Here is a 121896-nt window from a genome sequence, read left to right as displayed (position 1 = left end):
TAATGGAGAAGGGAGATACGAATATAGATTGGAGAAAGGGTAAGAACTTTTATTGTGGAATTGGAATGAGAAGTATCCGTATGTCCTCCAGATTTATATAGATGTACATATAGATACATTATATGTAATACAAAGTATACACACACACATATATATATACATATATATATAGAGAGACAAACAGACATCCTAGCTCTGCCTACTGAAAGTGCCTAAGAGCATGACACCCCAATGGCAATGAGCACACTTCATCCCCATATCTTGGTTTCTAAATGTTATTCTCCTTAAAGGAACCAGGGCTCCTTGGAAGAATGGCTCATTCCAGGATTAGGGTGAGGAAAGGCCAAGAAGCCAAAAGTACTAAAGTACTTAAAGAATGAAGGGCACAGGAGCCAGCTTGAAGAAGGCACCAAAGCTGGCACAATTTGAGCATCGAAATGAATTAACAATAATGGATTATAATCCATTGAATAAAATCAAGATCCACGAGTCCATACTGCTGATGAAGACATAGATAAACAGAGGGCAGAATGCCAACAAATAAACGTAGGAGGGATCATGGAGGAAGAAAATCACTCTTGCAGCCATAAGAGTAACCGGTGATGCAGGAAGAATTATCAATGACTGGGTGACATTTTGATGAGGAACAGAATATTCACCTAGTTTCAAACTGTCTTCCTACAAACTACTTTTTTTCTAAGTAAGCTCTACACCCTAACGTGGGGCTTGAACTCATGACCCCAAGACCAAGAGTTGCATGTTCTACTGACTGAGCCAGCCAGGTGCCCCCCTACAAACTACTTTTTTATTACAGAGGGAAATAGTAACCGTCCACTTGAGAAACTGGCAGTCCACCACCTTAACCAAGCGCTCAGAGTGAACATTACAGTGAAGGGACAAAGCAAAGAGGCACGGAGAGGGCCCAACCTCATGGGGGAGGGAGCATGGTTCTCCTCACAACAGCCGGAATCTCATCATGAGAAAACATCAGAAAACACCCAAACTGAAGGACATTCTACCAAATACCTGGCCTGCACTCCTCAAGAATGTCCATGTCGTGAAAGGCCAGGGAAAGCAGAGGAATGTTCCAGATTAAAGGGGACTAAAGAGAAGTGACGACTAAATGCGATGCGGGAACCTAGCCTGGGTCCTGGATCAGAAAAACCATTGATGTTTCTGCCTCAGTGTAAGAAGGTGCAGGAATTACATTGTAATTTTACTGTGATAAAATACAAAGTGAAATAGCTAGCGGTAAAGGGGCAAGCTGTATGCAACTTACTTTGATACAATTCAGAAATATATTATTTTTATGTAAAAGAAGTGTTGCGGGCGCCTGGGTGGCTCAGTTGGTTAAGTAACTGCCTTCGGCTCAGGTCATGATCCTGGAGTCCCAGGATCGAGTCCCACATTGGGCTCCCTGCAGGGAGTCTGCTTCTCCCTCTGACCCTCCTCCCTCTCATGCTCTCTGCCTCTCATTCTCTATCAAATAAATAAATAAAATCTTTAAAAAAAAAAAAAGAAGTGTTGCATATACTATATACATATGCACATCTAGGAGAGAGGTGGGGGAGGGCAGGAGCGAATGAGCGAGAAAAGCAAATGGGGCAAAATATGAACTCTGGGCAAATCTGGGTCAAGGGCGCATGACAGCTCTCTAAACTGTTCTTACAACTTTTCTGCAAGTCTGAAATAATTCCAAATTATAAAATTAAAAGGAAAGACACCACTCCCAGCCAACATTTGACTGAAGGGTCTAGCCATGACAGGCAACAAAAGAAAACAAAAGGCATCCAGATTGGAAAGGAAGAAGTAAAACTATATTTTCAGATGACATAATCTCATATCTGCAAAATCCCAAGAAATCCCCTAAAAACCTATTAGAGGTAACAAACGAGTTCAGCAAAGTTGCAGGACAAAAGATCATGACAAAAATCAAGTGTATTTCTATATCCTAGCAATAAGCAATCCAAACTGAAATTAAGAAAATAATTAATTCCATTTATGAATAGCATCAGGAAGAATAAAACACTTAGGAATAAATTTAACAAAAGAAGTACAAGGCTTGTACACTGAAAACTACAAAATATGATTGAAAGAAATTAAAGAAGACCTAAATAAACAGAAAAACATCTGTTTAGTCAGGGTTCTTCAGAGAAACATAGCAGGACACACACACAGAGGATCTATTTTGAGGAATTAGCTCATGTAATTGTGGGGGCTGGCAATTTGGCAAGTCCAAAATTTGCAGGGCAGGCAAGCAGGCTGGAGACTCAGGCAGGATTTCTATGTTACAATCTTGAGGCAGAATTTCTACTTCTCCAGGAAACCTTTATTTTTGCTTTTAAGGCCTTCAGTTAGTGAACGAGACCCACACAAACTACAGAGGGCATTCTTTACTTAAGGTCAATCAATTGTAGATGTTGACCACATATACAAAATAGCTTCACAACAACACCTAGATGAGTGTTTGATTAAATAACTGGGGACTACAGCCTAGCCAAGCTGAAATCAATAAACATCTAAAAGTAATCAACATCCCATGTTCATGGATGGAAACACTTAATCTTATTAAGACGGCAACACTCCCCAAATTGATCTGCAGATTCAATTTCATCACTATTGAACTCCCACTGGATTTTTTTTTTTTTTTTTTTTTTGCAGAAACTGACGAGCTTATCCTAAAATTCCTATGGAAGTGTAAGGGACACTGAATAGTCGAAACAGTCTTGGAAAAGAACAAATTCGGAGGATTAATAGTTCCCAGTTTCAAAACTTACTACAGAACTACAGTGATCAAGACAGTGTGATATCAGCATAAAGACAGACATATAGATGAACAGAACAGAATTGAAAGAGCCCAGAAATAAGCCCATATATCTATTGTCAATTGATTTTTGATCAGGGGGCCAAGACCATTCAATGGGGAAAGAGTAGCTTCTTCAACAAAGGGCATAGCAGCCACAGGCAAAAGAATGAAGTTGGACCACAACCTCACATTATATGCAAAAAGGAACCCAAAATGGACCAGAGACCTAAATTTTTAAAAAAGATTTTATTTGACAGAGAGAGAGCACAGGCAGGGGGAGCTGCAGGCAGAGGGAGAGGGAGAAGCAGGCTCCCCGCTGAGCAGGGAGCCTGATGTGGGGTCCGATCCCAGGACCCTGGGATCACGACCTGAGCCGAAGGCAGACACTTAACTGACTGAGCCACCCAGGTACCCCTGGAGACCTTAATGTAAGAGCGAAAACTATAAAACTCTTAGAACAAAGCATAGGGGTAAATCTTTCTGACCTTGGATTAAACAACAATTCCTTAGATATGACAATAAAGCACAAGCAACAAATGAAAGACAAATTAGATGTCATCAAATTTTAAAACTTTTGTGCATCTAAGGACACTATCAAGAGAATGAAAAGAGAACCCACAGAATGAGAGAAAATATTTGCAAATCATAAGGGATTAATATCCAGAATATATATGGAACTCCTACAACTTGACAACAACACAGCAAAAACCCAACTAAAAAATGGGCAAAGAACTTGAATAGACGTTTCAGATTGCTTTGTATATCACAGAAGATCTACAAATGGCCAACAAACTCATGAAAAGATGCTCGACATCATTAGTCATCAGGGAAATGAGAATCCAAATGAGGTATCATTTCACACCCACTAGGATGGCTAGAAACAAAAAAATCACATAGTAAGGGTTGGCCAGAATGTGGAGAAATTGGAACCCTCATACACCACTGATGGGAATGTAAAAATGGTGCAGCTACTTTGGAAAGCTCTTTGGCCATTTTTCCCAACATGTTAAAAATAGAGTTATTATGTGACCCAGAAATCCCACTCCTAGGTGGAAAGGAAATGAAAATGTGTTCACATAAAAATCTGTACACAAATATTCCTAACAGCATTATTCACAATTGCCAAAAGGTAGAAACGACCCAGGTGCCCACCAATTGATGAATGGATAAATAAAATGTGATATATCCATGTAATGGAATATTATTTGGCCCTAAAAAGAAAGGAAGTCTTGATCCATGCTACAACATGGATGAACTTTGAAAACATTATGGCAAAGTGAAAGAACCCAGATACAAAAGACACATGAGTATTGTATGAATCCATTCATATGAGATGTCCATATTCAGAAAGCAGATTGGTGGTTGCCAGGGGCTGGGGGAGGGGGACGGTGGGGGGTGACTGTTTAGGGGTATGGGGGTTTCTTTTGGGAGGCGACGAAATGTCCTGGAACTTGATAGTGCAGATGGCTGCCCAACTTTGTGAGTACACTACAAGTCATTGAGTGTTACACTTTAAAGGAGTGACTTATGTGATAGGTGCGTTCTATCTCAATGAAGCTGTTTAAAAAGAAAAGGAAAAAGAAAGCTGGGGAACGAAGCCCCCGGACTCAGGGCCGCGGTGGTCGGCTGGGTGAGGGGCCAGGAGTAAACGGCTGACAGCCTCCAGTCCTTGTGCTGGGCACTTGCCTGGTATTAGCCGCGGGCCCTCCGGGTTAGGGACCTCGAGGGCGAGAGTGTCCTGAGCAAGGACCGCGCCGTCCTCCCCCGGTGCGCGCCTGGCAGGTCGGCACAGGGGCGGCTGCGCCCCGGCAGCAGGTGGCCCTGGACGCGCCTCTGAGCGCCCGGGCGGGGCGGGGCTTGTGCGCCGGCGCCGCCGCGCGCCGGGCCCGAGGGGGGTGTGGCGCGGGCGCGCGCGGGTCCCAAGGTTGCGGGAGGCGGCGGGCGGGGAGGAGGGGGAGAGGCGCGTCCCGCGGACGCGGCCATTGTGCGAGGCGGGGGGGGGGGTCCGCTCGCTGGGCGGGGACCCAGGTGGCTCCTGGGGTTCGGGGCGGCGCGCTGGCCTCCATGCGGCCCCGGGGCGGGAGCGGCCCCCGCCCGCGCGCCCGGCCACCCGGCTCTCCCTGGGCGCCCCCGCCCGGCGCGGTGGTACGGTCCGGGTTTAAAAGGCCCCGGCGGCCGCGGGCCTGCCCAGTGTGTGGGCGCGGCGGGGGCGCGCACGGGGCGCGGCGGCGGGGCCGCGCGAGTGGGGCCGGTGTGGGGCTCGGGGGCGCGTCCACGTGGCTGGCAGGCGGCCACCCGGAGCCAGCGGCAGCGGAGGGACAGGTAGGTAGGTGGCCTCCGTAGCCCGCCGGCCGTGCGGAGCCAGGCGGCTCGGCGGCCCGGGGCTCGGCCAGCTCGGGGATCGGGCTCGGCCTTGAGGGGGTCGGGCCCTGCCTCTGTGTTGCATCTCGGGCGCCGGCCCGACTGGTCCTTCGTGCCCAGCGCCAGCAAGGACCGCCGGTCTGAGCCCAGCTCCCCTGCCCTATGGGGACCCTTTGTGGCTGAGGAGCGGCCCCTCCAAGGACTGCTGCGGCGTCTCCATCCACTAGGTACTCGTGGGTCGGCCGAGCGGTGCCCCTGGTGGGAGCAGGGCGAGCCAGGCCATCCGCACGGTGGGGGGCATTGGGGAGTGGGGCGCTGGAGGCGCATCTCTGTGAGGGACTGTCCCTTTCGTCGGGCTCTCTGCTGGCAGCTGGGTGTGCCTGTGATGCTTGCGGCTCCCACTTACAGGTGGAGGTTGGGATGGGGGCTTGGGTTGCGCATCCTGCCTTTCCAGGTCTCTCTCCCAACCCGTCTCCGTCTCCATTCCTAGGCTTGTATTCCTGCGGGGTGTGGAGGAGGTTAGGGTGGGATGTGCCCCCCCCTTCTCTTCTGCCTCCCTTTCTTCTCTGGCTGTTGCATTAGGGGTCCAGGATGCAGACCTGACAAAAGAGCCCCCGAGAGATGATCAGTCTGAGCTGAAACTCTGCTATTTCAAGCAGGGCCTGTTCCTTGTTCTAGCAAATGCATTTTTTCCTTTCTATCTTATATGCCTTCTTACTTTGGTTCCCTGCTCGCCCCAAGCTGGGTACCTTGTGTCCCCCCTTGGGGCTGGGGTACAGAGACTCTGCTTTGCGGCCTGGAGCTGGCCGGGAACCTGGGTGTGGCCTGGGGGCGAAGACCTGGCCAAGCTGGGCACTGTCCCTACGGCCCCCGCCCCGTCTCCCCGAGGCCTTGCTGTATTTGGGGACATTGCTTCCTTTCCATTGGGCTCCTTGTGCCCCCCACACACCTCCCCTTCCCCAGCTAACCTCTGGATTTGGAGGGAGAGCTGCACAGGGCTGCCTGGACCATCTGTCTGGCTGTGCCCGAGCAGAGCCTGACTTATGTCTGTCTTGGCGCGTGGCTGTGGGGGCAGGCACAACTCGGCTTTGTGTTGCAGTGGGTAGGCCAGACAGCAGGCTCCTGGACAGCTAGCTGAGGGAGGCCCTCGGGGCGAGGAGGCAGCTGGGGCCAGGACTGGGGATGTGATGGCGCCGGGTCCATTCTCAGACCTTAATGCCTCCGACGTCTCACCTGGGTCTCCTGGTGGCAGTGCCACTCTGGAGTGGAGTCCTCCCCCCTCCCCAACACACACACTTGTGATTGTTCACTCTCTGCCTTTCCCCATCCCCCGACTTGGGCGTGGGGTGTCTGTGTGGCCTGGGGCTTGCCTACAGTCCCTCTTGTATGTGGCTGGCCACCCTCAGCTCCGGGATCCGGTGTTTGGGATCTCATTCTGGGAGGGCCTCCCGCCTTGCCTTTCCCAGCATCTGGCTCTGCTGCCCCCTCTTGGGTGTGGCCCAGTTGAGGGGAGGCCTCCTGGCTCCTTTCCAGCAGGGCTTGGGGGATGATTGATGGCCCTCCAGCCTGCCTGTGCCGGTGCTCACTCATGCGCCCTGGTGGAGGCCACGGTCACCATCTGCGACTCTGGTCTGGGGGTGGCTGAGTGGCCTCCACCGTCTGTGGCACGGGGCTCAGCCCGCTGGGGGCCCTAGGCCAGGTGGGGCAGGAGGAAGGCCGGCAGCCTGGGCCAGGGCCTCTGATTCGCACTTGCTTTCTCCCCTCAGGCCTGTGCCCGGGCGCAGCTGCTGGCCATGCCCGCTGTCTGCCTCCTCCTGCTGGTCCTCCCTGCCCTGGCGGGGGCCGTGGGCAGCAGCAGGCCCTTCCCGGCCTTCTTGGTGACAGACACTACGCTCACGCACCTGGCCGTGCACCGGGTGACTGGGGAGGTGTTTGTGGGTGCAGTGAACCGCATCTTCAAGCTGGCCCCCAACCTGACCGAGCTGCGGGCCCACGTCACGGGGCCCGTCGAGGACAATGCTCGCTGCTACCCGCCCCCCAGCATGCGAGTGTGTGCCCACCGCCTGGCACCTGTAGACAACGTGAACAAGCTGCTGCTCATAGACTACGCGGCCCGCCGCCTGGTGGCCTGTGGCAGCATCTGGCAGGGCATCTGCCAGTTCCTGCGCCTGGACGACCTCTTCAAGCTGGGTGAGCCCCACCACCGCAAGGAGCACTACCTGTCAGGGGCTCAGGAGCCTGACTCCATGGCCGGCGTCATTGTGGAGCAGGGGCAGGGGCCCAGCAAGCTGTTCGTGGGCACCGCTGTGGATGGCAAGTCCGAGTACTTCCCCACCCTCAGCTCCCGCAAGCTCATCAGCGACGAGGACAGTGCCGACATGTTCAGTCTGGTGGGTGAGCCCACTCGCCGGTTCACCTTCTCGGGCCGGCGGCCAGGCCCTCTTCCCCTGGTGTGTCCTCTCAGCCCTCTCGAGAGCCGGCTCCCGTTGCCCTCCTTGCCTTCACCCTGTCCTGACCCGAGAGGAGACGAGTGGCTGAGGCCGGGAGGCCGGGCTAGGGCACAGGATGGGGCCGCTCGCCCTGCCCTCTGTGGCCTTTCTGGCCTGGGCTCCTAGGACCATATGGGCAGGGTGGGGGCATGACGGAAGCCCGGGGCGGCGGGGGGGCCTGAAGTGGGGCTGTGGGAGCCTCGTCCCACGCTCCCCTCAACCTGCTCCCCAGGTGTACCAGGACGAGTTTGTCTCCTCGCAAATCAAGATCCCCTCAGACACGCTGTCCTTGTACCCCGCCTTTGACATCTACTACATCTACGGCTTTGTGAGCGCCTCCTTCGTGTACTTCCTGACGCTGCAGCTGGACACCCAGCAGACGCTGCTGGACGCGGCGGGCGAGAAGTTCTTCACGTCCAAGATCGTGCGCATGTGCGCCGGGGACTCGGAGTTCTACTCGTATGTGGAGTTCCCCATCGGCTGCTCCTGGCGAGGCGTCGAATACCGCCTGGTGCAGAGTGCCCACCTGGCCAAGCCCGGCCTGCTGCTGGCCCAGGCCCTGGGCGTGCCGCCCGACGAGGACGTCCTCTTCACCGTCTTCTCTCAGGGCCAGAAGAACCGCGCCAGCCCGCCACGGCAGACCGTCCTCTGCCTCTTCACCCTCAGCAACATCAATGCCCACATCCGGCGCCGCATCCAGTCCTGCTACCGCGGGGAGGGCACGCTGGCCCTGCCCTGGCTGCTCAACAAGGAGCTGCCTTGCATCAACACCGTGAGCGCTGCCCCCGCTCCCGGCCGGGCCCCCGCGCGCTGCCGTGCCGTCCATCGCAGGCTGGCCTAGGCGCTCCCTACCTCTGCTCCCCTCTGCCTCCCCGGGCCTGCCTTCTTGCTGTTGACGGCTGCCCTCTGTTCGTGGGATACCCTTTCTCCCCCTGTGCCTGCCCTAGCCGGCTGCTCCGTGCTCCATCTCCTGGGCAGCCCCATCGTGCAGGCCTCGGAGGTGTGCCTGGGGCCACCTGCTGCCTCGTCCTCCTCGTCCTCCTCAGCCCCTGACTTCCTGGTGGGGGTGGGGGTGGTCCCAAGGCCAGCAGTTGGGCTTGGCTGGTGGGGAGCCGGTTCCAGATCCTGCTTCCTTCCAGAATATGGGGTCTTGTGCCCCCAAGCTCTGACTCTCACTGCCCCCCTCCTGTTTCACCAGCCCATGCAGATAAACGGGAACTTCTGCGGGCTGGTGTTGAACCAGCCCCTGGGGGGCCTGCACGTGATCGAGGGGCTGCCCCTGCTGGCTGACAGCAGCGACGGCATGGCCAGTGTGGCCGCCTACACCTACCGCCAGCACTCTGTGGTCTTCGTCGGCACTCGGACTGGCACTCTGAAGAAGGTAGGATGAGGGGCTCTGAGGCCTCGGACAGGGCACGGCCCCTGGGGGAAGGCGGACTTCCCAGGCTGGGCCCTAGGAACCTGGTCGCGCTCCACCCTCACCAACAGTAGTGCCCGCTGTGGCCCGAACGGCTGGCTCGTGTGACGGAGCCCAGGCCCGTCTCAGGGCCTCCCTGCTAGGAGAGCAGGGCCCCGGCTGAGCCGTCACTGCCAAGTCCTCTGCTGAATGAACGAGGAAGAAATGTGGGTGTAACGCCCCCCTCCCTCGTGCCCTCTTGTCCCTTCGTGGGCACTGGGGCTGCTTCCATTCCGGGACGGGGGTAGTGGGACAGGGGGAGATGGACTCTGGGAGCCGCAGTGTGCTCTGAAGGGGTAGGAGTCAGGATGACCACCACGGGCTGCCCCCAGGAGGTCTGTAAAGAGAGCCTGCTGAGTTTTGGGGGGCCTGGTCTGCTCCTCTCCTGGGCCCTCATTCGCATCTGTAACCGCGTCGGGGAGGCATCATTCCCAAACCACACCGTGCCTCCCTCTAAGGTGTACTTCTCAGCAAGTTTGCCGAGCTGTGCAAGCATCACCACGCTCTTCTGCTGGGACGGTGGCAGCCCCCCAAAACGCCCTCCCCCCAGAGTTCTCCCCCCCGCCCCATCTCCTCCCAGCCTAGACACCATGAATCTCTGCATCTCTAGTTCTTGGAGGCCTTTTGGACTGGTTGAGTCACCCCCAGTGGCTTCCAGGGATGGCCTTTGAACCCTCCTTCCTCTGCCTGTGGCGGCCTGGGGGGTGGGGCGGGCAGGTGAGCGCCGAGCCCGGCCAGGCCCTGGCTTCAGCTTGATAAGAGGATGTCCTGCGTGCGTGCGGGGCCGCTATGGCATCAGGCTGGCTTGTCTCGGGGCCCAGGTCCGAGTCGATGGCTCCCAGTACGCACACCTCTACGAGACCGTGCCTGTGGTGGATGGCAGCCCCATACTCCGAGACCTGCTCTTCAGCCCTGACCACCGGCACATCTACCTCCTGAGTGAGAAGCAGGTGGGCCCGAGGCGGGCGGCGGCGGGCGGCGGGGTGGGGGCAGGGCGGGTACTGACGCGGCTGTCCCCAGGTGAGCCAGCTCCCGGTGGAGACGTGCGAGCAGTACGTGAGCTGCGCGGCCTGCCTTGGCTCGGGGGACCCCCACTGTGGTTGGTGTGTGCTGCAGCACAGGTGAGGACGGCCGTGGGGGGCCCTGCTCCGCGGAGGGGCCAGCCGGGCCTGCTGTTGATTGCCCACACGCCCGTTTCTCCCGCTCACGCCCTCGTGGCCTCATCCTCCGTCCCCTTCTACTTCATCCAACTAACGAGCAGAACCTCTATCCCCAGGGACGCCCCTTGGGCCGCAGGGGACGAGGCCAAAGCACACTGTTGCCTGGCACTGTGGGCCGGGCCGGCTGGCCCCTCTTCCCTGCAGGCCTCCACGGCTCCCCTGGCCCGGGCCCCCCGGGGCAGCTGCGTAACGGGCTGTGGCCTGATCCCACGCAGATGCTGCCGCCAAGGGGCCTGCCCGGGTGCCTCAGCCCCACACGGCTTCGCTGAGGAACTGAGCAAATGTGTCCAGGTGCGGGTCCGGCCCAACAATGTTTCGGTGACCTCGGCCGGTGTGCAGGTGAGTGGCGTGGTGGGTGCGGCTGTGCGGGCCGGTGCGTGCGCGCGGGCGCGGGGTGAGGCGGGGGCGGCGGCGGGGGGGGCCCCTCCTGCTCTGACTCCTCTGCCTCCCCCAGCTGACGGTGGCCATGCGCAACGTGCCGGACCTCAGCGCTGGTGTGAGCTGTGCCTTTGAGGAGGTGACGGAGAGCGCGGCCGTCGTGCTGCCCTCCGGGGAGCTGCACTGCCCCTCGCCCTCCCTCCAGGAGCTCCGGGCTCTCACCCGGGGGCATGGTCAGTGGGCTGGGGCTCTCCGGGCTGGGGGCACTGGCCGGCCCGGGCTTGCTCACGGCCACCCCTGGGCTCGCTGCAGGGGCCACGCGCACCGTGCGGCTGCAGCTGCTCTCCAGGGAGACGGGGGTGAAGTTCGCCGGGGTGGACTTCGTCTTCTACAACTGCAGCGCGCTCCAGTCGTGAGTCCTGGCCTTTCTGACGTCCGTCCCCGCATCTCTTCGTCCCTTGCTGTGTCGTGCGGGCCTCAGGCGGGCCCTCGCGCCCCCTTCCTTCCGTTTCCCGCACGGCCTCTAGGAGGGTGGTCGGAGGGGCAGGCCCGGTCCTCTGCGACCTCTGAAGCGTCTCCCCACCAGGTGCATGTCCTGCGTCGGCAGCCCTTACCCCTGCCACTGGTGTAAGTACCGCCACGTGTGTACCAGCCACCCCCACGAGTGCTCCTTCCAGGAGGGCAGGGTCCACAGCCCTGAGGTGAGGCGGGTGCCGGGCGCGGGGGGGCTGGGCTCCCCGTGGGCTGGCCCCTGGCTTCTCTGCCTTTGCTCTCCTGGGTTTCTCGGAGCCTCTTCGGTTCGGGCCTAGCCCAGCTGGGCCCCGGGGCGGCCGCCGCCGCGCGTGTTTGCCTGATGGGCCTTCTCCCCTCAGGGCTGCCCCGAGATCCTGCCCGGCGGGGACCTCTTGATCCCAGTGGGCGTCATGCAGCCTCTGACCCTGCGGGCCAAGAACCTGCCGCAGCCGCAGTCGGGCCAGAAGAACTACGAGTGCGTGGTCCGGGTGCAGGGGCGCCAGCAGCGGGTGCCGGCCGTGCGCTTCAACAGCAGCAGCGTGCAGTGCCAGAACGCCTCGGTGCGCGCCCCCGGGGCTGCGCGGGCTGCGCGGGCTGCGCGGGGCTGCGCGGGGCTGCGCGCGCTCTGGGCTCACGCGGCTCCCTCTCTCCCAGTACTCCTATGAAGGCGACGAGTCCGGCGACGCCGAGCTGGACTTCTCTGTGGTCTGGGATGGGGACTTCCCCATCGACAAGCCTGCCACCTTCCGAGGTGAGGGGCGGGGTGGGGCCGAGGAGCCCGCCTCCTGGGGCGCCGTGGCCGTGAGCTGCCCCCCCCAGCGGTGCCCTCTGCCCGCAGCTCTCCTGTATAAGTGCTGGGCGCAGCGGCCCAGCTGCGGCCTCTGCCTCAAGGCTGACCCTCGCTTCAACTGTGGCTGGTGCGTCTCGGAGCACAGGTGCCAGCTGCGGGCGCACTGCCCAGCCCCCAAGACCAACTGGATGCACCCGAGCCAGAAGGGCACCCGCTGCAGCCACCCCCGCATTGCCCAGGTGGGCCTCCCCCCGCCTTCGGTCGGTCGGGCACCCGACGCGAGCCTGGGCTCACCCTGTCGCCTCTCCTCCTGCTCTGCAGATCCACCCCCTCATGGGGCCCAAGGAGGGAGGCACCCGGGTCACCATCGTGGGCGAGAACCTGGGCCTCAGCTACCGAGAGGTGGGCCTGCGGGTCGCGGGCGTGCGCTGCAACTCCATCCCCTCCGAGTACGTCAGCGCCGAGAGGTGAGTGCGGCTGTGCGGGTGCCGGGGCCCTGGGCCCTCCGCCGCGGGCCCTGACCTTCTGGGACCCCTAGGATCGTGTGTGAGATGGAGGAGTCGCTGGTGCCCAGCCCGCCGCCAGGGCCTGCGGAGCTCTGTGTGGGCGACTGTTCCGCTGACTTCCGCACGCAGTCCAAGCAGCTCTACAGCTTTGTGGTGCGTGGGCTGCCTGCCCTTTCCCCTCCCACCCCTTCTGAAGCCTGCCCCCCCCCCCCGGCTGCCTCCTCCCTCCCCTCAAGGCTGCTTCTTGCACAGACGCCAGCATTTGACCGCGTGAGTCCCAGTCGGGGCCCGGCGTCCGGGGGCACACGGCTCACCATCTCCGGGAGCTCTCTGGACGCCGGCAGCAGGGTCACCGTGACTGTGAGGGACGGCGAGTGCCAGTTTGTGAGGTGGGCAGGGCCCTGTCAGCCTCAGCCTGGGCGCTGCATACGGGGCCCCAAGGGCACGTGGGTCATGGCCCTGGGCTGCCTGCCCTGAGCGCCCTCCCTGCTTGCCAACGTAGGAGAGATGCTGAGGCAATTGTGTGTATCTCACCCGTATCGACCCTGGGCCCCAGCCAGGCCCCCATCACCCTGGCCATCGACCGCGCCAACATCTCCAGTCCTGGAGTCTTCTACACCTACACCCAGGACCCCACTGTCACTCGCCTTGAGCCCACCTGGAGCATAATCAAGTAAGACCCTAGGAAAAATGGGGAGCCTGGCCAGCAAAGCCTGGGGCCTTGCCTGGTGACTGGAGCCTTGGGCATCAAGTTACACATCCTGCGAGCCCGAGCCCTCATAGGCACAGGGGGCAGTGTCCTCCCAACAACACAGCCCCTGGCATTCACCTGGTGCCCCCAGGCCCAGGAGGCCCTGGGCTCCCCAGCAGCCTGGATAGCTCTCCAGGGCCAGGCTGGGGGCAGTGGGGGAGGGAGCCTGAGGCCCCTCCCCCACTGCCCCCAGTGGAAGCACTGCCATCACTGTGAGCGGGACCCACCTACTGACAGTCCAGGAGCCCCGGGTCCGGGCCAAGTACCGAGGCATCGAGACCACCAATGTGAGCACACCAGCTGCCGTCGCCCCGCCCCCTGCCCCTGCCCCCTGAGGCCTCACGTGCCAGGCTGCCCTCCTTTGTCCCCACAGACGTGCCAGGTGATCAACGACACCGCCATGCTATGTAAGGCCCCCGGCATCTTCCTGGGACGGCCCCAGCCCCAGGCCCAGGGTGAACACCCCGACGAGTTCGGCTTCGTGCTGGATCATGTGCAGACGGCCCGCTCCCTCAACCGGTCCTCCTTTACCTACTACCCTGACCCCAGCTTTGAGCCACTTGGGCCCTCTGGTGTCCTGGATGTCAAACCTGGCTCCCACGTGGTGCTGAAGGTATGGGTGGGGCACAGGGACGGGGAGAGGCAGGGGGGCGGGGAGCCCCGGCTGTGACCGTGTCCTCCACCCACAGGGCAAGAATCTGATCCCCGCAGCGGCTGGCAGCTCCCGCCTCAACTACACGGTGCTGATCGGGGGCCAGCCATGCGCCCTCACGGTCTCCGACACGCAGCTGCTGTGTGACTCACCCAGCCAGACGGGCCGGCAGCCTGTCATGGTGTGTGGGGGGTGGGGAGGCCGCCAGGGGCGAGCGCGGTGGGCGGGGCTGCGAGCTCAGGGCGGGCTTGTCCCCGCAGGTGCTGGTGGGCGGCCTGGAGTTCTGGCTGGGTACCCTGCACATCACGGCTGAGCGGGCGCTGACCCTGCCGGCCGTGGTGGGCCTGGCGGCAGGCGGTGGCCTCTTACTGCTGGCCATCACCGCCGTGCTGGTGGCCTATAAGCGCAAGACCCAGGATGCCGACCGCACGCTCAAGCGGCTTCAGCTGCAGATGGACAACTTGGAGTCCCGCGTGGCTCTGGAATGCAAGGAAGGTGCCTGGGCCGGGGGTGTGCTGTAGGGCGGGGGGGGGGGGGGGCTCTTCCCTGCTCCGCTCACTCTCCCCCCCCCCCCCCACAGCCTTTGCTGAGCTGCAGACAGACATCAATGAGCTGACCAATCACATGGACGGCGTGCAGATCCCGTTCCTGGACTACCGGACCTACGCCGTGCGCGTGCTCTTCCCGGGCATCGAGGCCCACCCGGTGCTCAAGGAGCTGGATGTGAGTCCCTGCCTCGCCTGCCCACTCCTCATCCCCTCCGGGCCACCCCGCTCTCTGAGACTCCCTGTCCCTCCCAGACCCCCCCCAATGTCGAGAAGGCCCTGCGCCTCTTTGGGCAGCTGCTCCACAGCCGCGCCTTCGTGCTCACCTTCATCCACACGCTGGAGGCCCAGAGCAGCTTCTCCATGCGAGACCGGGGCACCGTGGCCTCGCTCACCATGGTGGTCCTGCAGAGCCGCCTCGATTACGCCACGGGGCTGCTCAAGCAACTGCTGGCGGACCTCATAGAGAAAAACCTGGAGAGCAAGAACCACCCGAAGCTGCTGCTGCGCAGGTACTACGAGGCCCCAGCCCCGCCCTCTGCCAGCCCCACCCCTGCCAGAGCAGGTCCTGCCTGGGCCGCCCTCTGCCCGCTGGCCCAGCACCCCTTATGCCCTAGGACCGAGTCGGTGGCTGAGAAGATGCTTACCAACTGGTTCACGTTCCTGCTGCACAAGTTTCTGAAGGTGCGCTGGGGGGGGGGGGGCGGGCGGCGGGCAGGCGGGTGGCCGGACGTGATGGGGGGGCGAGAAGCAGCTAACTGTCCGGCAGGCGGCAAGCCATGTGCCCGACCCTGGCCGCAGGAGTGTGCCGGGGAGCCGCTTTTCTTGCTCTACTGCGCCATCAAGCAGCAGATGGAGAAGGGCCCCATTGACGCCATCACGGGCGAGGCACGCTACTCCCTGAGTGAGGACAAGCTCATTCGGCAGCAGATTGACTATAAGACGCTGGTGAGCTGGGGGCCGCGTGGACAGGGCTTTGGGCACGAGGGGAAGAAGCCTCACTCAGGCCCCACCTTGTCCTCGCCCTCACCCTCAGACCCTGCACTGTGTGTTCCCGGAGGGCGAGGGCAGCGCTCAGGTCCCAGTGAAGGTTCTCAACTGTGACAGCATCACCCAAGCCAAAGATAAGCTGCTGGATGCTGTGTACAAGGGCATCCCATACTCCCAGCGCCCCAAAGCTGAGGACATGGACCTAGGTGACCTGCCCTTTCCTTTCCTCCTGGCCCCCACCCTGTGGCCACATTACATTGGCTGGCATTCACACCCCCACTTGGGCTCTGTCCTCTGAGGGGAGCGGGTCCAGGGACTGGGGGGCTCCGAGCAGGACCTCAACGGCTGTCTGTGGCCTGCAGAATGGCGTCAGGGCCGCATGGCCCGCATCATCCTCCAGGATGAAGATGTCACCACCAAGATCGAGTGTGACTGGAAGAGGGTCAACTCACTGGCCCACTACCAGGTGAGGGGCTGGGGGCCTCCTCACCCCCAGGGCCACCGAGGAGCCACGGCCCTGCCCTGAGGACACAGGAGCCGGGGCGCTTTGCCCCTGCGTTCACGGTCCCTCCTCAGGGTCGGGGTTGGCGGTGGCTCCGGCCCCTCGGCTCCTCGGCCCCCTCTTGCACTGCTGCCCTCTGCCTCCGGGGTTTCCAGGTGACAGATGGCTCCTTGGTGGCCCTGGTGCCCAAACAAGTGTCCGCCTACAACATGGCCAACTCCTTCACCTTCACTCGCTCCCTCAGCCGCTACGGTAGGTGCCTTCAGTGTGGTGGCCTCTGCCCCGGGGAGGCCTCCGGTCCCGTAGAGCCTAGAGGTGGGGGTGGGCTGGTGCGAGCAGGCAGGCCCCCCCCCGGCCTGCTGGGCTCCTGGAACAGAGCGGGGCAAGAGCCGGGGTGATGGCCTGAGGGGCACACCTGTCCTCGGCCCCAGAGAGCTTGCTGCGCACGACCAGCAGCCCCGACAGCCTCCGTTCTCGGGCGCCCATGATCACGCCCGACCAGGACACTGGCACCAAGCTGTGGCACCTGGTGAAGAACCACGACCACGCCGACCACCGTGAGGGGGACCGTGGCAGCAAGATGGTCTCAGAGATCTACCTGACGCGACTGCTGGCCACCAAGGTGTGCGGCTGCCCTGAGCCACTCTGGCCTCAGCACAGACACCTTCTAGCCTGGCCTGGGCCCTGTGGTGGGCCTGGCCTGCCGTGGGGGGAGGCCGCGGGATCGTTCACATCCAGCGGGCCTTTCTCAAGGCCTTTGCTTCAGGAACTCCCAGCCTGAGGCTGAGGCTGACGCTGGGCCTGTGGTGGGCGAGGTCCCTGCAGGGAAGCCCTGCCCATTGCCTATCCCCCGTCCCCCTGTCGTGCTGCGGGGCCGTCCCGGCCTGGCCCCCTCACGGCCTGTGCTCTTGCCGAGCCCCCACAGGGCACGCTGCAGAAGTTCGTGGACGACCTCTTTGAGACGGTGTTCAGCACGGCCCACCGGGGATCAGCCCTGCCCCTGGCCATCAAGTACATGTTTGACTTCCTGGACGAGCAGGCCGACCAGCGCCAGATCAGTGACCCCGACGTACGCCACACCTGGAAGAGCAACTGGTACCGCCTGGTGCTGGGGCCGGGTGCACGGAGGGGGCCGCGCGCGGAGGGCAACGGATGGGGGCTGCACCATGGCCACCGAGTGGGGGGGGCTGGGGGCGAGCGTGTGTCCGGACATGGGCTCTGCTGGGCGTGTGGGACGCTGGTCGCGGGGCCGCCATGCAGCACAGATGCGGTGAGGACTCGTATTTCTCACTACATGAAGGCTGGCAGAAAGTTAAAGAAAATACCATTAAGCTCAGTATGTCACCCCGGCTGTCTTTGGGCGAGATGTGCACAGGCCGGACGGGGAGCAGAGAAGGGAGCAGGGGGGAGCCTCAGGTGCCCGTTCCTCTGTCCAGTCTGCCCCTGCGCTTCTGGGTGAACGTGATCAAGAACCCACAGTTTGTGTTCGACATCCACAAGAGCAGCATCACGGACGCCTGCCTGTCAGTGGTGGCCCAGACTTTCATGGACTCCTGCTCCACGTCTGAGCATCGCCTGGGCAAGGACTCGCCGTCCAACAAGCTGCTCTATGCCAAGGACATCCCCAACTACAAGAGCTGGGTGGAGAGGTGGGCCCTGCCCTGCTGCCCCACGCTGGGTTGGGGGGCGGGAAGCCAGGTGTGCAGCCCAGGGAGCCTGCTTTCCTCCACCCCGTCCCCCCGCCCACCCTGGCCGTGTCAGCTTTAGGAAAAAGGCCCAGAGAATGGCCTGAGAGCCGGGGCAGGGGTTTTGGTGGCACCTGCCTTTATGACCGACTCAGAGTTCCAACAGGTACTACCGGGACATTGCAAAGATGGCGTCCATTAGCGACCAGGACATGGATGCCTACCTGGTGGAGCAGTCCCGTCTCCACGCCAGTGACTTCAACATCTCAAGCGCGCTCAGTGAGCTCTACTTCTATGTCACCAAGTACCGCCAGGAGGTGCGTGCCAGTCCCACAGGCCCCCGGTTGTTAGGCCCTGACCATGCACTCGGCGGCAAAGGCAGGGGGCTCAGTGAGGGCGAAGGGTGCTCCAGGGTGCCGGAGGGGACAGAGGAGGCATAGGGCCTATCTCTTGAGATTGCTCATGATGCCTCGCCTAAGCAGCTGCCAGGCTAGCACAGGTGATACTTTCTGGAGATGTTGGGATATGAGGGACCTAGGAGAGAAGCCACGGGCCAGAGAACAAAGTTCTGGTTGGGCAAAAGTAAATGCCCAGGGAAGGGATGGGCTGGGGGGGCTGGATTGGGGGAGATTGGGGGGGTGGGGCCCAGAGGGGTGAGGCCAGAAGGTAGGCAGGGCTAGTGCCTTATAGGGCCCATGGCATTTGTGACTCCAGCCTCAGGAGGTTGGGAACATGGAGGTATGGACTTGAGGATGTATTATTGCTGGAAATAAGAACCTGTGAGCCAGGACACGGCCCTGAAAGCCCTGAGCCTGCACGAGCTCACCGAGGGCGGCCGAGAGCGGCGGCCCACGCACCGAGCCCTGGGGCCCTGGGACACTCGGAGGTGGCAGAGAAGAGAGGGAGCCGGCAGCGGAGACTGAGGAGGGGCGGCCAGGGGTCTGGGAGGGACCCCGAGAGTGCAGGTGCACGGTGATCTCCCGGTACGGGAATGAGCCGTGCCCACGCGCGCACACACGCACACACCCAGGGAGGGGTGGTCAGGGAGGAGGGGGTGATGCACCCCGCCGGGGGCTGCTGACGGTCACGGTGGGGGGAGGTCCCAGCAGGCTCGCTGCGCTTGGCAACGGGCTCCTGGAGACCTGCACAAGAGAGGTTCGGGGTGGGTGCGGGTGGCGGGGGTTCGGAGGGGATGGGGACCTCGGGGACAGCCAGTCCGAGCCGCTCTCGGGAGGGGTTTCCCTCTGGCCCCGGAGAGGAGGGAGCGAAGTTCTGCAGCGGGAGGGGCTTCAGGGTGGAGGAGAAGCTGCCCCCCCACCCCCCCCCCGTGTTCCCAGGGGAGGGATGGCGGCTCCTCCCCGCACGTGCCCGGGGGTGGGGGGGGCGGCCAGACAGGAAGGGGTGCGCCGAGGCGCGAGGGAGGGAAGAGCTCCGGCTGGGGGGGAGGGCTCTGCCCCGAAGGCACCGGCCCCTCCTCGCCAGCCCAGCTCGGGGGGGACCCTCCTCCCCCAGGTTCTCAGCGCTCTGGAGCGAGATGCCTCTTGTCGGAAGCATAAGTTGCGACAGAAACTGGAACAGATCATCAGCCTCGTGTCCAGCAACCCCTAAGGGTGGCGGAACCGGTGAGGAGGAGGGGGCGTCTCAGTCCTGAGCTGTCCTCTGGGCTGAGCCCCGGATCCGGGGGGCAGGGGGGCGGGGGCCGGGGGGGTCACCGGGCCGATATGCCCCCGGCACACCTGGGCCCCATTCATTAGTGCCTTCCTCTGGGCCCTGCGTGGGGGCAGGGGTGACAGGACCAAGCCCCTGACCCCGGCAGCAGCAATACCCCTGCCCTCCTGCCCTCCCTCCTGCCCCCCTGCCCCCTGCCCTCCCCCCTGCCCCCCTGCCCTCCTGCCCTCCCCCCTGCCCCCCTGCCCTCCTGCCCTCCCTCCTGCCCCCCTGCCCCCTGCCCCCCCTGCCCTCCTGCCCCCCCGTCCCCCTGCCCCCCTGCCCTCCCTCCTGCCCCCCCGCCCCCCTGCCCCCCCTGCCCTCCTGCCCCCCCGTCCCCCTGCCCCCCTGCCCTCCCTCCTGCCCCCCTGCCCCCTGCCCCCCCTGCCCTCCTGCCCCCCCGTCCCCCTGCCCCCCTGCCCTCCCTCCTGCCCCCCCGCCCCCCTGCCCCCCTGCCCTCCTACCCCCTGCCCCCCTGCCCAGGCGTGGTGGCAGCCCCTGCCCTCCTTGCTATTTATACCCCCAAGCACCTATTTATTTAATTTATCTCCACCTCGCCATCTCCATCTGTAACTGTGTGTCCCTTCTCCGGGATGCTGTCGACCTCGCGCACCTTCTGTCCTTGAGTCGTCCTGGCTCCTCTGTGACAACGGCAGCCTTGGCCTAGCCTCTGGCACCTGCCCCCCCCCCGCCCCCCGGCCATGGCTGGCCCCGCCCCTTCCGAGCAGGGGGGTGTCGGCACCGACAGCACTTGGGGGTGGGGGTGGGGGTGGGTGGAGGGAGGGCGACGCCCCCGAAGCCGCCCTCGGCCTGTGGCTGTGCCCAGGGCTGTCCCCGCAGCTGGGCCCCGGCATCCCCTCCGACCGTCTGGGGAGTCGCACTGTACCTTCTCCCAGGGCCCCGGCCTGAGCACCTGGACGCCTATAGCCAGGCTTGGGCCGGGGCCTGAGCTGGGCCTGGGGACTCTGGAACTCTCCTTCTCCCGGCCCTACTGCCAAACTTCCTCAGTGTTGTCTGCACTTGGCCCCGGACCCCTGGCCCCTCAGCTGCCCTGCCCTGCGCCTGCCCCGAGTGGCCTGGCCGAGGCGGCCGTGCCTTACTCCTCGGTTCTTCTTCTTCCTCCTCTGAGGGATCCGGCCCCGGCTCGGGGTCCTGAAAACCCACTTCTCTCCCCTTTTTGGGCATGAGCTTTTTGTTGTTGTTGTTGTTGATGTCATCTTTTTTCCTCATTAAATGTTGGGAAAGTGGAGTCGGGCTGTGGCTTTGTCCTTGGGGCAGGTGGGTGGTGGGTGAGCAGGGAAGCAGGTGGGGAGGCTGTCGGACTCTGGAGGAGCGGGAGGGAGGGTAACTCATTGCAGGGGTCCTGAGGATCTGAGGAGGGCCGGGGCCACGTCCAATCCATCACCAGCCAGCCCTGGTGGCTGCACCTTCAAGATACAATCGAATCTGCTCCCTTCTCCCCACCTCCACTGCCCCCAGCCCGGTCCCAGCTACCCCCGGCTCCTGCCGGGATGCCAGTCTCCCCGCTTCTGTCCCGCCTGCCCTCATCCTATTCTCAACGCAGCAAGCACTGGGAACCTGAGAAGCTGAAGGGTGGATCTTGTCCCACTCTGGGCAGAGCTCCCCAGTGTCATCATAGCACCCAAACGCCTTCCTATCTGACCACTCTTTACTGCCCCAGCTGCATCTCCGTCCTGATGCGCCCACCTACTTCTTTCCCACCCCCACGCCCCCGAAAACACACACACACCTGTTAGAGTCATGCAGGTGGGGAGGAAGTGGGATGCAATTTCAAAGAGAGTGGCCAGGAATGATATTTGAGTGAGCCAGCTGGAACGCGGGGGGAAGAGAGTTCCAGACGGGGAAAGAGCCAGTGCAAGGGCCCTGAGGCAGGTGTGGGCCTGGCGTGTTTCAGAGAGGGGAGGAGGCCAGTGTGGCTGGATGGGAGGGAGCAGGGTGGAGAGGAGAGGGGAGGAGGCCAGAGAAGATGGCGGGGGGGCAGGGCGGGGGTGCCCGAGTCACATCCGACTTTGTGGCCACTGTAAAGGGCTCTGTCTTTGTCTCTGAGCGAGAGGGGAGCCCAGGGAGGGTTTGGGATAGAGGAGTTTTGTGACCTGACTTGGGTGTTAGCGCCGCCCAGCAGCTTCAGCAGTCCATCTGCGGGGCCAAGGCGGTGGACTGTGGTGGTGGTTACAAAACTATGCATTTGTCAAAACTCCTAGACCTGTACATCTAAAAAGGGGGAGGTTTACAGGATGGAAATTAGACCTCACTAAACCCGACTTCAAACACAAGTAAACAAAAAGGAGAGGTAAAGAGGAAAGAGAAAGCTGCTAGTTCCAGGCTAAGGCTTCAAGCCCAGACAAAGGGAAGTGCGGGGATGGCAGCTGTGCAGGCAGGGGGAAGAGCGCGGAGGCCAAGGAAGATGGTTTTAGAACATTACCATTGGGAGGTTACAGAAACTAAGCCAATGAAAGACTAAACACTGCAATTTTTAACCTTGGGGGAAAAAGAAACCCCAAGTGAACAGACTAGAACCATTTTGGGAGAATGAAGAGGGGAAGCAAAATGGATAGTGGTGTAAAAGAGCTAAAGTCTCAATCTATCAATTAAAAAAGTCTTGAAAATGATTTTTGAGGGGCGCCTGGGTGGCTCAGTCAGTTGAGCATCCGATGCTTGGTTTCGGCTCAGGTTTGATCTCCGGATCCAGAGATCAAGCACCACGTTGGGCCCCGCGATCAGTGCAGAATCTGCTTGAGATTCTCCCTCTCCCTCTGCTCCCCCGTACTTGTGCGCGCATTCTCTTTCTCTAAAATAAAATCTTTAAAAAAAAGTGATTTTTAAAAAGGAAGAAATAGACCCTTGCTGTAGCCACTACAGCTGCTGCCCGTCAGGCGAGTCTTCATTGTCATCGTCATCACGACCGCCACCACCATCCCCAGTGACAGTGTCTCTCTCCCCACAGCGCGCACCATGAGCAGGCTCCACGTGCTGCAATGGCAGACTTTCTGTTCATGCATATGGAGTAACAGGGAACGGATTTACCCTACCACTTACTTGAAAGAACCCCCCAAACCAGACAGAATAGATGAAACACACACCGGAAAGAAAGCAGGTATCGGGGGCGCCTGGGTGGCTCAGTCGTTAAGCGTCTGCCTTCGGCTCAGGTCATGGTCCCAGGGTCCTGGGATCGAGCCCCGCATCGGGCTCCCCGCTCAGCGGGAAGCCTGCTTCTCCCTCTCCCGCTCCCCCTGCTTGTGTTCCCTCTCTCGCTGTGTCTCTCTGTCAAATAAATAAAATCTTTTAAAAATCTGTCAGAGAGCCAGTGGTGACAAGAGGGCTCATATTCTGGAGAGTAATTTTGCACCTTTTTTAAAGATTTTATTTATTTGTCAGAGAGAGAGAGCGCGTGCGAGAGCGCACAGCAGGGGGAGCGGTGGGCAGAGGGAGAAGCAGGCTCCCCGCTGAGCAAGGAGCCCGATGCAGACTCGATCCCAAGACTCTGGGATCATGACCTGAACCGAAGACTCAACCAACTGAGCCACCCAGGTGTCCCTAATTTTGCACTCTCGAGTGAGAGTTTTAAAGAACAGTAGGGCTCCTGAGTGGCTCAGTTGTTAAGCATCTGACTATTGATTTCGGCCTGGGGCATGATCTCAAGGTTGTGGGGTGGAGCCCTGAGTTGGGCTCCATGTTCAGCAGGGAGTCTGCTTGAGATTTTGTCTCTCCCTCTGACCCTTCCCCCCAACTCTCTCTCTAATAAAAATATTTATTTTTTTAAAAATAATAATCTTTAGAAAAATAGTAAATATTTGGGCGCTCTCCTTTGGCCTATCTCCCTCACTTGTGCTCTCTTAAATAAATAAAATCTTAAAAAAAAAAAGTAAAGGGCGCCTGGGTGGCTCAGTTGGTTAAGCGACTGCCTTCGGCTCAGGTCATGATCCTGGAGTCCCAGGATCGAGTCCCGCATCGGGCTCCCTGCTCGGCAGGGAGTCTGCTTCTCCCTCTGACCCTCCCCCGTCTCATGCTCTCTCTCTATCTCTATCTCATTCTCTCTCAAATAAATAAATAAAATCTTTAAAAAAAAAAAAAAAAAAAGTAAATAGGGACGCCAGGGTGGCTCAGTTAGTTAAGTGTCTGCCTTTGGCTCAGGTCATGATCCCAGGGCCCTGGGATCGAGTCCTGCATCGGGCTCCTTGCTCAGTGGGGAGCTTCTCCCTCTACCTGCCTCTCCTCCTGCTTGTGCTCTTTGACAAGTAAAATCTATAGAAAAAATAAAAAAATAGTAAATATTTAACCAAGTAAATTCTACCTCTTTTAACTTATTGTAAGGAAACATCATTCATGCAAAGATTTATACGCAAGAGTTCCGCTGAATCACTACCTCTAATCTGGCAAAGTTGAAGAGAATTTAAATGTTCAGTAATTACATCATAATGCGTCTTTCATGCATCCATTCGAGAATGTTTTTAAAGAGGAAAAGTTCACATTCGATGGGGGAAAATATCAGGAGACATGCGAAACATGCAAAATATTACCTCTTATTTTATTATCCATTTAGCATATAAACACAAGGATAAAACTGAGGACACATTCCAACGTGTGGAGAGCCGCTGATAGTGAAGGGCAGACCTGCGTTCTTCCATTTCCTAACCTGTCTTCAGTCACCTTTCCCGCCTCAAGTACCCGCATCCCAGAGCCTCCCCTGCCACCTGAGGACAAAGGGAAGACCCTCCGGAGGCGGCGCCACAGAGCAAAAGAAACTTAGACACGGAAGAGCAAAGCTGTTTTATTTTCTGCAGGAACAAACATCTAAGCAGCAAACAAAACAAATGGACTCTGAGTGCCCTAGGGCCAGCAGCGGCAGAAGATCAGGCCCCCCCAACACCAGAAGCTCAGGCCCCCCTAACACCAGATCAGGCCCCCCTAACACCAGAAGCTCAGGCCCCCCTAACACCAGATCAGGCCCCCCTAACACCAGAAGCTCAGGCCCCCCTAACACCAGATCAGGCCCCCCTAACACCAGAAGCTCAGGCCCCCCCAACACCAGATCAGGCCCCCCTAACACCAGCTCAGGCCCTAACACCAGATCAGGCCCCCCTAACACCAGAAGCTCAGGCCCCCCTAACACCAGATCAGGCCCCCCTAACACCAGAAGCTCAGGCCCCCCTAACACCAGATCAGGCCCCCCTAACACCAGAAGCTCAGGCCCCCCTAACACCAGATCAGGCCCCCCTAACACCAGAAGCTCAGGCCCCCCTAACACCAGATCAGGCCCCCCTAACACCAGAAGCTCAGGCCCCCCTAACACCAGATCAGGACCCCCTAACACCAGAAGATCAGGCCCCCCTAACACCAGCTCAGGCCCCCCTAACACCAGCTCAGGCCCCCCTAACACCAGAAGCTCAGGCCCCCCTAACACCAGCTCAGGCCCCCCTAACACCAGAAGCTCAGGCCCCCCTAACACCAGATCAGGCCCCCCTAACACCGTTGCAGCTACCACTACAGGGATGACTGCCCCAGGGAAGGACGCAGTGCCTTGGGAAGGGACAAGAGGCTAGGCCTTAGCCCCCTCTCCCCAGCCCAGGCTTAGCGGGAAACGGGGGGCCCAAAGCGCCGCATGGTCTGCATCACCAGGGAAAGCTGATCAAGAAAGGTCATGATGGAAATCCGGAGGAGGCGAGGATCTTTAGCTCTCCAGCGGCTGAAAGGGAGCAGAAAAGACAAGCAAACTGGAGGTGGAAGCTTCTCCCCTTCCTTGCTCTGCCGCCCCCCCAAATCCAGTACACGAACCCTGACATCCCCATGAACGCCCCCCTCCCTGTACCCCAGTCCAGGCTGCAGGGAGACTGCAACCCCGCCACCCCGCCCCGTCCCTGGAAGTAACCCTTTATGGAGGATCTCTGTGTGTCCCGCAGAGCGCCCAGCAGAGTGGAGACCGGGCCTGCCACCTGCTGCCACTCCCAGCCGGCCCCTTCCAGAACTTACACGGCCATGACGCTGCCGCTCACTGTGAGCTGCTTCTCAACAGCCCCTCCGTGGGGTTCGGCATCTGGGGCCAGGGACCCACAGGCGATCTCCGCCTCCAAGCTGGACGGGAAAGGCACGCAGAGGGCACTGGAGGAGATTCGCTTAAGGCACCATCCAAACGACTTTGTGCCTGGGCCCCGCTTCCCAGGCCACCCTGACTGGCTCCGTCCCCTTCGGGACAGCTCCCACCCCCTCCCGGCCCTAATCACGCCCAGTCACCCCGAGACCTAAGCTCCGCTCTCATTTCTCAGCCTCCCCGTCCCCCGCCCCGTGACGCCAAGCCTGGCCCATCCCGCCCCCCGCCCCCGGCAACCGGGCCATGCCCCTGCTCTCCCTCCTTCCTCCCCCGACCCATCCCTCTGAAGCCACCCCGTGCGCACCCCGCTCCCCTCTGTGCTTGCTTCTCTCCCTCCAACCAGCCCGGGCCGGCCCCCCCAGCCGCCCCCGGTTACCGCTGCCCCTCTCCCTGTCCGCCCCCAGGCTGCCCCGACCCTTCCGTCCCTCTGCAGCCCGTGGCGCCCACAGCCAGCCCCCGGCCCAGGCCCCCCCGCCCGCCGTCCGTTCGCGTAGGATACAATACGTGTATTCGGCTTTCCAGCCTTGGGATCTTGGAAGCAGCGTCCCCGCCTGGCCCCGGGACGTGCCGTGGGCGCGAGACAGGCCGGGCCCTGCCAGCCGCAGGTCGCCCCCGCGCCACCGGGAAAGCCGGGGCCGCCGCGGCCACCGAGGCAGTCATGGCCGTCCCGGCCGCTGTCCACACCTCCCGCCCCGCCGCCTGCGCCTGCGCCTGCGCCTGCGCCTGCCGCCTGCACGGCCGCCCCGCCCCGCCTCTCGGGAACCCCGCCCTCCAAGGCGACCTTAGGGCTCCCGCGCAATCGGGCTCCTAGTGGGGCCGCCGGCCATGGGGTCGCTTTCCGCCCTTGGGCCCTGGGAGACCCCCCGGCTGCCCAGCCAATGAGCGCTTCCTCACAAAGCTCAGCGCCTTCGCCCGCAATGCAACCCGGGCTCCCCGGAGCGCCCGCGCCGTTCCCCCCTCGTGCCCTCCCCGGTGATTCTGCAGGGCTCCTGCCAGTCCCCCTCTCGCTCAGTCAGCTCTGCCGTGAGCTCCTGGAGGCCCCGCCCCGTGGCTGCCTAGCCAATGAGCGCTCTCCACGAAGCCCCGCCCCTCAGGACTCGGTGTGATGCCCAGGGCGCCTGCGCAAAACGACCCTGCCCTTGGGAGGCTGCCGGGACTATGCTCGGTTGTACCGCGTCGACCCGGCGGCCCGTGGCTTCCGGGGGGCCCCTCATGGCTGCGTGGCCAGTGAGCGCTCCTCCGCGAAACACTGCCCCGTAGAGTGACGTGTGACCCCGTCGCACCTCCGCAAACCCGTTGTGCCTCAGCTCGACCCCCACCCCTGTCCAAGACCTCGTGTGAGGCCACCAGACTCGTGGCCTGTTGCCCGCCCCGTCTCTTCCTCGGGTTCAATGTCCCCACGACATGCGGCCCGACGTCCTTGCAGCGATTCGTGGATGGGAGATGGGAGAGAGCCCCCGACGGACACCGGGCCGCCCCCCGCCCCCATCGCCGGTACGGGTGGAGAACCCAAAGTGGCCTTCAGAGGGGGCGACCCCTGAGATGAGCGGATCAGAGAACCCAAAGTGGCCTTCAGAGGGGGCGACCCCTGAGATGAGCGGATCAGATCTGCGTTTTGGAAAGATCACTAAGTGGCTCCTGTGGGAGGGCAAGCCTGCCAGCGGGCAGAGCCACGCGGAGGCGAGGAGAGACATGGTGGTCCCTGGAACTCAAGTAGTGGCCGTGGAAAACGACTCATGTCCTAGAGGCAAAACCAGAATGCAAAGCGGAAATCACTGAAATCCCAACTTAGTAAACTACGGTATAGATAGATGCACAGAAAGCCTGGAACAATACCCCCAAGTGTAAATACCCATTATCTCCGTGTGGTGGCATTGTGGGGGATTTCGAGTTCCTTTTGGGGTTTTTCTTCCCCCCCAAAAGGCCAACAGTGATTTTACATGACATTTCTTTCTTTTCATTTTCTCTTTTATTTATTTTTATTTTTATTTTTTGTTTAAAGATTTTATTTATTTATTTGAGAGAGAGACACAGCAAAAGAGGGAACACAAGCAGAGGGAGAGGGAGAAGCAGACTCCCCGCCGAGCAGGGAGCCCCATGCGGGGCTCGATCCCAGGACCCTGGGACCATGACCTGAGCTGGAGGCAGACGCTTAACGACTGAGCCACCCAGGCGCCCTCTTTTATTTTTTTTAAGTAGTCTCTACACCTGACGTGGGGCAAAAAACTCATGTCCCCCAGACCAAGAGTCGCATGCTCTACTGACTGAACCAGCCGGCCGGGCACCCCCATAATCAAAAAGGTGTTTTTAATGTGACATGAGATTCCACTGTGGAATGTTGTGTTACTTTTCTGTGTTCCTCCTTTGGTAATCATAGGGAATTACATAAAACTGAACTATATCATCAAATCCTGCTGGATCTCCCCTCAAAACAGACCCCAAGTCAGACCACTTCCCTCCCTCTCCATTGCTAGTCCCGAGTGGAAGCCACCATCCGTCCAACTCCTTCACCAGCTTCCTGACTGGTTTTCTACTATACTTTTGCTCCTCTACAGCCTGTTCTCCACACAACAGAATTACCTCTTAATTTTTAAAATAAGTCACATCACGGGGCGCCTGGGTGGCTCAGTCGTTAAGCGTCTGCCTTCGGCTCAGGTCATGATCCCAGGGTCCTGGGATCGAGTCCTGCATCAGGCTCCCTGCTCCGCGGGAAGCCTGCTTCTCCCTCTCCCACTCCCCCTGCTTGTGTTCCTGCTCTCGCTCTCTCTCTCTCTGTCAAATAAATAAATAAAACCTTTAAAAAAAAAAAACAGTCACATCACATTGCATCCCTGTTTAAAATCCTAAAATGATTTTCCATTGCCCTTGGAATCGTATCTAAACTCCTTGATGTAGCTTATAAAAACTCTGTGTGGGGGCGCCTGGGTGGCTCAGTCGGTTAAGTGGCCAACTCTCGGTTTCAGCTCAGGTCATGATCTCAGGGCCGTGAGATCTAGCCCAGCATTGGGCTCCATGCTCAGCAGGAAGTCTGCTTGAGATTCTCTGATTGTCTCTCTCTCTGCCCCTTCCCCCTCTCAAAATCGAATAAATAAATCTTCAAAAAAACTCAACTGTGTGTGACCTGAGCTCCCAGCTCGTCCATCCATACCCTCACCTGTCTGCTCCTGCATTCTCTGTAGCCTGTGGGGCCTTCTCTTTGCTCCTGACCAAGGGTGACCTGCCCCTACCCCTTTGCATTTCTTCTTCTATTTGGAAGACTCTGTCCACAAACCTTCCCATGGTTGGCTCCTCCTTGTCATTAGGATCTTGGCTCCAGTGTCACCTTTGAAGGGCCGTCTGGGTCACCGATCGAACATACTCCCCCCAGGCACCATTCATCACATTTGCCCATTTCAGTCTACTGCATTGCATTTATCATAATCTGAAATGACAATCTTGTTTTCTTTACTTTTATATCGTTCGTATATCTCTCTGGTACCTTTTTGTTGTTGTTCTGTGCAGTTTCTTTTTAAAGATTTATTTATTTATTTTAGAGAGGCCATGAGCAGGGGGAGGCACAGAGGGAGAGAGAGAGAAGCAGACTCCCTGCTGAGCAGGGAGCCCAACACGGGGCTGGATGTCAAGACCCTGAGATCATGACTGGAGCGGAAATCAAGAATATCAAGAATCAGATGCTTGACCGACTAAGCCACCCAGGCACCCCCATCAGTGCAGTTTCTGGAGTACGAGGTTTGCTGCTTGTTTAATGAAAGAGAGTATTAAATACAAAAGTCATCACTGTCTGGACCCAGCAATCCCACATATAGGCAGTTACTTCACAAATATGGAACAACATATGCACAAAATCACTAACTGTAAGATAATTGGTCCTAGAAAACTATTGGACACCATATACATGCCCATCAGCAGGGAACTGGTGAAATCAACTATGGTACATTCATACAATAGTCCTGAGCAGCCGTAAGAAAAAGAAGGAAAATCCCTAGTGAAAAATGAAATGATTTCCAGGATATATTGTTGTGTAAAAAAAAAGCAAAGTGCAAAGGACACACACACACTCTCTCTCACAGACACACATGCTTATTAGAAAAAAAAAAAAGGAAGGAGAAACCTGAAACTAATGAAAATAGTCACCCACAGGGAGGTGAGATGGTGTGGGATTTCTTGGATCATACCATTTTGTGTAGTTTTGACTTTGAACAAAAAGTACATTTGGGAAATCTAAAAAAATCAAATGTGAAAATTGAATAAAACCAAAAACAAATGAAAACAAATAAAACAAAACAAATGAGCCTAACTGCATATCCAAATGATAACAAAACCACACAGAGAAAATAATTCAGGTGACTTTTAAATCAGTTTTCTGCTTGTATATCCCTGCACGGGATATATTCTAAGGACAAAAGAACTGACCTTATTCTTAGTATGTTTGCTCTCAGCAATGGTAGTGATGAGATTACAGTGAAGCCATTTTGGGTGTACTTCAAGATAGACTACCAGGTGGATCAAATGAATCAATATATTGATGTTGTCAGGAACCAGAATTCTCACTGTTGCATGAGGGAAGGTGGGAAAGGACTGTGATGTTGGATTGGAATTGAGGACTGCAGTATGAACTTAAATAATACGGTTTCCTAGTTTTGTCTGGTAGAAGAGCCTAGAAGCAATGACCACACCTTACATCCAAACCTTGGTTTCTCACTACCATTCTCTGCTAAAAGGAACCAGAGCTTCTTGGAGAAATGGCTGCTTCTAGAGCTGGGGCAGGAAAAAATACAAGATAAGCCTGGAGCACTTTGTAGTGCCAAAAAGTAAGTAAGGGCTTGAAACACAAAAGGATGAGGCATGGCCAAGGGACACGGGAGCCAAGCAGAAAGAACCACAGCTAGAACAATGTGATCATCTGAAAGGATATTAGACCTTTCGGAGAGGAGTATGACTGGGAAGGGAGCACCAAGGATGGTGCTGGAGTGCCGGCAATGTTCTATATCTGGATATTGAGGGGACAGATACATGGGTGTATTTACTTTAAAAATCCATCGAGCCGTACACTGATGAATAATGCATGTTACTGTATGCATGCTATAGTCCAATAAAAATTACCCCCCAAAACAATATTCTTGGATTCTAAGTCATTGAATAAAAAAACCCCGATGCATCTACCATGATAATCAAGAAAAGAGAGCAGGGAAAAAGGAAAGCTCTTTCAAGAGAAATGCTGCCAACTGAGAATTGTAGACAGCAAGCAAGCATCGGCAAACCACCATCGTGAAGCCACCACTTCATTCCGGCCAGGATCCTACTCGTACGACGGTAAAACCAGCAGACAGAGGTTGTCGGGGAAGATCGTCACATGGTCACAAGGTATTACCCCAGACTACTTGTGCTTTAGGAAAGGAAGATGCAACTTTGTGAGGCATGTCAGACACGACCTTGACCATGTGACCAAACTGAGCCTCCCCAACAGTGGGACAGCCTGACCCCAATGCCTCTTGAAGCTGTTGGACGGGGGAGGGGAAAGGACATAGCAACTTCTCAAAGCACTTAAGCTGAATCTAATGAGGAAGGTGTCAGGAAAATCTAGACTCTGGAACATTCTACAAGGCAAGTGCTCTGGATTCTTTCAAAAATATTGTTGCTTGGGACGCCTGGGTGGCTCAGTGAGTGACGCGTCTGCCTTCGGCTCAGGTCATGGTCCCGGGGTCCTGGGATCGAGCCCCACATCGGGCTCCCTGCTCAGCGGGGAGCCTACTTCTCCCTCTCCCTCTGCCACTCCCCCTGCTTGTGCGCTCTCTCTCTCTCTCAACAAGTAAATAAATTTAAAAAATATTGTTGCCTGATTGCCTATGGAGGAGGGAGAGTTTTGAGGGACACAGGTGGCCTCCGGCTAAGTGCTACTGCCATTCACTGAGGCAGGCTGTGAAGAAACTGTGCTCGCTGAGGGGCTGATGAAGTGCGACGAGGGAAGGAGCTGTGCCTTCCAGTGCTGGCGTTGCCAGCATTTGGGACATGGTGGGTGCTCAGTGAATGTGCACTGAAGGAACGAATGAGCTATCTGCAGGAGGGCCAGGAGCTGTCTCAGTCGCTCTAGAGATGTGGCCTGGAGTCAGGAAAGCGGGCCAGGAGTGAAGCACAGAAATGGGAATGAAGGTGGACAAGCTCCCTTGGGAAGTGATAGAGAGAGAGAGGAGTGGTCTGGGGACAGGGCCCTGGAGCTCCCCACATTAAGAGGTAGAGTTTGTCGGGGGAAAGAACCAGCAAAGGAGCTAGAGAAGGAGTGAACACCTGAGAGGGGCATGCAGAGAGGGCGGTTCCCCAGGAGCCCCGGAGGGGGGCAAGGGTGGTTGTCTCTCCGGCAGGCTTTTCAGGGCCCCGAGGTCTGGAGCTGGCTACAGCTGTCATATCTGCTCCCGGGACAGCCTGGCCTGGCTAAGCTGTACCCCTGTTGAACCTATCAGAGCTGGCAAGGCCCAGTTTTAGCCAGGCCTGTGCAGGAAGCCTGAAGGTGCCAGCGAATTGTGGGGCCAGCCTAGTTGCTTGGGTACCTCCAACTCAATGAGCCCCACCCTAAAGCAAATGCTGCTCTCCTGAGTCTGTCCCTCCTCCTGCGTGCCCTTGGGAAATGGCACCACAGGCATCTCATTCCAGGTGCCAGACCATTTCTGTCTGAGAGGCCCCTTCAGCTGGGCCCTTCACTCATCCTGTTGTCTCCTGGTATCATTGCAATTCATAGCAGGGCCCGTACGGTGCACTGTGTCCCCGGGGGTAGGGGCTGTCCCGAGGCCCCTCCCCAAGGGGCAGGCAGGGGGCCTCAGGGATCCACAGTGGCCAGGGCACAAAGGGTAGCAGGTGGGTCAGTACCCACCTCCTGGGTGGACACAGTGCTGGCCCTGTTGAAGAATCACAGCATTCAGAGCCCGCAGGTGTACACGGGGCCACCCCTAGACTCTAGGGGCAAAGGCAGGGTGCGGCCTATGGCCTATGGTCTCCTCCCCTGACAGCACAGGCCCCTTCCCCCTGGGCCTCCCACTCCCCGCCCTGCAGCATCCTTTCCCCTCCTATCTTCCCTCCTTTGCCTGCCCAGCCACAGCTACACACTTGTGCACAGACAAGCTTCCAGAATGTGGGGTCCCCAGTCACTGTCACCACCTTCTCCCCTCCCCACCGTGCAGCCACTTCTTGCTCCCCAACATCACCAATGACTTTCTCGTTACTAATGCCTCTTGGCAGTACCAGACTACACCCCACTTTCTGGAAGGGTGTTCTTGGCTTCTCATACCGACCTTTCCTTGTGGCCTACTGTCAGGAAGCTCCTTGGCCTTTACCATGTCTCCAGTTGGTAAAATGCCTCAAGGCCCAATCCTCTCTTCTCTTTTCATGCTACACTCTCTGGGAAGCCACCTCATCTGTCCTCAGAGACCCTAGGACATCCTATCCACACCTAATTCCTGATCGTCATTGTAGAAGGCTGCACAGGGCTCTGGAACTGGACTGGGCCGGGGTCCCAGTCAACTCCTCCATCAGGGTCCCACCATACACCCTGAAGATCTCATTCCTGCCTCCATGTCCATCCTGGTCCCCCGGCTGAGTTCCTGACCCCCACGTCCAAGTGTCCAGTGGATGGTTCCTAATCACCAGAGGGTTCTTGTCACTCCTGAGCCAGGAGAGCACTGGCACAAGGGACTCAACGACCATCTCTAGGGTCTGGTTGAAGTGCACATCTCTGTCACTCCCCTGCAGCGGACAGTTGCTGCTTGGGGCCACCATTTAGCCCTGGCTTTCGTAGAGAATCCCCCTCTCCCTCCCACCCATGCGTATCCAGGGGGCTGGCCTCCCACCACCCATCCCACCGCTTGCCAAAATGACTGGAGCATGACCTGATTCTGACCAATACAAGGACAGCGTTTATTTGCTGGGGGCATCGGAGAAAGAAGGTACACTACAGGGCGAGAAGGTGCTCCTTGCTGGCTGTGAACAAGACTCAGTGGAAACTGCAAGCAGCCGTCTTTTGCTCCTGAGGCAACGGCCTGGGATGGAGCAGACACTTCAGGGTGCAGAGGGGAGGTAGGAAGAAACTGGGTATTTGGTGAAATTGTCCATCTGCTGCCAATACCCCTGGACTTCTCAGTTTGGTAAACCAATGTTTCCTTTATTGTTTAAACCAATTTCTTCCATGATTAGACCAATTATTGGAAACCAAAAGCAGCCTGGCTAATATAGTTCCTTTTGGGTAAGAGTCAGTCTCACGTTCACCTTTAGTGGGATTCAAAATTTCAACAAAAATTTCCGGACTCAAAATAAAATGAGAGCACTGGTAAGTATCACATGAGCTGCCAGACCACACCAGTTCCTGAGCGGGCCCTGCTGTTTGATATTCCCAGCTCTCGGGGGGAGCCAGGGACTTTCTTCTGCTCTTCAAAGCCTTCGCCCATTGGGCCTCTGTCTTCCCAGCCTGGGGACCCAGCATTCACCCCATGCGGCCCAGGCAGGAGGGCAGCTTCCTTCCAGTCTTGACAGCCCTAGGTATCCTCTGCCAAGGAGCAGGTGCCTAGTGACCTCTGGTGCCCATACACCAGGCAAGGTGGGAGGATCAGCGCCACCAGCCCAGGCTTCTACCCCCTCCCCGGCACTCTGAGGGTTCCTCTTAGGCAGTGAGGCGTGTGCAGAGTGAAAGGCCCTGTATCCATGCGGCAGGGGAAGGGTCCACTTCCACACTGTGGGTGAATGCAGGGTGTGGGAGCCTGGCCAAGGCTGAGTGACCTCAAGTCAGTCACCTGTCATCCCTCAGAGATGAGAAATGCTCACGTCCAGGAGGAGACAAGCAGAGAGAGTACCCAAAGAGCTGTGACGTGAAGGGCCGGGACATCGCATCTCTGGGCCATGCTTGGCCATTGCTCGGTTTTTGGCCTGTCTATGGAGTACAGGAGGAGGGCTGCAGACCTCTCCCCCCGGGGCTGGGTAAGGATGAAGGACAAGGAGCTTTCAAGAGTGGCCCCCATTGTGCAGAGTTAACAACTAGGGACCGACGTGGCACAGGGACTTGCCTGAGGTCATACCGCAGAGGTCCCCGACTCCCCGACCTGCTTTTCCTTGTCGAGTGCTCACTGGCTGCAGCGGCTGAGGGGGCCCCGGGGCTCGCTGTCACTTGGCCTCCTGCCAATGTCCCGAACCTGTCTGAGGTCAGGTGACGGGACTGGGCAGCAGGGGCCAGCTGCTTCCCCTTTCAGGCCTGAAGAAGAGTTTCTGGAGGGTGTATTCTCAGTGGGCTAAACATGATAGGCCAAAGCCCATCCCTTGGAACCCGTCCAAACAGCCCCTTTGTTCCTTTGCACCCTGGGGCATTTCTAGAAGCTGGCTGCACTCAGATGCTGGCTCCCCCACTTCACTGCTAGGTGCCTCGTTGTCTTACCTTTTGTGTGAGGTGTGGGAGCAAACCCACATCAAGTGCTGTGAGCTCTGGCTGGCACCTAGCAAGAACCAGGTATGGGTACCCCGGTACCTGCCGGCGACGATGATGATGATGATGATGATGATGATGATGATGATGATGATGGTGATTATGAGCCAAATTGCAACAGGAGAACACATTTAATGCTACATGCAGCTTGTAGCCTGGCCGGGCTCCTCCCCACACTCTGAGAATCCTATTTGGAGAACCCCTTCTCCATAGCTTCAGTCACTTCGGGGTGCAGAAAGCGGTTAGCCAAGCGTTCGATGTCATCCAGCGTCAGGCGGTTCAGGGACCTCTCATAATCCTGAGGAGAGAAGGCCAGAAGGATTCAGGGGGTGCCGGTTGGGGGTACCCTATGACCGAGGCAGGGGATGGGTACAGCTGGGCGGGGAGTGGATGTCCTGGGCCGCCCTTCTCACCCTCTGTAGTTGATCCAGAACTCTGTTGGCATCTGCAGCGCTGAAGTGGCGGGCCAGGACTTTGGAGATCAGCTGCCAGGCTGGTGTGGGCGGTGGTGGGACCTCGGCCAGTCTCCGGGCGGTGCTTTCTTCCAGTAACACCTTCTCCAGAGGTTTGACCACTAGGTTGAGCTTGGAATTGGGCCCAACGCTGTAATCGGAGAGTCTTTTCCCATCTGCCAAAGAGAGATTGACGGAGTCGTTACCCACGGCGAAGCTCGGCAGCATCTGTCTGAGGAGGGTCCAGTCACCTCCCTGAGGGCAGAGCGGCCAGCACCCCATCCATCACACTCCTTCCCGGGCTCGGCCTACACACCCCGTCCCCTGAATTCCTGCGGGGCTCCCTGGGCGTCTCCTCTTCCCGGGTACCTGCCAGGGCCTTGCCCTTGAACAGCAGCCGCTGCTGGCGCACGGGGACGTTGAGCTTCTCAGAGACCAGATGTTTCAGCGCGGACACCGGCTCGTCCTCCGACACCTGGCCGGGCCGAGGGTGCGAGGCAGGGGTTGAGTCCGCGGCCCCCGTCGAGGGAGGCTCTCCCGGCCTCCCCATCCCCGCCCTCGGCCCGGCCCAGCCCCGCGCCCAGGGGTGGTGAGTGCGCGAGCCGGCACGGCGCCGGGGCCCGGTGACGCTACCTGCAGGCTGCACTCGCGGCCCTGGAGCGCTTTCACTGTCAGCTGCATGGCGGCCGCGGCGGCGTCCACTGCGGCGGGCGCGCACCCCAGCCGCCCCCCGCTGCGCGCCGCCGCCCCGGGCGCGCGCCGGAACCGCCCGCCGCCGCCGGAAGAAGCGCGGGGGGCGCGCCCAGGCCCCGCCCCCTTCCCGCCCCGCCCCGCGCGGCCCGGCCCGGCCCGGCCCTGGCGGCCCGGGAGGAGTCACCTTGGAGTCCCGCCTCGTGAACGCCCAGGGACCGCTGCGGCGACGGTGCCTGGAAGCCCGCCACGAGAGGGAGGAGGAGCGAGCTGGGCCAGGTTGGCTTCCCGTGGGAGCTGGGGCGTGGGGAGGACGGAGGGAGGGAGGAGGGAGGGCCAGGAGTACCGTCGCCCCCAGCGGACTGGTGGGGCGAGTCGTGCCAACCCTGCTTCTCTGGCTCAGGAGTCCACGTAACGGCCCAGTGCCCCACTGCCCGAGGGCCTTCTGCCTCCTCTCTTCTGGCCTGGCTGCAGAAAATCAGCTGAGCTTGGGAGCTGGCTGGGGTGCCGGGCCTCTGCCCTCATCCTCCCACGCTCATTCTAGAACAGTAGGGAGCACGTCTAACAGGGGATGCATGGGGAAGGAGGGTTGAGAGAGTCTGTGCAGAGGTCACCATCGTCACACAAGCCAGCCCTCCAACCTGGCCCACATCTACCCAGCCACACCCTTCCTACCCCAGCCCACCCCCAGGCCCCTAAGGGCAAAGACTGGAAGGCACCCAAGCTTGCTTCTCTCTTTTATTGAAATATATTTTCTGAGCAGTGCCCACCTACCTAACTCAGCATGGCCTCTTTGGCACTGAAAGCTGGAGAATAAAAAACCAGTAAAAAAAATAAGCCTGGATTTTTTTTCTGAGTGCATAGTGCATGAGAGCTGAAGGCCTTTGGTACACAAGAACTGTGGGTACGGTGGGTGGAGGGTGGGGGCGAAGGGTGGTGAAAGCTTGACCCAGGGGCCTCAGGGGACTGGGCACAGGTTGCTATAGATGAAGTGGCCAATGACCAAGGCCAGCATTTCTGAGGTGCCGCTTAGTGCTACAATGAAGGGGGCCTGGGAGGCGTAGTCTGCTTGAAGGCGACGGAGGGACAACTGCAGCATGGCCAAGGCCAGCAGGCTGTTCTGTACCCCTACCTCAATGCTGACCGTCCGCCGCTGGGCCACTGGCAGCTTCAGGCATGTGGCCAGGCAGTAGCCCACCAGGAGGCCAACCAGGGGCACTGTGAGGCCCACCAGCACGATGGGCAGCCTGACGCCTGCCAGGATGAAGACCCCCATGCGGTAGGCCAGGAAGAGGCCACCCAGGAGAAGCACAAAGCTGAAGGGCTTGATGACCTGCAGCAGCAACTGGGAGAACTTGGGGAGCTTGGACTTGATCACCACGCCTGCTGCTATGGGGATGGCGATGAACAGCAGGGTCCCCAGGATCTTGGAGATGGGCACGTGGAGTGTTTCATGGATGCTGAGCAGGCGGCTGTAGATGGCTGAGGACAATGGCAGGAAACCGGTGGCAGCCACTGTTGAGATGAAAGTCATGGAAATGGCCAGGGTGACGTCCCCTCCAAGGAGGAGGCTGAAGAGGTAGCTCCCCCCGCCGCCGGGCGCCGAGCAGGTGATGATGAGGCCTAGAGCCAGGGCCTTGGGCAGCATGAAGACCTTGGCCATCAGGAAAGCATAGAAGGGCATGACCAGGAACTGGCCTAGGAGGCCCAGCAGCATGGGCTGGGGGCTCTGCAGGAGCCCCTTCAGAACCTCGAGTTCTACTTTGCACCCAAATGAACACTTGTTGACAAAGATAAGAGGCAGGAGCAAGTAGAGGATTGGGTTCTCTGAGAAGTGGACCAAGTCGGTGCCAAGGGTGGTGGGGGGGTCTTCAGCAGGTGAGACCTTGATGCAGAAATCTCTCCGTTCCTCAATTAGCATGGGTGGGGCCTCGTGGGGGTCCATGAGCTGGATGTGGAGTGGGGCCAGCCCAGGCAGGCCCGAGTGGATGCTCACCACAAAGCCGCCCCCCCTGCCCCAGGTTATGGCACTCACATTCTTGATGGTCAGCACCTCTGTGTCCAAGGAGGTGACCCTCAGCATGGGGCCAGGCCCTGTCCTGTTGCCCTGGCCTGGGTACTGGCTCGAGATCACAATGATGCCCTCGCTCTCCTCTGGGAACTCAAACTCCATCACAGAGCCATCCCCGATGCTCAAGTACTGGCCCCCTGTCAGTGGCACAGTATGGCCCAGAGCTGTGCTGAGGTTGGCCCTGGCTAGTCCCTGGGCTCCCAAAGGCAGGCTGACAAGTAGCAAGAAAGCCCTGAACATGCCTAGGGGGCCAGGGCAACCTCCCCCCCGTCCCAGTCCAGGCCACCACTGGGAGTTGCCCCTGCCCCTCCGAAACACCATGGCTCCTCCCAGAGGACCGTGTGCCCAGGCCCTCTGTGGCTCAGGAGAGCAGCCCCACTGGTGCCGTCGCGTTGTCTGGAGAAGGGTCCATGGGCCGGGCCTGGCCCTGTGCTGTGTTCTTTGATGGCAGCGCTCTTCCTGAGGAGAGAAGGGACACAGGAAGGTGGCTGGTAAGGGCGAGCAGCTGTGAGTCCAGGAGCAAGGGGATCTGGAAGCCCACTACCGGGAGACCTAGCAGAGCCCCTAGCACCAAATCCAGGAACAGAAAGGCAATGCCCCGTGCTGGCCCTTGAGTGCCATTTGGCTGTCCCCTTCCCCAGCATACCTGCCTCAAGTTTCCCATCCCTCACCCAGAGGGGCCATCTACAGAGAGGAGTTCCCTTCCAGACTGCTGCTACCTGCTGCTTTCCCTGGCCTTTTCTAGCACAGTGAACATGCAGAAATGTCCTGATACCAAGGGATCTGGGAGAGCCACCCCCAACCGTGTCACCACTAGCCTGTTCCCCACGGGCTTCGACTGACACAGACACAGAGGGGCCACAGGGATGCCGCACCCAGGATGAAATCTCTGAAAGGCTGCATGGGGATGGCAGACCAGCCTGCTGAGAGCTGGGTGCTGAAACACCGGCTCGGGCCACATCTGAGAGGCCATCAGGGTGTTTGAGCGTCGTTGGCCAGGCCGAAAGCAGCCGGCAAAGTGGCGTGTGCGGTGAGTGGGTAACCATCTGGCCGAAGGCCTCGGGGGCTGACATCTACCACGACATGCAGTTGTGAATGGTGCTGCTGTGGCCACCTGGTCTCCCCTACCTGCTGACAGTGGTGGGGTGGGGGTCCTGGGGCAGACAGCAGGTCCTCTCTCCCCAAGGAAACTGCTAGAAGGGGAAGCAGGAGGGGGTCAGACAGGACCACTGTGTTTGCTGGGTGCTTTTCTTCCTCCTGTCAGAGCTCCCACTCCTCTGGCAGTCCCCAGAATTTGAGCTCCTAGAAGCACTGTGTCACATCTGAGAGGCTCTGTCTGGAGTCCAGGGGCTCCTTCCCATGCCCACATGAGGCCCTACCAAAGCCTAGAACTTCCAGTGGGATTGTAAGTGTTTCTGGGTGGGGGGAGGGTGCCTCAGGAGGAAAGGTTTGTCTGCTTCCACTTCTCAGTCTGGGCAGCCGGCATCACCTGCTGGAACTGGGGCAACCAGGGCAGGGACACAGTGGTTTAGCCTCACTACTGTCGGTTGCCTCACAGTGCCTCACCGCAGTGTCTCAGTCCTGGAAGAGGCCCTTGCCTCTCCAGATCTATCAATCTTTGGCCCTGTTCCCCCTCATCTGAGACTGGGGAGCTGGAGAAGTAGGGGGTGAAGGGCAGGTTAAGCAAAAAGCTCATCCCTGGGAAAGTTCCCCCACCCCTGCATGCCATGGCCTCTGCTGGTTTGGAGTTTGGGTCACTTACCCTGGAGGCCTTGGTCCAGCTTTGCATCCCACCGCGGAAGAGGGAGGCAGGAAAACCAGAGGGAGTATGAGAAGCAAAGCGGAAGGGAGTCACAGGGAAAAGATGACAGCACCCGGGACTGAAGCCACTGGGGTGGTGTGAATCAGTTCAGAAGGGAGAGGAGGCTAAGGGCCATCCACCCTGTCCTTCCAGTACGGCTGGCGGCTTTGAGTCACTGCAAGAGGGTTCTGGCCCAGAGCCCACACCATTTCTGCTTGAGGGACTGGAACAGTTTGAGCAGATGCACCCCAAGGCAGGGGAGGGAACCCTGGGCCGACCGCTTTTTCCACACCGGCCGTGGGTTCGCTGTTCGGACGGCTGGCGTTGCCGACGCGGGGCTCCTCCCTACCCGGGAGTCCGGAAGTCGCCGGGTTAGGCACAGAGCTCGAGTGCGAGCCAAGCAGGGAGCGGCGCCCCGCCGCCGCCGCGCTCGCGCCGCCGTCCTGCAGTCGGCAGGCGGGTGAGCCGCCGGGCGGTCCCCGGATCGCGCTAGTGGCCTTCACGCCACTCCCAGGCCCTGCGGCCGCGCGCGTCCCTGGCCGGGCCCGGCCGCCGGAGCGAGCGAGCGAGCACGGAGCCGGGCCGGGGCCGGGGCCGGGGGCCGCCTTCCGCCCGCCCTTTCCGGCCCAAAGCTCTCACCTGCCGCCGAGGCCCGGGAGCTCGGCGCCGGGGCAGCGCCTGCCCGGCCGGCGGACGCCTGCGAGCTGGGCCCGCTGGGGGCCCGCCTCGCTCGCTGGCGCCCCGGCCCCGCCCCGCCCCGGCCCCGCCCCGCCGAGGCCCCGCCCCCACCCCCCGCGGCGGCCGCTGCCTCACCTCCGGCGACCGGGGCCGGTTCCGAGCGGATATGACGCATCCGGGAGCGACGAGCTGGCGCGGGCGCGCGGCCCTGGATGCCTTCCGGGGCGTGGCTGGGCCGCTGCTCCGAGTGGTCTGTAGTTGGCGACCGGGCGACAGGTGCCGGCTCTCGGGCCAGTGGAACACAGGGCTCGCTCGGCCCGCGGGGCTGTGGTGGTGGCGGGAGTCCAGGGTCGGGCTGCGCCTAGTTCCACCCTCCCTCGTTCGAGCAATGACCGAGTGTCTGCTTCCAAACTGTGCGACACCAGTGGGCTTGTCCGCCTTTCCAAACTATTTGGCGCCACTAGCAGGGTCTGAAGGCTTCACGGAAAAGGAATGCAAACAGATGGCCTAAGTTGGGCAAAGAGGTGGTGAGGGCGTAGAAAGGACACGGGGAGACGATAAGCGAGTGCTGAGGCCAAGGGGACCTGCATGTTCGGAAAGGCTGCTGGGCCACTGCAGTCAGTCCGCCCGTGGCACGGTGGCCCCCCACTGCTCGGGAAGGACTTGTCACAGCCGTGATGGAGGCTAGTGGTCCTGAGTCACAGGTCCTTGCCCACAGCAGGTGCTGAAGACACATCGCGGAGAATGGCAACAAAACAAACCAGCATCTGTATTTTATTTTTTTCAGGCACATAGTGACTTTAATAATAAAACTATTAGTTTAAACTTAAATACATTTTACTTATTTAAAAATTGTGTTTCATAAAGTTCAGATGGGTAGTATATGTGATATGTAAACAGATAAACACATGGTGGGGTGTATGCTCAAGAGGGTTTGATTGATGTCAGCGATCAAAAACATTCAGAGGCCCTAGCTCTAGGCTGTTCTCTAGCCTCAGACGACCAGTAAGGCATAAGCCATTGGTGTGTGTGTACTCTGTGTCTCAGAACATCCTCCATACCATCCCTCTCAAATGAGGGTGAGGGGGTCCTGACGGAAGCAGCCTGGCACGGGTGAGAGGCCGGCGTTGGGCACAGCGCTGCAACGAAGAGGCAGTTTGCAAAAGGGCAGTGGGGGTGGGGCTGTCTGAGGGCGGGTATTACCGGCCAGATGGAGAAGGGGAATGGGTCAGCCAGAAGAGCTGGGGAAGGAAAACCTAAAAGACTTGTCCTCCCTGGAGGAAACCTGTGTTTTAATAATCCAACTACATGGAAATTGGTGCCCGGGCTCAGGGGGGAGTAAATGGAGTTAGAAGGCTGCTCCCCATTACTGTCAATCACTTCAGCCCTCCCTGAAAAGCCAGAGTGGGCTGGTGGGGTGTCTGGCATGAGGGAATTGGGAGGCCTCTACAGGACAAAAGGACGGCTAATTAAAGGCAAGAGAATGTTCATAGTTGGTTTAGGGGATTAATAATTTACCCCAGGAGAGGAGGAAGGGCTCTACAAATCAATCAAAGATATCTAGTCCCAAAAGATAAGTCATCTGGACTGAGAGAACATATAGAACAAACGATAGTGACAGCCAAAACATAAATGCAGTTCAGATGGGAGACCTGCCACTGTACTATGTAATAGGGGCACAATGGCGACTCTGAGAGGTATGCTTTCCTCCTGGTCTCCGGGCAGCTGTCTCCAGGAATACTATGTGATAGATAAGCATGCATGGAAGACATGTTCTCTACAAGCACAAGTATGGCATGCATTTGGTATTTACAGGGAAGTGGTGGCAACTCTCATTTTTGCCTGCCCAGCATCAGGTAACAGCACCTCAATTTTCTTTGTGGGAGCTGTCCCTCCTCCACACTTGGTACACAAGGTCTGGATGTGGGTCACTCCAACACTGGCTTCTGTGGTGGGCACATGCCTAGGCGCAGCCAATTGGAGCCAGACAGACTGACACAAGGATAAGCCCATAATCTGATCTGGACCAACGAGAGCTAGTTCCCAGGGATTTGTACTACAAGTATTGGGACGGTGGGAGCTTTTTGGCTGGGATTGCTAAACTGGGACCTCTATTACTGCTCCCCCTATGTGGGGGAGACAGCATGTTTGAAAATGAAGCAAATACAGAGAAAAGTAGAGCCAAGAAATGGAGGGAGCTCATGTCCTGATAACGTGATAGGGGCTAGAATCACCTGTGGGCATTGGGGTCCAATATGGGAACACTAAGTGCCCCAGCCCCTGTCATCACTTATTTTTGCTTATGTCAGTTTGAGTTGGGATCCTGGCACTTATAACAAAGATGACCTAACTACTAAAGGGTAGGTGGGGGGAGGGGCACCACCCTGGTGCCCGGGTGGAGGAGGACTGAAGGATAAAGCTTTACCTCCACTTTGGAAATTCGGGCAGGCTGTGCTCCATGCCATCATCAGCTTCCTAGCCTGGGTTGGGCCAAGTGGACGATAAAGGGGCTTGCTGTTTCCATCTGTGTGATTCTGGCGACTCCCAGTGAGGACACAGCCCCCTGAGGAGTAAGGGACCATCACTGGGGCTCACTCCTACATTCCCAGATGTAACCCAGTCCAGGGCAGGCCCTTGGTGGATGTTTGGGGAAGGTCAGGCAATTACAGCAGTTGTATGAGAGGCACAGTGGGGCCCACATGCCTCCCGGCCTCAAGTGTGGACTTTCAGTGAGGTTCTGTTTCATTTGGGAACAAGCTACCAACCTTGGGGAGCCCCACTTACCTGGCTTCTAACCTCCCGGCTCCAGTGAAATTTTCCTGAACTCACCAGGGACTTTTCTCTCTCCTGTAAATGGGGACGATAGTCGTTTCTCGCTAGGGTTGTCATGAGGCCCATGCGGGTAGTATGTGTATAACCGGAATGCCAATGGGGTGAGGGGTGCAGATGGAACACTGGCCACATGGTGATCAATGTGGCAGCCCAGTGGGTACACAGGGCTTCGTGATACTGTTCTCCTTCAGGGGACGTCTGAAATTGTCTAGAATAAGAGGTTGAGAAGTGAATACTTGTATGATACTACGAGTCGTAGATACATGTCATTACCCATCTGCCAAACCCACAGACTGTAGAACACCAAGAGGGAACCCTAATGTCCACTCGGGTTTGGGTGATGATGACATGTCAGTGTAGGTTGGGGATGTGGGAACTCTCTGTACTTTCTGCTCAACTTTGCTGCGAACCTAAGACTGTTCTAAAAAAGAAAGTGTATAAATAATGAATGCACATAAAGCACTTGGCTCAGGGTCAGGCTGGGAGTGGACTTCTATGATCAGCATCTGGGCCCTCCTTGCGTCTCCACTTCCCTGACCTTTGAGGTCCTGGCATCACAACTGCAGCCTCTCCTCTGGGTGGTCCCTGGGCCCCTCACTCCTCTTCTGCCTGCTCCTTAAATACTTTCCTTTCTTGACACTCTGTTCACATTCTGGTAGCAATGAATTCCTAGGAGGTGAGGGCTCGGGAAGCCCGTCTCCACAGCAGGACTCGTGAAGTCCTTCGCCCCTGCCTCAGCCCCCTCAAGGTTGCCTGGCTGGCTCCTGGATTCCCCAAATCTAGGAAGTTCAAACTGCCTTTTCTCCTTTTTCTGACCTCAGACCGCTTCTTTGCCCCCGGATGTGCCATTCCAGCAATACTCCTTATAGTTTCTTGCTGGTTCTCACTTAATGCTCATTAAAGGGAAACAGAACTGCCATCTTCAAGAAATGCCAAATAGCTCACATGACTTGGGCTTCGAAGTCCTGATCTCAAAGGCATCCAAAGTCAAGTGCTGCAGGTAGACACCCTAGCTCTTGAGGGAGGCTGTGGGGAGTGAGGAGGCACCTGGCTGGTTTTAATCCTCATCCCTGTCTCTACCGGCCTTGGAGGTGTCTGAGGAAGTTGGTGGGTTTCCTGCATCCCCAGAGGGCAGAATCATCTCTCCTGGGCAGGGCTATGGGGACGCCAGTTGGGGAGCTGCCTGTCAGTGGCAGGAGCCCTGAAAACAAAGGCTGCGGGAACAGGTCCCTCCCCGCAAGGACAACGCCACCCGACTCCCCACTGAATGCACTTGATTCCGTTGGGGGCCACTAATTTATTAAGAGGTCATCTAGGAGGCTGGCCCCCTGACAAACTGCAGGAGGCATCTGCTGCGCTAAGGATGGTGGTCAGGTGCCCCTTTAGCGCCCCTGCCAGCCTGGCTCCAAGGAGGCCCCTTCCTGCAGAGAGCAAGGCAGGAGGCGGCCAGCGTCCTGAAGCGGCCACCAGGTGTGGCTCCTCGGAAGGACTCATGCTGGAAACAGAGGATTAGCCCAAAGAGCAGCAAGTGGCTCTGGGGTGGAGAGATTCTGGAAGATGCCCAGCCCCTGCAGGGCTGCTACCACATTTGTGCAGTGAGGGGGCGGGCACACCCCGCGGCCCTTGTAGCTGCAGGTGCTTGGGGATCAGGTTGGGGCTCCCCAGGGGAGGCAGCTTTAGAAAAAGGAGATGGGTACCTGACTTCCCCCGTCCAAGTGAGCCGCGGCTGGGCCCTGCAGCCCCCCCACCAGTCACACTTGGGCCCCGGTCACTGCCTTGGAGCCCCGACGTGTTGGGGCAAGAGCGCTCCCGGCTGGGCGCGGGCTCAGGCGTCAGCCCCGCCCTCGCGCCACCACTGCCTCCTCCCGGCCGGGCACACGCAGCCGCCCTCAGCCTGGTCCTTGCGCTCGGCCGGCTAGCTGGCCGCGGTCCTCCTCGGGATGCAGCCTTCCATCTCCAGCGCCTCAGGCCAGCCTTCGTACTTATTGGTGTGCTTACTGTTCTTCACGTGCTGTGGGGTTTGGGGAGCAGGAAGTCATGGCCTCAGCCCTCAGGCATAAGGGACAGACAGAGCTTTCAGTCCCCTTGTGCTGGTGTCAACCAACCGTGCATGCTCAGGGCACTCACGCCCCCATCCCCCGATTTTCTCATCTACGAAATGGCAATAGCTGCACAGGCCTGCTTCCCTCAGGTGGAGTGTGGGGGAGCCAACTGCTCTGCACGTGTGGGGGCCTGGAACACACAGGGAAGGTAAGGGGGGAACATGATGTACGTTCCCACCCTCACCTGGCCCGCAGGGAGCTGCTGGAAGCTTCAGGAAGAACAAAGCCAGAGGGCGCATTTCTTCTCGGGGTGCTGAGTTGCTCTTTTCTGGCAGCCAGAGCCTTCCAGAAACCACTGAACAGCGTGTTTGCCTTGTCCTGCTGTGTGTGTGTGGGGGGGGCAGGACTGGGGGGCACTGTGGCTTGCACCAGGCTAGGAGCCTCCCACAGATGAGGATGGTGCCTGGGGCTTGCACGTGTGGCTCTGGAGGAGCAGTCGACCAGAGGGCAGCAGGGGCCGGTGGGAGCACGAAGTGCGGTGTGAACCAGGGCACTGGGTCGCAGCAGGATGGGACCAGCCTGAGCATCTTGAAGATGTTTGGGAGAAAGATTTCTTAATTGTGAGTCTTGCCATTGTGAAAGCTTTGCCATTTAAAGACCCTGGAGGGGTCAAAGTTACTGGCCTTCCCCACGCCGACGGCGAGGGGTCTGGAAGCACCCTGAATTCAGGGAAGCCTGGGGCGTGGACTGAAGGCACACTGGCGGGACGGAGGCAGAAGGGGTGGGCACACTGCTCTGGGCTCTGCACCCGTACCTGCTCAAAGGGGCTCTTGTTCTGCACGCCCTTGGCCCCCACAAACACCCAGCTGTCCCGAAAGGCCAGATCCTTCACGTTCTTGCTGCCCAGATCGCTGAAAAGCTTCCTGGTCTCTTCATTCATCCTGCCACACAGAAGGAAGAGATATAAGCGGTCGCCGTGGGAGGGTGAGGCTGAGGCTGGCCTCGGCAGTCACTTACTTGGTGGCTGGGTCGTCGTAGGATGCCACAAATACCAGGGTGCCTTCATGCAGTGGCCGAATAAACTTCAGCAGGTCGTTGACATCTGGGGTGACAGGTCCCATGAAACATGGAGCATCAGGCACCACGGAGTGCCCATTCCCCACCGACCCCTGTTCTCCAAACAAGGAAACTCAAGTAGGGATCAGGCCAGGGACACGCCCACCAAGGGTCGCCAAGTAAGTGAAGGGACAAACTGGTATAAGAAGCCAGGGCCACCCCTATGACCATACACCTGCCTTTTCCAAACCCAAGGAAGTGCTCAAGAAGCTGCAGTGAATGGACAGAGGGCGGCACTTCGGGGAAAAGATGCCCAGTCATTTTGCTGCACATGGTGACCACTCACCTCCTGCCCACATGTCGAAGGCCCGGGCCTCGATGAGCTCACCACTGACCCCTGGGTTGAGAGGGAGGGAGGGGGTCCTGCTGGGTGAGCCGTCAGGGCAACTCCACCCTACCACCTCAGCCCCCCTAGACAAGGCTAAGGACACGGCACTGGGCACTGAGTGCAGACCTTCTGGAAGCTTTTCAAACATTCCCTCATATTCATGCCCACTGTGCCCCCTTGTTCAGACAGCTGCAGCCCATCCGAGGCTGTGGAGGTTCTGTCTGCCATTTGAGGCTCTCCAGGGGCTTCCTAGGAAATCCCCTCCAACTTCCTGGAAACTTCTGGTTCTTTACTGCTACTGTGCTTTTGTTTATTGGGTCACTTCTTCTGTGGAAAATTCAGCTTGCACAGACCCCTTCCCAGGCCTCCCTGGGAATTCCCAGAGGGAAGGGGAGGGGAGGTGAGGGCCAAGGCCAATATCCAGATGCCTCCTCATGGGGAGGGCACAGGGAAGGAGGGTGGCAGGTCATGACATGGCTTCTCCGATCTCAACTCTGACCCCACATCACAGGCACTCACCATTCACCAGGGCGATGTTCAGTCCACGGCCCACGTTGTCCTTGACACTGCTCATGAGCCTAGCGGGGTGGGGGTGGCAGGGCCCTCAAATGGCACATTTGCTCCACTTCCCTCCACAGATCCAGCTTCCAGTCTCCTATGCCCCCCCACCGTCCACCCCAAGGAGCTCACATTTTATCTTCGAGGCAGATCTTTGGTCCGATGACATTGGCAGCCCCGCTGACCATGCGGAAGGCCAGGTGCTCCTCAGGACACGGCTGGGGCAGGCCGCATTTGTACTTCCTGGCTCGTGGCTCTGAGCAGGGACAGCAGGAGTGACCCACAGGCCTGGCCCTGGGGTCACCTGAGATCTGAGAGGGGAAGGTCAGGACCAGCCCACAGGGAGGCATGAGTGGCCACAGAACAGGGGACCAACAGGGGATGGAGAGGACATGGCTCAGGCCAAGGCCAGGGACACTTCCACAGACACTCTGCGTCCTACTGGGGCTGGCCTCAGGGCAAGGTGACAGGGACCTCGGGGAGGCTTTTCTGCCCCCGGTGGGAGAAGAGAAAAGATGTAGGAGGGCTGGCCTTGGCTGTGGCCCTGCCGGGAACAGAGCACAGGTGGGGAGGACAGGAGCAGGGCGGCCTCCATTACAGGTTAAATTGTGACCCACAAAAGACGTGTTGAAGTCCTAACTCCCAGCACCTTCGAATATGACCCTATTTGAAAATAGGCTCACTGAAGACATGATTTGTTAAAATGAGCTCATCGCGGAGTAGGGTGGCCCTAAATCCAATGACAAGTGTCCTTATAAGACACAGAAGACAAGACAGATACAGAGGAGAAGGCCGTGTGCAGACAGAGGCAGAGACAGGAGGGACGTGGCCACAAGTCAAGGAACACCCGGGGCCCCTGGAAGCCCGAAGAGGCAGGAAGGACCCTCCTCTGGAGCCTGCAGAGGGGCTGTAGCCCTCCAACAGCTAGATTTCGGACTTCCGGCTTCCCGAACATTCCTGAGAGAAGAAATGTCTGTCATTTAATCCATCCAGCTTGTGGTATTTTATTGCAGCTGCCCCGGGGAAACTGATAGCAGGAGGCGGGGGGTGGGGTGCAGCTATTACAAGTCCCCCACAAACTGGAAACGGCCTCGGAACTGGGTAATGAAGGGAGGCTGTAGAATTCTGAGGTGCAGCTAGACAAGGCCTAGACTGCCTCATGGGAGTGCTGGTAGAAATAAGGACGTCAGAGGCGCTTCTGGTGGGAGCGAGACGGAAGGGCGCGGAGAGAGAGCACACGGGGCCCGGAGCGCTGCCGCCGATGGGCGCCTTAGAGACGCTTCTGACGTCGTCTCGGGTGGAAATGGGGAACATGGTACTGGACACTGGAGGAAAGGGGGTCCTCGTCATAAAGTGGCAAAGAACTTGGCCAAATCTGGTTCTAATGTTTTGTGGAGAGGAGAACTTGTAAAACACTGAGCTGGGATACTTAGCTGAGGAGATCTCCAAACACAGCGCTGGAGAGCACAGCCTGGTTTCTCCTTGCTGCTCACAGTAAGATGTGAGGAGAGAAAGAGAAGTTGAAAATGGAATTGTTAAGTACGAAGGAACCAGAATGTGTAAATTTGGAAAATACTCAGTCTAATCATATTGCAGAATATGAGAAAGCAGGCTCTGGATAGAACACCAAGGCTGTGGTCGGAGGGCCATTTACTAAAGAGCTGAGGCGTGTGACTTGTGGCTCCACTCAATCCTGTCAGCAGAAGCCAGGAATCGAGACCTGCGGGGCCCTCCTGTCTCCGACCTCAGAGTCTCATGAATTGCACAAGACACCAACAAGGTTTTTGAGACACCGCCATCCTGGGCTGAAAGGGACAGAAAAAGGACAGAAGGAAGTAAGGACGGCTCTGGGGGCAGAGATGGCACAGGCCCAGAGGGTAGGACTGCCCCCACCAGAGGGTGCCCCCCCCCCCTCCAGTGGGGCCAGAGGACAGAGGATTCTTCTCAGGCCTTGAATCCTGATGGCATTTGCCCTGCTGGGTTTCAACTTGCTGGGACTGCTGACCCCTTTATTCCTTCCAGTTTCTCCCTTTTGAAATGGGGATGTCTATTCTACGCTTGTCTCACCAGTGTATTCTGGAAGCAGGTAACTGGTTTTCTAGGTTCACAGCATGCAAGCAGCTAGTTTGGGGAGGGATGGCTGGAGAACAGAGACCCTGGAGGACTGGAGGCAGGCCGTGCTCTGAGGGCTGGGTACGGGGGAGGGGTGGGGAGGTGATGGAGCCTTACCTGTGGTCACTGAGTTCTCTGGGCCTGTGGGTACAGAGAGTTGTTTGTGTTAGGGTGGAGGCCTCCAGGGGCCGGCAGCAGGGCGCCCTGGCCCTATACCATGAACTCAAGGTGGAGGGTCAGTCAGGCTCAGGGGCCAGGGGCTAAGCCAGATGCAAGCCCCCTGCTCTGGGAAAAGGGTAAATGACAACTGTAAACAGTACTTGGGGGAAGGGCTACTAATAACAAGGTATAGAGTGCCCTCCCCATCCCAGAGGCCAGGATAGAGCCTGCAGGGAGCAGCTGGCATATTGTCCCCAACGTTCAGCAGAATCCCCCTGCCCCTCACTGACTCCGCTGACTCCAACAGGCCACAGAGTTCTAATTAGCAGGGACTGGAGTTCCCAGCTGAAGCAATTGGGTGGTAGGGGGAGGACTGTGCTGGGTGCCAGGAGAAAACCCGAGGGCAGCTAGAGGTGGCCTGCCAGGAAGAGACCGAAACCCCAGGCCGCCCCCACCCGCCCCGAGCCTCTGCCCACACGCCCAGAGTGCCCCCCAGAGCGGCCTCCACAGCAGAGTGAAGAAGTGTCCCACACTTACTGGTGAAGAGTTGCTGGATGCGAGGAAAGCCACTGCCAGGCCCACCCAGGAGGATGCTGACCACGATCCAGGTAAGGCCCACGGTGACAACCAGGGCCACAATGCGGAGGGGGCCTGGAGGCAGGACAGACAGGGGCAAGGCCACCTTGGTTGCCAGTGAGCTCCCGAATGACCCTGGGGCCTCTCAGTACTGAATCTCCCTGCCACTTGGGAAGAAGTGAGCAGAGGACAGGAAGGTGGGGACCTGCTGCCATCTGCCAGGCCTGAGAGGGGGACCTGAGCTCCTGGTAGGTAGAAGGAGGACCCTGAATCCAGGGCTTTCAGCTTGGTTCTCTGTGGCACGTGTGGAGGAGCCTAGCAGACCTTACTGCTCAAGAGGCTCCAAGCCTCCCTCAGGAGCCCCCTAACTTTCTGCCTCTGAGGCTACCAACATATTTATATCCCATCTGTCCTGTCCTCTTTTTCTCCTGTCATGATGGAGGGGAGGGTCCGTACTCCTTTTGAAGACCACTTCCTGCAGCTGTTGTGAGCTGGACCCTAAGCTCTCCTCTCAATGACTGTCATCCTCTCTCACTCTCCTCGACCTGCAACACCTCCCATTGTGAGAAAGCACAGGAGAGGCCCTCCTTCAAATCACATCCAGCCACTGACTTCTCCCCCCTCCCTTCGTCTTCCCCAGTCTCACCATCCACTCTCTTCCAACCTACTCCAGTGTGGCCTTATCTCCATCACCCCAGCGAAACAGCTTGTGGCCAAGGCCATGTATCACCTTCTTGGAGTCAACTTCCTGGGTCACCCGTTGGCCCCAATCTTCCTGACCTCTCAGTTGGCTGCCCGGTCCTCCTGCTGGAAACACTTCCCCAGTGGCTTCTGTGACAGCACATCCTAACCCCATCTGGATGCTCCTCATCCTCCCTACTTAGATTGTCCTCCTCCACTCTCCCCTGAAACGCTGGACGTGCCCAGCTTCTGTCCCAGGCTGCGTTCTCTGCGTACAGTATCCTCTCCTCAACTCCCCGCCTCGAATTAACCCACAGAGCAGGGACTATTTTTTGCTCCAGCCCTCGCTGATCTTGAGGCCACACCCTCCCAGCCAGTTCCTCACCAGCCAGCTCTACTGCGATACGTTTACAAGGCTGCAACCTTTAGCAGTTCTGAACTCCAATTCTTGAGTTCTGCTCGCCACCGCCCACCCTCGTCTGTTCCTCCCCCAGCCAAGCCATCTACCTCAGTCGTCAGGCCGAGGGCAGCTTTGGCACCGGTTCCTACCCAGCCCCATCGCCACTCCGGGCAGTTCCCACTCTAAGACCACGCGTCTCCGCTCCTGCACCCCGCCCCCTCCCCACCTAGCCGCCATGCTCCCTGCAGCAGCCTCTCCCACAGCTCGTTTTTTCAGACAGCGGCCAGTTATCCGAGTTGGGAGGAATCGACTACCCTGATCCTCCTTTCACAGCTCTTGAAGTCCTGGGAGGTGAAAGGATTTACTCAAGGTCACAGAATGAGTGTTTGTGCGGTGCCCTTCGTTGCCAAAACCACACTCAGTGGTCTACTCGGGCCCCTCCAGGCAGACCTTCGGACACCTGGGCCTCCAGTCCGGTCCCCTTTCCAACTGCCACCCGTTCACTGTGGAAGCCACCCACCTGCCAACCTCATGTCCACTTCTACCGCTGGGTTGGGGCCGCCGGCAGGTGCACTGTTTGGGGACCGTGCGCTCTGGGGACAATAAAGCAGAAGAGCAGGTTTGGGTGGGACTCAAGGATGAGCCTGGGCTTGGCCCCTGTTGCTAGGAGGTCGCGATCGGTGCACCGGGTTGTTCGTCCAACCAGCTGGTCAGGCTTCTCGCGCATGCGGAGAGAAGCCCTGCCAGGGCAGGAGGGTCCTCCGGAACTCGTCGGCTCACGATCGTGCCCACGCGAGCCTCTGGGGCCGCGGAGTAAAGGTGGTTCTCCTGGACAGAGGCCTCCTCCGCTGGAGGCCCTGAGCTCAGGCCGCCCCCCTCCGCCCCAACGCTGGGGGCGGACGACACGGGCCAGGCTGGTGGAGACTTGCCTGGCCGTGGGGGAGATGCGAGCCGGGTCGGGGGCAGCCTGCTCAGGCCGGCCGCTCGGCTCCGCTCCGCGACGGGAGGCGAGGGAGGTGCGCAGCTCTGCCCGACAGGCCCGGCAATGGCGGCCCGGGGCGGGGCCACGGCCCGCAGGCACCACCCCTGCCGTCCGCTCGGGCCCTGCCGCCGGGCGCTCAAACGGGAGGCGGCTGCGGAGTCCCCACCCCGGGCTCCGCGCACCCCCGCCCACAGGCCCGCCTCCACCGTGCGGCCTGCGCGCCGGGTGGGAGGGGCCCGCGCCGGCCCCGCCTCCGAGTGCGCTTCGCCGGGGCCGCCGGCCGCCGCAGGGGAGGAGCCGGGTGGCCTCCGCGCGGATCCCGCGGCGGCTTCGAAGCGCACGTCTCCCCTCAGGCTCCTCCAAGGTGGGGACCCAGCCTTCCTAGGCTGCGAGGGCTGGGGTTGAGCTCGTGGCCTGCAGTCGGATTCCTGAAGCCTGGACGAAGCGGATGGATCTGGGGGCGCAATTAGAAATTGTTTGAAAATCGAGATGTGTGTCTTTCAGAGCTGGAGGCGCAGAAGAGGACACGGGGGAAACAGGAGAGCGCGACGAGCCCGGGGCCAAAGCGATGCCTTTCCTCGCACTCTGTTCTCCAGGCGGAAGCACGTCCACACGGTGTCGCGTATCGCCGACGGCGGCGAGCTCCTGCCCGCGCCCCTCCTGCCCTCCTGAGGCTGGAAGGCAGCCGGGACACCGGCCCACGCACCGGCAGAGCTGCAGCCCGGCGGCCTGAGAGCCCAGGAAACATCTGTGCCCTCTGACCCAATCATCCCACTTACGGGAACCTTCCTAAGGAAAGAATCCAAAATAGATAAAGCTTGTAGTGCCAGGCAGTGACAGCTCTGGCTAGAATCCAGTAGCTTCTCCGCTGGTATACACAACACACAAGATCAAGGTAGTCAGTTTCAGGCCCCTGCTGCTGCAGTCGGGGATTAGTATTTTTTTTTTTTCTTTTTCGTGAACTTGGGATCAGAGATAATGCTGACCATCCGTCAAACGTACAGATCTGCGAGTAGGGAACCCTGGGTACGACGGGTCTTTCCTGCAATGCTTGTAGTCGCGGTGCCCAGTAGAGGGAGCGCCTGGCTACCCACACTCTTGGGCGGCCAGCCAGGCATGGGGAACCTGCCAGACTGGTAGCTCAGAGACAAGTGTTTACATCTTGCTCAGAGCAGGCATTTCGGAAAGTTTGGTTTAATGAGTCCCCCTGAGGGTCCAGAGGCTCATCCACCACCCCCACAGGCACCACATAAGTGATGGGATCCAATTCCAGATCTTCTGGGCCTTCTGGGGCAACCTTGCACAACTCCCTTGTTTTCTCTGGGACTGCTTTTCAGTCAGGACATAGAGAGGATTACACTCTCATGTCCTAGGCCCTCATGTCTCCTCCTGCCCCAGTGCAGGCAAGGGGCGTGACATAGCACAGAATGTCTCCTCTGGGTGCTCTGACCTGTGCCCGTGTAGTCCCCATAGCTGAGGTGCCACTGGAGGTCCTCAACAGCTCTCTCATTTGCTTCTCTCAGTGTAGACGCTGAAGCCGCGTTATCAGTTGATGGCAATCATATGGGCCTGCGTGCTTCTACCCCTGAGTCGGTCTCCTCACCTGGGACCTCTTGCCTCGAGTCTAGATTAGGCGATCAGATCTCAGGTGACAATTGATTGCTCCCACCTGGTCCGTCCTGCCTCTGCCGGTCTCCAATAACCCAACAGCTTAAGGGCCAGTGGAATATGGCCTCAATGGCCCCTCCTTCCACTTTCCAGAACAGGCAGCAAGATTTGCACATGACTGTCCTCATCTGGGCTCTCACATCTCTACCTAGTGCCTCATTCTCCTTTCTTGCACGGGGGTCAAGACCTGGGCTTGCACTGGAATGCCGTCACCTGGGCCCTCACATCTCAGGCTGCTGTAGCCACACTGATGGGGCTCGGGTCCCTGCCCCAGCAGAGCTCGCACCAGCTCACACGGCCGCAGCGCTCCGTGGGCATCGTGTCTTAGGTTCTCGCTCTCCGTCTCAGGGTAGGGATCCAGATCCGAGCTAACAGTCAAATGACCTCACCTGTCCCTCATTCCTCCACCCGAGGTTGGGCACCAGGAGCTGAGGGGAAAGGGGACTCTCCACTCCTGACCCTTAAGCCTTGCCTCAGTGTCAGCATCCAGAAGTTAAAGGTTAGTTGAACGTTGAAACTTGGGCCCACCCAGAGCTGAGGGGACTGTTGGCTGTCCTCACATGGGCCCTCCTGTTCTGTCCCCACGTAGAGATCTAGAGCCAGCTGAAAGCCCTTATACCTCAGCACCCATGTTGCCACCCGGACCTGAGGTGACAGATGGGTCTCCTCATTGGGTCTATCGTCTCTCTTCCCCATTGTAGGGCTCCAGAAATGAGGTGACACTTGTCTTAGTTCAGCAAGGCCCTAACTACTGTGTCAGATCGTATTCACTCAGAGCTGAGGTGACAGCTTAATGTCCTTACTTGGGACCTCATGCCTCTTCCCCACTGCAGGTTCCTAGAGCTGAGATGACAGTTGACTGTCTTCATCAGGTCCCTCTCTCTTTGTTCCTCAGTCATCCGGGGTCAGGTGACAGTTGAGTGTCATTACCAGGGCCCTTATGTGTATGCCCCAGTGTAGCACCCAGATCTGGGGTGTCAGTTGACTGCCCTCACCTGGGCCCTTGTGCCTGTCACAGTAGAGACGGAGCAGGAGGAGATCAGGAGGTCCCAACACTCTGCCCTCCCCACTCACACACGGTCATCATGTGTTGGGGGCCCCAGAGGAGCTGGGTCCCTCTTCTACTTTGGGCTCCTGCTGCTGCCCTTATGTGGATCTTCCCACACTTCCAGAAGCATCCTCCTTGGTGATGCCAGGCCAGCAGGTTCCCCAGCGGGCCTGGGAAGCCAAGAGGATTATCCCCGGAACACAGCTCTGCTGGGTCCCCCAGAGTCTATGAATGTCTGTGGGGCTCTGCAAAGGACTCTGAGCTTGAAGACCTCTCCTAGGGTCAGGAAGCACTCCCACATGTTCATTTATTTGGCTTCTCCCTGACCCCCAAGGGTTTGAAGTTATCCTCAGGTCTGTATCTTGAGGATTAGAGGTTCCAGGGTGGTTGGTGGGCCTTAGTGGCTGGGAACTTAAGAGTAGGCAGGACAGCGCCCTCTGGTGGCAAGCGGGGGAAGGCGCGGCCACATCTTCAGGGACCCATTCTGCCCCATTCCTGGCCACCATCCCTTGTGTGTCACCCCAGCTCATCTGCCCATCCCAGGCATGAGGCTGCACCACAGTCAAGGGCAAGACCCTCTGTGGCTACGTGGGAGCCAAAGGGTTACAGGGGAGCCCAGGAGTTCCTAGGCTGGCCCCCACTAGCTCCTGGGGAGGCCTTTGCCACGGCCCCCTCTCCAGGAGGCCACAGGCACCAGAAGGACCAAGGCCCCTGCCTGCTGGCTGAAGCCTGGCCTCCAATCCTGTCCATATGGAGGCTTCTCAGCTGCTCTGCATGACCTGGGCTAGGAGGGATCCTGAGGTCCAGATCCCACCGAGGAAAATCACCACTTAAAGGTCTGTGATCTGTCCTAACCCCATGAAGCTCCTTCCTTCCCTGTTTAGGTGACCTTGGTGATCTCCCTCCTTCCTTAACCTGAAGGCACCACCTCCCTGGTTACAGGAGGGGACGGGGAGAGTGCTTGTGTGTACAGGGGTGACACGCTAGCCTCGCTTATGGGACGAGAAAAGCCCACCATTACAGTTTCTTCTTTATTTATGTATTGTCCCCAGGTGGGAACCTTGGCCCATCCCCCACAGCCAGCACTCTGCCTGTCAGGCTGTGCCCCTGTCTTCCTCACCCTCACCAGGCCTCGCACCTGTTGCCATCCCAGCCCAGGGGGACCATGCAGGAGGGAGCCCAGCTGGTTCTCAGTGGGAGGACCAGGAGAGGCCCAGATGGTTAGAGCAAAAAAAGCTCCGGGCAATTGCCTCCCAAGCAGGGTGGGGGACAGAGGGGCCAAACCCTGACAACCACAGCGCCCTGGGCTAGGTCTTCACCTGGCCGGGAGCAGAGCATCCCTCCTGATTTTCTGGGCTGCTTGTTCCCTCCATAAAATGTACCACCATCGCATCATTTTGTCCTTTTGTTCCTGCTTGGTTGCATCTCCCAGAGCCCAGGCTGAGGAGAGCTGGTGGAGAGGGCAGGACGGACACTCGGGCTGCCGCCTTTGTGAGGAGTGTACTGGGATGAGCAGTGTCCCCCCAATCTGTGTCCACCTGGATCCTTGGAATGTGGCCTTGTTTGGAAATGGGAGTGTTTACAGAGAGAATCAAGGTAAGTTAGGCTGAGGTCATGGAATGGAGTGGGCCCCTAATCTGATATGACTGGCGTCCTTCTAAGAAGAGAAACCAGGAGGAGACGCACACGCACAGACACAAGGCAGTGCGTAGAGACAGGGGGCAGACACTGGGGTGGCGCGGCTACCAGCCAAGGAAGGCCAAGGACGCCGGCCGCACCAGCAGCTGGGAGGGGCAAGGAAGGCCCCCAGGGCCTTCGGAGGGAGCGCCGCCCTGCCGACACCAGCATTTCTGACTTCTGGCCTCGGGAGCTGTGGGAGGATGGATGTCTGCTGTCCTAAGCTCCCCCTCTCCGGCTGTGCTGCCATACCCCCACCCCGGCATCCGGGGTCAGTCACAAAAGCCCATTGCCTCTCCTTCCTAAGTACTTCTTGCCTCCGTAGACTGGCAATGCATGTAAACGGCCCTCAGTGATTCTGTGACGTGACCTCGCTGTGGCAGGGACAAGGTCAGGGCGGAGGCGGCCCATGTGGGCAGCACGTGCAGTGGACGCATTCACTGGAAGGTGAAAATGAATGTGACCCAATCTCGTACCCCTACGCGGTCTGGTGATGAAATTCCGTGGAGTGGGGCAGGGTGAAGAGCACAGATGGGGGGGGGAGCTCTCAGGAGGCAGCTGGGCTCAGTCATGACTAGACATGGGGTCAGGGGTGAACAAGGTCCAGACTGCCAAGCCCACGCTGGGGAGGGACGTGGGTGACAAGAACCAGGTGAGGGATGGGTCCACTGGCAGGAAGGAAACAAGCAGGGAGCAGGCGGGTGTGTTTGTGGATTTAATGGCAGGGGCTGAGATGGGGTGCACCACTGGCTGTTTCTGCTTTTCCAGTGGCAAGGGGGCCCCCTGTAGGTGCACTGAAGTGGGTGGGCCATGGAGTGCAGAACTGGGGTAGTGGGGAGAGCTGAGGGGGGCAGAGGGGCATTCAGGGGGCCCAAGACACCGGGGACTGCTGGGCAGCAGGGAGGTCCCTTCCAGCGGGTGACCAGGAATGTCGAGTGGCACTGAGACTGGTGTGAAAACACTTGACCCCTTCCCCCCAGTTCCAAGGACCTTGCTCACAGCCAGCAGGAGTGTGGGGTGGCCACTGGCCCACGGATGCCCGCCCACTGTCCCCTCCATCATCCCTCACTCCTGTCCTAGGTGGAGGAGCCCAGGACAGGTGGAAAAGCCACTCTGCTTCCTTCTGCTGGGGCTCAGTCCAGTGGACAGAAGCTGGCTCAGGAAGGGCCAGTGGCAGCTAGAGATGGTCACAGCGCGAGTCTCGAGTGCTTGGTGGTTGCGGAATGTAGCTAGGCCCGGGGTGGCTGGGGGCCAGGAATGTGAGGCTAAGGCCTATGGTCCTGAAGCCCTCCCGATGTGAGGCTGGGGGGGCAGGGAAGTGGGAGGAACGAAGACAGACAGGGCCAAGGTGGGTGGGGTGGAGACCTGGGGCTCAGGGCTCAGAGCTTGTGGGGATTCACCCACTTGTAGGTGCCCTCGTACTGGAAGCCCACTCTCTTCATCAGCTCATCTGCCTCCGCGGGGCCTCGGCTGGGAGAGTGATAGGCAGAGGGGAGATGTGAGGGAGCCCCTGGGCTCCTGTGCCCCAACCCCCCAGTCCCACCCTTCCCTCCCTGCCCGGCCCCTCACCTGCCATAAACATAAGGGATGGGCTGGAGCTTCTCGCGCTCAATCTTGTGCAACAACGGCGTAAAGATCCGCCAGGCTTCCCGGAGCTCGTCACTGAGGGGGCACAGTATGGCTTTGGGGGGTGTTCGTGGGGGCAGGGAGGGGGTAAGGGAGGGAGAAGGCTGCCGCATCACCTGGAGCCCAGCTCAGCCCCAGCACACACAGGGGGCACAGGGGACCCCTCACCTGCGCACGAAGTGCATCTGGTTCCCACAGAAGACGTCCAGGATGAGGCGCTCGTACGCGTCGGGGAGCTTCACGTTCTACAAGGAGGAGGGTCCCTGCTGAGGCCGCCTGCCCACGCACAGCCCCCCAGCCACCCCCCACCCCGGGCCACGTGTCCACCTTGTATCTGTTGCCGTAGGTCAGGTCCAGCTCGGACTCCTCGGGGTTGAAGAACATGCCGGGCTTCTTGGTCATCATCTTGGTGTACACGGCCTCGTTGGGCTGCACGCGGATCACCAGCTCGTTGCGCTTGCACTGCTGCTGGAAGATGTCGCCGGCCACGTCGCGGAACTGCAGACGCACTTCAGCCTTGCGCTCGTTGAGCGCTTTGCCGCAGCGCAGGATGAACGGCACCCCTGGTCGGGGCACAGCTGCCTTCAGGACCCGCCCTGCCGGCGGCCCAGGCGGGAGGGAGCGGGGCTCCCCGGGGCTCCCCGGGGCTCCGGCGGCCCGCCTACCAGGCCCGGAGGCGTCACCTACCGTTCCACCTCTCGTTCTCCACGTAAAGGACAACGGCTGCAAAGGTCGCAGTGGTGGACCCGCGGGGCACTGTGGGGTCATCCAAGTACCCTTTGGTGGACTCCCCCTCTCCGCTGGGGTTCCCGACATACTGGCCCAGGACCACGTTGTCTGCTTGCACCTCTGAGATACATTTTAACACCTTGACCTGGGAGAGAGCCGGGAGAGAGGGGCTCCTTGGGTAAGGGGATGGAGCAGCCATGTGGGGGACAGAGGACAGTAGGCCTGAGGAAGCCAGGGGACCTCGCAGGGTGGGCTTCCCGGCGGAGTGACTGGTCAGCACAGACAGGAGGACACGCATCGCCCTGCTGAGGCCATGGCCGTGGCTCTCCTACCCAAGGGCTCCCTGGGACCACCTGGACCCGCCCCCATCTTCTTCTGAAGGAGAGGCGATGGGTCTGCCCGGGGGACATGACAGTCACTGCCAGTCCTGGCAAAAGGGACCGGGAGGGGGCACCTCCACCCACCTTCTCGTCACGGACGTCATCTGAGTCCGTGGAGGCAGGCTTCTCCATGGCCACCAGACACAGCATCTGCAGGAGGTGGTTCTGCATCACGTCCCTGCAGAGGGAGAAGCAGGTGCAACTTGGCTCGGGGGGCATTTGGGCGGGGAGGAAGGAGCAAGGGGGGGGCCCGCCTCCGCCCCCTCCCTGTCAGCCAGGTTCCGGGGACTCAGCACCTCAAATAGGGCTTTCTAGCAACAGGCTATGAGACTTGCTTCCTGAGCTCACATCTACCATTGAGGGCCCCTTAGGCAAGGGAAGAGACAGTGACCCCTCCCTTCACAGCCACCACTGACCACTCAAGACACCCACTTGTGAATCTGAATTTTGGGGTGGGAGGAGCTCCCCAGAACAGGGAGGGGTGACCCTGCAGAATGGCAGGATTGCACCCCTTGCCTGTGCTGACCTCCCAGGAAAGGAGACAGGCTCTCACCGGATGATCCCAAATTCATCAAAGTAGCCCCCACGGCCCTCAGTGCCAAAGGGCTCCTTGAAAGTGAGGATGATGCAGGCGATGTTGTCCCGGTTCCAGATGGGGCCAAAGATCCTGTTGGCAAACCTGCAGGAGGGGCAGCGTGAAGAGTGCCGCTGTATCCTTGGGGGCAACAGCAGGATGGGCTGGGCCCCACGAGCGCCCAGCCCAGACCCAGTCCCCCTCCACCCTGTCGCCCGGGCCTGGCCCTGGCCACACCTCAGCACCATGAGGTTCTGGACCATCTCCTTGCCCAGGTAGTGGTCGATGCGGTAGATCTGGTCCTCGCGGAACAAGGAGGAGATATGGTTGGACAGCCTGTCGGAGCTCTGCAGGTCCCTCCCGAAGGGCTTCTCCACAATGACACGGTTCCAGCCTCTGTGGGAGCCCAGAGCTGTGTCACCCCACACCCTCCCTGGGCAGCAGGGGCCAGAACCTCACCTTCCCCCAGGTCTCCCTCCCTGAGAAGAGGCAGAGCCTTCCCTCCCCGTTTGCATTCTTAGGTGACTGGCAAAGCTCTGCTGGGTGGGCCCTTCTGCCCCACCTTGGCAGAGTCCCCAGACCTGAGGACACCTCCTGTCCTCCCCAGCCCTCAATGCCACACTGAGAACTTCCTCAGAAGCCTTCCTGCCCGACCCGCTGGTCACGAGGATAAGTGGGAGCAGGTGGGGGAGCAGGGGGAGGGGATGTCAAGGGCACAGCTGCCTCTGCGGATTTAAAATGGCCAAAGGTCCCTTTCTTTGCTATTCCCCATGAACAGCTAACGTGAAACTTTGCGTTCAAAACCAGAACAAAGTGAAACAGATGACTGTGTCTTTGAGAGAAAAACGGACTGGCAGAACCAGCGCTCAAGAGAAAGCAAAATTCTTGTGGAGCAGTACCGCCACCTTGTGGTCATGAGGGGGACCTGGGGAAGCACCGAAAAACCAGAGAATAAGCGACCGGCAGCAGGAGTTTCATGGAGCAACACCGCCACCTTGTGGTCATGAGGGGGACCTGGGGAAGCACCGAAAAACCAGGGAATAAGCGACCGGCAGCAGGAGTTTCATGGAGCAACACCGCCACCTTGTGGTCATGAGGGGGACCTGGGGAAGCACTGAAAAACCAGGGAATAAGCGACCGGCAGCAGGAGTTTCATGGAGCAACACCGCCACCTTGTGGTCATGAGGGGGACCTGGGGAAGCACTGAAAAACCAGAGAATAAGCGACCGGCAGCAGGAGTTTCATGGAGCAACACCGCCACCTTGTGGTCATGAGGGGGACCTGGGGAAGCACCGAAAAACCAGAGAATAAGCGACCGGCAGCAGGAGTTTCATGGAGCAACACCGCCACCTTGTGGTCATGAGGGGGACCTGGGGAAGCACCGAAAAACCAGGGAATAAGCGACCGGCAGCAGGAGTTTCATGGAGCAACACCGCCACCTTGTGGTCATGAGGGGGACCTGGGGAAGCACCGAAAAACCAGAGAATAAGCGACCGGCAGCAGGAGTTTCATGGAGCAACACCGCCACCTTGTGGTCATGAGGGGGACCTGGGGAAGCACTGAAAAACCAGAGAATAAGCGACCGGCAGCAGGAGTTTCATGGAGCAACACCGCCACCTTGTGGTCATGAGGGGGACCTGGGGAAGCACTGAAAAACCAGGGAATAAGCGACCGGCAGCAGGAGTTTCATGGAGCAACACCGCCACCTTGTGGTCATGAGGGGGACCTGGGGAAGCACTGAAAAACCAGAGAATAAGCGACCGGCAGCAGGAGTTTCATGGAGCAACACCGCCACCTTGTGGTCATGAGGGGGACCTGGGGAAGCACCGAAAAACCAGAGAATAAGCGACCGGCAGCAGGAGTTTCATGGAGCAACACCGCCACCTTGTGGTCATGAGGGGGACCTGGGGAAGCACCGAAAAACCAGGGAATAAGCGACCGGCAGCAGGAGTTTCATGGAGCAACACCGCCACCTTGTGGTCATGAGGGGGACCTGGGGAAGCACCGAAAAACCAGAGAATAAGCGACCGGCAGCAGGAGTTTCATGGAGCAACACCGCCACCTTGTGGTCATGAGGGGGACCTGGGGAAGCACTGAAAAACCAGAGAATAAGCGACCGGCAGCAGGAGTTTCATGGAGCAACACCGCCACCTTGTGGTCATGAGGGGGACCTGGGGAAGCACTGAAAAACCAGGGAATAAGCGACCGGCAGCAGGAGTTTCATGGAGCAACACCGCCACCTTGTGGTCATGAGGGGGACCTGGGGAAGCACTGAAAAACCAGGGAATAAGCGACCGGCAGCAGGAGTTTCATGGAGCAACACCGCCACCTTGTGGTCATGAGGGGGACCTGGGGAAGCACTGAAAAACCAGGGAATAAGCGACCGGCAGCAGGAGTTTCATGGAGCAACACCGCCACCTTGTGGTCATGAGGGGGACCTGGGGAAGCACTGAAAAACCAGGGAATAAGCGACCGGCAGCAGGAGTTTCATGGAGCAACACCGCCACCTTGTGGTCATGAGGGGGACCTGGGGAAGCACTGAAAAACCAGAGAATAAGCGACCGGCAGCAGGAGTTTCATGGAGCAACACCGCCACCTTGTGGTCATGAGGGGGACCTGGGGAAGCACTGAAAAACCAGAGAATAAGCGACCGGCAGCAGGAGTTTCATGGAGCAACACCGCCACCTTGTGGTCATGAGGGGGACCTGGGGAAGCACTGAAAAACCAGGGAATAAGCGACCGGCAGCAGGAGTTTCATGGAGCAACACCGCCACCTTGTGGTCATGAGGGGGACCTGGGGAAGCACTGAAAAACCAGGGAATAAGCGACCGGCAGCAGGAGTTTCATGGAGCAACACCGCCACCTTGTGGTCATGAGGGGGACCTGGGGAAGCACTGAAAAACCAGGGAATAAGCGACCGGCAGCAGGAGTTTCATGGAGCAACACCGCCACCTTGTGGTCATGAGGGGGACCTGGGGAAGCACTGAAAAACCAGGGAATAAGCGACCGGCAGCAGGAGTTTCATGGAGCAACACCGCCACCTTGTGGTCATGAGGGGGACCTGGGGAAGCACTGAAAAACCAGGGAATAAGCGACCGGCAGCAGGAGTTTCATGGAGCAACACCGCCACCTTGTGGTCATGAGGGGGACCTGGGGAAGCACTGAAAAACCAGGGAATAAGCGACCGGCAGCAGGAGTTTCATGGAGCAACACCGCCACCTTGTGGTCATGAGGGGGACCTGGGGAAGCACTGAAAAACCAGAGAATAAGCGACGGCAGCAAGAGTTTCATGGAGCAACACTGCCACCTTGTGGTCCTCGCAGGAACAGCGGCCAGGGAAAGTTGGATTTCTAGCAAGATGGGCCAAGGAGGGTCATCAGCAAGATTTTCAAGGTACGTAAGTGCGGTAGCATTCTCGGTAAATGCTATTAGAAAGCCCCTGTATTCATACCCTATTCTCTTCTTTGGAGAGCTAACTCATGTAGAGAACAAACAGGGGTCACCATCTTTTTCAGACTTGGTAGACTAGTTTGCCCCAGGGACTCTGGACAACTGCCAGACCAGGACAGGGCACACCTAGGAAGCAGGAAAGGCAAAAGACAAGCCTTACGTCTGGCTCATGCAGGTCTCGTGGATGTTCTTGGTGACTGCCTCGTAGACTGTGGGGGGCAAGGCCAGGTAAAAGAGGCGGTTGGCCTGGGGCCCCTGGTGGAGGGCATTCATGTGGCTGTTGAGGCGCTCGTAGGAGGCCGTGTCGTCATACTGGCCAGCCACATAGGAGTTGCGGGCAAAGAACTCCTCCAGCTTGGGCTTCTCCTCCGGTGTGGCCTGAGAAAGACGGATACAGGGACACTGGCCCCTCCCTGGCCCTCCCTCTCCGCCAGCAGTCAGTCACCCTAACTCCACACCGGGTTCAGCCCCATCTCGTCAGCTATGCCCACCTACAGGGGGAGGCCTCGGGCCCTGACACAGAAGTTACATTTCAGGAAGCTGTGACCTGGCAGAGCTCTCTCCGAAGTCAGGACACCAAACTCTGGTGTGTTGGGAAAAGGCAGATGTGTAAGATTTCTGTGCTGAAGACACTGCTTCAGCTCCTGGCCCGGGCGGTGGGGATGGCGGCGGCGTGGGAGGCACAGCAGGGAGGACCCGGTGTGTCCAGGTCAGAGGGGAGCTGGAAACAGGGGTCTCAGGCCGGAAGGGTCCCTGCACCTCGCCCTACGCTACTTCTGTCATCTAAGAAGTGGCAAGAGCGGGTGACCGCTCTGGGGAAGGCAATGGGGAGAAGTGCTAGGGCAGGAGAGGCTCCAAGGAGGTTTCCTAACGTGGCCCTGCCCCTCCGCCATGGCTGGGGAGAAGGGGGCCTGTCCCAGGGAAGAAGCAGCAGAGGGCAGGAGTGGGAGGAAGGAAAGGCCTCCTTGGGTGGGATGGGAGGGGGGCTGTCCCTCCTGGAGACCCCTGGAAGCCACTCACTTTGAAGAAGGGCTCGCTCTGTTTCCGGATGTCGGCCACTGTGAGGCGGGAGCGGGCGTAGCCCACGATGAAGGTGTCTTCGGGCAGAAGGCCATCCCGGAACAGCCACCTGAGGGCACGCCATGGCTGTGGCCGGGATGGGGAGGGCGGGGAACGCTGGGGACAGTGGGACGGTGGGGGGACATGCTTACCAGATGGTGGGGTAGATCTTCTTCTTGGCCAGGTCGCCCTGTGGCAGAGGGAATAGGCATGGTTAGGAGACGCTGGGGGCATGACCTAGATGGTCTCCTCCCTTTCGACCTGGGCACCTGCTCAGGGTCACCACTCAGCCACAAGCATATCTGTCTCAAGTGGGAGACTGTGCTAGCTCTTGACCCTGACCCTGAGCTGCCTGCCCTGCAATCACACAGACCACAGTCTCTGGTCACAGTGCAAGCAAGCGGAGCCACACCCAGGCCAAAGAGCCTGCTGCTAAACAGCCCACAGGCTAAAGAAGAAAACCTGAAAACTCTAGAACCAAATGGCAACAGAAGTAGCACATAGCAAAACCTATGGGATGTGGCCTCAGATGCTGCCTTTAGCTCGGAACTAATGAGCTCAGGGCCTGATTTAAGAAGTCAGACAAAACAGTAGAATTTTAAAGCCAAACAAATTACAAGGCAGGAAATAATGAAAAATAAGAATTAATAAAATAGAAAATAAGCCAAAAGAAAATATCAAGAAAGCCAAAAGCTAGTGTTTGAAAAGGACTAATAAAAACAGACAACCCTCTGGGAAGACTACTTTTTTAAAAGGCACCAAGAATTAGGAGTGAGGGGCGCCTGGGTGGCTCAGTCGTTAGGCGTCTGCCTTCGGCTCAGGTCATGGTCCCAGGGTCCTGGGATCGAGCCCCACGTCGGGCTCCCTGCTCGGCGGGAAGCCTGCTTCTCCCTCTCCCACTCCCCCTGCTTGTGTTCCCTCTCTCGCTATGTCTCTGTCAAATAAATAAATAAAACCTTAAATAAAAAAAAGAATTATGAGTGCAACAGGACAAAAGTACAATCAGGAAAACACGGAAGGGGATTATTGTGAACAACCTTATGCCATGTCTGACAACTTAGATGAAATGGACAAATTTCTATAAAAATGCAGTCTACCAAAACAGAGACAGGGACCTGAGTGGGGAGTGGTCATTAAGGAAACTGGATCGTGGCCATAAACTTTTCCACCAAGGCATCTCCAACACTGACCCTGGTGCTGGAACACTTCACTGGTGGATTCTACCAAAATGCCAGAAACAGGGAAGTCCATTCTGAGGCAGACTCTGCCTATAATCCAGAATATATAACCTACTCCTACACCATAATAAGGAAACAACCCAATGAAAAAGTGAGCAGATACCTCACAAGGAAGAGAAATGAAGAGCTAACAAACACACGAGAAACTGCTCAAGATCATCGGTTGTCAGGAAAACGCAAATGAAGCCACTAGATGCTGTTTCACGTCCATTAGAACAGCTGTAATCCAGAAGACTGACAACACCAAGCGTTAGAGAGGATGTTCACAGCAGCCTCAACTCACAACAGCCCTGCGCTGGAGACAGCCCAGAGGCTCAATCACCAGGTAGATGGACAAGCTGAGAATGAAGCTCTAGGATAGGCAAAACTAATCAACTGTGGTAGAAATTACATCGCTGGTTGTTTGGGGTGGATTGACCGGGATGGCCATCTAAGAACTTTCAGGAGAGATGGCAAGAAAGGCCCTATATTTTTTTCTGTTTTGTTTTTAATTACTTATTTGAGAGAGACAGAGAGAGAAAGAGAGAGAGAGAGAGAGAGAGCATGAAAATGGAGGGAGGGGCAAAGGGAGAAGGAGGAGGAGAATCTCCAGCAGACTCCCTGCTGAGCATGGAGCCCAACTTGTGGCTCGATCCCAGGACTCCGAGATCATGACCTGAGCCGAAATCAAGAGTCAGATGCTCAACCGACTGAGCCGCTCAGGCGCCCCTCATCACACTACTGTGTAGACTTTGTGGATGTGCGAAATTTTCCACAATAAAAAAAAAGGTGTGAACACATGGCAACTTCAAGCAACAATATGGCAGATCCCAGAAATTCCACAGAGGACTCCCTAGAAAGAATCACAGAGTTCCTTCTCCCCAGGCTCCAGTTCGGTCACTGCAGCCATCCCAATATGCTTTAATTTTGTGACCTGACAAAGGAATTGTCTACTTCAGATGGAAGAGGAAGGGGCAAGAATGGCCACAGGCTCCTGAAGAACAGAAGAGCAGAGCACCCTTTCATCTGCCTACCCTGTAATTAGAGCGGGGGATGGGCCTGGGCTGTGAACCCACGCTCCACCGAGCATTGCCGAGCAGTGGGGAGAGAATAAGGCAAGCTGGGGTGCACTGGACTTGCCGTAGTCAGAAAAACGAACTCCAGGATAAGGACCTGAATAGTCAATGCAAAATTACCTTTTAGTAGCCATGTAACCACTGGATAAGCTCATTTCTATGAACTTATGAACCCACAAAATGGAAGCCACATGATCAGAAGCAAAGTAATGCCAACCTGGTTCAATCCCCACCAGGGATAAGCAGTTAGGAGGGCACCCGGGGGGCTCTGGGGGGAAATCCCTGCTCTGGGTGGGGGCGGGTGCAGGCTCGGGGCGCCTTGTGCCTCGAACGCTCGAGTTTCCTCCTGTTCTTTGCTCTACCTCAAGTCTCCTGGGGTGACCTGATGTCCCCCCAGGGCTTTAGGTGAGGACCTGCATGTGGACCCCTCCACGTGTGTATCCCTGCCCAGACTTTAGTGAGCACTGAACCCACACAGTCAAGTGTCTACTGGTCATCTCCAGGCTCCACTGGAACCCCAAACTCCCAAACCGGGTGTTTCCCGAAGCAGGGTTCCCTGTGTTGGTGCCCCTGCTCACATCTGCTAACTGTTCACCACTCATCTCCCGAGCAATCTGGAGTGGGTCCCTGTTGTAACGGCCACCTTCACGATGGCTGCTGTCACTGGTCCTTCATGGTCCGACTCCAGCCGCCAGCCCGGGAAGCTAGCTCCCTGCCCATGTCCCTCATTGCCCAGGGGCCCCCACTATGGCACCCTCACAGCAAATCGGCAGTGGCCGCCTCTGGCTTCTCCCATCAGCGGCACTGGAGGGATACTCTGCTCAGGTCACCTCAGCCCTGCATGCTCCGGGAGAAACAATCAGAAGCACAGCCCGCAAACGCCTCCCAACCTTCCTTGTGGCAGGTGATGTTTGCTTATGATCAAATTCCAGCGGGCTGAGAGGACTCGGGATAGGCTGCGGGCAGTGGACTGGTAGCGGGGGACTAGTCTCCTGTCTGCTGAGTCACAGTGCCCAACACCCCAAGCTCTTTGTTCCTGCGGCTCCCCTTGGGATTAACTACCGACTGAACCTGCTTGCCTTGTTCAGCTCAGCCCCAGCAACCAGAGGCCTGCTGGGCTCCAAGTCATGCGAGGAAGAAGCGAGAGACGGCCCAGGACAGCGGTAGGGGTCCTGCTCCTCCTCATGGGAAGTGCGGTGGCCGGCCCTCCCCGCCAGCCCCAACCAGACGCCTTTGCAAGACTGAACACGGGAAGACCTCGACCAAACTTAGGCACACTGTGTGTGGGGGTGGGGGAGATCACAGGGTCTCTTGGTGAAATGCGCCTCGGAGGCCTCCTGTCTTCCCAACCCCTGTCATTTTTGTCTGAGGACCACAGCAGGGAAAGAGCTGCCCGGGGACAGGTGGTGACTTTAGCAGGAGCAGCAGGACCTCATTAAGATCTCCAGCTACCAATATCTGTCCCAGTTGGGGCAAAGGGACTTGGGCCACCGCTTGCCTGTTGCCACCTAGGTTGGACCTCAGCTTCTAGTTTTAAAAGCCCAAACCACCGCTGACATCTCTGTTTGAGGATTTGAGGGCGGAGGGCGCAGCACAGAGCTTCAGAGGCCGCCCGCCAGCTGGAGGCATGGGAGGGGTGGGCCATCCCTGGCCCCCGAGGGTCACCCGGGTCAAGGATCTGTCTGGCCTTATGGGGTGGAGTCTGGGCCCTGGCTGGGGCCCAGCTGGCTCCTGGGAACCGGGGAGAGAGAACCTGGGGGCTGTTGAGGTAGGCTCCCTCCTCCACCCTGGGGCTCATGAATCATCAGGCCTTTGGGGAAGTGCCAAGGTCATCATGACACAGCAAGAATCTTATCGACCCAAGGGGGAAAAGCAGCCCAGAAACATCCCCAAAAGAGAGGGGGGCCAGGACTACCAGGTCACCCCTCGCCTAGGCACACATTGGGATGAGGCCTGAACACCCATCAAGTCCATGGTCCTTACGGTCCAGGTGGGGAGACTGAGGTCCAGAGAGGAGAGGGGCTTGCTGAGAACCCTGCAGTGAGCCAATCCTGCCCATGCAGACTCCCAGTCCTGTTCTCTCCCTGCTCCTCCATTCCCTGTCGGGGAGAGTCCTCTAGCCTGTCCGAGGTCCTATCAGATGGGGGAGGACATGATTTGCCAGGCCCAAGGTCCCCCTCTCCCCAACACTGGTCTCTAAGGAGAAACTGGTTTCTTTCATTCCAGAGCTTTCCAGACAGGGAGCGCAGGTATCTCCACGCCCTTCCTGGCTGGGGGTGGGAGTTCTGAGAAGTGGTTAAGTGGCCACATGGGAGGAACAGAGAGCAGCTCAAAGCCTATTGGGTAACTGTGAGCCAGCATGAGGAAGGAAGCTGGGTGTGAGAGCAAGGCAGGTAAGGAAGGGGCAGGGGACAGCCATGTGGGCCACTGGGGGCTCTGCGTGTGCTCTTCTCTTGGCATGGAACTTTCCCTGAACCTGCAGGCCCTCTGCCTGGGACTTGTGGGCTGGAGGTGGCTGGGGACGCAAGGGCCCATCTGTGTTTTCGGTCACATGTGCCACTAGGAGCTCTGATTGGGCTACTAACTCCCCTTGGGTCCCTTCCCCCCAGCACAGAGATCACACAGGGAAGGCAGCTCACTATACCGCAGAGAAGGCACTTGATCACTTTGTTGGGTGAATGAGCAGTGAACTTGCTGGTTTCCCAGAAGAGCAGGTTCTGGGAGAGTGTGCCCTCAGCACCACTCTGCCTACCCCTTACTGGAGAGTGGGAGCTGTTCTAGATGCTGCCTGAGCATGGGAGGCCCCCCCACCTGGCTCCAGTCCCCTTGAGCAAACAACTCAGGACAAGGGGTGCCCCCCCACCTCACTCTGCTGTAATAGCACTTCCCATTTCTGCTCTGGAAGCGTCTGGTTGTCACTCTCGGAGCAGAGGAGAGCAAAGGGGAACCCTACCAATCGCAAAGAAAAGTTGCTCAACCCCAAGCTGGCCACAGGCGAAGGCAGTGAGCTAGTCACAGAATCAGCTCAGCCCGAGGTCCCTTGACATTTGTTTCAAAAGCCCTCATTTGCTCTGCAGAAACACTAGAGGTGCAGAGAAGGAAAGACACTTGCCAGTCATACAGCAAGCTCGGGTGCTCTCAACAAAGCATCTAAGAGTTGAGAGCCTGGAGTCCTAAGCCATTTCTTATGGCCTGGGATCCTCTGGTGGAGCTTCCTATGACAGCCCGGTATGGGGGTGGGGGAAGGAGGAGGAATAATCCTGAGTAACTTTCTCCTCCAACCTGTTTCTTGGACCAAGGGCCTAATGGTCAGAGTCCTAGGTGTGAGACTTTGTGGCCAACACAGGTTTGCCTCCTCTAAGGAGAACATGCTGGGGCAGGGTAGAGACTAAGCCTGCTCTCCCCCACCCCATGTCCCTGGGTCCCCCTACCCTAGGAGTTACGGAGTCAGAGGACAATGCTTGGGGTGGCCCACCTGCCTTCCCTCCCTTCATCCCTCTGGCAGAGCCCTACCCCCACCCCCAGCACTGCTGACTTCTGATTAGAATCACAAAAGCTGGCGGGGAGCAGGCCCTGCAAAGGGCAGTGGCACCTTATGATACATGAACAAAGAACCAAGAGGTCCATCTTCTAGAACAAAATGGCAGTTCCACAGGCTAAACAACAGGGTGGGGAGGGACAGGTCATAGCTCGTCAGCAGGCCTTGGAAGTTGGGGTAATGACATGGTGTTCAAAGGAAGGTCGAGTGTTTGTTCCCAGGGAACTTGCGGTAGAGACAGACCAGGGGGAGCTCAGGCCTCAGATCCTGCCTTTGGAACGGACTGTGACATCTACCAAGTCACAAACAGCTTTGAAAAAAGATACAGAATGAATAGCCTGCCCTGTTTGCAGAACCAAGTTCTGCCAGAGCTAAGGGGACCTTGACATGGAAGGGCACAGAAAGACAATGCCTACTCTGTCAAGAGCTAGCTAGTCTGGGTGGGATTCTTGCATAAGATTATACAAAAAGTTACTGGCAGAAATGGTCACAGGATGGTTAGCAGGTTCTTCGTCATGCCTAGGGTGAAAACGAAGAGAGATCGCTTTTACTTGGAGACAAAAGCCCGGCAGCTCATCTTGCCACCCAGCAGATCTTGTTTCCACGTGGCACACCGACACGGTGCTTTAGTCTGGGGGTCACGGCTCCACTAGGACCCACCCTCCCTCTGCTATCCCCCCTCCATCACGTATGGTCCTCTGCCTTTGCTTCTACCCTTTGATCTTCTAGAACAAAATGGCAGTTCCACAGGCTAAACAACAGGGTGGGGAGGGACAGGTCATAGCTCCTCAGCAGGCCTTGGAAGTTGGGGTAATGACATGGTGTTCAAAGGAAGGTCGAGTGTTTGTTCCCAAGGAACTTGCGGTAGAGACAGACAAGGTGGAGCTCAGGCCTCAGATCCTGCCTTTGGAATGGACTGTGACATCTACCAAGTCACAAACAGCTTTGAAAAAAGATACAGAATGAACAGCCTGCCCTGTTTGCAGTTTTCCCCGTGGAGGAAGAAGTCCAACGAGACAGTTTTTAAAGTCCTCCCGGCTCCAGGACACGGGTCTATGGTCAATGGCCGCGCACAGATTTCAGAACAGCCTGGCAGTGCACCTATGCTGGGTGGTACTGGGATGAGAGTGGCGCACAGGCAGGACCGAGAGAGAGAGCCCAACTGAGCAGAGCCCCTGGGGCCCCAAGACAATCAGCTGCGAAAGCCCAGGCACCCAGCAGGAAGGGACCCGAGGCAACGTCACACTCTACGCTTGGTTTTTAAGGTGTGGGGCCTGGGGGAGACTCACCGATGCACCCATGATGATGAAGATATGTGTATCAGATTGATGGAAGGCATTGCCCTGGTACAGCTCTTCCCGCAGGATTCCGCACACCTGGGTCCGGCTCAGGGCCACCTGTTCTGCCATGATGCTCTCTGGTTAAAGAAAGGCTCGTTGACAAAGCAGAAGAACAGAAGAGCATGGGGAAGTTGGCCACTTTCTGGAGGGGTCCTTTGAGGTCTCACCCCATGACGCCTGATTACTGAAACCACTCACTGAATGGCTGGGGGCTTAGAAAACCGCAGGCTCTGGGCTCCCACCATACTCTCCAGGCGGTTTTATTTCACGGCGTACTTTACAGAATTACTCAAAGCACTAGCGGATTCCAGCTAGAGCCTCAACTCTGCGGGACCAAGTAAAACTTGCCCAGGACCATCTCACCCCGGACTCAAGCGAAAACTCCACAATGAGCTGGAGCACGTTAGACCGTGCCCACGACGGAGTGCAACTCCAGCGCTCCTCCTGCCCAGCTGGGAGACGCCGGCGGGTCGCCGCCCCTCTCAGGGTCCCAATGGAGGGATGCAGGGGACACTGGGATCGGTTAAACCCTCTCGATTTTGCCCCGCTCCCAAGCGTGGCAAATCAAAGGGCCTCGCGGCACAGCACGTTCGTCCGCTGGCGTGGCGCCTAGCCACTACGTTACCTGCGCCTCGCCGCCCTCGAACGCCGAGCTCAAAGCCTCGGAATCCCCGGCCGTTTCCGGGGGCTGCGCCCAGCCGGCTCATTTAACCAGCGGGGGCGGGCGCCTGGGCTGAGCTGACCGGCCTCAGGCGAGGCGCGCGGGCGGGGCCGCAGTGGCCCCTCCCCCCGTGGGCGGGGCGGAGCCAGGGCACGAGAGGTGCGCGCGCATCCCGCGCTGGGCCCCCGCCCTCCAGCCGCGTAAGGCTCCCACCCTTGGCCCGCCCCGCCCCTTGGGCACCTGCGCGGGCAGCCCGGCTGCCGGGCGCCTTCTCTCCCCACCGCCGCTGCGCTGCGTTCTCGGTGCCTCGCGAGTCCGCGTACAGCTTTGCACCGTCCGCCCGCGTACCCATTGCTGGCTCGGCCCAACCCTACTGTCCAGTTTTCTCGCCCGTCCCGGGCGGCCGTGCGCCCTCGCGGAGGGCTCCACTTCCGCCGGCAGTGTGGCCACGCCTCCTCGACCCTGTTCCTGGGCGGGGCCTTCTGCTGCCCAGCGGGGCTCCCTATTAGCTCCTCCCCTGGCAGGGGCGGGGCGGCCCAACACCCGAGAGACGACGGGGAGAGTGGGTCGCGACTCCCCAAAAAGTAGCAGGTGCTGCATGTCACTAGGAACATCCTGTGGGCCGACCAAGGCTGGCGGACTCGGGTTCCCCTCTGGAACAGCCTCTGGCACACCTCTGCGGGCTCCCGGGTGGGGGCGGGGCTTGCGTGTTTTATTTCCGGATCCCACAGCTACGACACCGGAAGCAGGAAGTGTGAGTTTCGGCAGCGGGAGAAGGGAAGGGTGACCGCAGAACCCGGACTTTTTCGGAGCGCCAGGGCCCGAGGAGTGCTCGCGGCTCGCCGTTCCTGCCCTTCTCACGTCGGACCGACTCTGCTGACAGGTGTGGTCCTCTTCCCGAAGACAGGGTACTATTGGTGGGCGTCCCGCCTCCTCCGAGACACCCCCCGGACGTCCAGGCTTCCCCCTCCTGTTGGGCCGTGGCCCATTTCTGCCGCCTGCTTATAGAGCACCGGCCAAGGCAGCCCGATGCAGGAGGCGAGTTACCTTGGCGGCGAGCGGGACTGTTTCCGCCTCTTCCTCTCCGCCGCCGCAGCGGAGTCTGACCACACCCCTGCTTCGTGGATGACTTCTAGTTCAGAGACATTTTCTGCTCATCAAACTTGACTGCATTCGAGGTTGTTAAATTCTTTTAAAAAGGCCCCAAATATAGTTTGGCAGCTACGTATCTCACTTCATGTGCCTCAGTTTGCTCACTCTGCAAAAACGATTAATGTCTACCCGACCTCAAATCGTTTCTGTGACTTGAGGATGGATGAGCCATCCTGGCATGTTCGAGGAACAGCAAGGAGGCCACTGTAACTGGTGCAGAGTGAGTGAGGGGAGAATACTTGGAGAGGAAGCAATGAGGGGCCAGATAGTTAAGGGCTTTGCAGGCCGTGTTAGGGCCTTTGGCTTTTACACGCAGGGCAATGAGGAACTGTGGTAGGGAACAGTGTAGAGGACGGACATGATCGGAATTACCTTTTAGGGTGATCTGGCCCCTGTGGGAAGAACAAACTATAGGGGACAAGGGTAGGAGCAGGGTGACCTGTTAGGACATTATTGCAGTAATCCAGATGAGTGGTGCTTTGAGCATTTTGTTGTGAAAAATTTCAAAGACGTACAAAAGTAGAAAGAATAGTATAGTGAATCCCATGTCTTCACTGCCCAGCTTTGACAGTTGTCAACTCATGGCCAATTTTGTTTAATTTATAGCCCTCACAATCCTCTTCCTTTGTTATTTTCAATAACAGCTTTATTGAGATATAATTCTCATACCATACACTTCACCCATTTAAAGTGTACAGTTCACTGGTTTTTAGTATATTCAGAGTTGTGCAGCCTTCACCACTCTCTCATTCCGGAACATTTTCATGACTCCAAAAAACCACTTGCCTCCTTAGTTATCACCCCATTACCCCATCTCTCCCAGCTCTTAAGCATCCACCAATCTTTCTGTCTCTATGGATTTGCCTCTTCTGGACATTTCATATAAATGGAATCATACAGTATGTGGTCTTTTGTGAGTTGCTTTTTTCTTTTAGCGTTATGTTTGCAAGACTGGTCCCATCTTGTAGCATGTGAATGTACTAGATTTTGTTTACTCATCAGTTGATGGACATTTAGGTCATTTCCACGCTTTGGCTGGTGTGAATAATGCTGCTCTGAGCGTTTCTGTGTGCACATGTGTTTTTGTTTGTCTGAGATAGATACCTAGGAGTTCCCACATTATTTTGAAGCAAATTCCTGACACCGTATCATTTCACCTGTAAATATTTCAGCATGCATCTCTAAGAAAGGATTAAGAAACAACCACAACACCACTATCACACTTAAAATAGTTAACATTAATTGCGTAGTGTCATCAGATAGATTCTGGGATACATTACGACAGGATTTCCTGATGCATTAGATGTGAGCTGTGAGACAGAGAGGAGTCAAGAGGGACTCGGAGGTTTTTGTCACGGTAGCTGGACATCAGCTAACAATAAGGAGGGCTGTGGGTGGAACTGGCTTTTGGGGCCTGTCAGGAGTGCAATTTTAAGGTTAGTTTTGAGAGCACTACCAGATATCCAAGTGGAGATGTTGAGTTTGCTATGTGTCTGGAGTTCAGGAAAGAGGTCTGATTTGGGGCATCATCAGCGTGAGGATGGGGGTTAAAGCTCTGAGGCTGAATGAACTCTGTACTGGAGTGACGGTAGGTAGAGAAGAGACCCCAGAACAGAGCCCTGGGGCACCACAACATTGTGGGGTGGGTTGGTGAGGACGATCGAGTGAAAGGATCTGAACAGGAGCAGCTAGTGAGGTGGGAGGAGAACCAGGAGAGTGGGCTTTTCTGGAAGCTCAGGGAAGGATCAGTGGCTCATCAGGTACTGCTGACGGGTTCGTGGGGGCATTCAGTGGAGCAGTAACAGTTTATTCAGCGTTAAAGCTGTCCTCTCTCAGCTCAGGCCTGCTCCTGCAAGCTTGTATTGGGATCGGCCTCCTCCTCCAGGTAGTCTTCCCTTCTTGGGCAGAATTTCAAAGGGCTCCAGGTAGTGCTGTAGTTCATAAGAGAACGCAAACAGCCCTGCTGTCTTAGGCTGCGAGCCCACCTCCCACTTTCAGATTCCTCAGCACATGTCAGATACTAGGTATCCCCTTCAGGCCCTCAGTTCCAGTGAACACTTACCAGGTTCTTTTTTTTCTTCTTTTTTTTTTTTTTTCTTTTACACTTACCAGGTTCTGAGTGGTGTCCTTGAAGCCCCTCTTACTAGGTGGATTAATTTCCTAGAGCTTCTGTGACAGATGACCACAAGCTGAGTGGCTAAGACAATAGACCTTTATCCTCTCCCAGTTCTGGAGGCCAGAAGTCTAAAATCAAGGTGTCTTCAGGGCCTCGTTCCCTCTACAGGCTCTAGGGGAGCATCCTTCCTGCCTCTTCCAGCTGCTGGTGGCTCCAGGCCTTCCTTGGCTTGTGGCCATGTCATTCTAGTCTCTGTCATCACATGGCCTTCTCCGTGTCTGTTTCTCTTGTCTCTTATAAGGACACTTGTCATCGGGGGCACCTGGGTGGCTCAGTCGTTAAGCGTCTGCCTTTGGCTCAGGTCATGATCCCAGGGTCCTGGGATCGAGCCCCACATCGGGCTCCCTGCTCCGCAGGAAGCCTCCTTCTCCCTTTCCCACTCCCCCTGCTTGTGTTCCCTCTCTCGCTGTGTCTCTCTCTGTCAAATAAATAAATAAAATAAAATCTTTTAAAAAAAGGACACTTGTCATTGGATTTAAGGCAACTCTGATCCAGGATGATCTTATCTCAAGATCCTTCACTTACACCTTCAAAAAAAACCCTTTTTCCATATAAGATCACAGTCACCGGTTATGGGGGTCAGGATGTGGACATATCTTGCTGGGGTCATCATTCAGCGGACTGCACGAGGTAAGGAGCCAACATCTTCCCTCCTGCGTGGAGGTGTATGTAGCAGGTAGGAGTCACAGCACGCTGACACCTCCCTACAAAAATAGTCCTCCCCGTAATTTCCCCCTCTCTTGTGAAATTCTTAACTTCAGTTTACAGCCTGGAGATAGGTCCTAGGCAGAGTTTATAACAAGTGCTGAACCATGGCCTTTCTGACCCCACGTATGGGCCTGCAACTCCCTTTGTAATGAGAGGATATGCCACCTTGTAGATTGAAAAGCCTGTTTTAGCTCCCTGTTACACTTGATAAAGTGCTCAGCATTCTGCTTAAAGCGTGGCCCCAGAACTGCTGCACAGACCACACTCCTTGTCCTGCAAGGTAAGAGAATTCTGCGAGGGTCTCGTGTGACAAGTCTGCTGCCTTTCTCTTCCAGACCCTGACTTGTTGGATGAGCAGGCCCCCCTGGAAGAGTCAGCTGTGTGAGATGGTGCAGCCCAGTGGCGGCCCGGCAGGGGACCAGGACGTGCTGGGTGAAGAGTCTTCTCTGGGGAAGCCAGCTATGCTCCACCTACCTTCTGAGCAGGGTACTCCTGAGAGCTTCCAGCGCTGTCTGGAGGAGAATCAAGAGCTCCGAGGTGAGGAGGGCAGCAGGTGTCCCGAGCAAAACGTCAGCGGTCCCAGCCCTGTTGGTGGGGGGGCTTCTTCCACTCATCTGTGCCTCTGTTTTTACTGGGTCTGGGGTGGGGGTGCACCTGAGAGCCAGCTAGTGATTCAAACCACCCTCCCTTTTTGTTTCAGGTGGGATTCCCTGGAAATGGACTCTGAGGTATAGATTGACGTGCAGGAAGTTTATTTAGAGTTCTGTCAGGACCAACACTGGGGGAAGGAAAGGGACAGGGAAGGGGAGGACAGGGAGAAGCGGGACTGCAGTGCAGGCCGACCCTGCAGGTTGCTCTGGAGCTGGAGTGACCCTTCTGAGTTGTCCCAAGTCAGGCCAACTGTGGTGGGGCTTTTCTGTCTCCATCCTGATCGGTCAACTATCCTGGGAGGGGCTGGCTATTCTGGGAGAGGCCCTGCGGCTCCTGGGAAGGGGGGGCGTGACCTGCCCTGGGAAGGGGGCGTGGCCTGCCCTGCGACGGACCTGTGGGGGAAGGGCTGCTTTCGGAAAGGGGGGGGTGGTTTCTGGTGCCTGTGGTGCGGGTGTGAGCGCGGCCAGGCCGTGGCTCCCAGAACCATCCCATTTCTGTCTTCACCACGACCTCCACCCACTCACCTGCCATGTCCTCGCTTGTATGGGGAGGGGGGCAGCTTCTTCAGCTCCCAGTGGCCTGCTCCATGCCTCTCAGGTGGTTGGCTGCCCTTGGCTGGTGCACATTTGTGCCCGCCCTGCGTGTGACGACACCCTGGCCCGCCCTCTCTGGCCTTGTAATCATGCCTAGACATCTAGGGGCTGTCCTGGCCGCTGCATGGTGTTGAGCAGCATCCCTGGCCTCTACCCACTAGATGGCAATAGCACTCTTCCAGTTACGATAATCAACACTGTCCCTGATGTCAAATGTCCTGCTGTGTTGGGGTCACATAGAGCTGGCAGCCAGGTTGGGGGAGGGGAGACAGCTCACCTTCCACAACTATGTGTGTGGCCTCTGCTGGTCCCCAGGAGGGTGCTCTGGCAAGAGGGACTTGGGGGCAAGAGTGTGGCAGGCTGGCTGTAGAGGGATCACGGCACCACCAGCTTCCCGCCCAGGGAGCTCGGGCTTTAGTGACAGGTGGAGACCTTGAAGCTGCACCCTCCACCTGTGCTGCGTGAGGCAGATGGCTGCTGTGTCTCAGGCCCTGAGTCAGACTTCCAGGGCACTGAAGGTGTCTGCCCCCAGCGATGCTCAGGATTGTTCCTAAGGAGGAGGGCGCAGGGGAGAGGACATAGACTTTGCTTGGAATGTTTGGGGGGAAAACATGGAAGTCGGTTGTGGAAGTCATGGAAGAGGTTGTGTGTACCTAGGGTAGGAGTCCATTTATGTGACATGTCCAGGAGAGGTGGATCCAGAGAAACAGATGAGTGGGTGCCAGAGGCTGAGGGTGATGGGAAAGTGATTGCAAGTGGGTTCAGGTTTCTTTTGGGGGGGGGTGATGGAAATGTTCTGGAACTAGCTAGAGGTGATGGGCGCATAGCTTTGTGAATACACAGAAACCACTGAATGACTGTGTACTTTAAATTAGTTAAAATGATAAATTTGATGTGATGTGAATTTTATCTCAGTAAAAAGGGAAGTTGCATATGAGTTGAGGCTTAGGTGGGGGGTTGGGCAGGATTGCAACAGGTGGAGGGTGGAGGTGGGTGAGGGAAGTATGCCTGAGGCAGGAGGCTCCTGTAGAAGGGCCACACTCAGTTTGCTCCCCTGCAGGGGAGGAGTCACATGGGGACAGTAGAGTGCAGAACGAGTCTATGGAGCTGGGCTCAGAAGCCAGTGCAGTCCTGGTAAAAGAATGCTCTGTCATCAGGGTTTTGACCAGAGAGTGACACGAAGCTACTGCCCGTTGCAATCTTACAGAGTTCTGTAGTTGCGAGAACCTTCGTGTGTCACCGAGCAGTTTTGTCACCCCTCCATGTTCTTCTGCTGCCCGGGGTATCCCTGGGTGTGGGGCTCTCCTTTCCTCAGCCTCTGCTGACTGCCTGGCCTTGGCACATGCTCGTCCTTCAGCCTCGTGAGCGGGGGACTAGCTGTTTCGTGACCACCCGCTGTGCCCAGATCCTGTGAGGTGGCTGTGGTTATCCCCGTTGAACATGCAGATGAGGACAGTGAGGCTCAGGGAGGCCAGTCCCTGGGCCACTCGAAGCCTTCTGGGTCTCCCAGGCTGCAGCCAGCCATGGCACAGGGCACTTTGCCCTGGTGGCCTTCCCTGAGTGTGCGGGTAGCTTCGGGTTTCCTGATTCTGAAGATAATGACTTTGCGGCCCAGGGCGCAGGCAGGCGCACCTTTGACCTGTGGCCAGAATACAAATGAGTTCGAGGAACTTACAGAGAAAGTGGCCTTTGGCACATACTCTTAAGCAAAGCTGATGTGTTTGGTATCTCTTTGGAGAAATTTAGGGGCTTTATCAGTAGCATAAATAATTTTGAAAGTGTTACGCAAAATAAGAGGAGGTGTTTCAAAGCCACGTCCACATGCGAGGCCGCACGGTACCGCGGGGACGGCGCGTGATGGGCCCGGGAGGGCCCCCTGCCAAGTCTCAGCTCTCGGCCATCTCCTCTGCCCCCAGATGCCATCCGGCAGAGCAACCAGATGCTTCGGGAGCGCTGCGAGGAGCTGCAGCGTTTCCAGGGCAGCCAGAGGAAGGAGAAGGAGTTCCTCATGCAGAAGTTCCAGGAAGCCAGGAAACTGGTAGAGAGACTGAACCTGGAGAAGCTCGACCTGAGGAGGCAGAGGGAGCAAGCCCTGCAGGAGGTGGAACATCTGAAGAGATGCCAGCAGGTAGCCAGAGGGGCTGGGGAGCCAGGGGGTTCTGGAAACCACAGGGGTGCCAGTGTTCCCCGAGGGAACCTGTGGTCAGGGCTCCTCGAGAGCACCCTCAGGCTCGATGCTTCACTAGGAGGGCTCGCAGAACTCAGAAGAGCCGTACAACGGCTCCCGGTTACGGTTGTTACGGTCAATTACAGTGGAAGCACCCAGGTCAGAATCAGCAAGGACGCGAGGAGCGTAGGGCCGGGTCCAGGGGAGACCAGGTGTGAGCTTCCAGGTCCCTGGCCGGCGGAGGGGTGCGGCAGTGCCGTTTCTCCCGCAGCCTTGTGTGACAACCCGCACCGGGCACGGCCACCAGGGAAGCCTCCCTGAGCGGCGCTGTCCGGGGACTTCAGTGTGGGGTCGGTCCCGTCGGCCTGGAGCTCCCTGGGCTGAGCTCGGAAACTCAGTCTCTGCACCCGCACCGCCCCCCCCCCCCCCCCCCCCCGGGACGTGAAGCTGAGAGGTGTGGCCCAGGCCCCGCCAGGAATCCCACTGTGAGCACAGACTGCCTGCCAGGGAGCTTGGGGATGAGTGTGCCAGGTTCCTGGGGCGGCCATGACAAGGGACCACAACACTGGGTGGCTGGAAGAAAGAGAAATGTATTGTCTCCCAGTTCTGGAGGCCAGAAGTCCAAGAGCAGAATATGGGCAGGGTTGGTGCGTTCTGGAGGGTCTGAGGGAGAACCTGTTCCAGGCTGCTTTCCCAGCCTCGGGTTGTGCCCGGGGTCCTTGGCCTCCTTTGGCTTGTAGACAAATCACTCCATGTCCCTCTCCATTGTCTCATCACCTCCCTGGGTGTCTGTATGTCTCTTCTTCTCCTCTTATGAAGACACCAGTGTCAAAGAGAAATACAGCTGGACGTTAGTTAAAGTGGTGAAAAGAGGTTTTATTTGGTAATTACTGACAGCAGGGGAAAGAGCTGAGCTCCATTGTGACTTGCAGAGGTGCCTGGAATTTTCCAGAGGGAGGGAGGAGGAGGAGGAGGGGCTCAAGGGAAAACTCACAAAGGGTCTGTCAGTGTAAATGCGGGAGGCGAGCTGGCAGTGACGGAAGTTAGCCTTCTCTCTTGCACAGGGACTGGGATTCTGAGGCCCTAGTCTTCATGAGGATTCCTGTTCAAGGGAATGGTTCTCAGGTCCTTGAGAAAGACTCTCCTGGGTTGTAGGAGGTACGTGGACATTTCAAAGGGATGGAGGAAGGGTTCACAATTGGGAGCCCTCTTACCAAATGCTCTAAGGAAGGGAGGCAGGAACAGTGTTCCGGTGTTGGCTGGAACAGTCAAATTTGGCAGCATTGAACTTTCCTAGGTAGGCATGCCAATGGGTGGCTGGGTCTCCCAGGATGCGGCCCTTTGCTGCTAGAATCTGTGTTCAAGTTTGGTCAGGTCGCCGAGTGCAGGGGTTTGGATGGAGTCAAAGTCATTTTGTGCTGATTTCGTTTGTAGTTCTCCACAGTCATTGGCTCTCCTACCGCCTCCTCTTCTAGCATGACTTGATCATAACTTGATTGCGTCTGCAAAGCCCCTGTCTCCACATTAGGTCCCATCCACAGGTACTGGGGGTTAGGATGTGGACATATCTTTTGGGGGCCACCATTCAACCCATCCCAGTCTTGAACAGGTGGACTCAGTGCTCTTTGCTAAATGCCTTCAGAGCATCTGTCCGTGCGGCCCTGGGGGCTCCTCTCCGCTTGGCCCGGCTCACGTGATGGGATGCTGGTCGCACAGCTGACAAGTCCAGCAGTGGGTATCGGAGTGGACATGGCTTCGTGTCACTGGTGGCAGTGTCAGTTGGTGCCACTACTTTGAAAAACTCTTCAGCATTTTTCCTTCGGGTTGCCCCCGACTCAGCAGCCTCACCGCAGGTGCGCGTCTGGGAGCAGCTCTTCTGCGTTCACTGGAGAAGCCATAGAACCGTAGGCTGGAAGTTTTTTAACAGCTTTACTGAGACCAAATTCACATACTGTAAAATTCACCCTTTTACAGTATCCGTGGCTTTTTAGTGTATTCATAGACTTGTGTAACCATTACCACTCTCTGGTTCCAAAACATTTTCACCCCCCCCCCCCCCCCCCCGCCCACAAGAAGCCCCATCTTCATTAGCCATCAGTCTGCATCCTCTCCCTCAGCCCCTGGCACTCTCCAGTCTGCTTTCTGTCTGTGGGTTTGCCTGTTCTGGACATTTCATACAAATGGAATCATACACTATGTGCCCCTCACATCTGGCTCCTCTCACCCAGCATACGTATTTTGAGGTTCATCCATGTGGTAGCACATATGAGCACGTGATTCCCTTCTATGGCTGAGTGACACTCCGGTGTATGGAAGTAGCACATTTCACTTATCTGTTCATCAGTTGATGGACATTTAGGTCATTTCCACTCTTCAGCTGTTGTGAGTAATGCTGCTATATATTTCTTTTTTTTAAGTTTAATTTATTTAAGTAATCTCTACACCGAGTGTGGGGCTCAAACTCATGACCCCAAGATCAAGATTCACATACCTCTCCGACTGAGCCAGCCAGGTGCCCCCAGTTAATGCTGCTATGAAAATTTGTGTGTGGACCTGTGTTTTTGTTATCGGGTAGATACCTAGGAGTTCCCCCGTTAATTTGAAGCAAATTTTAGACACTGTAAATATCGTCTGTAAATATTTCAGTGTGCATCTCTAAGAAAGGGCTTAAAAAAGACATAACCCAATACCACTATCACACCTAAAATAGTTAACGTTAATTGTTTAGTGTCATCAAATCTTTTAGTGTCATCAAATAGACACAATATATTGTGCCATCAATATATTTTGACAGGATTTCCTGATGTGTTAGATGTGAGCTGTGAGACACAGAGAGGAGTCAAGAGGAACTCCGAGGTTTTTGTCCTGGTAGCTGGAAGATGGATTTGCCATCAGCTGACAAGAAGGAGGGCTCTGGGTGGAACTGGCTTTTGGGGGCTGTCAGGCATGTAGTTTTGAGAGTGCGGCTAAATATCCAAGTAGACATGTTGATGTGACAGGCCAGGTGGTGGGGGGTATTTGCACTGTTCAGTGGGGAGACCTTCGCTGAGGTGCGTTCTAGTCAGGACCAGAACACAGTGAAGGGCTGAGCCACATGGGGTATTTGGGGAAAGCATGTTTTAGAGGAGGGGAGAGCATGTGCAAAGGTCCTGAGGCAGGGACATGCCTGTCATTTTCAGGGAACACCAAAGAGACAAAGATGGCTGAAGCTGTGTAGAAGCGGCTAAGGAGTGGGCGGGGAGAGTCAAGGTAGGGGCTGGTTATGTGGGCTTAGTAGGGCCAGTGGAAGGATTGGGGCTTTGACCCAAGTGTCACAGGGACCGTAGGGGCTGCTGTGGTAGTGTGAGGCATTATCTGGTTTCCTGTAGACTGTAGAGTATGGGGGGGGGGTGTTATGAGGTTGAATTGTGTCCCCCCAAAAGAAATGTCCACAACCTAAACCCTGTACCCCAGAACGTGATCTTATTTGGAAATAGGGTCTTTGCAGAAGTAATAAAGTTAAGATGTGGTTATACTGGATTAGGATGGGTCTAAATCCAATGATTGCTGTCCTTATCAGAAGAGAAACAGACACCAAGACATCCAGGGAAGATGGCCATGTGATGATGGAGGCAGAGATTGGGGTGATGCGTTTACGAGCCGAGGAGCGCCAGGGACTGCTGGCCCAGATCTCCCCCCAGGCTCCTCAGAAGGCACCGACCCTGCCCACACCTTGCTCTCGGACTTCTGGCCTCCAGAACCGGGAGGCAGTACATTACTGTTGTCTTAAGCTCCCCACTTTGTGATTCCTTCTAGAAGACCCAGGAAACCTGTAGGAACAGGTGCAGGAGTGGAGGAGGAGCCCAGGTGGAAGTCATTGCAGCCCTGGCGAGGGCTTCTGACCAGAGTGGGCCCTGGCCCACGGGGTCTGCCGACAGGCATAGATGATGTGGAGGTATGGGGCAGGTAGCTGGATAGCTAAGCCGGGGCTCCCGAGAAGAGTCTGTCGTGGAGGTGTGAATTTGGAAGCCATCGGCCTGCGGGGGTACGGCAGGCCTGGAGACCAGACCCGCGCGTGGAGATGTAGAGGAGAAGGGAAGGAGTGGCGGGTATGGTGTGTGCGTGTGCACAGGAAGCCGGGGCAGGGGCGCGGAGCACGGGAGTGGCGGTTGCTGTGGCGGGTCCGGCTGTGAAGGACTGAGGCACCGAGCCTAAGGTCACAGGGGACTTGGTCTGGACAGCTGGAGAAGGGAGACCGGGCATCAGGGGATTCGGACAACTCTTGAGTTTTGTCACAGGTAGAGAGGCCTTCTGGAAAGTGGCAGTCCGTCTCATCTCTCCTGGTGGCCTTGGCTTGTAGAGGGGAGCATGTATTTTGACACTATCTTTAGGTCTAACCTCCCTGAGCATCTGCTGGGCTCAGTCCTCATGGCCTGCTTGTCAGCCTCGTGAGACTCGAGGCAACTCTGTGCCCCTGTGTCTGCAGGGATGAGGAGGGGTTTGGGAATGTGGGGTCATGGGACAGTTGCCTGGCTGGGGCTTGGGAAGCTTCCAGAGGTGAGCGGTGAGGTGAGTGGTGGTGCCGGGGGCAGGAGAGAAGCCCTCCGGTGACACGTCTTAGTCCCTGCCCTCTGCCCTGGGGCTTGGGGATGCCGGGGTGGGCAGCCGGCAAAAAAGTGTTACTGACAGGAGGTGGCTTTTTTTCATGCAGCAGATGGCTGAGGACAAGGCCTCTGTGAAAGCCCAGGTGACATCCTTGCTGGGGGAGCTCCAAGAGAGCCAGAGTCGTTTGGAGGCCGCCACCAAGGAGCGGCAGGCTTTGGAGGGCAGGTGAGTGGACAGGGAAAGCCCTCTGGGGGCTGCCGTTCAGGTACCTGGGGAGAGTGAGGCACCTTAGGAGCCCCTGGAGGGTTCCTCTGTGAGAGGTCAGCTGTGGTGATGGCAGGAAAGGGCTTCCCGCCTCCCAGAGGGAAGCAGGTGCTCTGCATAAAGCACCCTGTTGTGCGAACAGTCCAGGCCCAGGGACCACCCCCGGTAGGCAAACTGTCAGGCTCTTTTCTGGAAAGTGCGGTTCCCATAAGTGGGATGATTGGGTCAGAGGGCACAGATGTTTCCTGGGCTCTCAGGCCGCCGGGCTGCTGCCCTGCAGAGAGCAGGGCGGCTGCAGCTCTGCCGGTGCGTGGGCCGGTGTCCCGGCTGCCTTCCAGCCTCAGGAGGGCAGGAGGGGCGCGGGCAGGAGCTCGCCGCCGTCGGCGATACGCGACACCGTGTGGACGTGCTTCCGCCTGGAGAACAGAGTGCGAGGAAAGGCATCGCTTTCGCCTCGGGCTCGTCGCGCTCTCCTGTTTCCCCCGTGTCCTCTTCTGTGCCTCCAGCTTTCTAAAATCACGTGCACCATTTTTAGGACAATTTGGTGTCTTTTTTGCCTGTCTTTTTCTGTGTACATGAAAGAAACGGCTGGAGGCAACTTTGGTCGGTTCCGACCGTGCGCGGACGTTTACGTGGGCAGCTGGGCTCTTGGGCAGTGTCCTTTGTGCCCGTTGCCCTGGGGGTCGGCCGTGGAAATGCTGAGCTGGACAGCTCAGGCACAGAAGCCTTGCTTGCATCTCAGGGCATTCAGTGTGGCCATTGGAAGAGCTTCCTACGTCATACACATGGAGGCCCCCTGAGCCTTGGGCCTGTCCTGTTCCAGGGCCCCGGGCAGGCGGCAGTCCCATCTGGTGATGACGACGTCAGATCACAGATGGAGATGTGCTCAGTGTATTCGGACAGGTGCGGAGAAACAGCGAGACCAGTGACCATCCCCAGCGGCCCCCGCCCCCCAGAAGCAGCCACCGTCACCCGTGCGGTGGGGACCATGCAAGGCCTTGGGCCAGCAGGATGACACGGCTGGAGCCTGGGCCTGGAGATCTGGGGAGCTGTGGGGAGATAGGAGAGCGGAGTTCGGAGACTGGGGGCTGTGGGGCGATATGGCTCCTAGCGGGGGGGGCGGGGCAGCCATTGCCGTCACCCAGCCAGGCGGGTGGGAGGCTCCTCTTCCAGGTGTGTGCATTTGGGACTGCAGCTGAGCCCTTGAGATGGGTCAGCTGCCTTCCTGCCGCTTCTAGAACAGGGACTGGGAGGGAAAGAGCCGCCCCCAAGCTGGCTCTCTGTGGTTGTCCCATGTGTGGTAACAGCCGACAGCCTCCTCCTCTGTCACACGGAAGTGGCTCTGTGTCGGCGGGTCGCTCGGAGCTATGTCCCGGCCGCAGGCCGCCGGCTTCCACCTTCGTCCCGCTCAGTGAGCACCCCGGCAGCCCCCGCCCCGTTCTGCGGGGGCCCTGCCGTGACCGCGCCTTCCCCCGTGCCAGGGCCCGGGCTGCCAGCGAGCAGGCCCGGCAGCTGGAGAGCGAGCGGGAGGCGCTGCAGCAGCAGCACAGCGTGCAGGTGGACCAGCTGCGCATGCAGAGCCAGAGCGTGGAGGCGGCCCTGCGCATGGAGCGCCAGGCTGCCTCGGAGGAGAAGTGAGTGGCTTTGTGCCCGCAGGAGGGACGGAGACCGGAGGGCAGTCAGGGACTTTCCAGCTGGCAGGGAGCCCTTCCACGGACTGTCCCTGAGCCTGCTCACACCTAGGTGATCCATCTTTGATCTGATAACGTGTGCTCCCCGCATGTTGACAGCATCCGGTCCCGGACCCTGCATTGCTTTCGTTGGCATGCCTTGAGTCTCCTTTATTTATTTACTTATTTATTTATTTATTTTAAAAAGATTATTTATTTATTTGAAACAGAGAGAGATAGAGAGCACGAGCAGGGGAAGAGGGAGAAGGAGGCTCCCCGTGGAGCAGGGAGCCCAATGTGGGGCTTGATTCCCAGGACCCTGGGACCATGATCTGAGCCGAAGGCAGACGCTTAACTGCTGAGCCACCCAGGCGCCCCAAGTCTCCTTTCATTTAGAACAGTTCTCCTGTCTGTTTTTCATGAAGTTGACTTTTTTGAAGAGCACAGGAGAGTCCCATCCTATTATAAACATTCTTATTTTTAAACATGTTAGCCTTAAGAAAAAGGATGCTAACCATGTAGTGAAGCCTGCCTTAGAGCTGATGGCCTTTAGGGCACAAATGCCCCCTGGAAGCCCCCTTCTGGTCTGTGGACATGACAAGAACGAAGAGGGTGGGGCTGGAGCAGGACAAGGTAGTTTCTCCAGCAAAGGCTCCTTTTCCTCAGGCGGAAGCTGGCCCAGCTGCAGGTGGCCTATCACCAGCTCTTCCAAGAGTATGACAATCACATCAAGAGCAGCATGGTGAGCAGTGAGCGAAACCGAGTGAGTATGGTGGGCATGTACTTGGGACTGTCTAGGACTGACTTGCCTTGGTTCCTCTCCCTGCAGCCTAGAAACAGAAGAGCATGGGGCCTGCTTCCCCAAATTTACCACTATGGGAGCTCGGGTTCTTATATGAAGACTTGACAGAATGGGATTTGGGGAGGGATACTTGACTTGTCCTAGAGCTTTGTCAGGGTCGCAGTGTGACAGCTCAGGGCAGGATGTGGGATCCTTGGGCTGTGCTGCTTGTGGCCTGCAATCAACTAGGCTGGGCCTCTGGATGCTCCCTCTGTGGGCTGGGAACATGCTTGTCTCCACGGCCAGTCCCTTCTGCCAGCCCGGCTCCTGGTTCTGACTTCTCAGAGCCAAGGTAAGGCCCAGAACGCTTCTATCGCACTGTTGAAGGTGGCTGTGAGCCCTCTTTTGGTTTGTTCTCATCAGACCTGTACTGGGTGCAGTTTCTAGTGATCACATTTTAAGAAGGATGCTGTCAAACACGAGCGTACCCAGAGGAGACTTGTAAGGGTGGGGTGTTAGTGCGGGAGCAGCTCAGCATGGAGGTGACAGCCTCAGAAGGAAGTATGGCCCTGTCCCTTGAAGCGTTGGAGGCGGGCTGTCTGGCTGGGGAATCTGGGAAAGGAGTGTCGGCCTGGGTGGGAAGTTGTGCCCCATGACCCCAGAGGTCCCCTCCACCCTCTGCCTTTCCTGTGTCCTGCCTGCGCTGACAGCCTGTGGTTGGCGTCCCCCTGGCACTGGCCAGCCAGGGCCCGTCTTTCATTGCTTTTGGTTCTTCTCCCCTGGAGTAGCAGCTCACCCTGGGCCAGCCTGAGCTCCCTCAGTACCCCCTTGCCCATTTCTAGGGAATGCAGCTGGAGGATCTCAAGCAGCAGCTCCAGCAGGCCGAGGAGGCCCTGGTGGCCAAACAGGAAGTGATTGACAAGCTGAAGGAAGAGGCTGAGCAGCACAAGATTGTGATGGAGACTGTCCCGGTGCTGAAGGCTCAGGTGAGGGCGCTCCTCTGTCGCCCGCTGGCCCCGGAACCTGATGCGTCTCTGGCATCAGTTTGCGGTGGCTTCTCGGAAGCCCTTGGAGCCCCCTGTGCTGTTCCCTGACCTCTCAGTGCACTTGGGGCTGACTTTCTCTGTGCCATGGGCTCTGGGAGGGCAGGGCTCTCCCTCGTCCCCCAGCATGGAGTGTCCAATGAATGGCCAACAGTTGGCGGGCGTGCCCCTGTCTTGGCTTTGTTTGCCAGGCGGATATCTACAAGGCCGACTTCCAGGCCGAGAGGCAGGCCCGGGAGCAACTGGCGGAGAAGAAGGAGTTCCTGCAGGAGCAGCTGGAGCAGCTGCAGAGGGAATACAGCAGGCTGAAGGCCAGCTGTCAGGAGTCGGCCAGGTGGGCCTCGGAGTCCGTCCCCACGAGGAGCGGGTCTCTGGTAGTGACCGCACGGGTCAGTTGGGCTACGAGCTGGCCCTCCCTCTCCCGTCCCCCTGCCCTGTCCTTCCACTGGCTCCGTGTGCGCTGGCTGATTGGACGGTTTCTCTTCTCCAAGGATTGAAGACCTGAGGAAGCGGCACGTGGAAGTCTCCCAGGCCCCCTTACCCCCCACCCCAGGTGAGTGAGCTATAGGAGGAGGGCTGGAGAGGGCAGGGTGTTAGAGAAAGTGCCATCTCAACTCCCCAGAGCTGCTCTCCTGAGTGTAGTACCCCCTCTGGGGGGGAGGAGCTAGTGGTGGTGACCCCGGTGGTCGGACCGGACAGTCCTTTCAAGTCTCAGTACTTTCTGCCGCCTCCCCTCTTTCTCCAGCTCACCCCTCCTTTCACCTGGCCCTGCCCAACCAGAGGAGAAGCCCCCCCGAGGAGCCGCCTGACTTCTGTTGCCCTAAGTGCCAGTACCAGGCTCCTGATATGGACACCCTGCAGATACACGTCATGGAGTGCATCGAGTAGGGGCTGCCTGCGGGGGACCAGCCTGCCCGCTCCCGACTTACGGGCTGGGTGACAGAACGGGCCACTTCTGTGAGCCCCACGAGCTAGCTCTAGGACCTTACGCTTCAGCTCCCCCATCTGTTGGTTTGCCTCTGTTAGGGTACACGGAACCCGCTAGGCCTGATGCTCTGCCCTTCTTGTTTGTGCCGTCTGCTTGAACCGCTTGCCTCTGGGGCTCCCTTGCTTTCCACCTCCACGGGCGAAGTCAAGAATCGAGGCCAGGGCTCCCCCAGAACTTCTCGAGCCAACACAGGCAGAAGCCTCTCCTCGCACGCGAGCTGCCACGCGCCGTGGCGCCAGGGCCCTCGTGGGCCGTGTGGTATTCCGTGGGGAGGCTGCGCCGCCAGTAGACGGAAGCTGTCCCCTCGTGAGGAACACTTGGGTTCTTGCCACTCTCGTGTCGTCACAAAGCGAACGGCCTTGTGCGTCACTTACGTGTATCTCTGGGTCGGATTCTTAGAAGCTGCACCACTGAGCAGCTGCAGACGGGTTAGATGGGCCAGTACGTTGTCCCTGCTCCCTCAGAGCCTTGCCCACAGGAGGGGTGTCCGGCCTGTGGGCTTTGCCATCTGTCAGGCATGTGTTTCTCTATTCAGAGTGAGCCTGAAGGATCTTTTCCAATTCTGCTTAATGGCTTGTTTGTATTTTCTGCTCATTTTTCTGTTGGGCTGTTAGTCTTTTGTTCCTCGGTGTGTTTGAGCTCTTTGGTCATTAGTGGGATCGGCTCTTGTGTATGATAGAAATTGCAAGTATCTTCTTTTACTCTGACTTGGACTTGAAGTTGGTCATCTAGGCGTGGCCACGCTTCTCCACCTTTCCTTCACTGCTTTGGGTTTACCATGGTTGTGACCGGCTCGTGGCTTGACGGGGAGACGCTTCCCACATGTACACTTGCCGTTTCCTTTTCCTAACACCACAGCATGCCGTTGTCCTCCCTGAGCGTGTTGCTGCCTAGCGTGAGCGGTTGGTGGCTGTGTTTGATCACGTTCCAGAAGCTTGTGATGCTGTTCCCCGCACCAGCCCCATATGCCCCAGCCTTTTGAGAGGAAGCCACTTGGTGATGATTGGCAGGTTATGAACACTAGAGGGCTCCTTACTGTTGTTTTGCAAGATTCTGGATGTTTCCTTGATGTCAAAGCCAAGGGCATTAAGCCTGTGGTTGTCAGAAAAGGATGTTGGAAGCGGAGGAAGAATGCCCCAGCCTCCCCTGGCCCTCCTCCATCTTCCCCTGGTTGGGAACAGGATGTCACTGAAGACAGCCCGGCTGGCAGCCTGCTGTGAAGACGAGCCTGGGCCGGGGGCTTGCCTGGCGTGTATAGGAGCGGGAGCCCCTTCTCCATTTCCTGGAGCCCAGATGTCTAATTGCAGATGATCGTCCTTTGGGAAGATGTTAAAGGCACAAACAGGCTCCCCACTTCTGGGTGCTGCATCCCAATCCTGATCCTGTAGTTTTTCTGCAAGAGCACTTTTAGTTTTGGGGGGATGTATGAATTTCCCATGGCCACTGTAACAAATGATCAACTTGGTGGCTTAAAACAATAGGAATTCATTCTTTCATGGTTCTGAAATCAGGGTGGCAGGGTTGGTTTCTTCTGGAGGCACTGAGGGAAAATCAGTTCCAGGCCTTTCTCCCAGCCTCTGGTGGTGGCCCTTGGTGTTCTTGGCTCCATTCTCTGCCACCCCATTCTCTGCCTCCGTGGTTACACGGCCTCTTCTTCCTGACTGTGTCTTCCCTTCTTGTCTCTTATAAGAACACCAGTCACTGGATTTAGGGCCCACCTACATCGTCCCGGACGAGCTCATTTTGAGATCTTTATCTTCATTACATCCACAAAGACTCTTTTTCCAACTCAGGTCATTTTTTTTTTTTTTAATTTATTTGGCAGAGAGAGAGAGCACAAGCACGCGGAGAAGCAGGCTCCCTGCTGAGCAGGGAGCCCGATGCGGGGCTCGATCCCAAGACCCTGGGATCATGACCTGAGCCGAAGGCAGTCGCTTAACCGACTGAGCCACTCAGGTGCCCCTCCAACTCAGGTCATAATCACAAATTCTGGGCATGAGGACGTGTCTATATCTTCTGGGCCACCATTCAGCCCAGCACAGGGCTATCTTCTGGAGCGCACAGACTAGGAGAAATGCGGGTGAAGACCGGTGTCTCCAGGACACTGGGCGCTCTGTGGGAAGGAAAGCTGGTTTGGTGGGGGGACAGGCCCTTGCAGGCGTGGGGACTGCTGCTCCTTAGGACATCCCGACTCCAGCTGGCCACTGCCGCCAGGGCCAGCAGCCACGGGCAGGAGAAGGAAGGCTGTAGGCTGCGGTGGGACAGAACCGTTGGACCGACCGGTGCCCCGGGTAACAGCCACCAGCTGCGTAGGCATGGGCTTTGTGCTTTATTAGGAGAGTGGACAAAGGCCTGGGGAGCCCTTCTCTGACTGGCTTCCTCTTCTGAAAGGATGTTGGGAGGAAGAAGATGAGACCCAGCAGTGGTGAGAGAGGCCGCCGTTCTCTTCCTGGGGTGCTTTCCTCAGGTTCTGGCTTTTGCCGATGTTCATGCCTGGGCCCCGGGCCAGCTGAGTCAGGGTCTGGGTGCAGGACCGGCATTGGCTGGGAGCCACTGCCCTTCCTGGGGTGCCCTTGCTCCCTGCCGCCTCCTGTAGGACCAGCTGTACACTAGACACTTAGAAGGGAGGGATTCTGCTTTCTCCCCTTCTGGCTTTACTTAGATTGGGCTTCCAGAATAAGTGGTTGGATCCCTTCTGGGAGGGAAGCAGCCTGCCTACCCAATGAGCTGTGGCCCCTTGACCTCCACAACCCTGGGTTTGGGAGGCAGAGACAAATAGCTAGAAACCTATGTCATTTCTCGTTGCTCATACAACATTTCTTGTTGTTCATACAACAATATTTCTTGTTGCTTATACAACAATAGTTCTTTTTAAAAAATTTTTTAAATTAACATATAATGTCTTATTTGTTTCAGAGGTACCGGTCTGTGATTCATCAGTCTTACACAGTTCACAGCGCTCACCATAGCACATACCCTCCCCAGTGTCCATCCCCCAGGCACCCCGTCCCTCCCACCCCCCACCGCTCCAGCAGCCCTCAGTTTGTTTCCTGAGATTAAGAGTCTCTTATGGTTTGTCTCCCTCTCTGGTTTTGTCTTGTTTCATTTTTCCCTCTCTTCCCCTATGGTCCTCTGCCTTGTTTCTCAAATTCCGCATATCAGTGAGATCATATGATACTTGTCTTTCTCTGATTGACTTATTTCTGTTAGCGTAATACCCTCTAGGTCCATCCATGTCATTGCAAATTACAACAATATTTCTTGTTGCTCATACAACAATGCGTGCCCTCTGTTACCCGCTGGCCAATGCTTAAGAGGAATCCAGGTGACCGACAAAATAAGCACAACAAGAAAGCGTCTCTCCCTCGCCAGTAACTAAAACACAGACTCCAACTAGACGAAAAGTGATGTGAAACAAGGAACAAATGAAGACTGGCGCCATGCCGGCAAGGTGCGGGGGGCGGGGGCCGGGCCTGAGCTGCACCCCCGCGTGGGGGCCGGTGTGGCAGGGCGGGACAGGCGTGCTTGGCTGGAAGAGGCAGCCGGGTGCGCATGGGGACCCTGGCGTCGGAGAGGTGCTCGCCGCGCCCTCGTCGGCAGCTGCCAGGGACTGGGGTGAACGAGGGTCTGCGCTTCTGGCTTAGGCGACCCGCGCAGCCCGTCGTGCTCCCGTGCGGTGAGCGCGCTCCCTGGGCTGCTCACGTGGAGCACGGGCTGTGACAAAGCCAGCGGACGACGACGTGTGAAGTGTGACCACAATAAAAAAGGAAAAGCAGCCTGTGCACACCCTGCTACCCCGTGGATGGATGTGGGTGGTGGGATTGCCGGCAATGACGGTTTCCTTTTGTGTTGATGTCGGTCCTAAATGGCTGTAATTTGCGTGCATTCCTTCGAGCGGCTTCAGAGTCGGCCGAGCAGAGGGCGCACCGGTGCAGGACCGTCTGCTGCTTCTGGGGCCTCTGCCCGGGCGGCTCGTGTCCCCGTCCTGGGGGCCGCAAGCGCAAGAGCCGGCAGTGGGCAGGGTCGGTCCCTTCCGGGAGGGCAGCAGCCGGTCCAGGCCCGCGTCCTCGGCGTGTGCGCGGCAGTCCTCCCTCTGTGCGTGTCTGTCTCCAGTGCTCCCCTTTACGTGAGGGCGCAGTCCTGCTGGATTGGGGCCCACCCTCGTGACCTCGTGGTAACTGTCCCCTCTGTAAAGCCCGTGTCTCCAAATAAGGTCACGTTCTGAGGTCCTCGGGCTCAGGATGCCCGCATTGCTTCTTGGGGTGGGGGGACACATTTCAACCCATAACACGTGGGTGGGCCCTGAAACAGCCCTGAGTCTGCAGCCCCAGCCTGCACTGTGAGTAGGAGGCCTTCAGTTGCCCGCTGACCGTTGACATGTTAGAAAGGTGACAGGGCTGAGCTGGCTTCGTGGGCCGAGGCCTGGGCCCCGCACGGGCTATCAGGAGTCTGAGCAGAGCTGCCCGTTGCGGCGCCGAGGCGGGGTGAGCGGCGGGCTGCGCCCCGGGGAGGAGACGGGGGAGACGGTGGGCGGCCTCCCCGGGGCTGGGGCCGCCTGCTGACTGGGCCTTCCCGAGCCTCCCCGCCTCCACATCTGTAAAGTAACATCGAAGCTTTGGCTTCCGTGTGAGTAGCTACTGAGAGCTGGCTGCAGTTGGCATACTTTTCCACAACAACGGACAGAGAAGAGGAAATCAGGTTTCAGTAGCAGTGCTTTTCCGGACGGGGGTGTGGATTCCCCAAGATTCTTTTTGTACCTTCTCCTCTGAAGCCACTGTTAGTTTATTCCATATTGCATATCACTTGAGTGCATGTTTTTATGTAGTGGCTTAATTATCTCTTCATGTAACAGCTGTAAGTAGCTGAGCATTGGGTTCTTTTTTTTTTTTTTTGAGCATTTTTTTTTTTAAAGTTACTCTGCATTTCTAGAGCTCTGTTTTATATAACGGGTACTTTAAGTAGTAAATATTATGTCTGTTAATACACATCAGGGTTCCACCCCCTTTACTTCTCATTTTCTTCTTTTTCTCTTTCTCTTCATTCTTTCTCTTTCATCTATTGGAGGTCCTTATTGAAGAAGAAAACAAACTGTCCTATAGTTCTTGATAGTAATAAACAGCCCTGAGTATAAAAGCAAGTAGATCCAAATGGCTAAAATAAGTGTGGTGGAATAAGATCAGAATCCACTGTGGATTTAAGTGAAGGCTGTTCAAAATGCTTCTTTAAAACTAATTCTTGGGGCACCTGGCCGGTTCAGTTAGAAGAGCATGTGACTCTTGGTCTTGGGGTTGTAGGTTCGAGCCCCACGTTGGGTGTAGAGATTACTTAAAAATAAAATCTTGGGGCACCTGGTTGGCTCAGTCAGTTGGGCATCTGACTCTTGGTTTTGGCTCAGGTCATGATCTCGTGGGTCATGAAATTGAGCCCCGCATCCAGCTCCACACCCAGCTTGGAGCCCACTTAGGATTTTCTCTCCCTCTGCCCCTCCCCCCCACTCTTTCTCAAAAACAAACAAATAAATAAATAAATACAAATAAAAATAGCCCCTAATTCTTTAGTATCTATTATCTTGGTATTTAGGAATGAGGTGATAATTCCATGATCTATTTGATTGAAAGATCAATTTTTACCAGTGAGTTTACATTTTACAGCAGTAAATTTTTACTTGTGAGTTTAAAGATGCACTCTCACTGTGTCTCTCTCTCTTAAATAAATAAATAAAATCTTTAAAGATGCAGTCAACAAATGTATATTTAGCAAGGCGCTACGGGGGACATAAAAAGTATGACAGTCTGTGCTTCTGGATGACCAACTACCGTTTAACATTTAATTGGAGTATATATAAAAGAGGAACTGAAAAGCTAGGAAAATACTTGAAATCTTTCCCTATCAAATGTTCCCTCCTAAGCTTCAATGTTCCTCTGTCAACAAAGGAAATATCTTAGGAGAATATCGATGCCTGGACCAGGAGTTAGAGGAGTCTGGGATTTTTTTCTGAAATTGAGTGAAGTGTATTTTCTTCTTCTTCTTCTTCTTCTTTTTTTTAATATTTTATTTATTTGAGAGAGAGAGAGCATGAGCAGGGACGAGGGGCAGAGGGAGAGGGAGAAGCAGACTCCCCGCTGAGCAGGGAGCCCGATGCGGGGCTTGATCCCAGGACCCTGGGATCATGACTTGAGCCGAAGGTGGACGCTTCACCGACTGAGCCATCTAGGCGCCCCAAGTGTATTTTCTTCTTAAATGACTTTGTGAATTTCCAAGACTCTTGAAATATCTTTGCATCTCTTTCCAATTTGTTGTCAGTTCACCTGAAATCGAGTTGGAATGCTTATATTTCAGCTTTATCCCATTACTGGTTTTTTAATCAGATATTTCATGGTGACAAAACTTAATTTGAGACATGCTTCCTAGGACATTGGAAGCTAATGATGGGAGATGGAAGCCCACATGCATCTGTTAGGGGCTCACTCTGGGCTATGTGGGGCCACCTGAGTGTGACGCAGATGTTGGAGAACTGAGAAGACACCACTGTAGACTCCAACCCTGTTATACCTGATAAAGAAAAGCTGTGGGAAGGTTGCCTGGCTGGCTCAATCAGAAGAGCATGTGACTGTTGATCCTGGAGTCATGAGTTTGAGCCCCACGTTGCGTGTAGAGATTACTAAAAAAAAATAAAATTAAGGGGCGCCTGGGTGGCTCAGTCGTTAAGCGTCTGCCTTCGGCTCAGGTCATGATCCCAGGGTCCTGGGATCGAGCCCCGCATCAGGCTCCGCGCTCCGTGGGAAGCCTGCTTCTCCCTCTCCCACTCCCCCTGCTTGTGTTCCTGCTCTCGCTATCTCTCTCTCTCAAGTAAATAAATAAAATCTTAAAAAAAATTAAGAAAAGCTGTGAGAATATTTGTTATTGCCCCTACAAAATGCACATCTTTTATTATTGATATCTTGATCCCTCTCTCAAGCCTTTTCTTTTCTTTGAGAATATATATTTTTCTTTACGTCTGGGATGGTATTAAATTGTCATCCTTAAAATATGTTTATTGGTAAGCTATGAACAATGTGATTATTAGTAAAATTAGCTTGAATTCGCCCATTAAAAAAAGGATCCTAAGAGAATACTATGAATAATTGTATGCCAACAAATTAGGTAACTTAGATGAAATGGACAAATCCCTAGAAACACAGACTACCAAAACTGATTCAAGAAGGAATAGAAAATCTCAACAGACCTATCATGATTGAATCATTGAGATTGAGATTGAATCATTGCTGTGATCTGAATGTTTGTGTTCCCCCTAAAATTCATATATTGAAATCCTGACCCCCCAAAGGATGGTATTAGGAGGTAGAGCATTTGGGAAGTGATTGGGATGGGATCCATGAATGGGATTAGTGCCTTTATAAAAGAGGCCCCAGTGAGCTTGCTTGCCCTTTCCATCACGTGAGGGTACCAGGAGAAGTCTGCAGTCAGGAACAGAGCTCTCACCTGACCATGCTGGCACTGTGATCTCAGATTTCTAGCTTCCAGAACAAATGAGAAACAAATTTCTGTTGTTTATAAGCCACCTGTCTGTGGCATTTTGCTAAAGCACCCCAAATGGACCAAGGAAATCAGTAATCAAAAACCTCCCAGAAGAAAAGTCCTGGACCAGATGGCTTCATTTAAGGAAGAATTGACACCAATCCTTCCTAAACTCATTCAAATAATAGAAGAAGAGGAAATACTTCCTAATCCATTCTATGAGGCTTTCCTTACCTTCATTCCATGAGCATTACCTTGATATCAGAGCAAGACAAAGACATCACAGGAAAACTAGACCAATATCCCTTATGAATGTGGATCCAAAAATTCTTGATGGAAAAAGCATTTGACAAAATCCAACACCTCTTTCATGATAGAACACTCAGAAATCTTGGAATAGAAGGGAACTTTCTCAACACAATAAAGGGCATTTGAAACCCATGACTAACATTGCACTCAATGATTTTCTCCCTAAGATCAGGAATAAGATAAGGATGCCCACTTTTACCATTTCTGCTCAACATTGTACTGGAAGTTCTAGCCACAGCAGTGAGACCAAAAAAAAAAAAAAAAAGACATCCAATTAGGCAGCAAAAAGAAATATAAGACCTCTATATTGCAAAGAGGTGAAACTATCTCTATTTGCAGATGGCATGATCTTATATATAGAAAATCCTAAGGAATCCACAAAAAACTGTTAAAGGTAATAAAAATTCAGCAAAGTTCAGGATATAAGATCAACATGCAAAAAATTATTTGTGTTTGTATCCACTAGCAATGAACAATTCGAAATGAAATCAAGAAAACAATTCTATTTAAAATAGCACCAAACAGAGCAAAATTACTTAGGAGTAAATTTAGCCAAGGAGGTACAAACTTGTCTGCTGAAAATGACAAAACATTGCTGAAAGAAATTGAAGATGATCTAATTAATTAAATAGCAGCTTTGTTCATTATAGCCAAGGGCTGGAAACTATCCAAATGCCCATCAACAGTAGAAGAGATAAATTGGAGCAATATAAAACCCTGCCATAATGTAACAGATAGCTTACAAGAAATTCAATCACATAAAATGTGAAATTATGTTGTGGGATTAATGAAATTAATGGGGCAAGTCTATCGGACCACCCAAATCTGTTCTGATCCTGGCTGGAGTTTGGTGCCATCTAGTGGCAGGTGTTGCTCTGGCATAAAGCACTGATGAAGATTCTGGGTCCCATGGCTGGGACTTCCAGGACCGGGGCAGTAACTATGGGAATTTCCCAGTTAGTTGGGACTTGTTTTATTTACTTGATCTGGGGATATTGGGTTGGGAGAATACTGGGTAGACCCTCCCTCCATCTGGTTTCCTGAGACAAAGGTTATGTGCCTCTCCTTCGCGATCTCCTGCTGAAAGTAAAAACCTTAGTCTGCCTCTGTTTGAGAATGGAGGCTGGGCAGGGGAAGGGAGGCAATAACCAATTGGGTTATGTCTGATTTTCAGCTATTTCAGGTCTAATTGTGTTATCAGGTTGTGTTTCCTGTTTATATTCTTGTGCTATCTATCATTTATTGGAGTATTATACAGCAGTGAAAATAATGAACTAGGGATATACACACCAGCTTGGCTGAATCTTTCTTAAGCCTTTTATTGTGAAATATAACACACATACAGCCAGGTGCACAAAATATAAATGTACAGCTTAGTACATTATTATAACATCAGTGTAACCCTCACCCAAGGTACAAAATAAAACATTGCCATAACTCCAGAAAGCCCCTTGTACCTTGTCCAAATCATGACTACTTCCTTCCTAGAGATAACCACCACCCTGACTTTTATGTTACTCTTTTTTTTCTTTATAGTTTTGCTACTGTTTTGGTTATCTATTATTATGTAATAATTCTTCATTGTTGTCTTTTTCTCCTCTTCCTTCTATTGCTTTTAAAAAAACCACTTATTGAGGTATGATTGACATATGAAAAGCTATACATATTTAATGTATACAACTCAATGAGTTTGGGGATAAGTATACTTGTGAAACCATCACCACAATCTATGCCATAAAGTTTCCTCTTGCCATCATCATCATCATCATCATCATCATGTGTGTTGAGAGCACTTAACATAAGATCTACCCTCTGAGCAAATTTTAAGTATACAATACAGTATTTTTAGCTATAGACACTATGCTGTATAGATCTTGAGAATTTATCTTACATTACTAAAACTTTGTATCCTTTAACCATCGTTTCCCCATTTCTCTCTCCCACCAGGCCCTGGCAACCGCCATTCTACTCTCTGCTTCTATGAGTCTGACTATTTTAGATCAACATATGGAATCCTACAGTATCTGTCTTTTTGTATGTGGCTTCTTTCCCTTAGCATAATGTCCTCCAGATCCACCAATGTTGTTGCACATGGCAAGATTTTCATCTTTTTTAGGCCGAATGATATTCCATTGTATGTATGTACCATATTTTCTTTATCCATTCATCTGTTGATGAACATTTAGGTTATTTCTGTGTCTTGGTATTGTGAATAATGCTGCAGTGTTTGAACCGGGGAGTGCAGCTATCTCTTTGGGATCCCAATTTCAATTCTTTTGGATAAATAACCAGAAGTGGGATTCCTAGATCATATGGTGGTTCTATTTTTAATATTTTGAGGAATCTCATACTTTCCCCCATATTGGCTGTACCAGCTTACATTCTCACCAAATAATAGCCATCCTAACAGGTATGAGTTGATATCTCATGATTTTTATTTGCATTTCCCTGATGATTAGTGATGTTGAGCACATTTTCATGTACCTATTGGCCATATGTATGTCTTCTTTGGAGAAATGTCTATTCAGGTCCTTTGCCAATTTTAAAATTGGTTTAATTATTTGTTATTGAGTTGTATGAGTTCCTTGGATATTAACCCTTTATCAGATATATGGTTTGCAAATATTTTCTCCCATTCTGTAGGTTGCCTTTTCATTTTGGTGATTGTTTCCTTTGCTGTGCAGAAGTGTTTTCGTTTGATGTAATCCCACTTGTCTATTTCTGCTTTTGTTTCCTGTGCTTTTGGTGTCACATTCAAAAAATTGTTGCCAAGACCAATGTCGAGGAGCATTCCCCCTATGTTTCCTTCTCATAGTTTTATGGTTTCAGGATTTATGATTAAGTCTTTAATCCATTTTGAGTTGATTTTTGTGTATGGTGGGTCCAATAGGGGTCCAGTTTCATTCTTTTGATTGTAGATCTCCAGTTCCCAACACCACTGACTGAAGAGACCATTCTTTCCCTAGTGTGTATTCTTGTCACCCTTGTCAAAGATTGGTTGACCATATATATGTGAGTTTATTTCTGGACTATTCTGTTCCATTGGTCTATGTGTTTATTTATTTATTTTTTATTTTATTATTTTTTTTTTTAAAGATTTTATTTATTTATTTGAGAGAGAGAGAGCACATGAGAGGGGGGAGGGTCAGGGGGAGAAGCAGACTCCCTGCCGAGCAGGGAGCCTGATGCGGGACTCGATCCCGGGACTCCAGGATCATGACCTGAGCCGAAGGCAGTCGCTTAACCAACTGAGCCACCCAGGCGCCCTCTATGTGTTTATTTTTATGTCAGAACTACATACTGTTTTGATTGCTGTAGCATTTTTTCTTTAACAAGTGGTTTATTGATGTTACATTACAAAGAATGACAATATTGTATTATCTATATTTCTAGACTTAATGGCCACCCCATAGGAAGCATCTTTGGAATAGAAAAAAAGTTGTAAGAATTTGTTTTCCCATAATCATAAAGCTGTCATGCTCAGTCTGGGCACAGCTAATGCAACATTTTCCTCAACGCACAGGCTCCATTCCCTTTACTAACTACTTATAATATGCTTCAGTCACTCACAGGAGAAAAAACAGTGTCAGCATCAATACTTAGCAGCTTTCAAAATACGTTTTTTTTTTTTTGTCTTGAATAAAAAGCTGAACTATTCTTTTAGTGCAGTAATTGCATATGGTCTTATTACTTCTATACACAAGATATGATCCTTTAACATTTATGTAGGTAAGTCTGTCTCTCCCATTTTTTTGAAGACTCCCAAAGACTTTGAGGATTTTATTTTATTTTCATTTTTTAAAAAGATTGTATTTAGGGGCGCCTGGGTGGCTCAGATGGTTAAGCGTCTGCCTTCGGCTCAGGTCATGATCCCAGGGTCCTGGGATCGAGTCCCACATCGGGCTCCCTGCTCCTTGGGAGCCTGCTTCTCCCTCTGCCTCTCTCTCTCTCTGTCTCTCATGAATAAGTAAATAAAATCTTTAAAAAAAAAAGATTGTATTTATTCTTTTGAGAGACAGCGAGCATAAGAGAGCACCGGGGGGGGGGGGGAGGCAGTGGGAGAAGGACAAGCAGACTTCCCGCTGAGCAGGGAGCCCAACTCGGGGCTCGATCCCAGGACCCTGGGATCATGACCTGAGCTGAAGGCAGATGCTTAACCGACTGAGCCACCCAGGCGCCCCTAGAGGAACAGAATTTTAGGATTTTATTTTTTCACAATAAAAGAAAAGGGCAGTGCCAACCCATGAGGGTCAGCCAAGCTGGGTAAGTAGACCCTCTGCAGAACTCAGTTCCTGGTGCAGGAAGCGATTTAACACCTTCCCCTCGCTCTCAGCTCTTAGAAAGGGATCTGAGAGGGATAAAAGCAGTAACTATCTGTATTACTTCATAGCCTAGGAAGGGAGAAAACAAATGTAAAAAAAATACAGTCTAATAAAAACAGTAGAAGCCAAATACTTTCATTCCAGGATGTCTGCAAAGGAGAGATTCTATGGAGCCTGGATGCAGAAAAGGTCTCACTCCTAACAGAAAAAATAAATTGTGGACAGTCACTCAAGGCCAGAGAAGCAACCACAAAGAGGAACTGGCTTCAATCGCATGGTCACCAGGAAGGGCACATACCAGAGAACTTGGGACAAGGCGGGGGCTACTGCCCTGGGCTTTCTCAGGCCTCCTGGTGCTGTGGTTCAACAGCCTTTGGGGGACGGGGGAACCAGAGGCCAACACCATCACGTGTGAAAAGGCTACTATGGCAACAACATGATGGTCAGAAATCAGCTAGGGTTTGGGTTAGATGCCATTTAAATCCAGCCTGTACTTGCTTTCTTGTGAAGGGCTTGAGATGTGCAGAGGCATCTTAGACATGTGTAGGTGACCCTTCTTGTGGAAGGCGGAGAGGAGCCTCTTCTCATTCGTTTTCATTTCAGTTCACCATTTAAAGTAGGAAAGACACTGCAAGCTATGCCCACTAGCTTCTAGCTTGAACATGGCACTCATACCACACAGACAACTGAATGAATGACATTTTCCTGGTTCTTCCACGGGGCTTCTTTGGACTAAATAGGTGTGGGCTTGTTCGAGAAAAGCATATAAACATAAGGCCAGATTTTGTTAGTCTGGGTCCCAGAAAATTGGTGAAGCACTCTTTGGCTCTTGTATAATTCAATGACTGGCTTTGCTACATCCTTGTTCTGTCTTAGCCTGGCAGGCACAGCTTCAGGTTCATCATCCTCCTGCTGGACTAATGGTTCACCCATGATGTCATCAATCCCACGTACACCAGGTGGATTGAAGTCCAAGTTATATACCCTTCCACTAGGAGGATGAATCCAACGTCCGCTGAGACGATCTTTGACTGTTTCAAATGCAATGTTCAAAGTGATCACTATACTAGATCCAGTTCACAGATCTTGTCCAGGGCTTCAGCCTGAACTGTCCTAGGAAAACCATCCAGCAGCCAGTGCTGGCCGGGCCCGTTCTCCAGCTCCAACATCATTAGGCATGTGATCACATGATTTGGAACCAAAAGACCTTTCTCTAGGTACTGCTTTGCCATATCACCAACTTGGGTGTTGGCTTTGATGTTCTTCCACAAGAAGAGATGCTGGAGGCCAAAGCTCTGAACGATCCTCTGGCACACAGTGCCCTTGGCCAAGCCAGGCGGCCCAAGGATGAACACGTGCAGGAGTTTGGAAGCCATTGCCTTTGCCAAGCAGGGAGGGGGCGGCCAAACAGGCAACCCGGACAGCAGCCTTGGACAAGCTCGGGGAACTTTTTTGCTTCCGCTTCTGCCTCTGACACTCTCTGCTCATGTGGGGACTCCTGATTGCTATAGCTTTGTAATATAATTTGAAATCAGGAAGTGTGATGCCTCCAGTTTTGTTCTTCTTGCTCAAGATTGCTTTGGCTATTTGGGGGTCTTTCGTGGTTCCATGTGAATTTTAGGAGTGTTTTTTTCTAATTCTGTGAAAAATACCATTGGAATTTTGATAGAGATTGCTTTAAATCTGTAGATTGCTTTGGGTAGTATGGACATTTTAACAAGATTAATTCTTCCAATCCATGAATATGAGTTATCTTTCCATTTATTTGTATCATCTTCAATTTCTTTCTTTAATGTTCTATAGTTTTCACTGTACAGATCTTTAACCTCCTTAAATTTAATCCTAAGTATTTTATTGTTTTGATGTGATTGTAAGTGGGATTGTTTACTTAATTTCTTTTTTGGATAGTATGTTGTTAGTGTATAGAAATGCAACAGATTTTTGGGACGCCTGAGTGGCTCAGTCAGTTAAGCGTCTGCCTTCAGCTCAGGTCGTGATCCCAGGGTCCTGGGATCGAGTCCTGCATCGGGCTGTCTGCTCCATGGGGAGCCTGCTTCTCCCTCTGCCTCTGTCTCTCATGAATAAATAAATAAATAAAAAGAAAGAAACGCAACAGATTTTTTAGTGTTGATTTTGTATCCTGCAACATCACTGAATGCATTTATTAGTTCTAACAGTTTTTGGTGGATTCTTTAGGGGATAATTTTGCTGCTTCCTTTATGATTTGGATGCCTTTTATTTCTTTTTCTTGCCTAATTGCTCTGGACTTTCAGTAATATGTTGAATAGAAATGGTAAGACTGTGAGGGGGTACCTGGGTGGCTCAGTCAGTTAAGCGTCTGACTTCAGCTCAGGGTCCTGGGATTGAGCCCCACATTGGGCTTCACACTCAGCAGGGAGTCAGCTTTTTCTCCCTGTGCCCCGCCCCCACTCGTGCGTGCTGTGTGCTCTCTCTCAAATAAATAAATAAAATCTTAAAAAAAAGAAATGGTAAAAGTGGGCATCTTTGTCTTTTTGTTTCATTTTGTTTTTTTGTTTCTGATCTTAGAGGAAAAGCTTTCAACCTTTCACCATTGAGCATATTAGCTGTGGGCTTGTTATAGATCACCTTTATTATGTTGAGGTACATTCCTATAACATAATTTGTTGAGATTTTTTTTTATCATGAAAGGATGTTGAATTTTGTCAAATGTTTTATGCATCTATTGAGATTATCATATGATTTTAATCCTTCATTCTGTGGGTGTGGTGTATCACATTGATTGATTTGCAGATGTTGAACTATCCTTGCATCTCAGGGATAAATCCCACTTGTTCATGGTGTATGATCCTTTTAATGTGCTGTTGAATTCAGTTTGCTAGTATTTTGTTGAGGATTTTTGCATCTATTAGAGATATTGGCCTGTAATTTTCTTTCTTTCTTTCTTTCTTTTTTTTTTTTTTTTGTAGTATTCTTACCTGGCTTTGGTATCAGGAGAATGCTTACTTCCTAAAACAGTTTGAGATCATTCTTTCCCATTCAATTTTTGGAAGCGTTTAAGTAGGATTGACATTAATTCTTCAAATATTTGGTAAAATTCACCAGTGAAACTATCTGGTTCAAGGCTTTTCTGTGTTAGGAGGCTTTTGATTACAGATTCAATCCCCTTGCTCATTATTGATCTGTTCAGACTTTCTTTTTCTTTCTGGTTCAGTCTTGTTAGGTTGTGTGTTTCTAGGAACTGATCCCTTTCTTCTAGGTTATCCAATTTGTTGACATAGAATTGTTCATAGTAGTCTCTTAATTATCCTTTGTATTTCTGTGATATCAGTTGTAATGCCTCCTCTTTCATTTCTGATTTTATTTTTTTGAGACTTCTTTTTTTCTGAGTCTTAGCTAAATGTTTGTCATTTTTGTTTATCTTTTTTTAAAAAACAGCTTAGTTTTGTTGATCTTTTCTGTTTTTTTTCCTAGTCTTGGTTTCTTTTTTTAAGATTTTATTTATTTATCTGAGAGAGAGAGAGAGAGAGAGAGAGAGTGAGAGAGAGTGCACAAGCAGGGGGAGTGGCAGAGGGAGAAGGAGAAGCAGGCTCCCCATGGAGCAGGACCCTGGGATCATGACCTGAGTCGAAGGCAGAGGCTTAACTGACTGAGCCACCCAGGCGCCCCTAGTCTTGCTTTCATTTATTTCTGTTCTAATCTTTTTTAAAAAAATGTTTGTTTGTTTGTTTATTTATTTATTTATTTATTTATTTATTTGACAGAGAGAGAGACAGCGAGAGAGGGAACACAAGCAGGGGGAGTGGGAGAGGGAGAAGCAGGCTTCCCGCTGAGCAGGGAGCCCGATGTGGGGCTCGATCTCAGGACCCTGGGACCATGACCCGAGCCCAAGGCAGATGCTTAACTGACTGAGCCACCCAGGTGCCCCAAAACAGATTTTTTTGATTTCTTCTTTGACCCATTGGTTGTTCAGGAGTGTGTTGCTTAATTTTCAGTATGAATATATAAAGTTTCCAATTTTCTTCCTGTTACTGGTTTCTAGTTTCATACCATTGTGGTTGAAAAAGAGATTGACATAATTTCAATCTTCTTAAATTTGCTAAGACTTGTTTTGTATCTAACATGATCTATCCTAGAGATTGTTCCATGTGTGCTTGAGAGGAATGTGTATTTTTGCTGCTGTTGGATAGAATGTTCTGTGTATGTCTGTTAGGTCCATTTGGTCTAAAGTATAGTTCAAATCCAATGTTTCCTTACTGATTTTATATCTAGATGATTATCCATTGTTTAAAGTGGAGTATTGAGGAGTGCTGGGTGGTTCGGTTGGTCAAGCATCCAACTCCTGATTTCCACTCCGGTCATGGTCTTAGGGTTGTAAGATTGGACCCACATTGGACTCCGTGCTGGGCATGGAGCCTGCTTACAATTCTCTCTCTCTCCCTCTCCCTCTGCCCCTCCCTGTCCCCGTGCATGCTCTCTCTCTCTCTCTCTCAAAAAAAAAAAAATTAAAGTGGAGTATTGAAGTCCATTTCTGTATTTTGATTTCTTTCATTCTTCATTTCTTCTTGTGGATTTGACTTATTTTGTTTTAGCCTGAATGTTTTCTATTAGTATTTCTTGTTAAGTCGGGTCCACTAGGAACAAATTCTCTCACTCTTTATCTGAGAATACCTTTATTATTTTTTTCAACTTAAAAATATATTTGCAATTCATAGAGTTACATTCCCTTTGCCACCCGCCCCCACACTTGGGAGTGCCCCAGAAACTCAATGAGTCTTTAAAATGTCACAGTGTAGGGGCGCCTGGGTGGCTCAGTCGTGAAGCGTCTGCCTTCGGCTCAGGTCATGATCTCGGGGTCCTGGGATCGAGCCCCGCATCGGGCTCCCTGCTCCGCGGGGAGCCTGCTTCTCCCTCTCCCACTCCCCCTGCTTGTGATCCCTCTCTTGCTGTGTCTCTCTCTGTCAAATAAATAAAATCTTTAAAAAAAAAAAAAATGTCACAGTGTGGAAGTTGCAATGCGAACACAGTATACTCTAAAAAGAAAGAAATTCTTTGATCAAAGTGTCCTCCAAATCTCCATGTGGATGTGCTTATTTTCCTGGAACATCCTTTTTCATTCTTCTTACTCTAGCCTCAAACTTCTTTAAAATACACCAATGTTTGAGGAAACTAAGAAGTAAGTACATGTGAGAATGTCTTTATTTTAACTTCATTTTCAAGTCTAGTTTTTCTGGAAAAAGAATTACTGGTTGACAGTTTTTTTCTTTCAACACTTCTGGCTTTCCATTAAGTCTGATGAGGTGTCAGCCATGAAGTGAATTGTTGTTGCCTTGTACATGATGAATTGCTTTTCTCTTGCTGCTTTCAAGATTTTTTTTTGTCTGTGGATTTCAACAGTTTGACTATGGTGTGTCTAGGTATGGAACCCTTTCTGTTTGTCCTGTTTAGAGTTTGTTGAACTTCCTGGTTCTGTAGATTAATAGTTTTCATCAAATATGGGAATATTTCAGCCATTATTTTTTTGGTTATTTTCTTTCTTCCTCTTCCTTTAACTCTTTTCTTTCTGGGAGTCTTATTACACTTAAGTTGTTACACTTGATGGCACCCACCAGTATATGCAGCTATGTTAATTTTTCTTCAATTTGTTTTTCTTTCTATTATTTGGATTTGGTACTTTCTTTTGCTTTATCTTTGAGTTTTCTGATTCTTTCCTCTTTCATCTCATATCTGCTGTTGAACTCATCTGGTGAAGTTTTCATGTCAGTTCTTTTATTTTTAAACTCTAGAATTCCCTTTTGGTTATTTTATGTAGTTTCTGCTTCTCCACTGAAACTCTGTATTTGATGAATTGTCATATTTTCCTTTAATTATTTGAACATAGTTTCCTATAATTCTTTGAACGTATTCATAATAGGTGCTTGGAAGCTTTTGACTACTAAATTGAATATCTAGGCCCTCTCAAAGTCAGATTCTCTTGACTGCTTTTACTCATGGGTCAAACTTTCCATTTTCTTTGTGTCAAGTTGTCAAGTGGTTCCTAAACAGCAGCACTGTGGCTGAATCTATGGAAATGTGGGTGGTAAGGAAACAATGAGCCCAAATGGATTCATAGTTTGTTACTTACCAGGCAACAAAAGCAAGATCAGTGTAGTGTCAGATCATGTCTCTGGTCTCACAAGATGACACCAAACCAGAGGGACCAGATGACAGGTGACACAGGCAGTGGAACACTCTGCCACTGAGGAGTCATCTCTAAAATTACAGCCAAGCAGGTTTATAGACGTGTATAGAATTCTGAAGCTGTAAGCTGAGTGGAGACAAGGTGGAAAGTTCTGTGCTCCACTGCAACTGGGGAGATAGATGAAAAATGGCCTTGTTGAAGTCTCCCTTAAGATACGGATGAGAAAATGCCTCACAGAAGCTCCATACCAGCCTTCTTCTGTGTTTATTGAGATCATCATGTGATTTCTGTCCTCCATTCTACTGATATGTAGTAAATGTCTTGAGGTGAGGACCAACTATTTGAGGTCCCCTGTTGTGAACTGAATTGTGACCCCAAAAAGATATGTTCAAGTTCTAACCCCTGGTACCTGTGAATATGACCTTATTTGGAAACAGGTTCTTTGCAGATGTAATCAAGTAAAGATGAGCTCATACTGGAGTAGGGTGGACCCTAAATCCAATATGACTGATATCCTTAGAAGAGAAGAAGAGGAGCACCTGGGTGGCACAGTTGGTTGAGCGTCCAACTCTTGATTTTGGCTCAGGTCGTGATCTTGGGGTCATGAGATTGAGCCCCACATCAGGCTCTGCACACAGCAGGGAGTCTGCTTGGGATTCTCTCTCTCCCTCTCCCTCTACCCCTCCCCCTGTATGTGCTCTCTCTCAAATATATAAATACATCTTTAAAAAAGAAGACAAGAAGAGACATAGACACTGACACAGAAAGAAGAATGCCACGTGAAGATGGAGGCAAAGATTGAAGTGATGCACCTATAAGCCAAGGAATGTCAAGGATTGCTGGCAACCAACTGAAACTAGGTGAGAGGCCTGAAACAGATTGTTTCTTTTTTTTTTTTTTTTAAAGATTTTATTTATTTATTTGACAGAGAGAGAGAGAGACAGTGAGAGAGGGAACACAAGCAGGGGGAGTGGGAGAGGGAACACAAGGAGGGGGGAGTGGGAGAGGGAGAAGCAGGCTCTCCACCGAGTAGGGAGCCCGATGTGGGGCTCGATCCCAGGACCCCGGGATCATGACCTGAGCGGAAGGCAGATGCTTAATGACTGAGCCACCCAGGCGCCCCTGAAACGGATTGTTTCCTAGAACTTTCACAGAGAGTATGGCTTGCCAACATCTTGATTTTAGACTTCTGGTCTTGTGAAATGTGAGAGAATCACTTTCTATTGTTTTAGGACAGTAAGTTTGTTGTACTTTGTAATGGCAGCCTTAGCAAACTAGTATATCCCCCAAATCTCCAATTTTGTCACTTCAGTTCCACTTGACCACTTAAAGTTCTGCTGATTTCTCTACCCCCTAACAGCAACCCTCAGCCTCTCTCTGCATTGAGATCTGAAATTATTCCCAGGGGAAAAGCGGTTGCAGATGATCAGTGTAAATTCATCACTGTTTTCAGGGCCTCTCTCCTTTAGCAGGTCTCTGTTTCCCAAGCACAGTGAGACTACAGAAAATGCCGACCACTGCTCAGCTTAGGTCTATAGCCTCCGACCCTGTGCAGGTTCAGAACTATGCACATGTCTTGGGGGGAGAGCAGCTGTTAGTTTAAGGACCCTAAAGTCTTCAATTTTGTCACTACAGCCCCACATAACTTAAAAGGTCTCATGTTTTTTCTGAACTTTAGCAGTAGCTTTCTGTATGGGTTAAGTTCAGATTCTCAGCATCTATCCTTCAACTAGAGCCAGCATATTCCTTTAAACAAAAAGCAGCTGCAGTTCCTCAGCTTATGTCTAAAAGTTTCTCCCTGTCTTAGTCTGTTCAGGCTGCTCCGACAAAATAGCACAGCCTGGGTGGCTTGTACGCAGCAGACAGATCTCTGACGGTTGTGGAGCCTGGAAGTCCAAGGTCAAGTGCTGGCAGATTCCGTGTCTGGTTCACAGACGGCCATCTTCTCATTGTGTCCTCACAGGGCAGCAGGGACAAGGGTGCTCTCTGCGGTCCCTTTCATAAGGGCACTAATCCCATTCAGGAGGGCTCCACCCTCATGACCTAATCACCTCTTCAGGCCTCACCTCCTAATACTATCACATTGGGAGTTAGGGTTCAGTATATGGATTCTGGGGGGACACAAACATTCAGACCATAATATTCTACCCTGGCTCCTCAAAATTCATGTCCTTCTTGCACACAAAATGCAGTAGCCCACAAAGCCTTAACCCGTTACAGCATGAACTCTAAAGTCTAAGGCCAAGTCTCATGTAGATATCACCTAAATCAGATGTGGATAAGACTCAAAGTCCAGGTGGCTCAGTCGGTTAAGCATCTGCCTTTGCCTCAGGTCATGGTCCCAGGATCCTGGGATCGAGCCCCGCATCGGGCTCCCTGCTCTGCGGGGAGCCTGCTTCTCCCTCTGCCTCTGCCCCTCACCCCTGTTCATGCTCTCTCTCTCTCTCTCAAATAAATAAAATCTTAAAAAAAAAAAAAAGAGTCAAAGTATGAGCTGAGGCAAATTCCTCTCCATCTGTGAACCTGTGAAACCATATATGTTCTGTGCTTCCAAAATACAATGGTGGGATAAACATAGGATAGACATTCTCATTCCAAATGGGATAAATAGGAAAGAAGAAAAGAGTGACAAGTCCTAAGTAAGTTTATTTCAGGCAGAGAGACAGCAAGTGAGAGAGCATGAGCAGGGGAGAGGAGGGGCAGAGGGAGAAGCAGACACTCTGCTGAGCAGGGAGCCCGACGACGTGGGGCCCAATCCCAGGACCCTGGGATCATGACCTGAGCTGAAGGCAGACACTTAACCGACTGAGCCACCCAGGCACCCCAATTTATCAGATTTTCTAATTGTTCTTAGTGAGAGTGTTGTTTTAATGATCTGATCTGTGTAATAAACTACCTGAAATTATTCTGGCTTAAAACAGTAATCATTGAGGGACGCCTGGGTGGCTCAGTTGGTTAAGTGTCTGCCTTCGGCTCAGGTCATGATCCCAGGGTCCTGGGATCCAGTCCTGCATCAGGCTCCTTGCTCAGCGGGGAGCCTGCTTCTCCCTCTGCCCCTCTCCCTGCTTATGCGTCCGTTCGCGCACGCGATCTCTCTCTCTCTCTCTCTCTCTGTGACAAATAAATAAATAAATCTTAAAAAAAAAAAACAATAATCATTGTATTATATTTTACAATATTTTGGGTCAGAAATCTGGGTATTATCGGCTATGTGGCTAACAGAGACCTGAGGTAATGACAGAAAATGGAGCTGTAAAGGCTGAAAAAGCAAGAAAAAGTGGAACAGAAAGAAGAAGATGATAAGAAAATGACAAGGAGTGTGAAGGTAAGGATGGCAATGATGATTATTTTGCTGAAAAAGGTGGTTTTAATAGAGATTTTTTTGTCTCTAAAGAAGTTAACTCCTCCATTACCAATCTCATAACTTTTAAAGTTAAAAAAGGAAATTCAAAGGAATAAACCTAACCTAAGAGGAAAGGACCTGTACTCAGAAAACTATAGAATACTCATGAAAGAAATTGAGGAAGACACAAAGAAATGGAAAAACATTCCATGCTCATGGATTGGAAGAACAGATATTGTTAAAATGTCTGTGCTACCTAGAGCAACCTACACATTCAATGCAATCCCTATCAAAATACCATCAACTTTTTTCATAGAACTGCAACAAATAATCCTAAAATTTGTATGGAACCAGAAAAGACCCTGAAGAGCCAAAGCAATCTTGAAAAAAAAAAAAACAAAACCGAAGCTGGTGACATCACAATGCCAGACTTCAAGCTCTATTACAAAGCAGTCATCATCAAGACAGTATGGTACTGGCACAAAAACAGACACATAGATCAATGGAACAGAATAGAGAACCCAGAAATGGACCCTCAACTCTATGGTCAACCAATCTTCGACAAAATAAGAAAGAATATGGAATGGAAAAAAGACAGTCTCCTCAACAAATAGTTTTGGGAAAATTGGACAGCCACATGCAGAAGAATGAAACTTACACCATACACAAAAATAGACTCAAAATGGAGGAAAGACCTAAATGTGAGACAGGTATCCATCGAAATCCTAGAGGAGAACACAGGCAACAACCTCCTCGACCTCAGCCACAGCAACTTCTTGCTAGACACGTCTCCAAAGGCAAGGGAAACAAAGGCAAAAATGAACTATTGGGATGTCATCAGGATAAAAAGCTTTTGCACAGCAAAGGAAATTGTCGGCAAAACCAAAAGATAACCGGCAAAACCAAAAGACAACCGGCAGAACGGGAGAAGATATTCGCAAATGTCTTATCAGATAAAGGGTAGTCTCCAAAATCTATAAAGAACTTACCAAACTCAACACCCAAAGAGCAAATAATCCAGTCAAAAAATGGGCAGAAGGGCGCGTGGGTGGCTTAGTCGTTAAGTGTCTGCCTTCGGCTCAGGTCATGGTCCCAGGGTCCTGGGATCGAGCCCCACATCAGGCTCCCTGCTCGGCAGGAAGCCTGTTTCTCCCTCTCCCACTCCCCCTGCTTGTGTTCTCTCTCTCGCTGTGTCTCTCTCTGTCAAATAAATAAAAAAAAATTTTTTTTAAAAAATGGGCAGAAGACATGGACAGACATTTCTCCAAGGAATACCTACAAATGGCCAACAGACACATGAAAAAATGCTCAACATCACTCGGCATCAGGGAAATCCAAATCAAAACCACAATGAGATACCACCTCACACCAGTCAGAATGGCTAAAATTAACAAGTCAGGAAACGACAGATGTTGGCGGGGATGCGGAGAAAGGGGAACCCTCCTACACTGTTGGTGGGAATGCAAGCTGGTGCAGCCACTCTGGAAAACAGTATGGAGGTTCCTCAGAAAGTTGAAAATAGAGCTACCCTTGGACTCAGCAATTGCACCACTGGGTATTTACCCGAAAGATACAAATGGAGGGATCCGAAGGGGCACCTGCACCCCAATGTTTATAGCAGCAATGTCCACAATAGCCAAACTGTGGAAAGAACCAAGACGTCCATCGACAGATGAATGGATAAAGAAGATGTGGTGTATATATATATACAATGGAATATTATGCAGCCATCAAAAAATGAAATCTTGCCATTTGCAACCATGTGGATGGACCTAGAGGGCATTACGCTAAGCGAAATAAGTCAATCAGAGAAAGACAAGTATCGTGATCTCACTGATATGTGGAATTTAAGAAACAAGGCAGAGGATCATAGGGAAAGAGGGGGAAATGGAACAAGATGAAATCAGAGAGGGAGACGAACCATAAGAGACTCTTAATCTTAGGAAGTGAGAGAACGAGACAACACAATCTGTTAAGACATAGAACAGGGATTGGCAAACTACAGCCTCCCGGCCAAATCCAGCTCAGGGCCTCTTTTTTAATAACCCATGAGCTAAGGACTTGACTTGGGGACATGGAGAAAGCCAGCTGGTCATGTGTGGTTAGCTGCGCGGACGGAAGCCCAGGTTCTGAGGTGAACTGGGCATTGGGGGAGGGGAGGGGGCAGGCTTAGCAGGAACAGTCACGTGCTCAGAGGCTCCAGGAGTTGCGCCGGGGCAGGGCCGGCTCCGAGGATTCCTGTTCGCCGAGCGCCACTAAGGGGGCGGAGCTTCATAGGCGAGCAGAGCACGGATTGGGTACAGCAAAAACGTACGGGGTCTCTAGGGCTGTTTGGTGGGAACCAATCACGAGTCAAGAGGCACTACGAGGGGTGTGTTTGCGCAGGCGTTCTGGGCTATCCCAAGTTGCAATGCGCACGAGGGGGTGAAGCTTCGTCAGGAGGTGCTTCGTCCTCCTGTGCGGCGTGAGGAGGTGCGACGGTTGAAGATGGGGTCTGAGGCGGACGGCGGGCGAGCCGAGAGGGCCGTCCAGGAAGGCGCAGGTGCCGGGGCCATGGTGCTGGGTGCGCCGGGTGGGCCGGGTGAGCCCCGTGAGCCTGGTGCCCCCAGCGAGCCCGAAGGCCTGGGCGAGCCCGGAGGCCGCGGCGCTGAGGGGGCGGCAGGCGCCGCTTCTGGTGGCGGGTCCCAGGTGGAGCGGGCCCCCCACGGCCCGGGGCCTGACGGAGATGCGGCCCCCGCGGCTGGGCGTCCTGGGCGCCGACGGCTCCAGTTGTATCCTGTTCACGGAGGCCCCGCGGGCTGGGCGGCTCGCGGAGGGGCTGCAGGTGGTGTGATGGGGGACACAGGCGGGGTTGCAAGGGGAGCAGGGGGGCGCTGGGGACACCTGGAGGCTGTCGGCTAGGGGGTGGCGGCGGCGTGGGGACGAGCAGCCTGAGGGGGAAGAGGGGTGGCCGGCGTGGGGACGGTCAGCCTGGCGGGGCAGACGGGCGTCGTGGGGGCGGAGGCCTGTGGCAGAGGCAGCACTGATCCCGTGGAGGGTTCCTTAACCCCCCCCCAGCGTCCTCACTGTCCCGTTCCCGTCGCCTATGGAGGCGGAGATTGCCGAGCGCTTCCTGACTCCAAATGCTGAACTCCCAGGGCCGGTTCGGAAGGAGCTCAGTGTGAACGGCAGCGTCCTGACTGTGTTAGTTCTGGAATGATCGGGGGGGGGGGGGGGGAGGGTGGTGGCAGGTGGCCGGGGCCAGTGTGCGTTCAGGAGGAGCCGTAATGGACACCGGGAGGGATTACGTGTAAGGAAGGAGTGCTGCTGTGCGAGGGCGCGGATGGGGGACTGTGCCCCTCCGCCCCTCTAACTTGAATGTGACTTTTTCTGCCCTGTTAGCCGACTGACTGCTGAGGACCCTGGCCAGCTCCAGATGTCCGTCGCCTCCTGTCTTGACCAGGTTTCCATGGTGATTCGGACCATGCAGCGCATTGTGCCTCCCTTTTTTGCTAAGCCGCAGCAGGAAAAAGGGGGCTAAACCCAACCGCATGCCCCGTCCCAGGCACCCCGCTGGCGCACCGATGCAGTGGTTGTCGCTTTATTACTAGGGCCTAATCTTTTGCCTCTACTGGCCCTTGGCTGCTTGGGATCCATGTGTTTTGTTTGGTAGTTAAATGTTTAATAAATACAGAAAATAAAACAGCTACTATTCTGTGTCTGAGTTTAACTTTAGCTTCTCCACCTCCTAATATTCTCGCCTTTGTTCTCACGTTGGAGGGGAGGTTCTGGGATTCAGGTACTCAAGTAGGATAAGGCAACTGAAGACAATTTAGGAAATGGGAGAAATAATTGTGTCCTGTTATTCAGCATGAACTACCGCCAGCTACTAAGGAATATTTCCTCGGTTTTATAGTTGTACTTACATATTAATGTAGAACATCAGCATACTAAGTAAGATCTTGTGCCTTATTGGCCTTGGTTCAGATCTGTGAAGAAAAGTGCTGGGACAATTGGTTAAGTAGGCCCCACTCCACCCTCTATACTCACCTATCATCTAAGACCTCATTCCCTGAGGCTCCCTGGGATTTCCAGAGCTCCTTCCTTCCTGTGGCTCTCTCTCGCAGCATCTCTCCCCAGTGTTTTTCCAGTTTATTATGCTGCTGCTTTCTTCCCTAAAGTCATGACAAGGGTCCTTGAGGAAAACAAAAAGGGGAAGTGGTCTTCCTCAGGTGGGGAGGAGAGATGAAGTAGATTATTCCCTGCCTTCCCCTGAAAGATGCCCTTATTTAACACCACTGGGGGGCTGCTTACGAGGCACCAGAGTGGCCGAGGAGGGGAATGGGCGAGGCCCCAGTGCAAGAGGTGAGTCTCTGGGAGGAAGAGAGGAGGAACAAAGTGTTGTCTGAGGGAGAATCAGTACTGTTTGCAGAGAGAGACTGAGCTGTGTAGAACGCTGTGACTACATGTTTATGAATTTGTACCTGGGTGTCTATAAATAGGTCTGCTGGAAGAAGTTGGGAAAATAAAGGCAAACCTGTCTTGTCTGTAAGGAAGATGTCAAAGCAAGACGGTGACCAGTGTCTAGAATGGCTTATGGCTTGAGGAAGCATTTCATTGAGCAATGTCACCAAAGAGAGCCCCAGCCTGGGACTCAACTGTCTCTGTCAGTCCTGTTCTTTCTTACTTTCTACTGGGCAGGCAGCTTTTTAAACAAGATTTTATTTATTTATTTGACAGAGAAAGAGAGAGGGAGAGAGAGAGAGAGAGCACAAGTAGGCAGAGTGGCAGGCAGAAGCAGGCTCCCGGCTGAGCAGAGAGCCCAACATGGGGCTCGATCCCAGGGTCCTGGGATCATGACCTGAGCTGAAGGCAGATGCTGAACAGACTGAGCGACCCAGGTGCCCCTGGGCAGGCAGCTTTAATCTCTGAGGCATGTGCAGGGGGGACCTGAAGCCAGAGAACAAGGATGTTTCAACATATGCACATCTATAAACGTGAAACATCACATTGCTACAATGAAAGATAAAAATCATAGGATCATCTCCATAGATGCAGAAAAAGGATTTGACAAAATACAACATATTTTCATCATAAAAACCTTCAATAAATTGGGTATAGAATTAATATACCCCAATCTAATAAAGGCTGTATATGATAAACCCCGCAGCTAACATCATACTTAATGGCGAAAAGTTGAAAGCTTTCCCTCTAAAATCAAGAACAAGGCATGGCTGGTCAGAGGCATACTCAGTTAAATTTCAATCCTTAAATTTTAAATTTATTGAGAATTGGTTTTTGGCCCAGCAAATGCATACAAAACATATTTGTACTTGAAAAGAATGTGCAGTATACACACATCTGAAATTTAGATTTCGAATCTAGTGTTCTAAAAACATCAATCAAGGTAGCTGATACTATTGATCAGATGTTCTATGTCAGGAGCCAATAAACTTTTAACATAAAAGAGATGCTGAGCTGGATTTGGCCAGGAGGCTGTAGTTTGCAATCCCATCCCTGTTCTATGTCTTAACAGATTGTGTTGTCTCGTTCTCTCATCTGCTGAGAGCAGATGTTAACATCTCCAAGTGTGATTTTGGACTTGTCCCTTTCACCTATTAATCCTATCAATTCTTGCATCATGTATTTTGAAGGTATGTTATTGGCATAAACATATTTATGACCATTTTCTCTTCCAGATGGATTATTTGCTACTTTTACTATTATGAAATGTACAGTTTTCCTTGAAGTCTGATTCATCTAATACTGATATAAGCACGTCAGCCTTCTTTGTACTATTTATTTGTAAGTCCTTTTCCATCCTCTTACTTCCAACCTACCAGTGTCTTTATATTTTAATTATGTGGCTCAAGTAGACAGCACGTAGTTTGGTCTTTAAAAAAAAATCTCTCTAACAATGTCTGCTTTTAAATTGGACTGTTTGTCAAATTCACATTTAATATAATTACTGATATTGTTGGATTTAAGTCTGCCATTTCGCTATTCATTTTTCTTTGTCCCTCCTCTTTTTTTGTTTTTGCTCAACTTATCTGAGGCAAAATGCACACATGGAAAATTACACACATTTTAAGTATACAGTTTTATGAGTTATGACAAAGTTGTACATAGCAAAAGTCAAGATACATTCCCATCTCTCTCACAATTCCCCCTGTGCCTCTGTACGGACACTCTCCTCCTCTACATTCTGCCCCCAGATAACAAATAGAGCTTAGATTTGCTTTTTCTAGAATTTCCAAGAATCATACAGTAGAAGGGCGCCTGGGCAGCTCAGTCGTTAAGCGTCTGCCTTCGGCTCAGGTCATGGTCCCAGGGTCCTGGCATCGAGCCCCGAGTCGGGCTCCCTGCTCAGCGGAGAGCCTGCTTCTCCCTCTCCCACTCCCCCTGCTTGTGTTCCCTCTCTCGCTGTCTCTCTCTCTGTCAAATAAATAAATAAAATCTTAAAAAAAAAAAAGAATCATACAGTAGGTACTCTTTGGAGTCCACCTTGCTTTACTTAGCATAATGACTTGGGGATTCATCCAAGTTGTTGGGTGTATCAGTAATTCATCCCTCTTTGTTACCGGCTGGTATTCCGTTGCATGGAAGTACCATAATTTGTTTAACCATTCACCTGCTGATGGACATTTGGCTTGTTTCCAAATTGGGGTTATTATTAATAAAGTTGACATGAAAATTCATGTACAAGTCTTTTCGTGGACATATATTTTTAATTCTCTTGTGTAAATAGCAGAAGTGAGATTTCTGGATCATATGGTAAGTATAAGTTTATTTTTTTAAATTTTAAATTCAATTAACTAACATATAGTGTATTATTAGTTTCAGAGGTAGAGTTCAGTGATTCATCAGTCTTATATAATACCCAGTGCTCATTACATTACATGCCCTCCTTAATGTCCATCACCATCCCCCCATCTCCTCCCCTCCAGCAACCCTCAATCTATTTCCTATGATTAAGAGTCTCTTATGGTTTGTCTCCCTCTCTGATTTTATCCTGTTTCATTTTTCCCTCTCTTTCCCTATGATCTTCTGGTTTGTTGCTTAAATGCCACATATCAGTGAGATCAAATGATAGTTGTCTCTCTCTGACTGACTTATTTATTTCACTTAGCATAATACCCTCTAGTTCCATTCATCTCATTGCAAATAGCATGATTTCATTTTTTTTTTGATGGCTGAGTAGTATTCCATTGTGTATATATATACCATATCTTCTTTATCCATTCATCTGTCGATGGACAGCTGGGCTCTTCCCATAGTTTGGCTATTGTGGACATTGCTGCTATAAACATTGGGGTGCAGGTGGCCCTTCGGATCACTCCATTTGTATCTTTGGGGTAAATACCCAGTGGTGCAATTGCTGGGTCCTAGGGTAGCTCTATTCCTGTTTTTGAAGAACCTCCATACTGTTTTCCAGAGTGGCTGTACCAGCTTGCATGCCCACCAACAGTGTGGGAGGGTTCCCCTTTCTCCAAGTCCTCACCAACATTTGTCATTTCCTGACTTGTTAATTTTAGCCATTCTGCCTGGTGTGAGGTGGTATCTCATTGTGGTTTTGATTTGTACTTCCCTGATGCCGAGTGATGGTGAGCATTTTTTCATGTGTCTGTTGGCCATTTGTAGGTCTTCTTTGGAGAAATGTCTGTCCATGTTTTCTGCCCATTTTTTGACTGGATTATTTGCTCTTTGGGTGTTGAGTTTGGTAAGTTCTTTATAGATTTTGGAGACTACCCTTTATCTGATAAGACATTTGCAAATTTCTTCTCCCATTCTGCCGGTTGTCTTTTGGTTTTGTTGACTGTTTCCTTTGCTGTGCAAAAGCTTTTTATCTTGATGAAGTCCCAATAGTTCATTTTTGCCCTTGCTTCCCTTGCCTTTGGCGATGTTTCTAGGAAGAAGTTGCTGTGACTGAGGTCGAAGAGATTGCTGCCTGTGTTCTCCTCAAGGATTTTGATGAATTCCTGTCTCACATTTAGGTCTTTCATCCATTATGAGTCTATTTTTGTGTATGGTGTAAGAAAATGGTCCAGTTTCATTCTTCTGCATGTGTAATTTTCCCAACACCATTTGTTGAAGAGACTGTCTTTTTTTCCCATTGGATATTCTTTCCTGTGGCAAGTGTAAGTTTACCTTTAAAAGAAACAGAAGAACTGTTTTCTTTTCTTTTTTAAAAAAGATTTTATTTATTTATTTATTTATTTGACAGAGAGAGAGAGAGATAGCGAGAGAGGGAACACAAGCAAGGGGAGTGGGAGAGGGGGAGAAGCAGGCTTCCCGCTGAGCAGGGAGCCCGATGCGGGGCTCAATCTCAGGACCCTGGGATCATGACCTGAGCCGAAGGCAGACACTTAACCGACTGAGCCACCCAGGCGCCCCGAAGAACTGTTTTCCAATATGATTGTACCCATTTACATTACCACCAGTGACATATGAGCTTTCCATTCCATCTATATCCTCTTTTAGTCATCCTTATGTCTTTCAACTTTATTCCTCTTTTTCAAGTTTGTTTTGCCTATTCTGGGTTCTTTGCACTTTCATATACACTTTGAAATCAACTTTCAATTTCTGAAAAGTCAGGATTTTTATTGGGTTTGCATTGAATTTATAGAATGGTGTGGTAGGAATGTAGATCTTAAGAATACTAGGTCTTGGGGCGCCTGGGTGGCTCAGTTGGTTAAGCGTCTGCCCTTGGCTCAGGTCATGATCCCAGGGTCCTGGGATCAAGCCCCACATGGGGCTCTCTGCTCAGCGGGGAGCCTGCTTCTCTTCTCCCTCTGCCTGCCGCTCTGCCTACTTGTGCCCGCGCACTCTCTCTCTCTATCAAATAAATAAATAAAATCTTTAAGAAAGAAGAATAGTGGGTCTTCCGATCCATGCACATGATATATTTCTCCATTTATGTAGCTTTTCTTTAATTTCTCTTACCAATAGCTTTTAGTTTTCAATGAAAAGTTTTGCACATATGTTATTAAATGTGTCACTAAGTATTTCACATTTTGGAATACTATTATAAATGATAGTGATTTTTTTTTTTATTTCACGCCTCCTTTTTTGTAGATTACTTAGGATTTTCTACATACACAAATGTGTCATCTCTGAATAAAAATAATTCTATTTCTTTTTTTTCCAATCTGTATCACTTTTATTTCTCTTTCTTGCCTAGTGCACTGCCTAGGATTTCCAGGACAATGTTGAATAGAAGTGGTGAACATCCATACCTTGTTTCTCAAACTTTGGGGGTGGGGGTGGTGGTGAGTGATGAATGACACTGATTGATATTTTTTTTAGTGAAAACCAATCTTTCATTCTTGGGATAAACCCCACTTGGTCACGATTGTATCATCCTCTTTATATGTTGCTGGACTGAATTTGCTAATATTTAATCAAGTTTTTTGTTTGTAACTTCATGAAGGATATTGGTCTATGGTTTTCTTTTCTTGCAATGTCTTCATCTGGTTTTGGTATTGTGTAATGCTAGCCTCATAAAATGATTTGGGAAGTGTTTCCCCTCTGCTTTTCTGAAAGAATTTGTATCGGATTGGTAATATTTCTCCTTTAAGTATTTGGTAGTATTCACTAGTAAAGCCATGTGGGCCTGGAGTTTTCTGTTCCATTTCTTTCAGAGATTTGGGGATATTCAGGTTTTCTATTTCTTCTTGAGTCAGTTTTGGTAATTTGTGTTATTCAAGGAATCTGTCCATTTCATCTAAATTGGGAAACTTATCCGCAAATAATGTTCCTAATATTCCCTGGTTACACTTAAAAAAAAAAAATCAGTTTTCTTGGTATTTTTTTTTAAAGCTTTCAGTTTCATGGATTTTTCTCTATTGTTTGTCCACTTAACATTTTATTCATATCTGCTCTTATCTTCATTATTTCTTTCCCGCCATGTATTTAGATTTCAATTTGCTCTTCTATGTCTGATTTTCTGCAATATTGTTCTATCAATTACTAAAAGAGGAGTGTTAAAATGTTTACCTCCGATTGCGGATTTATCTATTTCTCCTTTCTTTTCTGTGAGTTTTTTTTTTTTTAATTTAAGTTCAGTTAGCCAACTTATAGTACATCATTAGTTTCTGATGTAGTGTTCAGTAATTTATCAGTTGCGTATAACACCCAGTGCTCATCTCATCACGTGCCCTCCTTAATGCCCATCACCCAATTACCCCATCCCCCCATCCACCTCCCCTCTAGCAACCCTCCCCCCCCAACCCTCCCCAGCGGGGTCTCTAGCTCCAGTCCTCCTGCCCCACCCGCCCCAGGAGCCGACCGGTTCATGGACGACGTTGCCTGCATGATCGGGTACCGACCTTGCCCCTGGATGAAATGGTGCTGGTCCTTCTTCACCCCACTGGTCTGCATGGTAAGGGCCAGGGGAGGCTGAGCAGGGGGAGGGACGCCGAGGGCCCGCCACCGGCTGAGAGCAGGGCTTCTCACCCACAGGGCATCTTCATCTTCAACGTGGTGTATTACAAGCCGCTGGTCTACAACAACACCTACGTGTATCCATGGTGGGGCGAGGCCATGGGCTGGGGCTTCGCTCTCTCCTCCATGCTGTGCGTGCCCCTCCACCTCCTGGGCTGCCTCCTCAGGGCCAAGGGGACCATGGCTGAGGTCAGTCTGCCCTACCGCCTCTCCCCTGTTCGAGTCCCTCCCTTGCACCGGCTCAAGGCATTACCTCCAGAGTGCCCGTTCTCCCGCCCACTAGGACGTAACCACTGTGCTAGGAGTCTCCGGGGCCTGCTGGGGGGGGTGGGGTGGATGGAAGGAACGCTGGCCCCCCCGGGGACTGAGGTCACTGGGAGGGGGGAGGAGGCGGGAGGAGAGGTCTGTCCCTAGCCTCTCACCCCTTTCCCTGGTCCAGAGAGTGGGGTGTGGTCAGTACCCACGGGAGGAGGGGCCCTGGTCCCCAGCCGGTGGCAGGTGGTGGCAAGTGCAGAGAGGCCGAGGGCAAGCATGTGCACTCCCTCCCCACCCCCCCCACCCCCGCCATGGCCCAGGGACTCAACGTGTCCCCCCTCTCTCCTGCAGCGCT

At 54.4% G+C, this 121896-nt stretch overlaps 8 protein-coding genes, 1 long non-coding RNA gene and 1 pseudogene across 19 annotated transcripts in view; 4 read left to right on the top strand and 6 right to left on the bottom strand.

Moving 5' to 3' along the window:
- The first annotated feature begins 5060 nt into the window (after positions 1–5060).
- PLXNA3 (plexin A3) lies at positions 5061–20600 on the top strand. Of its 3 annotated transcripts, none has more exons than XM_078065265.1 (34): positions 5168–5394; positions 6934–7557; positions 7889–8428; positions 8855–9037; positions 9934–10062; positions 10133–10233; positions 10548–10671; positions 10787–10943; positions 11023–11122; positions 11297–11411; positions 11583–11783; positions 11878–11974; positions 12062–12252; positions 12335–12480; positions 12552–12672; positions 12772–12908; positions 13022–13192; positions 13464–13557; positions 13644–13883; positions 13960–14103; positions 14183–14417; positions 14503–14645; positions 14723–14979; positions 15085–15151; positions 15269–15415; positions 15504–15663; positions 15820–15923; positions 16115–16211; positions 16391–16581; positions 16885–17054; positions 17396–17608; positions 17811–17961; positions 19157–19266; positions 20008–20600. In XM_078065265.1, exons 2-33 carry the CDS (start codon positions 6961–6963, stop codon positions 19250–19252), a joined length of 5619 nt encoding a protein of 1872 aa, XP_077921391.1. In that variant the 5' UTR covers positions 5168–5394; positions 6934–6960; the 3' UTR covers positions 19253–19266; positions 20008–20600. The 3 variants fall into 3 exon arrangements, with proteins under 3 accessions (XP_035933651.2, XP_077921391.1, XP_077921390.1); XM_078065264.1 differs by having other exon boundaries at positions 19979–20600; XM_036077758.2 differs by lacking the exons at positions 5168–5394; positions 20008–20600 and adding an exon at positions 5061–5128 and having other exon boundaries at positions 19157–19598.
- A 3520-nt stretch (positions 20601–24120) lies between these two features.
- LAGE3 (L antigen family member 3) lies at positions 24121–26671 on the bottom strand. Its single transcript, XM_078064793.1, has 4 exons — positions 26630–26671; positions 25962–26098; positions 25340–25441; positions 24121–25055 (listed from the first exon to the last, which is right to left on the bottom strand). Exons 1-4 carry the CDS (start codon positions 26669–26671, stop codon positions 24941–24943), a joined length of 396 nt encoding a protein of 131 aa, XP_077920919.1. The 3' UTR covers positions 24121–24940.
- A 6667-nt stretch (positions 26672–33338) lies between these two features.
- On the bottom strand, positions 33339–36157 carry UBL4A (ubiquitin like 4A). The gene is made up of 4 exons (XM_036094094.2): positions 36000–36157; positions 35736–35841; positions 35328–35542; positions 33339–35212 (listed from the first exon to the last, which is right to left on the bottom strand). The coding sequence occupies exons 1-4, from the start codon at positions 36045–36047 to the stop codon at positions 35102–35104; spliced, it is 480 nt and encodes a 159-aa protein (XP_035949987.1). The 5' UTR covers positions 36048–36157; the 3' UTR covers positions 33339–35101.
- A 23-nt stretch (positions 36158–36180) lies between these two features.
- On the top strand, positions 36181–36893 carry LOC144380439 (uncharacterized). The gene is made up of 2 exons (XR_013444592.1): positions 36181–36335; positions 36460–36893. It is a non-coding gene; the product is annotated as an uncharacterized LOC144380439 (long non-coding RNA).
- SLC10A3 (solute carrier family 10 member 3) lies at positions 36782–40690 on the bottom strand. 3 transcript variants are annotated; one of them, XM_078064172.1, is made up of 3 exons: positions 39890–40554; positions 39256–39320; positions 36782–38586 (listed from the first exon to the last, which is right to left on the bottom strand). In XM_078064172.1, exon 3 carries the CDS (start codon positions 38446–38448, stop codon positions 37015–37017), a length of 1434 nt encoding a protein of 477 aa, XP_077920298.1. In that variant the 5' UTR covers positions 38449–38586; positions 39256–39320; positions 39890–40554; the 3' UTR covers positions 36782–37014. The 3 variants fall into 3 exon arrangements, with proteins under 3 accessions (XP_077920298.1, XP_035949220.1, XP_035949304.1); XM_036093327.2 differs by lacking the exons at positions 39256–39320; positions 39890–40554 and adding an exon at positions 40568–40690; XM_036093411.2 differs by lacking the exon at positions 39256–39320.
- A 688-nt stretch (positions 40691–41378) lies between these two features.
- On the bottom strand, positions 41379–52478 carry FAM3A (FAM3 metabolism regulating signaling molecule A). 3 transcript variants are annotated; one of them, XM_078064173.1, is made up of 10 exons: positions 52340–52478; positions 51931–52003; positions 50291–50404; positions 49712–49735; positions 47615–47738; positions 47444–47502; positions 46883–46933; positions 46498–46582; positions 46295–46421; positions 41379–45449 (listed from the first exon to the last, which is right to left on the bottom strand). In XM_078064173.1, exons 2-10 carry the CDS (start codon positions 51941–51943, stop codon positions 45354–45356), a joined length of 693 nt encoding a protein of 230 aa, XP_077920299.1. In that variant the 5' UTR covers positions 51944–52003; positions 52340–52478; the 3' UTR covers positions 41379–45353. The 3 variants fall into 3 exon arrangements, with proteins under 3 accessions (XP_077920299.1, XP_035949806.1, XP_035949890.1); XM_036093913.2 differs by having other exon boundaries at positions 51931–52478; XM_036093997.2 differs by lacking the exon at positions 46883–46933 and having other exon boundaries at positions 51931–52478.
- Positions 52479–57487: 5009 nt separating this feature from the next.
- Positions 57488–72888, bottom strand: G6PD (glucose-6-phosphate dehydrogenase). 3 transcript variants are annotated; one of them, XM_078063961.1, is made up of 13 exons: positions 72784–72888; positions 71724–71851; positions 64756–64793; positions 64565–64673; positions 63705–63922; positions 60332–60490; positions 60074–60199; positions 59605–59698; positions 59099–59285; positions 58739–58974; positions 58580–58656; positions 58355–58447; positions 57488–58255 (listed from the first exon to the last, which is right to left on the bottom strand). In XM_078063961.1, exons 1-13 carry the CDS (start codon positions 72785–72787, stop codon positions 58165–58167), a joined length of 1560 nt encoding a protein of 519 aa, XP_077920087.1. In that variant the 5' UTR covers positions 72788–72888; the 3' UTR covers positions 57488–58164. The 3 variants fall into 3 exon arrangements, with proteins under 3 accessions (XP_077920087.1, XP_077920085.1, XP_077920086.1); XM_078063959.1 differs by having other exon boundaries at positions 72676–72852; XM_078063960.1 differs by lacking the exon at positions 72784–72888 and adding an exon at positions 72400–72538.
- Positions 72889–73010: 122 nt separating this feature from the next.
- On the top strand, positions 73011–94754 carry IKBKG (inhibitor of nuclear factor kappa B kinase regulatory subunit gamma). 3 transcript variants are annotated; one of them, XM_078063962.1, is made up of 10 exons: positions 73011–73318; positions 76807–77008; positions 79632–79843; positions 84576–84691; positions 86212–86364; positions 87067–87163; positions 88024–88167; positions 88416–88558; positions 88716–88777; positions 88970–94754. In XM_078063962.1, exons 2-10 carry the CDS (start codon positions 76822–76824, stop codon positions 89110–89112), a joined length of 1257 nt encoding a protein of 418 aa, XP_077920088.1. In that variant the 5' UTR covers positions 73011–73318; positions 76807–76821; the 3' UTR covers positions 89113–94754. The 3 variants fall into 3 exon arrangements, with proteins under 3 accessions (XP_077920088.1, XP_077920089.1, XP_035941429.1); XM_078063963.1 differs by having other exon boundaries at positions 84573–84691; positions 87067–87142; XM_036085536.2 differs by having other exon boundaries at positions 84573–84691.
- Positions 94755–102030: 7276 nt separating this feature from the next.
- On the bottom strand, positions 102031–102749 carry LOC144380525 (adenylate kinase 4, mitochondrial pseudogene; annotated as a pseudogene).
- An 18341-nt stretch (positions 102750–121090) lies between these two features.
- LOC118524335 (sodium- and chloride-dependent creatine transporter 1-like) overlaps positions 121091–121896 on the top strand; it is a 2364-nt gene continuing 1558 nt past the window's right edge. Inside the window, exons 1-3 of the mRNA XM_036074456.2 lie at positions 121091–121224; positions 121305–121475; positions 121893–121896. The exon at positions 121893–121896 is cut by the window's right edge and continues 1558 nt beyond it. Of these exons, the coding sequence (XP_035930349.2) occupies positions 121138–121224; positions 121305–121475; positions 121893–121896 (262 nt within the window). The 5' untranslated portion in view covers positions 121091–121137. The remainder of the gene's footprint in view (positions 121225–121304; positions 121476–121892) is intronic.

Source organism: Halichoerus grypus, chromosome X (genome assembly GCF_964656455.1).
Source record: "Halichoerus grypus chromosome X, mHalGry1.hap1.1, whole genome shotgun sequence".
Taxonomy (NCBI): domain Eukaryota; kingdom Metazoa; phylum Chordata; class Mammalia; order Carnivora; family Phocidae; genus Halichoerus; species Halichoerus grypus.
The sequence above is the reverse complement of the archived record's forward strand: the minus strand, read 5'-3'. Positions and strand labels throughout refer to the sequence as shown.

Bases quoted from the DNA above. Each gene is read 5' to 3' on its own strand.
- PLXNA3 (XM_078065265.1), top strand. From the start codon at position 6,961: ATGCCCGCTGTCTGCCTCCTCCTGCTGGTCCTCCCTGCCCTGGCGGGG. The intron at 12,481-12,551 runs GTGAGTGCGGCT...TGGGACCCCTAG, and splicing joins GAGTACGTCAGCGCCGAGAG to GATCGTGTGTGAGATGGAGG. The intron at 17,962-19,156 runs GTGCGTGCCAGT...CTCCTCCCCCAG, and splicing joins TCACCAAGTACCGCCAGGAG to GTTCTCAGCGCTCTGGAGCG.
- LAGE3 (XM_078064793.1), bottom strand. From the start codon at position 26,671: ATGAGGGGCCCCCCGGAAGCCACGGGCCGCCGGGTCGACGCG. The intron at 26,099-26,629 runs GTACAACCGAGC...CCTCGGTGGCCG, and splicing joins CGGGCCGCCGGGTCGACGCG to CGGCGGCCCCGGCTTTCCCG. The intron at 25,442-25,961 runs GTATTGTATCCT...TTTCCCGTCCAG, and splicing joins GGCTGGAAAGCCGAATACAC to CTTGGAGGCGGAGATCGCCT.
- UBL4A (XM_036094094.2), bottom strand. From the start codon at position 36,047: ATGCAGCTGACAGTGAAAGCGCTCCAGGGCCGCGAGTGCAGCCTGCAG. The intron at 35,842-35,999 runs GTAGCGTCACCG...CGGCCCGGCCAG, and splicing joins GCCGCGAGTGCAGCCTGCAG to GTGTCGGAGGACGAGCCGGT. The intron at 35,213-35,327 runs GTGAGAAGGGCG...TTCTCTCCTCAG, and splicing joins TTCTGGATCAACTACAGAGG to GATTATGAGAGGTCCCTGAA.
- SLC10A3 (XM_036093411.2), bottom strand. From the start codon at position 39,916: ATGCAAAGCTGGACCAAGGCCTCCAGG. The intron at 38,587-39,889 runs GTAAGTGACCCA...TTCTCTCCTCAG, and splicing joins GCTGGACCAAGGCCTCCAGG to GAAGAGCGCTGCCATCAAAG.
- FAM3A (XM_036093913.2), bottom strand. The intron at 49,736-50,290 runs GTAAGTGTGGGA...CTGTACCCACAG, and splicing joins CATCCAGCAACTCTTCACCA to GCCCAGAGAACTCAGTGACC. The intron at 45,450-46,294 runs GTACGGGTGCAG...CAAACCCCACAG, and splicing joins ACAAGAGCCCCTTTGAGCAG to CACGTGAAGAACAGTAAGCA.
- G6PD (XM_078063959.1), bottom strand. From the start codon at position 72,787: ATGGGTACGCGGGCGGACGGTGCAAAGCTGTACGCGGACTCGCGAGGC. The intron at 64,674-64,755 runs GTAAGCATGTCC...GCGTGCCCTCAG, and splicing joins AAGATCTACCCCACCATCTG to GTGGCTGTTCCGGGATGGCC. The intron at 58,448-58,579 runs GTGAGGGGTCCC...GTGCCCCCTCAG, and splicing joins CAGATGCACTTCGTGCGCAG to TGACGAGCTCCGGGAAGCCT.
- IKBKG (XM_036085536.2), top strand. From the start codon at position 76,822: ATGAGCAGGCCCCCCTGGAAGAGTCAGCTGTGTGAGATGGTGCAGCCC. The intron at 79,844-84,572 runs GTAGCCAGAGGG...TTTTTCATGCAG, and splicing joins ATCTGAAGAGATGCCAGCAG to CAGATGGCTGAGGACAAGGC. The intron at 88,559-88,715 runs GTGGGCCTCGGA...CTCTTCTCCAAG, and splicing joins AGCTGTCAGGAGTCGGCCAG to GATTGAAGACCTGAGGAAGC.